Here is a 133,683-nt window from a genome sequence, read left to right as displayed (position 1 = left end):
AGTATGTTTAAAACCAGTTGAACTGACAGCTGTTTTGCACTGTTTCACTATGGTTTTAGTCAATCTAGCAAGAGGGCAATATTTATTAACGTAGTAATGTTTCCCCACCCTAAAAAGCTATGACCTTTGGCTTTCACCTGGAATTGTTTATTTAGTTCTGAGGGGAAAAAATGCTTTTCAACCCATATGATCTAGTACACAATAAAGGTAGAATAAAACTTGTAAAAATATAATGGTATGATAAAAAACGAATGTGAATGACTATGCCTTTTCATGCTTTATTTTATGTCCATATATTTGAGCCATTTAAACTGTGTTCGTCTGTTACGCGGAGTGGAACAGGGGAACCTAAGAGCAGACTCAGACGAGGTAACTGGGATGAAGTAACCAAGGTATTCATTGGAACACGGGGAAGATGGAGTGCAGGTCAGGGGAAGCTCAGGTGAGTTGCTGGAGACCAGGTGCGGAGGCTGATGCTGGAACGAGAGGGATTGAGACAGGGTAATCAGGTCCGGAGGGGAATCAAAGGGAGTAGTAGAGTGCGGAATCCAGGACAGAGTAGCAGGATGATGATACGTGGGACTGGAGACAGGGACCAGAGTCAGAGTGGGCAGAACTGTAGCGGAGAGGAAAACAGCGTCAGGCAGGGAAACAGGCACAGCAGGGTAACAGGATCTGAATAGTAACAAAAGCTAGACGCGTAGACTGACTGAGCAGAGATTACAATCTGGCAGTGTGGAAGTGGCAGGACTGAGTATTTGTAGAGGTCTTGATTATGGAACAGGTTGCAGCTGGTGGAGATCTGCTCTGATTCCAGCACACCTGTCTCCGCCCACACAATCACACACACACACAGAGAGAGGGAGAGGGAGAGAGCACAGGGGAATTGGCGGCAGGTCAAGGAGACACTGGATGGGCACTAGAGGGCGTGGCAGGAGCATATGTGACAGCGTCCATACTAGACAAGAGAGAACAGCTATAAGGGCACAATTTTGTTGTTCTGAGCATATGCAATGTGTCTGCCTCTGATGTAAAACAAATGTTTGACTTCCACACAAAATGACTTTACTTATTTCAGGTTTAAGGAAGTGTGTAGGTCGCATTATTTATTGTAGAGCTATACAAGTTATGTATTTAGATCTGATTGTTCGGACAAATTCAGCGATTGCTCTACCATGTCTGTACGGTGAAGCAGTTGAGCTGAATACATTTTTTTCTAAGGCCCGCACCTTTGACATAACTTTGCACTAGTGATATAAATGGATGTAATGATGCAGCTGACCAACAGAGGGAGGCAAATACACGTTTATTCGACAGAGGACGTTGACATGGTCCTAGGAAGGATAGCTGTCTTCTGACTTATAAAACGGTGAGAAATCAATAAAATAAGTCATGTAAACATATACATATTTTCTTAAGTAATTCTAGTGCCCGATTTTGGGGACTGTCAGCTTAAGAAGTTTTAACCTGTTGAAATGTCAATTGATAGTGACAGCATCACACATTATTTCCCAAGCAAAGACTATTTTTTGCCTCCTATAAAAGGTTGTAGCGCAGCCTCTGAATATCATAGAGACAAACCAAAGTTATACCATATGCATCAGTGTCACGTCTTTCCCCGGAATTTTACAGCTTATTTCTAGCATTGCGTACTAAAGCGACGTCATTGATCGCTTTAAATAATCAGGTCCATTAAATGTTTTTATAAATCTTAAGCTAACAAGAGGTAGGCCTATGCTTTTAGCCATTTTCTTTAACAAAAGACACAATACCCTGACACGCCCCCCAATTCGAGCCCTGGTTTTAATTTAACACGCCAGGCTCTTCACTGACACTGATATACAGTATTTAAGGAGTGCATGATGACTGATGTAATTGGCTGAGAAAATCTATGGATAGTAGACTATAGTTTAGTCTGTCAAACAGTTTAGTCTGTCCTATTCTTGAATAGGAAGGAATAGGCCCCAAAACAAAGCCCTCTTGTTATGAGTAACCTAAAGTCAAATTAAATGAAGTCTTCTCAAATTAGCCTACTTTCAGCACCCATGCGCTGTCCATATCCGTGGCTGCTACTTCATAGTAAGTTTAGTATATTACTCGAGGTCTTACTGTTGTCTTAACTGTTGTGAGGTCAATAACTCTGATACATAGCGTCATTATGGACAACGAAACATATTGTTTTTAATCAAATCAATTATAGCAGTAGCAAGCTTACCTCCGTTCCTCCTTTTCATCTTCGCGCTCTCCCTCTCAAACTGAACAGGACATCATTTGTCCTAGTCCGCACGCACAGATATTACATTTCTTCATGCACACATTGAGATACTATAATAAGAAACTAATTCTCAAACCCTGAGCAATATGACATTTAATCAATGAAAAATTGCATGACCCTCCCCTGGACTAAATCAAAAATACCAAACTCTCCCCATGACTGAAATTGAAAAAGTATGACCCTCCCCCATTTTCTCCCAGGTAACAATGGGTGTAAAATTTGACCGCTCACTAAAATGAAAAGGGATTTCATGAATTTTGAATAACTTTGGACAAATTAAGCTATTTGTTGACATGAATTATCATTTGCACAAAGTGACAGTGGATGGTTGAGGACATAAATGGTTGAATATTCCAATGGAATTTTCCTTGTGCACTGGTTATATGAGCGCAGGTGATTTCCGCATGAATGACTTTAGGAGGAGCGTGTTCAAAGTGCAAATGTAATAAACCATCTTAGACTGAAAATGGCGGACCTCGTGAGCACCTGTGCTGTGAGTACTAACTCTACCTCTTTTGAAAGACTACTTTTAGTCAAATGTACAAAGAAAATCATTATTTCTCCTTTATGTGTTTGTACCAGAGGTCGAAACGTTAATGGATTGTCGTCATAGCTGTGTGTATTACTGTTACTAGAAATAGCCAGTTTGACAACACCATGACTTGTTGAATGTGTTATAGTACAACCTGTTGTACCAAGATCTGAAGAAGTTCTCAAAAAATGGGGAGCATTTCTGTAAGGAGCTCATGACAGTATTTCAGCAAAGGTATGGTCAATGTCAACTCCTTGAGAATATCGTTTAGTGAGGTAATTTATTAGAAATTGTTATTATGCTACCTAGGATTGGAAAAGTAAACCCCTTTTCAACCTGGACTGCACATATTTCTATTTCATAAAATGTCCAATCATTTAAATGTATGGACAATACCAACTCGGTCATTCACAATTGCATGCTAAGGTCCTAACTTCCCGGATTGAATTTCAATTAGCTGTAGTTACTGTTTCACCTCAGTGTGACAAAAGTAACATCCCTTTAATGGCACTTATTTGTGACTAGGGCTGAGCTGGAGATCAGTTATGCCAAGGGACTTCAGAAGCTTGCTGGAAAACTCATGAAGGCATCCAAAGGAATGAATGACAAGTGAGTTGGCTCTACATTCACATTTATATCACGCAGTCTGTAATGCTTCAGCGATCCAGATTGAATAGAGCCCATAGTGTAGTGCTCTAAACTCTCTGCATGTTGTTGTTTTTCTTTCCGTGAAGTTCCACATACCGAGCATGGTGCCATGTATCTGATGACATGTACTCTACAGCAGACACACACAGGTATTACACGCATGACCTTATGACGTTTTTAATCATATTATGACCTTATTATGAGGCATTCCTGTAGTAGCGATGTTTCTTGGATATTCTCTGACTGAGTCTGAGGAATGATACTATTATGTTTTTTTTTTCAGAACACTAGGAAGTGCTTTTCAGTCAGAGGCAGTTTTAGAAATTCGACAAGTAATTGAGGAGCACAACAAGAGGAAGAGACCTGTGAGTAATTTGGATCATTTATTGCTACCGACACATCATTCTACACAATTATACATTGAGACGTGTTTTTCTCATCCCTTTCTTGAATAGCTTGATAATGTTGTTGAGAAAAACGCAAAACTTGTTGTGACGAACTGGAGTGAACAAATAAAGGTAAGTCTTCCTTAAATTCATGTTTGGTAAATACATTGTTTGGTTGATTACATCATTCAAAGAAAATGATTGATTAAGAATATTGTTCAAACATCTTCCCATCACAGATGAAGAAGAAATTGGTTGGATTGACAAGAGAGCATGAAGCCCTGTTCAACTTTGTTGAAAAGAATACACACATTTGCACAGAAAAAGAAAAACAGAAGGTACTCCACTGCAATATTTACTGTAAAACTGTCCTTTTCACCTATTGATATGTATGATTAGGAAACCGTTGAAATTCCCAATGTAATAAAAGTTCAAAAAGATGCCATTTCCAACCCCCGAATAAGATTAGGATGATGACTTGTTCTGTTGTTAACTAGATGCTGACCAGACTGACAAAGTCTGCTGAGGCCCAGACCAGAACAGATGAGGAGTACTTCACCATCAACATGGATGGCCATGAAATCAGACTGAAGTGGGAAAACACACTGAAAAATTGCTACCAGGTTCTAACCAATCCCCACAGTACATTTCCTCCAAAATCCTTTTTATTTTAAAGATATATACCTTCTCTGACTGTACTGTTGATCTGAAGAGAAGGGGTCAAGACAGGTCACCCAAGAAGTTTCGATGTGCAGAGTTCAGTTGTATTGTACGTCTCCTCTCATGCTGATGTTTGGTTAGACCCATTTAGAGATAGTCAGGTTTGAGTGTTGCAGCATCCACATTGTGTGCCAGACAGTGATACAGTATCTTTATAATTTCAGGTAATCCAGGAGGTTGAGAAACAGCGGATAGAAGTTCTGTGCAACATATTGAGTAAATACAACCTCCACATGGCAAGCTTCAGACACACCCTTGTACATGTGAGCGTTCTTCCCAAAATTACACTAATTACAACCCTGTGACAAAAACTGTATCATTCATTTCTCTTGTATTACTTACAGAGACAGAAACAAATAGAACAAGCCATCCAGAAAGTTGATGTGGAAAAGGATATCCAAAATCTGGTGGAGGAGACCAGTGTAGCAGCAGAGGAGAACAACGCTAAGTTTCTGATGACTGATTATTTTGTAAGGGTCCATTTTGTTCACATAATTGTACAGTACATTTGTATCTGTAAATAGTTCTGGTATTAGTTTGATTTTGACCTAAGACATACAGTGCCTGACCCTCAATGACTTATGTTAAGGAGGAGGACAGTAAGTCATTGATGGAAAAAGACAGGAGAAGAGATGCCATCAAGTCCAAACTCCAGCGGCTGGGGGACAGTATCACAAAAACAAAGAAAGACTGTGACGGTAAGTGTTGAAAAATGAACATAGAATTTTACTGGAAATAATACATTTCTGAGTGACACTTATTTATTTCATGTCTTCCAACATTCAATTAATAATAGGTCTTGAGAGACTGGTGAAGACCTACTCTGAAAACCCATCATTCTCAAACAAAAAGAACCTGGAAGAAACGGAACAGTTGATTGATGAGGTTTTTTCATACAGCAATTTCCAATTTCGAAAATATTATTTGATATTTTTCTGTATACATTTCCTAGCATTGTGTTAAATGCATTTTCCTATTGGATGTCTACAGACCACTCTGAAACTGAACCTTCTTGAAGCAACTCATTGCAAACTCTCCAGCACATTGGCTGAATTGGAGGGAAAACCTAAGACTTTGCATCGATTCAGTGCCAGTATAACAAAATGGAAAGAAAAGGTAGGCCCATAATCAAAGTGCATTTGTCCGGGCTTTGCACAAGTTCTTTGTAGCTTAGATTAATTTACCAACATACAGTATACTGTTTAATCCATATTGTGCATGTTCAATTATATTTAGACAGCACAAACACATCATGGCATATCCTTTTTGATGACACAAAATAGATAAACGTAAGTATGTATGTTACTATACATCCTAACCAGATTACAATCTGTTTTCCAAGGATTGCGAGCACAGTATTGTTCAGCTGGCCCGTCCAGTCAAAATCAAAAAGACACCGTTCAGATCGCGTTTGAGGAGCTCCATCATTTACAAAGGACCCCCTCAGAGTGTGACATCAGCAGAGGCCTCATCAGTAGAAGTAAACCAAGTCTACACTGCTGTCATCCAAGATACTACAGCTCCAGGGGAATGTGGCTCTGTCAATGGAGCCATGTCTTTGACTGACGACAAGGAAGGAGAAGGTGACACCCATCCACATATATAATTACAAAGATATACCATTCTGATCTTGCCTATGCGTCATAACAAGAAACACTAATACATAGAAACTTTTCCTTATGGTGCAGAGTGGTGTAGCATTGGGAAATGCAAAGCTGTTTACGACTTCACATCAGACAGAGATGATGAGTTGAATATGAAAGAAGGTAACGGACAATAAAAATAGATGGGTGGGAAAAATATGAAATCCATGACTATACTTACAAAATCATTTGTTTACAGGAGACCTTCTTGACATCTATCAAAAGGAAGACAGCGGTTGGTGGTATGGGATATTGAATGGACAGATAGGCCATTTTCCATCAACCTACATTGAGGAGCTGCCCATGTTAAGTGTTGTAGAAACATCAGATGTATGACAGTCAGTGTTGGCGCAAATGGACAGGGTAAAGCATTTATCCTGTTACATGATTAAAGTAATATATCAATCAACTATGGGGGGGGGGGGTGTACAAAAAGTGTTTATTTAAAGCAATTCCAAAATGCCTGATCAAATCTTTGGGCCGCTGAACAACCCCACCAACTTGAAAACTGCAACTAGCCTTTTAAAATGGACGTCATACAATGGAAACGTTAATATTACAAACAATGTTGGAGACAAAACACACAGGATATTACTAAAATATGTTAAAATATAAACAGATCCACTTTTTTTCTATTCAGGTTTTAGAGCGAGAAATTCTCTCCGGACATTTGCAAGGAAGGCAGAGAAGTTGTTGGTCTCCTGGAGTCTCTGCTCCAAGTGATTCATGCAATCCAGTGGTGGGTCGCTAGACACAACTGTGGACAAAAATATGGTTATATCACATTTCCAGCCATTCATGATAACACTCCTAGTTTCCAAAACCATTTGTTACTGTTCTATACTATTTACTGTACTCACTCTGGTATAATCCTCCTTCGTTGATCCTCAGCATGAAGGTGTATACACATTCCGAGTCTTTTTGGTTGATGTCTCGGAAGATAAACTGCAATTTCTCTCCTTGAATAAAAGAATAACAATTCCTTTTAATTCTGTGGTTTAACACTTGGTCAACACAAATGTTCAAACGGTAAAATATTACTGCCATTGCCAGCAAACTTATTCCCGATTTACCATGAATTTTTCTAATTTCCAATCCCAGCCGACCCTGAAACACCTGCTTGGCTTTGTTGAGATTCTTCAGCCTGTCCTTGTTGGCTTTGTTTTGGGACACAATCACTTAAAAGAAAGGGAAAAACAAGGGGACATGTTTGTTTTGGATACTAATATATTTTAGAACAATGAATAGATGTGTGTGAAGGACAAAATCTACTATTCCATTTACTGAAAAGAGCCTACATTCTTTTTTCTTGGCTTGTTCCACTCGGATCAGCTCCATCTTTTCAATGATCTTGCTTTTCTGTACGTTCTTCCCTTCCACTTCAGACAGTCTCTTCGCAATGCCATTTCTCTTCTCCACCAATGAGGCATTTTTATTTTCCAAGTCTGGGGGTAGGGGGGACATTTTCTTCAATAATAAAGTATGAGTAGGCTTAGTGTCAAGGTTACGGTCAAACTGATTGTTAGTGACACTTCACAGGATGTCATGTCATGCCCGGCACAATCTTACCTGTTTTGTATGAGTCTATCGTTTCAAATATTATTTCATCATCCTTCCATTTCTTTGAACACGTATCTGCAGAAAGAGAAGGGAGATTATTATAGCTGTGAATAGACACATTTGAAGCATAATTGACTCGGTAATCATGGCGACAGCGTCCAACTCATACCGAGAACAGATCTGACGGTCTTTCGGTGGGTTTGAACCCAATCCATGCCTGTCTCCGTCATCTCGGCCGTTCCCTGAAAAAGCATTTTGTTGCGAATGTCTTCCATTGTGCTACTAAACCAATTCCCAATGTTTGCATCTGTAATGCAGTTCATGATGATCTAGGTGACGGAAATACAAAAACACTGATTAGGTCAGTCGACATTTTGGCAAGATACAGGATGGTTTGTTAAAGGGGCAATCTGCACTTCAAAAAACAACGTGACACAATTCCACTGTTTTGGTAAACCGCTGAGGGATGGGGCTGGATTTGTTTTACCACTTCCAAATTCATAGGCAGAGCTATGGATACATACAAGGGATAACAATTTTTTGAGGCTATACACAGTGTGTTTCCAAAGTAGTTTATATTTTGGAGTATTACAGTTGAATTAAGCTCAAGGCATGTATAAGTTATATTCTTCAAGAATCAAATCAAATTCTATTTTTCACATGCACCGAAGCATTTCACTGTAAGGTGAAATGTATAACTTACAAGCCCTTAACCAACAATGCAGCTTTAAGTAAAAAAATTGATAAATAATTAAAGAAGCAGTAAAATAATAATAGCGAGGCTATATACAGAGTCAATGCACCGGTTAGTCGATGTAATATGTACATGTAGGTAGAATTAAAGTGACTATGCATAGATAATAAACAGAGAGTAACAGCAGCGTAAAAGAGGTGGGGGGGGGGGGGGGGCAATGCAAATAGTCTGGGTAGCCATTTGATTAGCTGTTCAGGAGTCTTATGGCTTGGGGCTAGAAGCTGTTAAGTATTTTGGACCTAGACTTGGAGCTCCGATACCGCTTGCCGGTCCATGACTAGGGCGGCTGGGGTCTTTGACAATTTTTAGAGCCTTCCTCTGACAACGCCTGGTATAGAGGTCCTGGATGGCAGGAAGCTTGACCCCAGTGATGTACTGGGTTGTAAGCACTACCCTCTGCAGTGCCTTTCGTTCGGAGGCTGAGCAGTTGCCATTCCAGGCAGTGATGCAACCAGTCAGGATGCTCTCGATGGTGCAGCTGCAGATTTTTTTGAGGATCTGAGGACACATGCCCAATCTTTTCAGTCTCCTGAGGGGAAATAGCCTTTGTCGTGCCCTCTCCACAACTATCTTGGTGTGCTTGGACCATGTTAGTTTGTTGGTGATGTGGACACCAAGGAACTTGAAGCCATCAACCTGCTCCAGTACAGCCCGTCGATGAAAATGGGACCGTGCTCGGTCCTCCATCTCCTTTGTCTTGATCACGTTGAGGGAGAGGTTGTTGTCCCGGCACCACACGGCCAGGTCTCTGACCTTTTCCCTAAAGGTTGTCTCATCGATGTCGGTGATCCCTACTACCACTGTTGTGTCATTGGCAAACTTGATGGTGTTGGAGTCGTGCTGGCCATGCAGTCATGAGTGAACAGGGAGTACAGGAGGGGGCTGAGCACGCACCCAAGGGACCCCGGTGTTGAGGATCAGCGTGGCGGATGTGTTGTTCCCTACCCATTCCACCTGGGGGCAGCCCGTCAGGAAGTCCAGGATTCAGTTGCAGAGGGAGGTGTTCAGTCCCAGGGTCCTTAGCTTAGTGATGAGCTTTGAGGCCACTATGGTGTTGAATGCTGAGCTGTAGTCAATGAACAGCATTCTCACATAGGTGTTCCTTTTGTCCAGGTGGAAAAGGGCAGTGTGGAGTGGAATAGAGATTGCATCATCTGTGGATCTGTTGGGGCAGTATGCAAATTAGAGTGGGTCTAGGGTTTCTGGGATAATGGCGTTGATGTGAGCTATGACCGGCCTTTGAAAGCACTTCATGGCTACAGACGTGAGTGCTACGGGTTGCTTGTCATTTAGGCAGGTTACTTTAGTGTTCTTGGGCACAGGGACTATGGTGGTCTGCTTGAAACATGTTGGTATTACAGACTCAGACTGGGACAGGTTTAAAACACCAGTGAAGACACTTGCCAGTTGGTTAGCGCATGCTCGGAGTACACGTCCTGGTAATCCGCTTGGCCCTGTGGCCTTATGAATATTGACCTGTTTAAAGGTCTTACTGACATCGGCTACGGAGAGCGTGATCACACAGTTGTCCGGAATAGCTCATGCTCTCCTGCATGTTTCAGTGTTACTTGCCTCAAAGCGAGCATAGAAGTAATTTAGCTTGTCTGGTAATCTCGTGTCACTGGGCAGCTCGCGGCTATGCTTCCCTTTGTAGTCTGTAATAGTTTGCAAGCCCTGCCACATCCGACGAGTGTCAGAGACAGTGTAGTACGGTTCAATCTTAGTCCTGTATTGATGTTTTGCCTGTTTGATGGTTCATCAAAGGGCATAGAAGGATTTCTTATAAGCTTCCGGGCTAGAGTCCCGCTCCTTGAAAGCGGCAGCTCTACCCTTTAGCTCAGTGTGGATGTTGCCTGTAATCCCTGGCTTCTGGTTGGGGTATGTACGTACAATCACTGTGGGGGCGATTAATGGCCGATTAATTGGGGCCGATTTCAAGATATAACAATCGTTAATCTGCCTTTTTGGACGCCGATTATGGCCGATTACATTGCAATCCACGAGGAGACTGCGTGGCAGGCTGACCGCCTGTTACGCGAGTACAGCATCAAAATGACCTTGTGGCTGCAAGGAGCCAAGGTAAGTTGCTAGCTAGCATGAAACTTAACTTATAAAAAAACAATCAATCTTAACATAATCACTAGTTAACTACACATGGTTGATGATATTACTAGGTTAACTAGCTTGTTCTGCGGTGCATATAATCAATGTGGTGCCTGTTAATTTATCATCGAATCACAGCCTACTTCAACTTTGCCAAATGGGTGATGATTTAACAAAAGCGCATTCGCAAAAAAAGCAGTATCGTTGCAATAATGTACCTAACCATAAACATCAATGCCTTTCTTTTCCTATGCTTCCTGGCTGATGTTTTGGTCACTTTTGAATGCTGGCGGAGCTCTCACTCTAGTGGTAGCATGAGACGGAGTCTACAACCCACACAAGTGGCTCAGGTAGTGCAGCTCATCCAGGATGGCACATCAATGCGAGCTGTGGCAAGAAGGTTTGCTGTGTCTGTCAGCGTAGTGTCCAGAGCATGGAGGCGCTACCAGGAGACAGGCCAGTACATCAGGAGACGTGGAGGAGGCCGTAAGAGGGCAACAACCCAGCAGCAGGACCGCTACCTCCGCCTTTGTGCAAGGAGTAGCACTGCCAGAGCCCTGCAAAATGACCTCCAGCAGGCCACAAATGTGCATGTGTCAGCATATGGTCTCACAAGGGCTCTGAGGATCTCATCTCGGTACCTAATGGCAGTCAGGCTACCTCTGGCGAGCACATGGAGGTCTGTGCGGCCCCACAAAGAAATGCCACCCCACACCATGACTGACCCACCGCCAAACTGGTCATGCTGGAGGATGTTGCAGGCAGCAGAACGTTCTCCATGGCGTCTCCAGACTCTGTCACATCTGTCACATGTGCTCAGTGTGAACCTGCTTTCATCTGTGAAGAGCACAGGGCGCCAGTGGCGAATTTGCCAATCTTGGTGTTCTCTGGCAAATGCCAAACGTCCTGCATGGTGTTGGGCTGTAAGCACAACCCCCACCTGTGGACGTCGGGCCCTCATACCACCCTCATGGAGTCTGTTTCTGACCGTTTGAGCAGACACATGCACATTTGTGGCCTGCTGGAGGTAATTTTGCAGGGCTCTGGTAGTGCTCCTCCTTGCACAAAGGCGGAGGTAGCGGTCCTGCTGCTGGGTTGTTGCCCTCCTACAGCCTCCTCCACGTCTCCTGATGTACTGGCCTGTCTCCTGGTAGCGCCTCCATGCTCTGGACACTACGCTGACAGACACAGCAAACCTTCTTGCCACAGCTCGCATTGATGTGCCATCCTGGATGAGCTGCACTACCTGAGCCACTTGTGTGGGTTGTAGACTCCGTCTCATGCTACCACTAGAGTGAGAGATCCGCCAGCATTCAAAAGTGACCAAAACATCAGCCAGGAAGCATAGGAACTGAGAAGTGATCTGTGGTCACCACCTGCAGAATCACTCCTTTATTGAGGGTGTCTTGCTAATTGCCTATAATTTCCACCTTTTGTCTATTCCATTTGCACAACAGCATGTGCAATTTATTGTCAATCAGTGTTGCTTCCTAAGTGGACAGTTTGATTTCACAGAAGTGTGATTGACTTGGAGTTACATTGTGTTTTTTAAGAGTTCCCTTTATTTTTTTGAGCAGTGTATATATATACACACACATATGTATGCTGGTGCAATCAAACACACACCAACGCTCACAAATCACCATTTACTTTGTTGGACTATTTATTATATTTAACCTGCAGCTCAGTCACTTTTAACCCTGATTACATGTATATAGCTACCTTAACTATCACCAGTATCCCTTTTCCCTAGGTGTCTAAGAATATTAGAGGTCAGCCCAAATTTCCCCAGCCGCCGCATCCCTCAGCTATCAATCTCAAAAAAGATTGTCTGCCATTTTGCTGAAAAAACGAATTCAAGAATGTAGTTTTAAACAGAAACTCACGGTTGACCACGGTTTGTGACACGGATTTCCCTAAAGACAGGCCACATGGATACAGCTACGACCGGAAGTTACTTTTTCGTAGGTTAATTTACGCAGCAGGTTGGGAAAAGGGTTTGCGAAAATGCTCTCTAAATTCTTACGTATCTTCGTTGCTGTATCGAAATGGCGAGTTTTTAGCAAATCCCATGTGACGTTATTTATTGCCATAACACAACACAGCTCATGACCAAACGGGGCCATTGCGATTTATGTAAAATCATTTTGGCTATATGAAATACTATGACAACCGATTATCAAATATGGTGAATTTTGTTAACTACCGTAGCAATTTTCGGATGATCCTCGACCAAAGCTTTCGGCAGCTGTTCACTGTTGTTTTCAAAATTCCGCGCTCACGGAAACAAGGATGGGCCTGTGACGCCACACCGGAAATTGAGTTATCAAAATTCAAAGTAGTCATTTAAGAAATAAATAAAAATTACAATGTACAGTGTTTATAATGTACGATGTTTATCACTTATGTTCCGCCTAAAACCATATTAAAATAAAAAGGATATCAGACACGTTTTTCCTGGTTTCCCACAATGCAAAGTTTTGTTTAGTCTCTTGAATTTGGGCCAGGCTGTGACTAATCGATGTCTAACGTCACTCTGTTTAAAAAATAAAAATAAATGTTAACATTTATTTAACTAGGCAAGTCAGTTAAGAAAAAAATATTATTTACAATGACCCCGGCCAAACCCGGACGACGCTGGGCCAATTGTGCGCAGCCCTATGCAACTCCCAATCACGGCTGGATGTGATACAGCCTGGATTCGTATCAGGGACTGTATTGGCGCCTCTTGCACTGAGTTGCAGTGCCTTAAACCACTGGGCCACTCGGGAGCCCATTAAAACAATATCAACCTCTGTAGGGCAGGCAAAGCCTGTATCAACATTAGAAAGAAAAAAAGGTTAACATTTTTGTCGAGTTTATATCAAATCAAATGTTATTATTATTGGTCGCGTACACATATTTAGCAGATGTTACCTCGAGTGTAGCGAAATGCTTATGTTCCTAGCTATGCAGTAATAGCTACCTAACGATACAAAAAAAATACACGCAAATCCCAAAATTAAAAAGAAAGGAATTATGAAATGTTAGAACGAGCAATGCCAGAGTCCGATATATATGTATATATATATGATGGTGTGTATAGACATTATGGACAGTGTATGAATAGAAAAGCAGTAGTTATATAGGATGAGCATTTACTAGAATACAGTATGTAGTGTGTAAAACAGTATGTAAACATTATTCAAGTGACAAGTGTTCAATGACTATGTACATAGGGCAGCAGTCTTTAAGGTGTAGGGTTTGGTAGCAGGATAGTAACAGTGACTAAAGTTCAGGGCAGGGTGCTGGGCGGAAGCTGGCTAGTGGTGACTATTTAACAGTCTGATGACCTGGAGATAGAAGCTCTTTTTCACTCTCTCGGTCCCAGCTTTGATGCACCTATGCTTTCTAGATGGTAGCAAGACAAAAAGGCTGTGGCTTGGTTGTTTAAGGTCATGTCTGCATCAACATACATGTTAAGAAATCATGGTTTATTTTTTTATTTAACCTTTATTTAACTAGGTAAGTCCGTTAAGAACAAATTCTTATTCATAATGACGGCCTACCAAAAGGCAAAAGGCCTCCTTTGGGGACGGGGGCTGGGATTAAAAATAAAAAATATAGGACAAAACACACATCACGACAAGATCACTACATCACTACATAAAGAGAGACCTAAGAAAACAACATAGCAGCAGCTCAATATGGTAGCAGCACAATACATGGTACAAACATTATTGGGCACAGACAACAGCACAAAGGCAAGAAGGTGGAGACAGCAATACATCACACAATGCAGCCACAACTGTCAGTGAGAGTGTCCATGATTGAGTCTATGAATGAAGAGATGGAGATAAAAACAGTCCAGTTTGAGTGGTTTTTGCATCTTGTTCCAGTCGTTAGCTGCAGCGAAATGAAAGGAGGAGCGACCCAGGGATGTATGTGCTTTGGGGACCTTAACAGAATGTGACTGGTTTATCATAGTACCAGCTAAGTCCCTGGAGGTTTTCTGGAAAATGGGCCTGTTAACTATTTTCCATTTTCATTAGGTATCCCAGTGCTCTTACTGGACCATCTGGTTGATATTTTGTCAGTCGGTAAAAATAAGAGCAACATTTTTACTTTTGGGACCCCCAGCCAATAATGTTTGAACTATTTCAGACAGCATACCTGATTCAACTGGTCAACTAATCATAAAACCCTCGATTAGTTAATCAGGTGTGGCAGTTCAGAGCTACAACAGAATTGTGAAATGTCTGGGTGTTCCAGAGGAGAGGATTGAGAACCACTTATGTTAGGGTTATAGTTCAAATCAAAAAATTACTTTTAATAATAAACAATAATAATAATACATCTTGTAATGTTTTACTTTACTATTAGAAACCCATTGTTGTTGCAATGTTCAATTAACCCACCAGAGAATCACTGAATGGGGAAATGATGTAATAAATCAGTAAATGGATCCCAGTGGTTCGACTTGTGCATTTGCGGGAGAACACTATCCTCAGAGGTGGACAGAATGGCTGATATTTAACTAATACAAGTAATAGCCTGTGGAAAATGTACACACAATCGTCCTGTAAACAACTTTGTGTAACATGCCTTCAATGCTGCCTGAGGAAGACTCTACAGTATAAGTTGAAATGTGTTGCGGTTGTGCGTCCTTATGTACAATGCTGCTCTGTTCCTATGTATTCTTTTGTAAATATTTTCTGTTAATACTTCACTAAAGTTAATTGCAGCATTTAATTCACTCGTTGCCGTAGCAGTTGAAGGATTTATGATGGTATTTCAAAGACATCTCTCTCTCTCTCTCTGTCTGTCTGTCTGTCTGTCTGTCTGTCTGTCTGTCTCCCTCTCTCTCTCTCTCTCTCTCTCTCTCTCTCTCTCTCTCTCTCTCTCTCTCTCTCTCTCTCTCTCTCTCTCTCTCACACACACACACACACACACACACAGTGCTGTAGTTATGGCCGAGTGAGCAGCTGTTCCTGTTGTTCCAGATGGACCTCATCCACAGCAGTGGGGTGCTGGTGATCCAGCACCTCCAAAGCAACTACAGAGACTACCATGAGTTCCTTGACTTCATGACCTCTGTGGATGACCCTCGTCACATATTTTCTCTCGATTTCCCTCTGTGGTTCCAACTTGGCCAAATTGTCTGCACCAAGATGATATTTGGGGCAGTTATTGGAGACTGTTTCCACCTAATCTTTTACACTTGTACTGACATAATTTGTAAAGGAAGGGAGAGAGGGTTATGTAAGTTATGTAACAGTATCCTTATAGATGCTTATAAAATCATCATGTTTTTTGTTTAGGGGACACGTCTTGTTATATAAATGTTAATCTGACTGTTTTTTGTATTCTGTTTGGCCAGTGGCCATACTGGTGGGTGCAGGAAACTGTCTTTTACCGGAATAATTCACTCCCTCAGCTGTAGCAGTTCCACATTACCTGTGAAACAAGACCAGGTCAGTGTAATTTCCAGTCTGTCAATCATTATGATCATAAATTCTAGAGATTGAAGGAAAGTCAATCATTACATTTTCAGGTCTTAGATAATTCTATGTAATGGCTTACAAAATGGCACAACTGTCTGATATATTGTTGTGTGAACTTGAATTGTATCTTTGTGAATGTCCTGCTTGTATGATAGATAAACAGTGTTTATTTGTATTTATACAATGGGTGGGTCTAAACCTGAATGCTGATTGGTTAAAAGCGTATTATAGCCGGTGTCTATTCCACAAGTTACCACCGGCAAAATCTATGAATGCCTATTTACTCTGTTCCATCTGAATCCGCAATCCACTGTCTCATCAGCCCAGCCAAGCAATTTATAAACTTGATCTCCACTATAAAAAGCATCTAGACATTCTCACATTACTTTTAGACTAACATTTAGTTTTCAACAACGGAGATTTGTATAAACCTTGCTGTCTGTCTCCGACATTTGCAAAACTGTTTTCAATATTCAAATTCGATCTCCAGCTCTCCCATAGTAATGAAGGTGAAGGGGTCGGAATGAGACAGACAGGCAGGCAGCGTTTCTCAGCCAGTCAAAATCATGAATTGTTTCAATCATTTTTAAAAGGTACAACGAAACACAGTGCAGCTAGTTTGCAGTCTTTACAGCTTAAACAAATGCAAATGCAGATACTGTTGTTATTCTGGCTGCACTGTTTGACGTGACTGTAAGTTAGCCGTAGTTGGCTAGCTAGCAAGCAAGGGTTAAGAACGTTGCCAGCCAGTATGGAACATTTAGAACAAACGACTGGGTCGTTTCCATTTCCAAAATGTTGGTAACCCGTTGTATAAAAGTGATAATGCCCTCAAATCCGGTGTTTGGAGGATATTGACCTAGTCTAGGGCCTAACAACACCCATGCTAATATATCCTCCAAACACCAGCTTCTCTGGCATTATTACTTAAAGGCAGTCCTCCCGGTCATGCCATGAGCTCTTCGATTGTCTGGTATATAATAATCACATCAGCACTCAACTTTACCAGAGGCCTTTATGGCAGCTCAACTCTGGGATGCCAGAGGTAGGCACATCTATGAGCATGTTATTTTTATATTGCTTTGTGAAAGACTGTACACTGTGTGTATAAAACTCATGCTCTTTCTATGACATAGTCTAACTAGGTGAATCCAGGTGAAAGCCACAATCCCTTATTGAGGTCACTTGTTCAATCCACTTCAATCAGTGTAAATGAAGAGGAGGAGACAAGTTAAAGAAGGATTTTTAAGCCTTTAGACAATTGAGACATGGATGGTGTGCCATTAAGAGAGTGGAAGGGCATAATGTTTTTTACACTCATTGTATATGGCCATAGAGATAAATTAGTTATACTCAGCCTTGTCTAAGGGTAGTAAGTTGGTGGTCTGTTGATATCCCTCTAGTGGTGTGGAGGCTGTGGTTTGGGTGGGGTTATATCCTATAGCCTGGTTGGCCCTGTCTGGGGGTATCGTCGGACAGGGCCACAGTGTCCCCTGACCCACCCCTGTCTCAGTCTCCAGTATCTATGCTGCAATAGTCTATGTGCCGGGGGGCTAGGGTCAGTCTGTTATATCTGGTGTAATTATCCTGTCTTATCTGGTGTCCTGTGTGAATTTAAGTATGCTCCCTCTAATTCTCTCTCCCTCCCCTCCCGGAGGACCTGAGCCCTAGGATCATACCTCAGGACTACCTGGCTTGATGACTCCTGGCTGTCCATAGTCCACCTGGTCGTGCTGCTGCTCCAGTTTCAACTGTTCTGCCCGCGGCTAGGGAACCCTGACAAGTTCACCGGACGTGCTGTTTTCGACTCTCTCTCTACCGCACCTGCTGTTTCGACCTCTGAATGCTCAGCTATGAAAAGCCAACTGACATTTACTCCCGAGGTACTGACCTGTTGCACCCTCTATCACCACTGTGATTATTATTTGACCCTGCTGGTCATCTATGAACATTTGATCATCTTGAAAAACAATCTGGCCTTAAATGGCCATGTGCTCTTTTAATCACCACCCGGCACAGCCAGAAGAGGCTCTGAAGCCACCCCTCAGAGCCTGGTTCCTCTCTAGGTTTCTTCCCAGGTTCCTGCCTTTCTAGGGAGTTTCTCCTAGCCACTGTGCTTCTACATCTGCATTATTTGCTGTTTGCGGTTTTAGGCTGGGTTTCTGTATAGCACTTTGTGACATCTGCTAATGTGAAAAGTGCTTTATTAATATATTGATTGACTAATCACTTGGCAAATGGAGTTTGTGGAGTACATTGTTTGTGAAAGATCCTGGTTCTACCGTAGGCCTATTTATACCAAAAAGTATGTACAATGACCTGGTGGTTTGTGAAGGGTGTGTCAGCACTTAGTACACAATTGTGTTCGGCATTTCAAGACTGCTGTCACGGCTTTCTTCCTGGGATGAAGGAGATGACCAAAATGCAGCGAGGTTAGTGTTCAACATGTTTAATTTGACGATAAACTGTGAAACATTAACAAAATAACAAACGTGAAAACCGAGACAGTCCTATCTGGTGCAGAACACAAAGACAAGAAACAGGAAACAATCACCCACAATATCCCAACACAAAACAAGCCTCCTATATATGCTTCTCAATCAGGGACAACGATTTGACAGCTGCCTCTGATTGAGAACCATATTAGGCTGGACACAGAAACAGACAAACTAGACACACAACATAGAATTCCCACCCAGCTCACGTCCTGACCAACACTAAACAAGCAAAACACATAAGAACTCTGGTCAGGACGTTACAACTGCAAATTAATGATAAACTACAGCTTCATCCAGAGGTCACATAAGAAATATTTCAGAGAGAATTTAGACTCCAGAGAATTGTACCTTATACATACAATTCATCCTTCATTTATTCCGTTAGATATCCATCAAGTAGATGGTTCAATGTCTTTTTTTTCCATTAAGGAAAAGGACAGAAATAAAATAGATGCAACAAAGGGCAACAGAAAAAAACATTGCCGGATGTTATCTGTCGTTTAGGGTTGCAGCACACCCTATCAGCATTACACTATCACTTTCTCAAGGACAACACAAGTTACGTTTCCCAGTGTACGTAGCTTTCCTTTCAAATAATTCAATTTTTAAACTAATAATGTATCTGTATGAATGAAATAAAATTAATCATCTGTTATGACATGGATTTTCCTATTTGACAAAAGATCAAACACTAAACATTCAGTCTCTCAAAGGTTAATAAAAGGAAATATATTTTTCTGTAAACAAATGAATGCAAATAAATATTTAAATCTGTGACAGATGATATGATTCATATAAATAATTGTAACCTTCTTGAGCAAAAGCATACATTGGACTACAAATTACTTGAACTAATTACTTTAAAGGTTCCATCTGTTTTGCAAAATAAAACCCAATTGATCTCTATGGCCATATACAATGAGTGTAAAAAACATTATGCCCTTCCACCCTCTTAACGGCACACATACACAATCCATGTCTCAATTGTCTAAAGGCTTAAAAATCATTCTTTAACCTGTCTCCTCCCCTTAATTTACACTGATTAAAGTGGATTTAACAAGTGACATCAATAAAGGATCATAGCTTTCACCTGGTCAGTCTATGACGTGGAAAGAGCAGGTGTTCCTAATGTTTTGTACACTCAGTGTATAATATCATGTCAAAAAAACTCAAGAGACATTAAGTAAATAAATAGTATATCAAGCAAATATAGCCTTTCCCCCACAGGGACTTTTATGTTTTTTTCCATAGTTACTCTTTCAAAAATGTCACATTTATGTACTTTGGTTAGTGACAAACTCCATTTCCTCATAAAGCGTCCCCTCTATAGAACATTTACATCTACTCAGGTTTAGCTGATCGGAGCCCCTGTTGTGACTAGTTTGTAGTAGGCAGCCCTCTTAGCCATGAGTTCCTCATGTGTCCCCTTTTCTATGACAGCACCTTGGGACATGACGGCTATGATATCTGCCGTCTGGATGGTAGACAGTCTGTGGGCAATGACAATGCAGGTGCGTCCACGTCTGGCCTCATCCAAAGCCGCCTGCACTGTCTGTAGTTGGAAAACACAATGTTAAAAATAAGTTCAGTTGAAAGTGTTTGTTTTCATCATAAGGACATTCTATATTCTCTCTAATGTAATACAGTACATGGCATGCTAAGAAAATATCTAAGCAAATGCATCATTGAGCTGTGGATAGAGTGATTTATCTGATAGAAAGGATAATCAAGAGGTGATATATATATACTGAACAAAAATAAAAATGCAACATGTAAAGTGTTTCCTGAGCTGAAATAAAAGATCCCAGAAATCTTCCATATGCACAGAAAGTGTATTTCTCTCAAATGTTGGGCACAAATTAGTTTACATCCCTGTTAGTGAGCATTTCTCCTTTGTCAAGATAATCCATCCACCTTACATGTGTGGTATATCAAGAAGCTGATTAAACAGCATGATCATTACACAGGTGCAGCTTATGCTGGGGACAATGAAAGGCCACTCTAAAATCTGCAATTTTGTCACACAACACAATGCCACAGACATCTCAAGTTAAGGGAGCGTGCAATTGCCATACTGATTGCAGGAAGGTCCACCAGAGTTGTTGCCAGATAATTTAGTGTTAATTTCTCTACCATTGGCCTCCTCCAACGTCGTTTAGAGATTTTGGCAGTACGTCCAACCGGCCTCACAACCGCAGACCATGTGTAGCCACGCCAGCCCATGACCTCCATATCCGGCTTCTTCACCTGCGGATCATCTGAGACCAGCCACCCGGGCAGCTGATGAAACTGTCGGTTTGCACAACCAAAGAATTTCTGCACAAACTGTCAGAAACAGTCTTAGGGAAGCTCGTCTGCTCGCTCGTCGTCCTCACCGGGGTCTTGACCTGACTGCATTTGGCATCGTAACCGACTTCAGTGTGCAAATGCTCTCCTTCGATGGCCAGTAGAATGCTGGAGAAGTGTGCTCTTCACAGATTAATCCGGTTTCAACTGTACCGGGCAGATGGCAGGGTATGACGTTGTGGGCGAGCGGTTTGCTGATGTCAGCGTTGTGAACATAGTGCCCCAAGGTGGGGGTGGGGTTATGGTATGGGCAGGCATAAGCTATGGACAACGAACACAATTGCATTTTATCGATAGAAATGTCAACACACAGAGATACAGTGACGAGATCCTGAGACCCATTGTCGTGCCATTCATCTGCCGCCATTACCTTATGTTTCAGCATGATAATGCACGGCCCCATGTTGCAAGGATCTGTACACAATTCCTACTCACCAGACATGTCACCCATTGAGCATGTTTGGGATAGTCTGTATCGATGTGTACGACAGCGTGCTCCAGTTCCTACCAATATCCAACAACTTTGCACAGCCGTTGAAGAGGAGTGGGAAAACATTCCACAGGCCACAATCAACAGCTTGATCAACTCTATGCAAAAGGAGATGTGTCACGCTGCATGAGGAAAATGGCGGTCACACCAGATACTTTTCTCATACCTTTTTTTGAGGTATATGTGACCAACAGATGCATATCTGGATTCCTAGTCATGTGAAATCCATACATTAGGGCCTAATGAATTTATTTAAATTGACTGATTTCTGTATATGAACTGTAACTCAATAAAACCTTTGCAATAGTTGCACGTTGCGTTTATATTTTTGTTCAGTGTACATTGGTCTGGTCTATGGGTACCTTTTCACTCTCTGTGTCCAATGCAGAGGTGGCCTCATCCAGAAGCAGGATCTTAGGGTTTCTGACTATTGCCCGAGCGATGGCGATGCGTTGTTTTTGCCCTCTGGAGAGCTGGGACCCCTGGGCGCCAACCGGAGTCTCATATTTCTGCCAGAGTCAAAGATAACACAGGAGTGTCTAGTACACTACTTACAATATGAAGAGAACAGTATCAGAAGAAAATATCATGTTCCACCACAATAACATGTTTCATTTCTTTTACATTCTTCACAGTATAAAGGGAAGTTGGATAGTGTGACATAGACGTATTACAAAGATAGTACAATTTCACTTCCTTTACTCACATCTGGCAGAGTCATCACAAAGTCATGGAGATAAGCTTTCTTTGCAGCATCAACAATCTCCTCCATGCTCATGTTCCTGGTGTTATCACCATACTGTATGTTTTCAGCAATACTGCAGTCAAACAGCACTGGCTCTTGGGAGACGATGCCAATCTGAGCCCTCAGGAAGGGCACGTTGACAGTGTGTGATGGACGGCCATCGATCAACTGAAATGGGAACAAGGAAGTGTTTATTGTAAATACAAATAATAGTAATAGATTATGGCAGGCACTGTGGGCACACTTGATGAATTGTACCTGTGATTCCATCTACACTGAGTGTACAAAACATTAAGAACACCTGCTCTTTCCATGACATAGGCTGACCAGGTGAATCCAGGTGAAAGCTATGATCCCTTAGTGATGTCACTTGTTAAATCCACTTCTATCAGTGTAGATGAATGGGAGGAGACAGGTTAAATAATGATTTTTAAGCCTTGAGGCAATTGAGACATGGATTGTGTATGTGTGCCATTCAGAGGGTGAATGTGCAAGACAAAAAATGTAAGTGCCTTTGAACGAGGTATGGTAGTAGGTGCCAGGCGCACAGGTTCATGTCAAGAACTGCAACGCTGCTGGGTTTTCCACGCTCAACAGTTTCCCGTGTGTATCAAGGTGTTCCTAATGTTTGGTATACTCAGTGCACATGGCAGATAAGGTAAAGCACAGGAGGTTGGTGGAACCTTAATTGGGGAGGACAGGGCTTGTGGTAACGGCTGGAGCGGAATTAGTGGAATGGTATCAAACACATGGTTTCCATATTTATTTATTTTTACGCCACTTCATTTGCTCCGTTCAAGCTGTTGTTATCAGCCATTCTTCCCTCAGCAGCCTCCACTGAGGTAAGGTCATGTAAATGAAGTTAGGTCTGGTCTGAGGACTCACCACTCTGCCCTCATCTGGATCATAGAACCTCTCCAACAGCTGCACACTAGTGCTCTTCCCACAGCCACTACAGCCCACAAAGGCCAGGGTCTGGCCCGGTTTCACAGACACCAGTAGTCCATTTAGCACCTGGATGTCAGGCCGGGTTGGGTATGTGAACTTGCAGTTGATGAATTCTAACTCCCCTTTGAAATCATCCTGGAAAGAGAGCATGGCATTATTACACACCAACATGTTTGATGTCAATGTGAATAATGATCCTTTTCCACTTGTACTGAAAATGTCTGATTGAATAAACAATAATGTTTTTCTCACCCATTTCTCCCCGTCTATCTGACTCATGCTGATTTTGGGGACTCGGTCCAACAGTTTAAAGAACTGGGCAGCTGCAATCTTGGCTTTGGCATAATCTGGGGTGAATGAGGAAGCTTTTCCCAGTGCCGTCCCACTGATCACAATGGCAGAGATCACTCTGGGGATATGCACAACACATTGGCATTTGTTTGATAATACAGTAAGCTTTTAGGACAGAAATACAGCTTAAATGGGTATGTTTTTGAAAATGTACAGTAAATATGATGATGACCTATATGCAGTATTGTTATTCACAGGTTTTCTGTATGTCACTGTAAATACTACATGCACAACATTCAGCAAAAGAAACAAATGTACCTGAAGACCACCAGGTAATGTAATCTTTCAGAGCTGACCAGATAGCCTCCATATCTAAAGGAGGCGGCGTACGCCATAAAGATAACACACTGAGCAAAGGCAAAACAGATGCCGTAGATGTTTGCCTTCTTCTTGGCAGACTTATACGGAGCCTCCAGCTGCTGTTCATATGTATCCACAAATGTGCTCTCCTTGCACAGCCCTGCGATGGTCCTGATGTTGGCTAGAGCCTCACTGGACACCTGTGCGAGAGAAGGCAGATTGTCAAGTCTCTAAATTGAAATTTAAGTGAATAACACTCTCTGGACCAGTGCCTCGTACGAGGTCCTTTCATTTGACAGAAATGTTCTAACAACCCTTTTAAACCAAATGCGCCAAATATAACAGGTGTAGACCTTACAGTGAAATGCTTACTTACAAGCCCTTAACCAACAATGCAGTTTTTAGAAAAAATAAGTGTTAAGTAAAAAATAGACAGGTAAAACATTTAAATAAAAGTAACAAATAATTAAAGAGCAGCCTAAAAAGAACAATAACGAGGCTATATACAAGGGGTACCGGTACAGAGTCAATGTCCGGGGGCACCGGTTAGTCGACGTAATTCAGGTAATATGTACATGTAGGTAGAGTTAAAGTGACTATTCATAGATAATAAACAGAGAGTAGCAGCAGCATAAAAGGGGGGGGGGAAATGCATATATTCCGGGTAGCCATTTGATTAGCTGCTCAGGAGTCTTATAGCTTGGGGCTAGAAGCTGTTAAGAAGTCTTTTGGACCTAGACTTAGCGCTCCGTTACCGCTTGCCGTGTGGTAGCAGAGAGAACAGTCTATGACTAGGGCGGCTGAAGTCTGACAATTTTTAGGGCCTTCCTGTGACACCACCTGGTATAGAGGTCCTGGATGGCAGGAAGCTTGACCCCAGTGATATACTGGGCCGTACTCGCACTACCCTTGCAGTCGGAGGCCGAGCAGATGCCATACCAGGCAGTGATGCAACCAGTCAGGATGCTCTCGATGGTGCAGCTGTAGAACCTTTTGAGGATCTGAGGACCCATGCCAATTATTTTCCGTTTCCTGAGGGGGAATAGGCTTTGTCGTGCCCTCTTCACGACTGTCTTGGTGTGTTTGGACCATGATCATTTGTTGGTGATGTGGACACCAAGGAACTTGAAGCGCTCTACCTGCTCCATTGCAGCCACATCAATGAGAATGGGTGCATGCTCGGTCCTCCTTTTCCTGTAGTCCACAATCATCTCCTTTCTCTTGATCACGTTGAGGGAGAGTTTGTTGTCCTGGCACCACACGGCCAGCTCTCTGACCTCCTCCCTATGGGCTGTCTCATCATTGTCGGTGATCAAGCCTACCACTGTTGTGTCATCTGCAAACTTAATGATGGTATTGGAGTCGTCCCTAGCCATGCAGTCATGATTGAACAGGGAGTAGAGGAGGGGACTGAGAACGCACCCCTGAAGGGCCCCCGTTTTGAGGATCAGCCCGGCGGATGTGTTGTTACCTACCCTTACCACCTGGGAGCGGTCCGTCAGAAATCCACGATTCAGTTGCAGAGGGAGGTGTTTAGTCCCAGGGTCCTTAGCTTAGTGATGAGCTCTGAGGGCACCATGATGTTGAACGATGAGCTATAGTCAATGAATAGCATTCTCACGTAGATGTTCCTTTTGTCCAGGTGAAAAAGGACAGTGTGGACTGCAATAGAGATTGCATCATCTGTAGATCTGTTTGGGCAGTATGCAAATTGGAGTGGGTCTAGGGTTTCTGGGATAATGGTGTTGAAAAGCACTTCATGGATACAGACGTGAGTGCTACGGGTCGCTAGTCATTTAGGCAGGTTACCTTGGTGTTCTTGGGCACAGGGACTATGGTGGTCTGCTTGAAACATGTTGGTATTACAGACTCAGTCAGGGACAGATTGAAAATGTCATTGAAGACACTTGCCAGTACACATCCTGGTAATCCATCTGGCCCTGCGGCCTTGTGAATATTGACCTGTTTAAAGGTCTTACTCACATCGGCTACGGAGAGCGTGATCACACAGTTGTCCGGAACAGCTGATGCTCTCATGCATGTTTCAGTGTTACTTGCCTTGAAGCGAGCATATAATTAATTTAGCTTGTCTGGTAGGCTTGTGTCACTGGGCAGCTCGCGGTTGTGCTTCTCTTTGTAGTCTGTAATAGTTTGCAAGCCCTGCCACATCCGACGAGCGTCGAGCCGGTGTAGTATAATTCAATCTTAGTCTTGTATTGACGCTTTGCCTGTTTGATGGTTCGTCACAGGGCATAGCGGGATTTCTTATAAGCTTCCCGAGTGGCGCAGCGGTCTAAGGCACTTTATCTCAGTGCTTGAGGCATCACTACAGACACCCTGGTTCGAATCCAGGCTGTATCACAACCGGACATGATTGGGAGTCCCATAGGCCAGCGCACAATTGGCCCAGTGTCGTCCGGGTTTGGCCGGTGTAGACCGTCATTGTAAATAAGAATTTATTCTTAACTCACTTGCCTGGTTAAATATATATATTTTTTTATTCAGTCCCACTTTTTTAAAGCGGCAGCTCTACGCTTTAGCTCAGTGCGTATGTTGCCTGTAATCAATGGCTTCTGGTTTGGGTATGTACATACTGTCACGCCCTGATCTGTTTCACCTGTCCTTGTGATTGTCTCCACCCCCTCCAGGTGTCGCTTATTTTCCCCAATGTATTTATCCCTGTGATTCCTGTCTCTCTGTGCCAGTTCATCTTGTATTTTTGTCAAGTCAACCAGCGTGTTTTTCCCCGTTCTCCTTTTGCTATTCTCTTTTTGATAGTCTGCCTGGTTTTGACCCCTGCCTGACTCTGGACTACTTTCCTGTCTGCCTGATCATTCTGCCTGCCCTCTGACCTTGATTCTGCCAGCCCTTTGGTACCCTTGAACTCTGAACTGGTTTTGACCCTTTTTCCTGTCCACGACATTCTCTTCCATTACTCTATTGGATTATTAAATATTGTAAGACTCCAACCGTCTGTGTCTGGATCTCACCTTGTGTCATGATACATACAGTCACTGTGGGGACGGTGTTGTTGAAGCACTTATTGATGAAGCCAGTGACTGATGGTGTGTACTCCTCAATGCCATCGGAAAAATCCCGGAACATATTCCAGTCCTGTAGCTTAGCATCTGCTTCATCTGACCACTTTTTTATTGACCGAGTCACTGGTGCTTCCTGCTTTAGTTTTTGCATGTAAACAGGAATTAGGAGGATAGAATTATGGTCAGATTTGCCAAATGGAGGGTGTGGGAGAGCTTTGTTCGCGTCTCTGTGTGTGGAGTAAAGGTGGTCTAGAGTTTTTTTTCCTCCTCTGGTTGCACATTTAAAATACCGGTGGAAATGAGGTAAATTGGATTTTAGTTTCCCTGCATTAAAGTCCCCGGCCACTAGGAGCGTCGCCTCTTGATGAGCGTTTTCCTGTTTGCTTATGGCCGTATACAGCTCATTGAGTGCAGTTTTAGTGCCAGCATCGGTTTGTGGTGTTACCGATAATAGGGTGTTTAACTCACCTGTCCTGCTGCTTCCATTGCCTTCTTATCCTCGTTTGCAAAACCTGTCAGCATTTTGGCTTGGAAGACCCCAGACAAGCCAATAAGTGGTAAAAAGCAAACCACTACCAAGCTTAACTTCCAGCTAAAGGAGAACGCAATGATGAAAGACGCTCCGATGTTGGTCAAGGAGTTCACAATCATCCCAATCTGCGATCCAGTTGCCTGCAGTGAAAATACTATTAATTCTCCAAGCTCATTTTATAAACAGAAATATATACAGTGAGGCACAAAGAAATGTTTCAGAACTACCCCTTTGGATCATCTCATAATTTGTTAGAAATGGTTCTAATGGGTTCCACGGTATGTGTCCCTGACACTCACCCCCTGGACCATGGAGGCGTCAGTGGCCAGCCTGGTGGTGAGAGCTCCAGGGCTGTTCCTGGGGTCATCAAACCAGCCTACCTCCTGTTTCAACATGGCCTGGAAGCCCACCTTCCTTAGCCTGCGGGTCAGGAGCTCCCCAGACTTCCCAAATGCATAGCCCTTAAACAAAACAACAGTGTTCACACACATTACTAGGGCCTATTGTCTGAATCACATGAGGCTGCTGAGTGGAGAATAGCTCATAAGAATGGACGGAACGGCGCAAATGGAATGGCATCAAACATCCGGAAACCATGTATTTGACACCATTCCACCCATACCGCTCCAGTCATTACCACAAGCCCGTTCTCCCCAATTAAGGTGCCACCAACCTCCTGTGGTCTGAATGTTAGCATCTTACTATGGAATGTAACAGCTTGATGTGCAGTACAATATAGCTACCTGTAAGAACTGAGAGAAGAAACTTGTCACCGCCACAGCGCAGAACAGGATACATATTCCATTGATCTGCGCTCTCTGTTCATCCAAGTCACGTATAGAAAACGTCTGCAAATCAAAACAACAATATGGATGGAATGAAATACATTTAATGGAACAGCAACACCTATAATTATCACTACCAGCCCAGCTAATATGAAACTACATTATAAACATAGGCTTGATATGTACATAATGAATAGCCTCTCACCCCAAGGATCTGGCTGAATAAGATAGCATAGATTGGATTGACGGAGCCATTGATGGCAGCTCCTATAGATCCCAATAGCATGTAGGGCCACTCTGACTTGTTGTACTTCAGGATTCGAGCCACTGGTGCTGGCTCCACACGTTCCTCTGCTTCCTCCTTGGAATGCTGTGGGAATATACTGTATGAGGGACACTCATTTCTCTTAGAAATTAGGAGGGAAAATTGAATAAAGTACACTAATACAAAACTGATAATACAAGGCTGCTTATAGAATGACCTCAATACCTTTGACCTTTGAGGTTCCATCTCGTTTTCCATTATGGCAAGGAATTTGTCTGATTTAATTCTGATACTGCCAGTTATGGCATCAGGGATGAGTTCGTTTGACAGCTGGGTGTGAGATCGCAGGCGAAGAGATTGCCTTTAGGAGAAAGAGTGAATTACAAAGGCTTTACAAATTAGCTTCACTGAATCATTGTTAATCATAAGCAGTGTCACAAGCCTGTTCTGACATGACAATTAGGTTTACCTCAACCCAGATTCATAGCTTCCTCGACTGAAACGCTGAAGGATTTCTTCCTCAATGGTTTCATTGTCCGGACCTAAAATTGAAAATGAACATGTTATTTTTATCCATACAGATATCAAAAGTGAACAATGAATCATTATGAATTGCTCTTTATGTCAGACCTACCTTTGTTTGTTTTGTCACTGGGCATGTCATTTCCTTGGTTCTGAAGGGTAACGAGAGTAAAGTAGACCCCCTTCTTTTCTAGAAGATCATTGTGTGTACCGCTTTCCACTGCCCTTCCATGCTCAAACCCAATAATGACATCAGCATTGCGGATAGTGGAGAGGCGGTGGGCGATGCTAATGGTTGTCCTGCCCATCCGAGCCTTCAATCACAGACATGATCCGTTTTGTAGTTGAGGTAAACATTACAACATGGGTAGACCATGATTTAAAACTGGAACAAATATTCAAAGCACTGACTTTGTGGTGATATAATGATTGATCGATTTTGTCTTGGAGTCACACACCTTGTCAAGTGCCTCTTGTACAATGGCCTCACTCTCGTTGTCCAGAGCCGAGGTAGCCATGTCCAGCAACAGGATCCTGGGGTTGCGGATCAGAGCTCGGGCAATAGCGATCCTCTGCTTCTGTCCTCCACTCATCTGACCACCACCCTCACCCACCAGCGTATCAAACCTCTGTATAACCACAGACAAACGTTTTCTCCTTTTGACATTTCAATGTGTTTCTTGTATGAGATAGTATCAGAGTAATACATTGTATTTATTTGCTAAAGGTGTGCCTGTGGTACCTGTGGGAGGTCCATGATAAAGTTATAGGCGTTAGCCTCCTTGGTGGCCTGGATGATGTCGTCCATGGTGACCCCAGGTCGCCCGTAGCGGATGTTGTCAGCGATAGTCGTGGCGAACAGCACCGGCTCTTGCTCTACTATACCAATCAGAGAGCGAAGCCACTGGATGTTCAGGCTGCGGATGTCATGGCCATCCAAAGTCAACTATAAATGAGAAGCATTATGTGCATCAAACACAATAACATCTTGTACTGGGCTTTAGTCATACGTTTTGTGTCCCAACCATATTGCTGTAATAATGTGATAGTAAACATAGGTGTATCTTCTGAGCCTTATTACCAGTCCTTCCTTGGGGTTGTAGAATCTCTGAAAGAGTTGAACTGTGGTGCTCTTCCCTGATCCGCTTGGCCCAACAAAAGCTGTGGTTTCTCCTGCTCTGATCAGCATGCTCAAAGAATCTAAAATCTAAGTAAACAGATAGTGGTTGTACATTGAGATATCTTTTGGGGATGATTTGAAGTTAAAGAAAGTGAGCGAAGAGGGTTTACCTTCACATCTGGCCTAGAGGGGTAGTTAAATGTGACGTTGTGGAATTCAATGTCACCCGTGACCTTGTCTAGTTTGTGGCCCTTCTCTGAGAAACAATCGATTTCTGGCTCCTGAAAGTGAACAGATTTATAAAATACTTTATAACTGAAATGTAATTGTTCTTAGTTCATATATTTTCTAAATTTCTGGCCTTACCCGGTCAATGGTATCGAAGATGGTCTTGGCTGCAGCTCGACCTGAGGCGAAGGCTTCCAGGCATGGTGAGGCCTGACCCAGGTTCATAGCTGCCATGAGAACTCCAAAGAATACCTGGAGACAAAAATACAAAGACATCCGTACATTTTCACCACTCCTATTATTACGTATTGGATACATATTTATTATTTGATCATGTGAGTTGCCATACCTGGATAAGAGTACCAGGGGATAGCTCTTTGGTTTCGATGACCAGTTTTGAGCCATACCAGAATGCCAAAGCATAGCAGAGGAAGATGATACACCACAGGTATCCTTGAAACACTCCAATGATCGTCCCCTTTTTCACACCCCAGTTCTGAGCCTCAATAAGGTTTTTGTCATACCTGTTCAAATGTGAAATGCATATTTATAACAAATTTTCAAGTGCCAAGACATTGAAGTCAGCAGGGAAGGGAAGGTTAATTTGAGCAGTGTCTCACAGCAAGAAAATAATCCTGCAGCAACAGGAAATGTGAATTATTGTGTGCATTATAATTAATGGACATTTTTGTAGGGGTTGTTTTAAAGTGGAAATGACTTTTTGAAACCTTCAATACACTACAAGTTTGCATTTCCTGCTGCGCAGCATATTTTCGGCAACAGGGTGATCAAATTAAGATCCTACAGTATTTCAAGTTACCTTTCAACCTCCTTGTCCTCCCCTCCAAAGGCTGCCACTGTTCTGATGGATGACAGTACCTCATCAGCTACTGACCCTGCCTTGGCATAAGCCTGGAGCTCCCGACCTGTCAGTCTGGCAACAGCCTGAGGAGTGAAAGAGTGGAGATGACAGACTGGTTTGTCTGGTTTATCTATAGTACATTTCACACATCTACTAAGGTGGTGTGAGACCTCACTAACAGACTCAGAGGCTGTTACAACAGAATGAGTGACCATCATCAAATAAAGTGATTTAATACATTGACTTCAACCCATCTCACCATGGCCATTAGTCCAGCAGCAAGTCCTATTAGTGGGCTTACTGCGATGACCACCATGGTCAACTTCCATCCTCCGATGAACCCCACCATGAAGCCGAAGATGAAAGTGGAGATCCTCTCAATGAAGATAGACACCTGGTCAGCTATCGCATTGTTGATCTTGTTGATGTCGCTGAGGTGAGAGAACAAGTTCAATCACACAATTGTTGTGGTCCGATTAGAATGTGTCAAACCCAAAATGTAATGGTTATTTATAGAAACATCTTCCAAACATGCCCTCAATCATTCACACATCCCTGTAGAAAATAAATCATGTGTTTCGGTCTTACTCTGATATCCTGGTGTTTAATTCTCCAACTGAATTGCAGTCAAACCAGCCAATCTCCATTCGCATCACCTTCCTAAAGTAAGTTTTCCTGATTCTCTGGATCTGTCTGGCAGCAGCAGACACCCAGAGGGCAATCTACACAGAGCAGGATTGAATGCATGTTTAGAAAAAACGGTTATAGATTAAGAAGGTTAAGAAGGATGCAAGACTCAATGGAGAGAAAGCACTTTGAGCAGGAAGTTTAACCCACTTACTTGGAAATAACTAACAATCAAGACTCCTAATCCAATACCAACATAGTAATATGCAAACATGGTCATCTGTGCTTCGATATCCACCCTGTAAAAAAAATGGATGCTTAGCTATACTGTATATATTCTTGCTAGCCATTTCACCTCCGTTACATAAACATTTTGGGATCCATAACTCATTCCATTCTAACCAGGACCTTCAGCATCAGCATGGACAGTAATGTGAATAGATCGACATAGAAAACCTTGGCGCAGGAGTAAAATATAGTCCACAATAGAAAAGTGTCAACTCACCCACAGAAGACCGTTGTGTTCTCTGCTATTTCAAATATGGAGCCATTGATCCAGGTGATGGTGTGGTTAATGCAGGTTTTGTTGGGGTCTACCAGTTCTTGGACCTCGAGCTCGTATGCCACAAAGGTGTTCGTCATCATGCCATACACCAAGAGCATGAGAGGGGAGGCTGCCCCGTGGACTAGTGCACATAAGCCCCCCACTACCATCATCAGTGTGTCCTTCCATGTTGCAAATCGAAACTGGATCAAATAGATAGGTTACATCATTTTCTTCCAATAAAAGGAAATATAATATTGTGCAGTCATAGCAAAAACAGTCATTATTAATCACAATTAATAATAATTCATAATATCTTAAGGATAAAAAAGAAATACCAGTTGAAAGAATCCAACATCCAGGAGCTTTTCTTTTTTCTTTCCATCTCTGCAATAGAAACAATCAAATGGGAAGAGCTGTTGTATGGTGATGATCAAAGTTGATCTGATACTTTCATGATGATAGAAGTGTATAGCGGTATGATAGATATTATGCTAAGAAGAGCCAAGTTACAATTGGAAGAGTTTTGTGAAAAGTACCCGTATAGGAAAAAAGTGTTGAAGAAAATAAATAAGATATGGTCAGATTTCATTTGTGAGGTTCATTCAACTGTGAATGAGGGCAATAATGCAATGAATGGAATGTAGTTTACTTGAGTATGAATCAAATGTTGTTATTTGAAAAATAAAGAAGAAGAAAAAAGAAGCTACTGTTATTACAATTCCAATCAAAAACAGACACTTACCCTTTTTCATTCTCTGTTCAAAAAGAAAGGTCAAAGTTCAATTGAAACTTGAAGAAGAGATCTACAATGTGATTTCAATTCTTACTGGGGCATGATCATGTTAACGTTATGGTATTTGTGGTATAACAGGAAGAAATGGGACACTTACCTTCTTCTTCTCTGTCTGGTTTTGTATGGCAATATTCTTTGTCAGTGTCCTCCTGTAGAGAAGTGACCTTTTTCAAGTAAATAGGATCCTTCATTTTTGTAGCTTTAACTCTGACAGGCACGTCCTCGCTGGGTCTAATGGGAGAGAAGGGTCATTTTAGCTCACAGTCTTCTTCACAAACATCCGCAAAAATACATTCACAGTCTGGAGTGAACTGTCTGTACTGCCATCCAAATGTAACTTCTATGGTAACACATTTTGTGGGATAAAATTTCTAACAAAACAATCTTAACATCTCTGGAATTCAATGTTGTGTTATCTATTTGCCATGACTATAGACGGAATCAGGACTTTTGGACTATGAAGGACTTGATGACAAGTAGTTGTATCCTTGACAACACCATTAGAGCCATATAATAAGTCCTCTATTACATAAAATGGAAAATAAATTAATATAATAAATAAAATAAAACATTTGATCATTGAAAGTCATATTATTGAATAGAAAAACCATAGAATGAATAGGTTCTCTGTAAGATTTTTATTTTTTTTAAAGGAGCTACCCTGACAAATTCTGAAATGTTTTTTTTAAAGATATAAATATGTAAATTACAGTACATGGATGGAAAAACACATAAAATATCAGTTTAGAGAGTTACTAACAAGTTCAAAACATGTATGACTCATTTCTTATCAGAATAAAGAGCAGTATTACCATAATACACAAGAAAATGCAAACAAAATATGTAGATATGGAAATATCCAATATATCTACCATGAAGATCCACTTTAGCTACGCAGAAGAATCATTTCTCATATATGCTTTCCTCCCTATCTTACTATAGAATGAAGAGCAAACTGTTACCTGTTTTGTCGTCCTGTCAAGGACTCCTCTGATATCCTAGCCATTTGGTCACTACCAACAATAAAGAATCTCTCCTACCAGCGGAAATTCCTATCTTATTCTCAGTCTACGCCTTTCCCACTATCTCCCCTTCTGTTAGACTGATAAGAGTTCTATCAGCATTATGTCTCTAACTAAGGAGCTTTTGTGAGGCAAAGGTACATTCGTCCAATCAATGAGTTAATATAAGTTAATGCGTTTAACCAAGCATTGATTAATATGAGCATTACTCCACACCTGTCTGACAATGTGTTCTCTTAGAAAGATTTAGGTGTGCATGTGCATGTATGTGCTGTATTTCTATAAATACATTTAAATAAACTTGAATACTGAAGTACACGGCTTGCATCAAATTCACCAAATATCTGAATTACATGTTTAAATATGCCTCTTGAATAATATGGAAGGAATGTTCAATGAGATGGAAAATATGAATGCAGTAAACATAAATTATATCAGGATTATTTCTATGTAAGTCAACAGTTGGATTGTTGAAAGAACTTCTCCTGTTCCAGTGATAGGTGTGGATCACCTGGATGTCAACAGCAGAATGTCGTAAAATGATTGTACTGACTGACCTAAGGTCGTTAGTCTGTACAGCTAATTCCCCCAGAGCCACCATGATAACATTCATTAATAACAGAATCACATCATAGAATAGCCACACCATGGATAGTAAAATGAGTGTAATGACCTGTGGGCCGTAAGTCTCTAGTGCTGATTCACACAGAGAATATATAGTGCAACATGCATCAATCAGAGATACATAGATACAATCAGAGATACATAACTCCCCAACCTTGGACTAAATTAGGCTAATGAGTATCAGGTCATAGTGTGAACGGATGGAGTTCACTTCTTAGTTAAAGGGCTCGTGAGCACCAACATGTGAAGTTCATATGAGTATGTCAAATTGGGTGTCAAATGAAAGCCAAGAGTCTATATTTTTGAGAAATTAAGCCATTTTTCAACCATTGTCCATCTTAATAATTAGGAATAAGCAAAGGTTTTGATTTCTGGTCAAACAGATGGAAAGGGGGTTTTAGAAAACATCTAGCAGAAAAGGTCTTAAAAGGTATTAGAAATACATCAAAACACAATAATGTTGAAGTAAATACCCCTGCCAACTAATATCAACACTTATATTTAGTTCTGGAGGAATGTTCCTGCTTTCTGTTAGTTTAAGAAACATTGCCTTGTGAGTTGAAATTCTGTTACCAAAAACCCACATATCTTTTAGATATTTTCTCATTTCTCTCCCTCGTGAGGATGGAGGATAATGAAAGTTCACAGAAGTAACAAGTATACGGAGACCTATCAATTAGTTATAGTGTTTTACTGATATCAATTTTGAATTACTAAGTTATAAAAACTGAAAATTCCAGTAACGTAATTAGCCAAAAATCAGTAACGGAATTTCTTCAATTGAATCGGCTACAATGGGAAATCATAGTAGTCACAAACTACAGTTGGGTTCACAAGTTTGGACAGTACAGTAGAGTACAGTACTTTAAAGAAAAATATAATTCAGTACAGTACACAGTAGACCACAATAGAGTTGAGAACACTATAATGTACTGTATTGTGCTGAACTATACTGTTCTGAACTACAGTACCAGTCAAAAGTTTGGACACACCTACTCATTCAAGGGTTTTTCTTTATTTTGCTGGTCTCTACATTGTAGAATAATAAGGAAGACTTCAAAACGATGAAATAACATATGTGGAACTATTTAGTTATCCAAAAAATGTTAAACAAATCAAAATATATTTTATATTTGAGATTCTTCAAAGTAGCCACCCTTTGCCTCGATGACAGCTTTGCACACTCTTTGAATTTTTTTTCAAAGTCACTGTGTCATGTCATGGCTGACACCCCATTTTTTTCTGCAGACATCTTTGAATCTTAATTTGGAGCATATTTTTAAGTGTTTTTGGAAAACATGGACATAAAAAAACTGAGGAAGATTTTACCGGAATTCTGTTACCAAATTCTTATGTGTTTTTGTCACATGTTCAGTGAAAAATTGTTAAAAGTAGTCCTTGTGCATAGAGTTATATGGTTTGTTAAACTTTGAAATCAATGTTTTTTGTTTAGCATTCATTTTAAGTGTCAGCGCAATTCCGTTACCGTAGAATTGCCCATGTGCCAATGGTTGAATGCCACAGGATATGCCATAGGGCTTGGCAATAAGGCCAGGACTAGGCTAAGGGGTGATTTTTAGATTCTAATATTAAAAATGAGAAGATCGCTTTGACTCGAAACATAGTCAATAAAGGTGGTAATTTGGAGCATATTCAGTTAATGGGCCTTTTTGTTCTTTTCAAGTATACTTCATTACCCAACAACTACGTTTTTAAGGATGTGCCTATGACCACAAACCATTCAACAGGCAAGAGTACACTCATAATTTCTTTGTTATAAATTATCCTAATATCTGACCAAACTCAGGTCTTTACAAAAGTCTGAATGGTTTGAGGTCAATGCCCGCGATGGCAGCTGTCAGGATAGACAGGAATTTGTATTGCTTTAGAGCCGGTTATTAATTACCATCCGTAACTGATGATAAGTCATATCAAGTGGGAGCTTGAGAGGGTTTGTTTGAGATGGCCTGTAATAAAAACAGGACTGGTCATTGTGAGTCATTCCACTGGGTGTCTCACAATGTAGCTAGAGTGACGACCCTGAATGAATAAGGGTAGTGATGCAAGATAGATCTATGATAATCATAGGCTATCATTATAGACAGATATCATCATGAAAACATCCTATACCAGCATACCCACCACACCTGAATGGTAGGCCAGTAGACTTGGTGCAGTAGGTGTCATGTTTACACTTCATTAGTGTTTACATATATATTTCACTCATCCACATAAATAGGTTGCAAATCGAACATTTGAAATTAACGACTGGTTTTCAGCTGTGGTTGAAGAGTAGTTACAGCTTTTATAACGTCCAGCAGATGGAGTACGTCGACCGTCCATAAAAATGTGTTAAATAAAGTTTCTTCACACACCGGAAGGTAAAGAACACAGACAAAATAAAAACTATTTTAGACAAGGAATACAGTCACTGATGTTACACTATTACCAGCCGCTCAACAAGCGTACTTAGGGGAGCGCAATTCTGTCGCCGGGGGTAAGTTTCCAGTGTTTCTTTGCCATGTCTGAGAAAGGATATTAATCAAGCGGTTCAGTTTTTGATTAACATTAAATGTTAAAAGCGCTTGGTTAAAAGGACAAAGGTTAGTCGAGCTGATAAAGTTGCAGTTCGCTGAACAAGTGATTCGAGTCATTCATGTTTATCATCTTTCAAAGAATGGGCTAACTGCCTTGACGTGGTTATTGAAAGATGTGATGAAATACGAGGTGATTTTTTTTTTTTTTTTTTAGGTCTTGGCGTCAATCTGATTAATGTGCATATTTTATGCGTAGGTGTTGGAGGTCAATCCTGTCATGTGAGGCGCAAAGTTGTGTGTGTGTATATATATATACTTTTGTATGCAACAGGGGCTAGTAATGTAGATGTGGTATGAAGATTTCAGGCATTTATCCGAATAATATTTGCTCAATAAAAACTAGGCATAATCTATCAGATAATCCAAAGTGGTCAAAGATCATTCATGGTTAAAATGGTAAACAGGAGATCTTATCATTCTTTTAGATGTTATGTAGAAAGTTTGTGGTTTTGTTGATCCAGGTAACAGGGCAGGCTAATCAGTTTGGAGGTATAATACTTTGTAATAATGCATCATATTTTGTAGCCAAGTTGATTTACCCATCAAGTTTCCTCTAATTCCATGCCTCACTTCATGTTCAAATGGCCATGTCATCAGACTGTCTACTATATATTTCACTTGGAAATATTCTGTAATTACTGTAGGCAAGTTGTCCTTTGTCCTGGGCACATTCTTGTTTTTTCCCAAGCACTACACAGCTGATTCAAATGATCAAACCATCATCAAGCTTTAATGATTTGAATCAGGTGTGTAGTGCAAAGTCAAAAACACAATTGTCACCCATTTGGGTCCCAGGACTAAGAAACATTTCTCTAGCTGTAGGATAGTCACTTAGCAGAACTGTGTTGCACACCAGAGAAATGTAAATAGAACTTGAATACTTAAACAAATGTCGTAGTGCAAACAGCACAGCAGATATGATATGAATTTGCTTCTAAAATCCAATTAAAATGGATGGAAATATACTGTTTTTCACCATAGCTCTTGGCCTACTATCTGTAAACTACTCAAGAATTTGTCAATGGTTTGCAAAATAGTATCCTACAAGATTCTGCTGTTTTTGCCATTGGACTGATTGCATAGATTTTTCTACTAGTTTGTGCTCCTCTGTAAAATAGAAGATATGATATGCCCCCAATGAACCTTCAATTACATATCTTTGCAAATAGAAAATGTTTATTTTTAATATGATAACACATGATGTTTATCTGAATTAACCTCTTTCCTCTCAGAAATGTTCCTGTACATTCTTGGACTGGTGGCTTTTTGGTTTGTGTTCCGCTGGTACAGGGAACTCGCGAGAGTACCCAATAAAGGAGAGAAATATGTCTACATCACTGGCTGTGACTCTGGGTTCGGGAACCTTCTGGCCAGACATCTGGACAAGCTGGGCTTCTGTGTGATTGCAGCCTGCTACACTGAGAAGGGGGAGGATGAGCTGAAGAAGGTCTCTTCTGAACGATTGAACACAGTCCACCTGGATGTCATCAGCACTGACAGTGTCAACAAAGCAACAGCATTCATCAAAACCTTGGTTGGGGAGAAGGGTGTGTGTCTTTGAAGTCCAAATTAGCCAAATGTTGCAACTTTTGTAATACTTGGATATTTTGGTATTCAAAATATCCAAGTATCTAGACTGACTGTTGGTCTACTCAATAATTATATTACTATGAGTCAGATTCAACTGTTGCTATGGAATTTCCAACCACAAACATCTTAAAGGTCCAATGCAGCTGTTATTATCTCGATATCAAATACTTTCTGGGTAAGAATTAAGTACCTTACTCTGATTGTTTTTAAATTCAAATAGTCAAAAAGGAACAACTTGCTTCTTAGCAAAGAACAATTTCTCAAGCAAGATTTTTGCTAGGACTGTCTGGGAGTGGTCTGAGTGGGGAGAACTGAAAACTAGCTGTTATTGGTAGACTGGTTTGGATGTCACCAGACAGGTTTGGATGTCACCAGACAGGCCGAAAACGCCATCCCACTAAAACAGAATGAAAATTCATGCGATCTTTTCAAACAGCTTTAAAAGGGCATTATCATAATGTTCACAATTTCACAGTATTATTCCAACCTCATAGTGTGGAAAATATACAGTTAAAGTTGGAAGTTTACATACACCTTAGCCAAAAACATTTAAACTCAGTTTTTCACAATTCCTGACATTTATTCCTAGTAAAAAATCCCTGTCTTAGGTCAATTAGGATCACCACTTTATTTTATGAATGTGAAATGTCAGAATAATAGTAGAGAATGATTTATTTCAGCTTTTATTTCTTTCATCACATTCCCAGTGGGTCAGAAGTTTACATACACTCAATTAGTATTCGGTAGCATTGCCTTTAAATTGGTTAACTTGGGTCAAATGTTTTGGGTAACCTTCCACAAGCTTCCCACAATAAGTTGGGTGAATTTTGGCCCATTCCTCCTGACAGAGCTGGTGTAACTGAGTCAGGTTTGTAGGCCTCCTTGCTCGCACACGCTTTTTCAGTTCTGCCCACACATTTTCTATAGAATTGAGGTCAGGGCTTTGTGATGGCCACTCCAATCCCTTGTCTTTGTTGTCCTTAAGCCATCTTTCCACATCTTTAGAAGTATGCTTGGGGTCATTTTGCATTTAGAAGACCCATTTGCGACCAAGCATTAACTTCCTGACTGATGTCTTGAGATGTTGCTTCAATATATCCACATCATTTTAATTCTTCATGATGCCATCTATTTTGTGAAGTGCACCAGTCCCTCCTGTAGCAAAGAACCCCCACAACATGATGCCTTTCAGGTTATGTCGATATAGGACTCGTTTTACTGTGGATATAGATACTTTTGTACCTGTTTCCTCCAGCATCTTCACAGTGTCCTTTGCTGTTGTTCTGGGATTGATTTGCACTTTTCGCACCAAAGTACGTTCATCTCTAGGAGACAGAACGTGTCTCCTTCCTGAGCGGTATGTTGGGTGCGTGGTCCCATGGTGTTTATATTTGCATACTATTGTTTGTACAGATGAACGTGGTACCTTCAGGCGTTTGGTAATTGCTCCTAATGATGAACCAGACTTGTGGAGGGCTACAATTTTTCTTCTGACGTCTTGGCTGATTTCTTTTCATTTTCCAAGAAATGTGTGAAGGGGTTGAAAAACTTGTTTTAATGACTTCAACCTAAGTGTATGTAAACTTCTGACTTCACCTGTACATATAAAACACAGGAAAATCATTTTTTTGACTGCACTGGGCCTGTTAAGTTAACCTTTCTCATTGTAAGATACCTCACTCCCACATGTGACAACTGGCATGTAAGCACTTGTTGACATTTGTAGCCATGGAATATTTTCCTCCATCCTTCATTGTGACTACAGCCTGTGTCCTGCTGTGTTTGGGATTTGTTTGTACTATATGGTCTGCCTTAATGTTTTTTTCAGGTCTGTGGGCTGTGGTGAACAATGCGGGTGTCTCTGTACCATCAGGCCCCTGTGACTGGATGACCGTTGACGACTACAAGTCCATGTTGAATGTTAACCTTATTGGAGTCATTGGTGTGACTCTGAGTGTCCTGCCCCTCATCAAGAAGGCCAGGGGCAGGGTGGTGAATGTGGCCAGCGTGTTTGGGAGGATAAGCGCCTTTGGCGGTCCCTACTGTGTGTCAAAATATGGAGTGGAGGCTTTCAATGACAGTCTACGGTGCGAGTCCCGGCTTTTTGTCTAAGAATATACTGTATCACGTTTATTTGAATGAGTTCAAGACTTGTAGCAAACTGAATAGTGATGCTCAGAGCATTATTCTCTATGGCTCTGACTTTATATGGATACTGTATTGCAGACATGTTTTAATGTTTGTTGTGGCACATTTTTGTGTTTGAATTCCAGGATGAACATGTCAGCGTTTGGAGTTAAAGTCCTGTGTCTTGAACCAGGATTTTTCAAAACAAGTGTGACTGATCTAAATCTCCTGAGAAAAAATGTGAAGACATTGTGGGACAATCTGTCTGAAGAAATCAAAGATCAATATGGACATGATTACCCAGAGAGAGGTACTTTTTAAAATATTGTTTACATTGTTTTAAACAAACAAATATACACATGAACCTGTTCATGCTGCTGTAGTATGGTTGACGCAAATAGGTTTATCAAAACCTGTGACAGAATGACAAGCACTCCAAGAACGGGCTGACAGGGATTGCCCAGGGCAAATGAACTGGGCAAGTTAAGTCTGCCTTTGACGTCAGCTTGTTAATGGAGGTAATGCCTTTCTTCCAGCAAATGTGACATTGGAGAAGAATGTTGCGACGTTGCTGGATGGGGACCTGATGAAGGTTGTGAGCTGCATGGAGCACGCCATCTCTGCTCTCCACCCTCGGACACGCTACTCACCTGGCTGGGATGCCAAGTTCTTATGGTTGCCAATGTCCTACATGCCAACTTGGATCGCTGACAAAATGCTCTTAAAAGATATGGCCAAACCAACAGGATCTATTCTTTAATGTTAATGGTTGTCTGACCAAAAGTAAGAACAAGTCTTTATTTACACCCACGGGACAGCAAGAAAAATGCCATACGTTTTTTCCGATGAGAAAAAAAGTATAGCATTTGATTCAACCAATGAATGAAAAATGAACATTCATTTGTTTACAAACTTAAACAGAGTTGGGATTTGCATTTTGTCTAATCACATTTTGTATTTGTACGGTGTTTCACTGGTCTGATAATAAAATGTAATGGAAAGAGTTTCAGTGGTTTAGATGTTTTCATTGTGTCCAGTTGATACATACAGTAAATTATATTCTGTCTCTAGACCATAAATCCAAACTCTAGTCTAGATCTACTTGGGCTGGGTTTCTGTATAAGCACTTTGACATCTGCTGATGTAAATATGTATAAATACATTTGATTAGCTTATAGCTACCCAATCTCATTGAAGGACACAACCAATAGTTGTTTCCCAGGTTACTAAGGGGAGATGGCTGATTATAGTATTATGTGCGTTCTACTTTACCTGCACTGGCTCCCTTCTTCTCATTCATTGGTCTTGAACAACGTCACACTTACACTGCAATGCTCAATGATACTGTATGACTTTGCAGAATGGAGTGCACCTTCAAAAGAAAAACATGAGTGGCCTAGCCCTAGTGGCAATCAGGTGAAGAGGATGTATTTACCCGGACTATTATGGTCATGTAAACCATTGAAGGTCAATAGGACATATTACACAATCAAGCAGTACAGACCTTTGACACGGCTCCCATTCTGTAGCCCCTCAGAAGTCATTTTATAGTAGCCACTGGGAAGCACGTTGGTTGAACTGAGGAACAAACTTCATTCTGCTTTTTTATATACTGGATCAGAAAATACCAAACTTGCAAGTAGCCATGGTAGGTCCAATGTATAATTCACATTACAGAAGATGTTGTATAGGATGCAAAATGTACCTATAATCCTGGATTTTTCAGACATCCTAGAATTTGGGGAAACTAACAATTTTGTAACCCCATGCAAGTGTAAGCAGTAATAATGTTCCCATCTTTTAATGCTCAATTGTGAACACATTGAATTCAGCACAACATACTTATTGCATTTGTGAATAATTTATATATAATTGTGTAGCTATATATTATACATTTTTACATAAACATAACACTGCCTGAAATGAATTACCTTTAACCTTGTTGACAACAGTGTGTGTGTAACAGTTACAAGTGGACTTGCACATTATTTACTTTACAACAGTGTTTCTTGTACACATTTAGGAGAGACCAAGATGCCATCTGGTGGTGATAAACACTATTACAGTTTGCCATTATACTGCTGTGATAGAATAGTATCATTATGAGAAATCAAAATAGGCCTAGCCTACTGTATGACTTACAGCATATTCTTCCTATCAAAAAACAAAAGCTTCCTAATCAAATGTTTACTCTCATTGGATATACCTGTGACTTGCTACCATTAATTCCAACTACGGAATCAGACATCATTATTGAAAAAAGAGGGTTGTAGAATTTAGAAGAATTGTAGAATTTTCTATTCAGCCACATTCTCTCAAACCAGAAATACACTTTTAGGTATTATCTTTCAACCCGCCAGACATGTATACTATGTCAAATGAAAAGCTGTGAGCTGCCTGCAGCCAGGTTTGCTGACCAGGTGACTGCTGTGATTATGACAAACTAATAATATAATCCTTCAAGTGTGTACCAGTTCTGTAAGCAAGATAGACAAGGAGTATGGCGATGGAGGACACAGACAAACAACTGCATATGAAAAGAAACGGAATACTTATATTGTAGGCCTACTCTAAACACTAAGCTATTGTCTTATTAATTTGAAAACTCATATGATGTTATATGTTTCTTTAGAGCCTATTCCTCTTTATCAATATAGTTATGCTGTTTTTATTATACTGGCAAACATGTCAACTATTCAAATGAATGAGTACTTAGAATACTAATGGATGAAGACTCAGCTTTCTCTGGTGTAAGTGTTTTGAAGAAAAGACAAGATGATATGTTATTGAAAAGGTACCATTCTATAACTGAAAGTTAACTCCTACAGGTCTTTCCTCTGGTGTCTGAAGAGAATATTCTATTCGATTTTTTTCAGGTGAGATTGATACAGTTCCTCATCTTTTAGAACTTTATAACATGACTTTCTGTATTACATTGCTTGTTGATTATGCAAGAAATAATGTAATTTTATGTGTGTCTGTTTTAGGCAATCCTATCACACTTGGCTCTATCCTGCATACTAATTTCAGTTACAGCCATAGCCATCGCCTGGTTTATTAGAGATTCTTTCAAAGTTGAAGATTTTGACAAGAAACATGTCTTTATCACGGGCTGTGATAGCGGCTTTGGACATTTGTTGGCAAGGCAGCTTGACCAAAGGGGGTTTCATGTAATAGCCGCATGTCTCACGGAGAAAGGTGAATCGGAACTGAAGGTTGCGGCCTCTCCCAGACTGAAGACAGTTCTGTTCAATGTTACCGACAGTCCGAGCATCGAGAGTGCGGTGGAGTTTGTGCGCGCTGAGGTTGGAGAGTGAGGTAAGTGAGGAAGGCAGCAGGGGGTAGATAGGGTGCCAGTCAGAGTCGAGCACCGGGCGAGATAAACATGAGATAGGGGTGCTTGACTAACCGAAACTGACCCATTCATCTGCATATTTTCAAACCACTATCATCTTGAGAGCTGCTGAGGAAACATCTAGAAAACCTACCGTAACATTATCTAGACACAGTGATGAGAACATTGACAAACTTTTGTTAGTCACCAGCCAAGTTTACTCTGAATCACATAAATGGTCTATGTGATTTGAATTAGATGCCAAATTGGAATGTTCTTGCTTTAAACACTAAACACTAAAACATATTGATTTATGGCTATCCCAATCTTTGAAATATTACTACTGCACTTACTGTAGCCCAACCCCTTTAGAATGAAATATTTGGTGCAAGATCCACAATCATGTCATGCATCTTGCATCCTTTACCTCTTTCCACAAGCAGATTAGTGAATGTAATATTTAAGACAGCTTTGCTTCACATATCCAGCCCTGGTTAAATATGAAGGAATTGCCTTTAGACATTCCCAGAATTCATCTAGCTATTGATAGTACACATATTGCACTAGGGGGCATCACTCTAGGATTACATGTAGTAGAACATAGTGTGTGTTACTACAGTTACTTTACAGAACAGTTGCAGTGTATCTCTTTCTACCCACATTTCTCATCATATAAGAGTACTCTAATACTTGATAATGCTGTATCACATGTCGTTATTGTAGGACATGTCCTTCCCTCTCTGTATCACAGGTCTCTGGGGGCTGGTCAACAACGCTGGGAGGTCCACACCTATAGGCCCCACTGAATGGATGCAGTTGGAGGACTTCAAGAAAGTTCTAGATGTGAATTTAATAGGTCTGATTGACGTGACCCTGAAGTTCCTCCCACTCTTAAAGAAGGCTCAAGGAAGGGTGGTCAATGTTGCCAGTATCCTGGGGAGGCTTGCCCTTAACGGAGGAGGCTACTGCCTATCTAAGTATGGTGTGGAGGCCTTCTCTGACAGCCTTAGGTACTGTGGCATTGTTTTACAATATAATAAACTCAGGAAACTAGAGATTCATTTCCAAGCATTCTATTATGGAACTGGAACTGTGCAACACTGTGCAGGGTAGATTCGCACCACAGAGTTATTCATAGATTTAAGCATCTTAGTGTATTAGCTAGATAACAACTAAGCTGCTTGCTCTTATGTTCAGGCGGGATATGCAGCATTTTGGTGTAAAAGTGAGTATCATTGAGCCTGGTTTCTTCAAGACGGGTGTGACCAGGCTGGACCTCATTGAAGCAGACCTGCAGAGACTGTGGAACCGTCTCCCTGAGGAGGTCAAGCACTCATATGGACCCACATTCTTTGACGAATGTGAGTAAATACTGTGTACTGTATGTTTTTTAAAATTGTTTAGTCATGTCATTACAATGCTGAAACATTCATGTCTGATTTTCATCCATTTCCTGTGGTCTATTACAGATGTAAAAGCTCAGGATTTCTCCATGGGTCTCCTGTGCAGTTCAGACATCTCCAAAGTGACCAGTTGCATGCAGCATGCCCTTACAGCCCGCCACCCACGGACCCGCTACTCACCTGGTTGGGATGCTAAGTTCATCTGGATCCCCCTGTCCTACCTCCCTGCATTCATAGCAGACTTCACAGTCGCTGTTCTACTTCCTGTCCCCAAAGACGACAGAAAGAGCCATGCAAACCAAGTGGGTGTGGCAAACACATGAGCCACTGGAATTTTTCCTTTATCAATTACATCTATGATACATTTAGATTGATTTATATTCATTATTTGCATTTCAAGGATGTTGATACTACACTGAATAAAAATATAAATGCAACATGTACGGTGTTGGTCCCATGTTTCATGAGCTGAAATAAATCCCCAACAATTTCCATACGCACAAAAAAGCTTATTTCTCTCTATTTTTGGTGCGCAAATTTGTTTACATCCCTGTTAGTGAGCATTTCTCCATTGCCAAGATAATCCATCCACCTGACAGGTGTGGTATATCAAGAAGCTTATTAAACAGCATGATCATTACACAGGGACACCTTGTGCTGGGCACAATAAAAGGCTGAGGAGTATTTCTTCCAATGATAAAGCCATTTTGTGGGGAAAAATACACTCTAATTGGCTGGTCCTGGCTCCCCAGTGTGTGAGCCTGGCTGCTAAATGGGGGCCTATGCCCTCCAAGGCCCACCCATGGCTGCACCCCTGCCCAGTCATATGAAATCCAAAGATTTGAATTTATTTAAGTTGACTGATTTCATTATTCACTATAGACATACACAAGTATGTGGACACCCCTTCAAATTAGTGGATTTGGCTATTTCAGCCATACCCGTTGCTGACAGGTGTATAAAATCGAGCACACAGCCATGCAATCTCCATAGACAAGCAGTAGCAGTTGAATGGCCTTACTGAAGAGCTCAGTGACCTTCAACGTGGACCTTTCCAACAAGTCAATTCATCAGATTTCTGCCCTGCTAGAGCTGCCCCGGTCAACTGTCAGTGCTGTTATTGTGAAGTGGAAATGTCTAGGAGCAACATCGGCTCTGCCGCAAAGTTGTAGGCCACACAAGCTCACAGAACAGAACATTGCCTCTGGAAGCAACGTCAGCACAATAACTGTTCATCGGGAGATTCTTGAAATGTGTTTCCTTGGCCGAGCAGCCGCACACAAGCCTAAGATCACCATGCGCAATGACAAGCATCGGCTGGAGTGTTGTAAAGCTTGCCGCCATTGGACTCTGGAGCAGTGGAAACGAGTTCTCTGGAGTGATGAATCACGCTTCACTATCTGGCAGTCGAACGGACGAATCTGGGTTTGGCGGATGCCAGGAGAACACTATCTGCCCCAATACATAGTGCCAACTGTAAAGTTTGGTAGAGGAGGAATAATGTTCTGGTGCTGTTTTTCATGGTTCGGGCTAGGCCCCTTACTTCCAGTGAAGGGAAATCTTAATGCCACACCATACTTTCACAAGTGTAGAGATAAGTAGGCAGTCGCAGGTTTAGAACTACTGAGTTTATTAAAGTGTGTGTGTGGGGTCACTTAAAAATGTCCTTGTTTTTGAAAGAAAAGCACATTTTTTGTACATTAAAATAACATCAAATTGATCAGACATACAGTGTAGACATTGTTAATGTTGTAAATTACTATTGTAGGTGGAAATGCCAGATTTTTTATGGATTATCTACATAGGCGCACAGAGGCCCATTATTAGCAACCATCACTCCTGTGTTCCAATGGCACTTTGTGTTAGCTTACACAAGTTTATCATTTTAAAAGGGTAATTGATCATTAGAAAACCCTTTTGCAATTATGTTAGCACAGCTGAAAACTGTTGTTCTGATTAAATAAGTTATAAAACTGGCCTTCTTTAGACTAGTTGAGTATCTGGAGCATCAGCATTTGTGGGTTCGATTACAGGCTCAAAATGGCCAGAAGCAAAAACCTTCTGAAACTCGTCAGTCTGTTCGTGTTCTGAGAAATTAAGGCGAGAAATTGGCAATAAGCTGAAGATTTCGTACAACGCTGTGTACTACTCCCTTCACAGAACAGCGCAAACTGGATCTAACCAGAATAGAAAGAGGAGTGGGAGGCCCCGGTGCACAACTGAACAAGAGGACAAGTACATTAGAGTGTCTAGTTTGAGAAACAGACGCCTCACAAGTCCTCAACTGGCAGCTTCATTAAATAGTACACGCAAACACCAGTCTCAACGTCAACAGTGAAGAGGCGACTCCGGGATGCTGGCCTTCTAGGCAGTGTTCCTCTGTTCAGTGTCTGTGTTCTTTTGCCCATCTCATTGGCCAGTCTAAGATATGGCTTTTTCTTTGCAACTCTGGCTAGAAGGCCAGCATCCCGGAGTTGCCTCTTCACTGTTGACATTGAGACTGGTGTTTTGCGGGCACTGCAGTGACGATCGGCCTGCGCCTTCTACCGGAGGACGACGCATTGGAGACGGGTGTGTGCTGTGTTCCATACCTCCTCAGCATGCCGGAACCAATTGTCCACCACAGGAACCTCGATCCGACTCCGGTGCCAGGGTGCCCGGGCCGGCTCATAGCCTAGAACAGACTGAAAGAGTGTGAGGTTAGTGGAGGAGTGACGGAGGGAGTTTTGTGCGTATTCTTCCCAAGGCAGAAACGCAGCCCACTCCCCCGTCCGGTCCGGATAGTACCTACGAAGGTACCTACCCAGTTCCTGATTTACCCTTTCCACCTGCCCATTTGATTGGGGACGGTACCCGGAGGTGATGCTGACCGTGACCCCCAGTCGTTCCATGAAGGCTTTCCAGACACGGGAGGTGAACCGAGGACCACGGTCAGACATCATGTCCTCTGGGATCCCGTAGTGCCAGAAGGTGTGAGAGAAGAGAGCCTACGCGGTCTGCATGGCCGTAGTGAGACCAGGCAGAGTAAACCCGGACGTCCTGGGCCATGGTGGGCCCCCAGTACAGAGACAGTTGATAGTACTGGCTATACCCGGGTGCCACGACACAGGTGCTGTGTGTGCCCAGGCGAGGAGACGGTCCCGCACATCAGAGGTATTATAGGTACGCCCCTACGGGCAGTGGGCAGGTGAGGGTTCCTGTCGCAGGTCTCGAGTCACAATGCGGGACAGGGGAATAATGGGTGTCACTTTCTCCCTCCGATCCCTTGTGACATGCACCCGGGACAACACATCGCCCTTGACGTTCTTAGATCCCGGCCAATATGAGAGGGTAAAGTCAAACCTGGTGAAGAATAGGGCCCACATGGCCTGACGCGGATTCAGCCTTTTTGCTGCTTGAATATACTCTAGGTTCCGGTGGTCCGTCCAAACAAGGAATGGGTGTTGAGTACGCTCCAGCCAGTGCCACCATGTTTTCAGCGCCTTCTTGACGGCCAGCAACTCACGATCCCCCACGTTGTAATTCTGCTCCGCGGGAGACAGCTTCCATGTGTAGAAGGCGCATGGATGGAGTTTAGGCGGCAATCCAGTCCGTTGGGAGAGAACAGCCCCTACTCCAACCTCGGAGTCGCCCACCTCCACAATGAAGGGCAGTGACGGGTCAGGATGAGCCAGAACAGGTGCGTTCGTAAAACGTTCCTTGAGCGCACGGAAGTCTTCGTTGGCCTCCTCAGTCCATCGCAGCTGTCTAGGACCTCCCTTCAGGAGGGAGGTGAGAGGGGCCACCACTGTGCTGAAACCCCCAATGAAGCGCCTGAAATAGTTGGCAGAACCTAGGAAGCGCTGCACTGCCTTTATGTTGGATGGAACAGGCCACGACCGTACTGCACTGACCCTTTGCTCTTCCATCTCCACTCCCGCAGTGGATATGCGATAGCCCAGTAAGGAGACCACCTGCTGGAAGAAAAGCCACTTCTCCGCCTTGGCGTACAGGTGATGCCCTACTGTTCCTGAGGTGCCAAGAAAATATACTACTGTGTTAATCACAATGTAGTTTAAGGTAAGAAAAACAGACTGTTGAGATTGTTTAAAAAAAAACATTTATTCATTTTACGTCTCAGCAGCATTTTGTCTCCCACTTTGCCAGCTAGAAAACCATTTGAGCATATTTAGAATGATCATTGATACAGTCTTTATTTGTCATTTTCATCACAATACAAAACAATCAATCTAAGAGCACAGGATGTATAACCCATGTTTAGAAAATGACAGTCAGATTCCTAATTTCTTCAAATTCTGTATCTCCAGATGCTCTTGGACTTTACCAGCTCCAGAGTCACTAGAGATGTCCAAAATTATACATCTTCACATATTAAAATCATTGGCATATTCAAGTATTGTTCCAAATTAATTTTAAAAAGAGGCCATCATTATTCATAAAAAAAGTCTTACCTAAATATGATAGTTTTGATTTATATATGCCAAACAAAGTCAGGGAATTGTTTTTACAAGTTTGAAGGTAAGTACCATGTAAGTATGCTTAGCATACTATTCTTCGAGATATTCAGAATTTTGATAGTTTTCTTTTTACAGCGTCTATAGATTTAGAATAGCTAAGGTAATTGGATCAGTTTGTATTTGTTTTGCTCCATTTTGTTTTGTTTTTTTAAAGCCCTGAAATGAGGTATATAAACATGCAAGATAAAATGCATACATCTTCAGTTTGGTTCAGTGGCAAAAATAGTTAGTTATCCTTTCAAAACATTGTCCTAATGCGATATATCTACTGTACATCCACAATGCACTTCACCTGTTATGTGTTACTTTGTTTATGAAGCACTATCGATAAGCTCATCTACTTCCAACAGCCAGAGAATATTATCGACAAAAATCTTACTCTTCAAATTTACAAATGTACAACATATTTATAACATTTCTATCAGCAGCTTCAGTGCAAAGATATACATATATTACATCACAATAAAAAAAAAATCAGGAAACAAGAATTGGCATCAGAAATTTCCGAAGGCATAGTCACGACAGACCTCTTTTCTGTATGCTAAAGAAACGTTTGTCTAATTTCTTTTCTCAAAACAATCTTCGTTTGTTTTTTTTTGTTTTTTTTTACACAGGCTGCATATAAAAATAGATTCTGTGCAAAGGAGAGTGTGTCTTTGATACCCATCTGTGAGAAACGGGATTACACATCGCTGTCCTCTTTAACAAGGTTCGCTGTGTCTCGGAAAGTGTCCTCAGTTGGTGAGTAGGTGCTGGGACGATCCCTCTTAAAGGGTTTGGCGGTTGGGGCAAAGGGAGAGGGGTCGGTGGAGGAACTGTCCTCATTGCTTCCTACTGCTTTTTCATTCTGCATCTGAAAAACAACAACGGGATGACTAGCAGAAGACAGCCCAACACAACCCCAAGGCCTCTTAACCTACAAGTAGCAATAAGAAGCAAACCTCAAACAGTTAGAAGGAATACAAACATATGTTCTGCATGTTTGCCATTTTCTACTGTAGAACAGGAATAGGAGCTCCTTGGGTGACAGTATTGGCCTTACCTCTGAGTAGGTAGGGTTTTCAAAAGTTGTGCTTGGCTTAAATTTTCTTTTGAAGAAGCTCCACCTGGACTCCTGTCAATGTAGGACACAATTGCTGTAAATTACAATATAATCCCTTACATTTAACTAATGATACAAGTACAGGACAGGAGAGTCACCTGAACAGCCTTGGCTCTGGCTGTGGAACTGTCCACAGTGCACACAATCTGATCTGTATGGTACGCTGGGTTCGCAAAGTTCTTCTCTATCTGCTCACCGCTAACAGTAACAGTCACCTGTTTGGAGTAAAACAGTGCAGAACAATTAGCACTGCTTTAACAATGATGTCAATCCAACCTGCCCTAGGAATGTTCATGCAACAGTGTTGCCTTGCGCACCTGTGTGGCGTGGATGACAGCAGGATCACTAGACGATCCAGCCGCTGCAGTGGCATACAGAGGGTTCTCAAATGTGATTGGCTGCCTCCCCGCTTCCACGGCAAAGTTTTCATCCTGAAAGAGAGACAGTGTTATTCAGCATGTCCCTCAAAGATGATACAAGCAGCATTGCTATCTATCACCTACATGTATTTCAGGATTTTAGTATGAACGCAATGCCCTGCAATATGCGCTTTACTTTATTAACTACGGAACCCTGGCTGGGAATGTGTTGACTGTCTATTAGTGTTGTTAATAACGGACAGTAGTAAAAAACTGGAGCTGGAGCACCCCCAGAGAACATTATTTAGTGTGGAGGTGCTGACTAACGGAGAATAAACTGGAAGCTAGAAAAATAAAGAGAGTGGCACGCTCCATATATACAGTATATATCCCTACTCTTCTACATTTGCACACACTGTACATCGATTTTATTGTGTTATTGACTGTACGTTTGTTTATGTGTAACTCTGTGTTGTTGTTTTTGTCGCACTGCTTTGCTTTATCTTGGCCAGGTCGCAGTTGGCCTACCTGGTTAAATAAAGGTGAAATAAAATAAAAATGTAAATAAACTCCCAGTCATTTATTGGGTAAAACACCAATGTTTCGGCATCACTGTGCCTTCTTTAGGGTAGTATACACATACATATATACTGTATATACACACATATACATATATACATACATATACATATACATATATACATACATATACATATACAGAGAGAGAGAGCGAGAGAGAGCGAGAGAGAGCGAGAGAGAGCGAGAGAGAGCGAGAGAGAGCGAGAGAGAGCGAGAGAGAGCGCGAGAGAGAGAGAGAGAGAGAGAGAGAGAGAGAGAGAGTGTTTGACTCTCTTAATTTATTTTCATAGCTTAAAATAATGCACAAGTGAAAAATGTACAGAGGTCCAAAAGGCCAAAGTTAATCGGGGTCTCCCAGGCCTAACACAGGATTAAAATGCTGATGGTGCAGTCTGAAGGTGCAGTGACACCACTAAGTGCTAAACCAACACAATCCAGTGCTTACCAACTGCATGGCCCTGTCAATGAATGAAACCCCGATGGGTGGAGGTCCCAGATCCATGGTGACATTGTCACCCGAACGAAACGTCACCCCGTTCCCAGTGTCACCCGATTTCACCAGACTGCTAAGGCTGGAAAAGAGAGACGGTAGAAAAACTGTTTACAATTTCCAGGGTAACAATTCTCATATGAAGCTCTGGTTTTAAAACGACACAACAGAGGCACGCACAGATGGGTGAGATCACAGCTGAGATCCTACCTGGGTAGTTTGGGCATGGATGGGATTAAGGAGCCAGTTCGTTTGTAGTTGAGGAAAACCCCAACAGCCAACGCTCCAGTAATGAGGATGATAATCACTGCTAACAGTACGGCAACTGCTGAAGACAGAGATATCAGCAGCAATGTTTATTCCAGAACATTTCTACTCATCATTTGTAAGTGTCCAGATAAACATGTACGTATCAGTAGTCTGAAACTAAAACACTTATCACTTATTGCTGGTAAATTACATGCATGTAATGTATGTGCTGTAATGTAATGTATGTGTACTTATTACTTGACTGACATTCTCTCAATTGAAGTTAAAAGGCTATAGAGTCACTTTACAGGAGAGAAAAACCCCTTTAGTGTTTGCTGAGTCAAAACCAATCTTAAGGTCACAATCTAATTTGACATTCTTTTAACTAGGCAAGTGAGTTAAGAACAAATTCTTATTTTCAATGACGGCCTAGGAACAACTGACTTGTTCAGGGACAGAACGACAGATTTTTACCTTGTCAGCTCGGGAATTCGATCTTGCAACCTTTCAGTTACTAGTCCAACTCTCTAACCACTAGGCTACCTGCCGCCCCAGTTGTGAGTTGTGAGGCAACGGTTTCCAGAAAAATTATGTAATTTGTCTCTGACCAATGTTGTATGACTATTCTATTGTGAACCATTGATCAGTGGAAACTTTGTATGAAGACTGGCATATTGGACTGACTTGTTTGGGGAGAAATCATATAGATATTCTACTTCTTATCTCATATTATAATATACCTGTTCCTGCAGGAGCACCCCTGGACTTTCCCATCTCACAGTAACTTCCTGCATAGCCATATGGACACCTGGAATATAAAAGACAAAAAAAACAATGTTTCTTCCTGCTGGAACGAAACACTCCTATGGCTTGTGCCTGTGGTGTTACTTGTTATAATAATATGACAACGAATCTACTCCCTGACACCAGCTGCTGAACTCACTTGCACTTGGGCAGGCCCCCTTCGTCAGTGTAGCAGGTCCCTCCGTTCATGCATCTGCATGCAAGGGGCATTAAGACTGGAGCCTCAATGGCTGCAGGAGTGAAAGCCACGCACAAAGTCACCACAACGTCACCACGAGGTCACCACGAGGTCACCACAACAATATCAAAGCAGCCATGCCTGCATGGAGTATGATTCCAACGATAAATGATGGTGCAGCCAACATGGCAGGGAGGTGATGTGATTTAATGATCATACCTGCGTCACATTCGTTAGGGTTGAAGCTGACCAGGGAGGAGCCTTGTGGGCAGGTGCAGGTGTAGCCTCCAGGCCGGATCAGACACAGGTGACTGCACACGTCCTTACAAGGGTTGGGTACTGATAGAGGGAAGAGACCAGTGACTACCGTACACTCACCAGACAGGAGAAAACTACCGTGTGAATGTTTTAGACTTGACAAACTCTAACCTGAACGGTTGTGTCTGTGCTCCTGGTAGATGCGGACTTGAGTCAGCCAGGGGTTGATGGTCAGCACCTTCACTTTGTCCCCCTTCCCAAACTTATCCGTCTTCCAGACTTCACCCCGCTCCTTGGTTGTCCAGTACACATGGCCCTCAAAGACATCCAGGCTGTAGGGATTACCAATATCTGAAGCAGAAAATGACCATACTCGATTAGCCATAGTTTCATAAGACCCAGTCTATTGAAGTCCCATTGAGGTCAGAATACCTCTTTTACAAAAGAGACTTTGTCCTGGACATGTGGTCTGATTTAATCATTAACTATTAAGGGAGTTAATAATGTAGATATGACAAAGACAAAGAAAATAACATCACAATGTTAGCAACATCTAAGAAAGGTCTCAGTGGGTTCGGACCTCCAGACATGATGATCTTCCTCTCGGTGCCGTCCGGCTTCATGGACTCTATGATGTTCTCCTTGGAGTCACACCAGTAGATCCTGTCTCCATTCAGGTAGTCCAGAGCCAGTCCAGTGGGCCAGCCCAGGTCCTCATCCAACAGAACCTGCCTGTGCTGTCCGTCCATCCAAGCAGACTCAATCCTGGGTCTCCTGCCCCAGTCTGTCCAGTACATGAGTCTAGGGAATGCACAGACACATAAAAGTCTTTGTTAACTAATGTTAAATAATACTTTGAAATCTATATACTGTCGATCACTCGACATTGCTGTTATAGCTGAGAGGATCCAGTGTATTAGCTTATGGTGAACACTGACACACACGCACGCACGCACGCACGCACGCACGCACGCACGCACGCACACACACACACACACACACACACACACACACACACACACACACACACACACACACACACACACACACACTTTCCTCTTTGGAACAAACAGAAAGCCTGTAGTTGATCATTTCCGTACCCGAGTGCTGGGTTGACAACAATAGCAGCTGGCTGGTCCAAGTCAGTATGGATCAACCACTTCCTGTAGCGACCATCTAACTTTGCCACTTCAATTCGATTGGTCCCTGCGTCTGTCCAGTAAATGTGACTGAGAAACAGAAGGAAGATGTTTGATTGTATTCAACCCAAAAGGTATTTTCAAAAAACGAAAATAGTACTCAATGAGCGAGGTGTTGTACCCTCCGATCCAGTCCACAGCGATGCCATCAGGGTTGGCAATGTATCTCAGGTTCAGATCCAACTCCTTCACTGGGTTATTGCCGTTGTCATTGAAAGTGGTCATGTAGGCCCGCTTGATAGAGCCAAACTGAGAGCCTCGGCCCAGGACCGTCCAGTACACAATACCTAAAAGCACAACAGGGTCATATTCATAAGTACACATCATAGCAAAATGTTTGCAATGGAAAATGAAAACAGGTGTTTCTCATTTAACAAGTTCAGGTAGTCCCTCCCCGTTTTGACCCATTTGATTCTGTTTGGTTCCTAATGAAGTGGAGTAGAAATGAAAACCTCCCCAGTCACTGTATCACTCCCATAGTGCTCTCCACATAAGCCAAAGAGAACTGCCTAGTTAACTAGTTGAGCTGAAGGTCTTACTGAGTCCGATGCCCTCTGGATCCCACAAGTAGTCCAGAGCCTGGATGTGCTCTGTGTTGTCCACGTAGTCTGAATACTGCTCTGAGGACAGGTTGAAGCAACGAATCCGCACATTGTCGGGCAAAAGCAGCACTGGTGGGTACCCTGAAATGGAGAATGGAGAATATTGAAATATGGTAAATTCCTTAACAATCAGGACTAACAGATCAGAGACAGAGGTTGCGTCCCAAATGGCACCATCTTCTCTGCTGTCGCAAACTGGCTCAAATGAAGATCCTACATCTGTATGGGCCCTGTTCAAAAGTAGTGCACTACGAAGGGAATAGGGTGCATTTAGGATGCAGACAAAATGACTTGTCCAGCTAAGCTCTTACCCTCAGCAGCACACTCCATGCCATGCTGCTCACTGACTGAGCGGAAGCCCTGGGCACAGAAGCACTCGTAACTGCCCTTGGAGTTCTGACACTCCTGTGGACATGTCCCGTAGACCTCACACTCGTTCACATCTGATCACAAACACAAAAAACAGGAAAAACACAGAGAAAAGACCAAAAGATTACTAATAGCGTAAGAAGAGGAAAGAATAGATCATCAAGGATGGTGATGTTGTTACAGAGGGGTGTCTTCTACAGTCGTGGCCAAAAGTTTTGAGAATGACACAAATATGCATTTTCACAAAGTCTGTTGCCTCAGGTTGTATGATGACAGTTTGCATATACTCCAGAATGTTATGAAGAGTGATCAGCTGAATTGCAATTAATTGCAAAGTCCCTCTTTGCCATGCAAATGAACTGAATCCCCAAAAAGCATTTCCACTGCATTTCAGCCCTGCCACAAAAGGACCAGCTGACATCATGTCAGTGAATCTCTTGTTAACACAGGTGTGAGTGTTGACAAGGACAAGGCTGGAGATCACTCTGTCATGCTGATTGAGTTTGAATAACAGCCTGGAAGCTTCAAAAGGAGGATGGTGCTTGGAATAATTTTTCTTCCTCTGTCAAACATGGTTACCTGCAAGGAAACACATGCCGTCATCATTGCTTGGCACAAAAAAGGGCTTCACAGGCAAGGATATTGCTGCCAGTAAGATTGCACCTAAATCAACCATTTATCGGATCATCAAGAACTTCAAGGAGAGCCGTTCAATTGTTGTGAAGAAGGCTTCAGAGCTCCCAAGAAAGTCCAGCAAGCGCCAGGACCGTCTCCTAAAGTTGATTCAGCTGCGGGATCGGGGCACCACCAGTACAAAGCTTGCTCAGGAATGGCAGCAGGCAGGTGTGAGTGCATCTGCACGTACAGTGAGGCGAAGACTTTTTGAGGATGGTGTCAAGAAGGGCAGCAAAGAAGCCACTTCTCTCTAGGAAAAATGCCAGGGACAGACTGATATTCTGCAAAAGGTACAGGGATTGGACTGCTGAGAACTGGGGTAAAGTCATTTTCTCTGATGAATCCCCTTTCCGATTGTTTGGGGAAACTGGAAAAAAGCTTTTCCGGAGAAGACAAGGTGAGCGCTACCATCAGTCCTGTGTCATGCCAACAGTAAAGCATCCTGAGACCATTCATGTGTGGGGTTGCTTCTCAGCCAAGGGAGTGGCTCACTCACAATTTTGCCTAAGAACACAGCCATGAATAAACATTTACATTTACATTTAAGTCATTTAGCAGACGCTCTTATCCAGAGCGACTTACAAATTGGTTCCTCTTTCTCTACTTCTCTTAGAAGGCTTTCTACTTCCTCTTTCTCTACTTCTCTTAGAAGGCTTTCTACTTCCTCTTTCTCTACTTCTCTTAGAAGGCTTTCTCTACTTCCTCTTATTTCAGTTCATATTGACGGAGTGTGAAAGTTGAAACAAAAGAAGTCTCTTTTCTCGATCAACAGTCTTGGCAAGTTGTAGTGAGTACAGGGATACAAGTTAACCCCAAGTCCACTAAAGAATGCTACCAACTCATCCTCAGAGAGCAACTGCTCCCAACCATCCAGGAACAGTTTGATGACGAACAATGCCTTTTCCAGCATGATAGAGCACCTTGATATAAGGCAAAAGTGATAACTAAGTGGCTCGGGGAACAAAACATCGATTTTTTGGGACCATGGCCAGGAAACTCCCCAGACTTTAATCCCATTGAGAACTTGTGGTCAACTCCTCAAGAGGCAGGTGGACAAACAAAAACCCACAAATTCTAACAAACTCCAAGCATTGATTATGCAAGAATGGGCTGCCATCAGTCAGGATGTGGCACAGAAGTTAATTGACAGCATGCCGGGGAAGATTGCAGAGGTCTTGAAAAAGAAGGGTCAACACTGCAAATATTGACTCTTTGCATCAACTTCATGTAATTGTCAATAAAAGCCGTTGACACTTATGAAAGGCTTGTAATGAAGTATTCCATAGTAACATCTGACAAAAATATCTAAAGACACTGAAGCAGCAAACTTTGTGGAAATTAATATTTGTGTCATTCTCAAAACTTTTGGCCACGACTGTACACTCAGGTGGTGTTGCTGCTTTCTGTACCTTCACAGGTGTTCCTGTCTGTCTGTCTGGGTTTGTATCCAGGCTTGCAGGAGCAGAGGAAGCCTCCGTCTGTCAGATCTGTGCAGTTATGCTCACAGATGTTGTCACTGCAGGAGCGCCCACTGCCAACGTCTGGGCAGAGCACGTATACGTGTCACATTATGAGGGTCGACGTTTACTTTCACTTAAGTATTATACAAACAGCCATATAGCTTAGCATAAGATAAAGGTTTGTGATGATTGAGATGTAGAGTGAAGACTGTGGTAAATGAGTTTGGTGAGTTACTCACTGCAGCCCAGCTCGTCAGAATGGTCTCCACAGTCATCATAGTCGTCACAGGTATACTGCAGAGGGATGCACTGGCCATTACTGCATTTATACTCATCCGCTGAACATGGCCCATGTGTGGGGGTCTGGCCTGGGACAAACACAACATGTCAAGATGTCAATCATCATGTTAAGATGTCAATCATTTTAGAGAGTAAAAGACATTGACACGAATTGGACAATCAATTTTGGTATTATTACATAATGATGTTTTATTTAACCTTTATTTAACTAGGCAAGTCAGTTAAGAACAAATTCTTATTTTACAATGACGGCCTACCCCGGCCAAACTCTCCCCTAACCCGGACGACGCCGGGCCAATTGTGCGCCGCCCAATGGAACTCCCGATCACGGCCGGTTGTGATACAGCCCGGGATCGAACCAGAGTCTGTAGTGATGCCTCTAGCACTGAGATGCAGTGCGGTAGCCCACTGCGCCACTCGGGAGCCCTAAATGATGAGCTACATTTACTCCAAACTCCCACGGAGACGGGACAATATAGGCCGGTTTCCTGGACACAGATTAAGCCTTATTTTGGACTAAAAAGCTTTTTCAATGGAGATTCTTCATTGAGTATGCTTTCTAGTCCAGGACTAGGCTTAATAATCAGTGTCTAGGAAACCTGCCCTACATGACACTACTGTAACTTGTGATTGGCGTGTACTTACAGTGCTCCTCTTTCTCGTCAGTGCCGTCCCCACAGTCGTCCACAGAGTTGCAGAGCTCATGGCTGTAGACGCACCGGTTGTTGTCACAGCGGAAACGGAACGGCGCATCACACGGGATGTCCACTAGGGAGACAAGACCAGGACATGAACTCAATGTAACTTCTCACTGTCAAAGAATAAAGACCATCACATTCAACAACATGTAACAATGTAACAATGTGTAACAATTTACAGTTTACGCACTACAGCGTAATAATTAAGTAACAGGGTAACCATTTAAATGACAGTGTAACCATTTAAAGGAACAGCGTAACAATTAAGTAACAGGGTAACCATTTAAAGGAACAGCGTAACAATTAAAGAAACAGGGTAACCATTTAAATGACAGTGTAACCATTTAAAGGAGCAGCGTAAAAATTTAAGTAACAGGGTAACCATTTAAAGGAACAGTGTACCCATTTAAAGGAACAGTGTAACCATTTAAATGACAGTGTAACCATTTAAAGGAACAGCGTAACAATTAAAGTAAAAGGGTAACCATTTAAAGGAACAGTGTAACCATTTAAAGGAACAGCGTAACTATTTAAAGGAACAGTGTAACCATTTAAATGACAGTGTAACCATTTAAGGAACAGCGTAACAATTAAAGTAACAGGGTAACCATTTAAATGACAGTGTAACCATTTAAAGGAACAGCGTAACAATTAAAGTAACAGGGTAACCATTTAAAGGAACAGTGTAACCATTTAAAGGAACAGTGTAACCATTTAAATGACAGTGTAACCATTTAAGGAACAGCGTAACAATTAAAGTAACAGGGTAACCATTTAAAGGAACAGGGTAACCATTAAAAGGAACAGTGTAACCATTTAAATGACAGTGTAAACCCATTAAGGAACAGCGTAACAATTAAAGTAACAGGGTAACCATTTAAAGGAACAGGGTAACCATTTAAATGACAGTGTAACCATTTAAAGGAACAGCGTAACAATTAAAGTAAAAGGGTAACCATTTAAAGGAACAGTGTAACCATTTAAAGGAACAGCGTAACTATTTAAAGGAACAGTGTAACCATTTAAATGACAGTGTAACCATTTAAGGAACAGCGTAACAATTAAAGTAACAGGGTAACCATTTAAATGACAGTGTAACCATTTAAAGGAACAGCGTAACAATTAAAGTAACAGGGTAACCATTTAAAGGAACAGTGTAACCATTTAAAGGAACAGTGTAACCATTTAAATGACAGTGTAACCATTTAAGGAACAGCGTAACAATTAAAGTAACAGGGTAACCATTTAAAGGAACAGGGTAACCATTAAAAGGAACAGTGTAACCATTTAAATGACAGTGTAAACCCATTAAGGAACAGCGTAACAATTAAAGTAACAGGGTAACCATTTAAAGGAACAGGGTAACCATTTAAAGGAACAGTGTAACCATTTAAAGGACAGTGTAACCATTTAAAGGAACAGTGTAACCATTTAAAGGACAGTGTCATCGTTGAAGGTGCATTGGCCTTACAGCAGAGATGGAGCTCCTCATCTGAATTGTCTCCACAGTCGTTGTCTCCGTCACATTTCCAGTAGGGCTGCACACACACATGGTTCCTACACTCAAACAGGAACGGTGGGCAATACGTGCCATTGGGATAACGGGTTGCTGGAAATGAAAGATAAATGGACCATTACAAATCAAATTCATGGTTGTAACTTTAATTTAGATAACTGTAGAGGGTGCTGTAGTAACATAATGATTGTTCTGGACACAATGTGTTTTGTTCATCTGAAGAGATGAGTAAAACTGAGTAAAACTGGTTGAAGAGACTGGTTGAATTTCAACCAGTTTTGCCAGTTTTTTCAACCAGTTTTGTATTTGTATCCAGTTTTGCTCACTGGGAGCGTTGTGTTTGACATCAGCCCATAGACACATCTATGATAATATCTAACACTTACGACATGATATCTCATCAGTGTAGTCCATGCAGTCGGCGTTGCCGTCACATTTGAAGCGGTCGGCGATGCAGTGGCCACTGCCACACTGGAAGTAGCCCATGTGACAGGTCCGCAGCTCTGCAGCACAGCCATGCCAGCACAACTCATAATTAATAGGTATTAATGAACCCATTTGAATTCAAATTCACTTTTGGAATACAAATTCTATTTCAGTTGGCACTAATATCACTCCATTCACTTCACTCATTTACAGTCATGCCAAGTACTGATGTTTCTCAGATTCTGACCTTGTGTTCATGACTACTATAAATAAACATCTAGAATGGACTTGAATTCACAATCTGACCAGTATAATTGGCAACAGAAGAAGGAATGTCATGTTTTTCAGTAAGCAAAGTCAATTCATCCTGGTGGTCCTTTCTGTGTATCCCGTTCCTCAAAAAGGTGAAGTTTTAGTGCCTCTTTGCTTAGCGCTGTATTCCCTCACACATGAATAAGCCAAGCCAGCGGCAAAACAAAGAGCCTCCACTCACCACAGTCCCTTTCATCCGAGTTGTCCTCACAGTCGTTGTCATGGTCACAGACCCAGCGGTCGGGAATGCAGTGCAGATTATCGCAGCGAAACTCGCTCTCGGAGCACACACGCGGGCCTGGGGGGAACACAGAGAGGGGAACTAAAGAATTAGCACCGCATACGAGAATACTAAATTAGTCATCATTGCCACAGTCCAAACAAACACGATGTAGACACAGCTGACAGAGGGTGTCCCAGTATTACTACATTATTCTGTGATTGTTTGCTATTTTCCCTACAAACCAGACACTGCTTTGATAAATACTATAGTTCTATTCCCTCAATTGGGTTATTGCAATAGCTGTGACTTGTTTTGTACATTATCAAATGATCTCTAAGACCCCGACCAATCACGTCAGTCATTTTTCTGTGGTGAGTTCATGATGGAATTCACTGGAGGTGTTCTCTCACTATGCATAACCACTACAGTTACAAGGGGAGTGGCAGCAAAAAGCACCAGGGCAAATTTCATCATACAACACAGTGATTTTCTACGAGACATTAGTTGTTCTTTGAAGCATAGATATTATCCTCATTAGCTGGCATGTTCTCAGACTTGTTTAAATTCTCCAGAGTCGAGGTGGCCGACTCCCTCACTCCCTTTGTCTGACATGCTGAGGACAAGCTGTTTCTCTACAGCTGATAAGCCCACCCCACATAACACTGCTTCGAAGACAGGAGTGTTGTCTTTTGCAAGAACACTTTGTTATCTTAACAGGTCCATTCTTTGCCATCAACACCTCTATTTCATCTGGGTGACTCACTGTGTCTGAGCTACAATGGAATACCCCATTAGAATTGCTCAGAGACTCAAACCATGACTATAAGTATCCAGTAGTCTGAGTTAGCCCATAACTGCTAAGCAGACACATAGGGCCGGTTGCACCAGTTGGACTTTAAAAGGTTGGGCTTAAAAGGATGAGATAGAGTTACGACCTAGTTATGCCCAACTTGTGCAACCAGCCCATGAAGGCTCAGTGTAGAGGTCCCAATGCGAGCCAACCAGGTAATCTAAGGTTCAGGTGTTAAGTATACTGAAGAAAAATATAAACGCAACATGCAAATGTCTAAGATTTGACTGAGTTACAGTTCATATGAGGAAATCAGTCAATTGAAATAAATTCGTTAGGCCCTAATCTATGGATTTCCCATGATTAGGAATACATATATACATCTGTTGGTCAAAGTTACTGTACCTTAGAAGAAATGGGACTTTACGATGGGCCTCAGGATCTCGTCACGGTATTTCTGTGCATTCAAATTGCCCTCGCTAAAATGCAATTGTGTTCGTTATCCATAGCTTATGCCTGCCCATACCATAACCCCACGCCACCTTGGGGCACTCTTTTCACAATGTTGACATCAGCAAACCGCTCACCCACATGACGCCATACACGTGGTGTGCGGTTGTGAGGCTGGTTGGAAAGTACTGCCAAATTCTCTAAAATGACATTGAAGGTGGCTTATGGTAGAGAAATGAACATTCAATTCTCTGGTGGACATTCCTGCAGTCTGCATGCCAATTGCATGCTCCCTCAACTTGAGACATTTGTGACATTGTCTTGGTGACAAAACTGCACATTTTAGAGTGGCCTTTTACTGTCCCCTGCACAAGGTGTATGTGTATAATGATCATGCTGTTTAATCAGCTTCTTGATATGCCACACCTGCAGGTGGATGGATTATCTTGGCAAAGGATAAATGTTCACTAACAAAGATGTAAACAAATTTGTGCACAACAATTTAGAGCAATAAGCTATTTGTAAGTATGGAACATTTCTGGGATCTTTTATTTCACCTCATGAAACATGAGACCAACAATTTACATGTTGCATTTATATTTTTGTTCAGTGTAGATACAGTACTAGACAGTTATGGTGGGTAGATGTACTGTAGAACTCACTGCAGGCACGCTCATCCGAGCTGTCCCCACAGTCGTTGTCCCCGTCACACCTCCAGCGCAGAGGGACACACTGGTGGTTGTCACAGCGGAAGTCCCCCAGAGGGTCACAGGTCACCTCCTCTGAAACACACACATGGACATGAGATAAGAGACAAAAGATGGCGCATTTACACTTCAGCTAATCCTTCAGCTTATCCTTCTTATCCTTCTTATCATTCTTATTGTTCTTACCATTCTTATCCTTATTATCCTTCTCATCATTCTTATCGTTCTTATCATTCTTATTGTTCTTACCATTCTTATCCTTCTCATCATTCTTATCGTTCTTATCATTCCTATTGTTCTTACCATTCTTCTTCTTATTATCCCTCTCATCATTCTTATTGTTCTTATCATTCTTATTGTTCCTACCATTCTTCTCCTTATTATCCCTCTCATCATTCTTATCCTTCTTATTGTTCTTATCCTTTAGTTTTTTCTTTAATGTTTTTCGGCCAAACATTGCACTGGTGCAAACACATATAGGTGATTTTTTACTTGCTGAAAAATCAATGGTTCATTACAGCGATGTTACTTCTCCTCTTTCGACCAAGTTACAAGGCTGTTATGATGTTACAGCTACAACCAACCATTGGTACTACAAGACACTGTCAGACTAATGAGAAATTCTTCAACACTGTGCCTCCTACTATTTAATATAGCGTCGATGATAACTACTAGACCACAGAGCTGAACTGAGAGGTGCCCTCTGGTTTTTTAATTAAAGCAGAGCATCATCATGCAGAGGGGAGTGCAGCATGTCTGAAGTGGGTGAGCTCTGAGCTATGCCAGGTCTATAGGAGAGGACAGGAGAGGAGGAGAGCAGAGCTGCGCTGTCTCTACCACACAGCGCCGGAGGTTTGAAAGATAGTGGATCCAGGCTCTCCTTGCTCTTCACCTGGCCCGGCCGCTGGCTGCATTCTCTAACAGAGATTAGCACGGATCTCCCCTCTAGCGCGGTGATGACACTAATGGAGTGAGGGCCTCTGATAAGAGATGGGAGGGCCAGGGCTGCTGCTGTGTGGATCGGGGCGCAGCACAAAGAGCGCAGTGTGAACCTTGCACCATACACATGAGCACGCAGACACACGCACACTCTCACACACACACACAGGCCATAAATCTAGAGCGTTCTCTCACGGGGAGGTGAATGGAGCAAGCGGTGAGAACCTCTCCATCACTACCTCCTGCTGTCACACTATGTAATGTTCCGCTAACAACCCTTCATTCACTCTCAACACACATTGTTACCTCATACAAAGCCTCTATTATTCAGCACGGTGGGTTCGCACCATTGGTTGATTTATGTCAGGACGCTGGTGTTTCTGTGGACTCACCGCAGCCCTGCTCATCACTGTTGTCCCTGCAGTCGTTGTGACCGTTGCACACAGACCACAGTGGCACACAGCGGTAGTTGGTCCTGCAGTCAAACTGGGTGTGGTTGTCACAGCGATAAGACGGCCCCACTGTGAAAAGACCACGTCAAGGAAGTCAATAGAAGAGCAAACGGCTATCAATTGTAATTTTCCACAGTTTAGGATGAACAATTTCTCAATATGCTCACTGTAGCAATCCCACTCAATCCCTATAGTTAACTGGGCGTGATTTCACCACGTGATTCTCTGTGTTGGGCGCGTCACTCACTGCACTCTTCCAGAGGCTCGTCAGAGTTGTCGCCACAGTCGTCGTCCACATCACACTTCCAGTTCTGGGGGATGCAGCGTCCGTTACGGCACTTGGACTGTCCGGGCCGGCAGGTCCTGCTGGAGCAGTGGGTAGGCTCCTCATCAGAGCCATCGCCACAGTCGTCCTCCCCGTCACACTGCCATGCCTCGGGGATGCACCTCTTATTAGTGCAATGCCACTGGTGGGTCTCGCACTGATGAGTGGCTGCACAGACAAACAGTCAATTCAGTTGAAACCCTCAACTGAAGTACATTAATCCATCCCTGGTACTGAACAACAAAGATCACAACTAATGGGAAATCAACAATTTAATAACAATGTAATCAAACAATTACAAAGACTGTTTCATGTGTTCTCTGAAAACAGAAACAACAGAGCTAAATGCCACCCACCACACAGCACAGGATCTTCATCAGAGCCATCATGGCAGTCCTGGTTGTTGTTGCACAGGAAGTGGGGGCTGGTGCAGTTTCCATCGTTGCACTGGAACTGGCCCAGTTGGCAGTGGCGACTGGGGCAGGTGGAGGGCTCATCAGAGCCGTCTCTGCAGTCCCTCTGGCCGTCACACTTCCACCAGATGGGGATGCAGCTGTGGAGGGGAGGAAGAGCAATACCGTTCAGGGCTCACCAATGCCACAATTGTATAAAACAAAGAGAATGTGTGTATCGCAGTAGAACTCAAAGGTGAACTCCCACTCACCGCTCATTATCCGCACATCTGTACTGGGTGCTGGTGCACATGGGCAAGCAGCGAGCCACCCCCCCCAGCTGTAAAGTCAGGAAGTGGTCGGGGCATTCACAGGTGTGACCCCGCCCCCCGTCGCGGAGCAGACACAGGTGGGAGCAGCCTCCATTGTTCCCTGCACAGGGGTTGGTCACTGGGGGGAGAGATGGGGTCAGAGAATCAGTCAGGCATTCAATGCAGCTGGGCAAACACAGGCCCGGCATTGTGTTAATGTAAACACTTGAATGGATCTAACAGACAGGAAACGTCAGGATAATGAAGTGATAGCAATCTGAGTGTGAAGGAATGGATGTTGATCCAGGAGAAGAGGAGACTCAGATTACTGTCTCCTAGACTGAGACTGACCTATGGGCTGCCTATAGGGATGGCACACGTGGATGTCGAAGGGTCTGTGTGTGGTGTTGACCAGAGACTGGCGGCCGGATCCGTCGTATTTGTTGCCTTTCTCCACTGTACGGGTGTTCCAGTCAGTCCAGTACACGGTCTCCTCAAACACAGTCAGGGCAAACGGATGGGGCAGTATCCCGTCATACACGGTGTGTCTGTGATGTCCCTCCAGGTCTGAGAACCTGAGGAAAAGAAGAGTAGGATTACAGGAGGCCTTTAGGCATTTCGGGAACAAAGCAAGACTGCATGGCAATATGAAGCAGGGTCTTACTCAATGTAGTTGAGATGGGCATCCGACCAGTAGAGCTTGTCATTGCTGTAGTCGATAGTGACCCCATTGGGCCACTCGATCTTAGTGGTGATGATTGCGGTCTTGTTGGTGCCGTCCATGCCAACACGGCCTATGAAGGCTTTGTCCCCCCAATCCGTCCAGTAGACATATCTGACAGGGATCAAATGGGTTGAGATTACTGGCCTATCGAATGAATCAAGAATAAATTAACTATTCACAATGTTGACCGTGTAATGATTAGTGATTAGATTTACTCACCCATATTTGGGATGGAGAACGAGCGCCCTGGGGTTTTCAAAGCAGTAGGTGTTATTGGCGTCCACACAGTGTTCAGCCAGTTTCTTCACAAAGCGTCCATCCAGTTCGGACACTTTGAGACAGTCCAGGAAGCTGTCCACCCAGTAGAGTTTCCTGGCCACCCAGTCGACCGCCAGGCCCTCTCCATGGAGTACCCCGTTCACCACCACTTCCCTGTTACTGCCGTTATAGAATATCCGCTCAATCACCCTGCGGCTCACATCAATCCAATAGAACCTCTTGTCCACTCGGTCAAAGTCCATAGCCACCACGCTGGTTAGGCCCTGCAGGATGAGGGAGTAGGCCTCTCCGTCCGTGGACAGGTTACGAAGATAATAGCGGTTACTGAAGATGAGGTAGGGCGTAATGTTGCTGTTCTGACGACAGCTGCGGCCATCAGGTTCCCGTAGGAACCCGGGGGCACATTTACACATGTAGGAGCCCACCGTGTTCTCACACACCTGACTACACACGCTGGGCGTCTCCGCACACTCGTTGACATCGTCGCAGGTCCTGTTGTCGGACATGAGGCGGTAGCCGGGGCGACAGGTGCAGATGAAGCTGGTGGGTGTGTCAGTGCAGTTGTGGTCACAGTGGTGCATGGAGGGGTTGGTGCATTCATTTATTCCTGCATTCACGACAAGAGAGAACAGGCATGAGAGGAGATTGACTATAAATCCAACACCACACTGCTGCTCTGCTATGATACTAAATGGCTATATGGGCGTTGTAGTTTATGTTTTTATATTTTATATAACTTAATATGTTTTATTGCTTTTAAGATATCATGCACTCACCACAGCCCTTCTCGTCACTGTTGTCTGAGCAGTCGTCGGTACGGTCACACACGTTGAAGATCGGGACACAGTGTCCGTTGTCACACCTGAACTGCCCGGGGGGGCACGTAGGCGGTGGCGTGCGGCACAGTTGGTCAAGCTCATCGGACTCGTCCCCGCAGTCGTTGTCCCCGTCACATATGAAGTCGCGGGACACACAGCGTCCGTTTTGACAGGTGAACTGGTGCTGCTGACACGGCTGGTAGGTGCAGCCCTGCTCGTCACTGCTGTCCCCACAGTCATTCCTCCGGTCACACCTGTCATCAAACACATCAGTCACTCAGTGTACTTCGTCGTACACCAGGGGGTGCTGCTGCCCAGTCCACACACCCACACTGTAGTCTCATCATCTACTGAACAATGACTCATTCAAGACATCTGACAAATGTCATTGTTATGTCTCTGTCAAGTCTGAGTTGCCAAACCTGTAGGAGCTGCGTATGCAGAGGCCGTTGCTGCAGGTGAACTCGTTGACGCCACACGGTCTGCGCGTGCAGTTCTGATGCTCGTCCAACGCGTCCGCACAGTCCGCATCCCCATCACACACCCAATCACGAGGGATGCATTTCCGCTGTGGCGCTTGGTTATTCACACAGGTAAACTCCAAGACTGAGCATGTGCGGTTGTCTAACAAAACAGAGGGGGGCAGGATAAATGACACCAAATTAGAGGCGTTTCAAGATTATGAAGACTCCCGAGACCGGACCTGAAATCTCTCGCAGTCCAAACATTCCTAAGTGTATTTCAGGACCTCTAGCCGTGACTTCAGTTTCCTATCCATCTAATGTGATTGAGCCCTATTGTTTGAAGTGAGACTCCTGCCGAGGCCTGTGGTGCGCTGAAGCCATGCGCTCCAGGCTCCTTATTGTCAGAGCCCACATTGGTGAGGGATGACATAATAGTTTAGTTCCACCCTGAGCCTGGGAGCTGCAACAGACACAAAGTAATGAGTGAGGCAGGGGAAACCAGGAATGTGAGCTCTGGCCGGAGACCTTCAACAAGAGCCAGTATCCACCCCCCACAAACCCAGCATGTATCCTGATCCCTCAGTGTCTGACTCCTGATAGAGAGAGAGAGAGAGAGAGAGAGAAAGAGAGAGAGGAGGTAGAGGAGAGGAATTCACACTCACCACAGTTGTGTCTCTGGTCCTCGTCACTCATGTCTCCACAATCATTGTCCCCGTCGCAGATCCAGGAGGAAGCGATGCACCTGCCGTCGTCACAGGGGAACTGGTCAGCGTTGCAGGTTCTCACCAGGGTGGCTGCAGGGAATCAAAGGTCAAAGCAAACCATGCAAAAACTGATTACAATTAGAATACTATTGTCCTCTAAATACAAATATGTCAGTTACTTAAAACTTCCTTTACATGTTCTGATTGACTTCATCTAGTAAAGACAACAGGTAAAGCATATCGGAACCAAAATTAAGCAAGTGAAGCTATAAAAATAGTCATGGCATCTCCTCCACATTCCAATCTATGGTGTTCTATTGAAACACTAGACAAAGTGAGGCTGTGTAATTACCCTGGGACAAAAGGAAGAGGAAAGGAAGAGAGGAAAGGAAAGGAAGACAGGAAAGGTAGCGAGGAAAGGAAGAGAGGAAAGGGGAAGGGCCGTGTTTGTCAGAGGAGACTAGTGGGCGTCAGTATGGAGGAATGTGGCAGACAGTGGGAGGCCGGACTGACTGACTGACCACATCACTAACAAAGGCATACACTACTGACACATCACCAACAGCACGCACGCACACACACACACACAGAAAATAAACTAATCATTCAAGACTCTTCAACTCAGGAGAACAAATTAATAATGATTCCATTCTGAGAACCTAGTTGAATCTCTCTTGTTTAGCATAGTGAGTAAAGGAGAGCTGTGGTACGTACTACAGGAGGAGGGCTCATCGGAGCCGTCAGCACAGTCGGTACCCCCATCACAGTACCAATGGGCTGGGATACAGCGGCCACTGGAGCAGCGGAACTCGTTCTGGGCACACGTAGAGGTGGCTGGAAGGGGAAAAACAGACATGGTAAGGTCATTTAGGGGTCACTCTCCTCTCAGAACCCAGTTATGTGCTTCCAAAAGGGCACACTATTCCCTATATAGTGCACTATATAAGGGCATAGGGTGCCATTTCGGACTCGCCCTTACGGTACAGAACAGGCCTGGGGGACTCACCACAGTGTGTAGGGCTCTCGTCACTCATGTCCCCACAGTCATTGTCCCCGTCACACAGGTAGGAGCGGGGGATGCAGATGTTGGTGGATGTACACTTAGTGTGTTCTGGCTGACATGTTCGCTCCGCTGAGATACATGACAAGAAGACAATTGGTGTTATTGTTTAGTATATATATTGTAGTATACAGTGCCAGTCAAAAGTTTGGACACACCTCCTCATTCAAGGGTTTTTCTTCATTTTTACTATTTTCTGCATTGTAGAATAATTGTGAAGATATCAATACTATGAAATAACACATATGGAATCATGTAGTAACCAAAAAGTGTCAAACAAATGTTATGTTTGAGATTCTTCAAAGTAGCTACCCTTTGCCTTGATGACAGCGTTGCAGACTCTTGACATTCTCTCAAACAGCTTCATGAGGTAGTCACCTGGAATGCATTTCAATGAACAGGTGTGCCTTGTTAAAAGTACATTTTTTGAATTTATTTCCTTTTTAATGCGTTTGGGCCAATCAGTTGTGTTGTGACAAGGTAGGGTTGATATAAAGAAGATAGCCCTATTTGGTAAAAGACCAAGTCCATATTATGAGAAGAACAGCTCAAATAAGCAAAGGGAAACGACAGTCCATCATTACTTTAAGAAATGAATGTCAGTGCAATCCGGAAAATTTCAAGAACTTTGAAAGTTTCTTCAAGTGCAGTCACAAAAACCATCAAGCACTATGATGAAACTGGCTCTCATGAGGACCGCCACAGGAAAGGAAGACCTGGAGTTACCTCTGCTGCAGAGGATAAGTGTCACACCCCGATCTGTTTCACCTGTCTTGTGCTTGTCTCCAGCCCTGTCCAGGTATCGCCCATTTTCCCCATTATTCTCTGTGCATTTATAGCTAGGTTTTCTGATAGTATGAACTGGCCATGACTGACCCAGCAGACTCAGACCAGCTCGACAACGCTGTTTCCTCCCAAGGAGACACCATTGGGAGACACAAGGAGTTACTTCGAGGTCTTATGGAAGGGTTGAATACATTGCTGGAGCAATTTGGTGGATTGTCTGATAGGCAGCCAGCCACGACAGTAACCTCCCAGCCCCTCAGTAACCACTCTGTCAGCAGCGCGTCTCTCCAGGCCTCCTCGGCTTCCCGAGAACCCTGCTTACCTCCACCGAAACGCTTAGCTGGAGAGTCAAGAACCTGTCGGGCGTTTCTCTCCCAGTGTTCCCTCATATTCGAGCTGCAGCCCTCGTCGAAGATAGCATACCGCTCGAAGATAGCATACCTGATAACGCTGATGTCCGGGAGGGCCCTCGCCTGGGCTAGGGCAGTGTGGGAACAACAATTCTCCGTTGTCCGGGAGAGAGGCTGCCCGGAAGTTACTCCAGCTTTGTCAAGACTCCCGCAGTGTGGCAGACTATGCTGTTGATTTACGCACGTTGGCTGCTGAGAGTGCCTGGAACCCAGGAATCCCTGTTCGACATGTTCCTCGGACGAGCTTGCAGCCCGGGAGCTGCCTACGGATCACGAGTCGCTCATCCCCTTGACCATCTGGATCGATGGGTGGCTATGGGAACGTAGGAGGGAAAGGAGATCTGAATCCAGTCCCACTCGTTTACACAAGGATCCCGCCTTGCTTCTAAGGAATCCTGGAAGTCCCTGGCGTCTACGTTTCCGAGAGAATCCAAGGTTACCTGAGTTCCCCCAAGAGTCTCTGAGGTCTGCAGACTCGCCTCTTCCAGAGCCGATGCAACTCGGCAGAGCTAGGTTGTCTCCAGCCGAACGTTTACGCTGACTTAACACCAAGAATTGTCTGTATTGTGGGACTACAGGTCATTACCTGTCTACCTGTCCATTAAAAGACCAGGCTCATCAGTAGGTATGAGTAATCTGGTGGGCTATACGGAGAATTTTCCTTCTCCCCTTACCCGTGCTCCTCTCCATGGGGAGACCAGTCAAAATCTCTCTGGATACTCATTGACTCTGGGGCCAATGAGAGTTTCATGGACACTACCCTGGTGTCAGAGCTGGGCATCCCAACTCAGCTCCTCTCCAATCCCATGGACGTTAGAGCGGTGGATGGGCGCTCTCTAGGCAGAGTCACCAACAATACCACTCCTATCAAGCTGTGAGTGTCAGACTATACAGTTCATGCTCATCAAGTCTCCTCAGGTACCCGTGGTTTTGGGGTTTTCATGGGCCCATCGTCACAATCCTCTCATCGACTGGACTGCTGGTGCTATCATGGGCTGGAGCCCGTTCTGCCACGCTCATTGCCTGAAGTCGGCGCAGCCTGCACGGGACATCTTCCTGTGGGCTTGAAAGAAGACTGCGCCTGTGCATCGACTACTGGGGCCGCAATGACATCACTGTTAAGAACCGCTACCCGCTACTCGCCTCGGCTTTCAAACCGCTCCAAACTGCTCCGGGGCACATTTTTCTCTAATCTGGTGCGGATATGGGAAAGTGACGAGTGGAAGACAGATTTCAACACAGCTAGCGGACTCTACGAATACCTGGTGATGCCATTCGATCTGACCAACACTCCTGCTGTGTTCTAGGCCCTGGTTAACAACGTTCTCTACGACATATTGAACCGGTTCGTGTTCATCTACCTCGACGACATCCTCGTCTTTTACCGGTCACCTCAAGAACACGTTCTCTAAGGCCGACAAATCATCCAGCGTCTCCTGGAAAACAGAAAAATGAGAATTCCATCGCTCCACCATCTCCTTCCTTGGATACATCATTGCTGCTGGGAATGTGCAGATGGATCCCGGAAAGGTGAGAGCTGTGGTTGATTGGCCCCAACCCACATCCAGAGTGCTGCTGAAACGCTTCCTGGGATTTGCCCATTTCTATCGCCGTTTTATCTGGGGTTACAGCACACTGGCTTCCCCCTAATCAGCGCTCACCTCTCCCTAGGTCCATTTCACGTGGTCCCCAGTTGCTGACAGGGCGCTCCTGGACCTTAAGCACAGCTTCACCACAGCTCCTATATTAATCCATCCGGACCCGTCCCATCAGTTTGTGGTGGAGGTCGATGCTTCGGATGTCAGAGTCGGGGCTGTTCTGTCCCAGCGTTTTGCCCTGGACCTTAAGCTACATCCCTGCGCCTTCTTCTCCCATCGTATTAACACCATGGAGAGGAATTACAATGTGGGAAATTGAGAACTACTAACGGTGAAGATGGTGTTGGAGGAGTGGAGGCACTGGTTAGATGGGGTGGAACATCCATTCAATGTGTGGACGGATCACAAGAACCTGGAATATCTCCGCCCCGCCAAGCGTCTCAACTTCAGGCAAGCTCGATGGGCCCTGTTTTTCACACATTTCAATTTGACCATCTCCTACCGCCCGGTGTCCAAGAATGTTAAGCTATATGCGCTTTCAGGACGCTATAGCCCCGCTGTTACACTCTCAAAACCCTGAGACAATCCTTCCTACCTCGTGTCTGGCTGCTGCACTCATCTGGGGTGCCGGCTAACCAGATGTTTGTCCCAGACGCTGCCACTCCCAGGGTCCTGGAATGGGCTCATTCCTCCAGGCTTGCCTGTCACCCTGGCTCCCGTCGGACCCTGACCTTTGTTCGACAACGCTTTTGGTGGCCTACCATGGTCCCTGACGTCTCCGCGTTCGTCGCCACCTGCACTGTCTGTGCTCAGAATAAGACTCCTCGGCAAGCTCTTGTTGGCATCCTTCAACCACTTCCTGTCCCTCACTGTCCCTGGTCACATGAATCTCTGGACCTCATCACTGGTCTCCCTCTGTCTGATGACAACACCCCTATCCTTGCGGTGGTGGACATGTTTTCCAAAGCCGGTCATTTCATTCCCCTCCATAAGCTACCCTCAGCCAAGGAGACGGCCCAGCACATGGTGCAGCACGTCCTCCGGATCCATGACTTTCCGGTGGACATGGTCTCCGACCATGGTCCTCAGTTCTCATCCCGGTTCTGGAAGGCATTCTGAATACTCATTGGGTCGTCAGCCAGCCTGTCTTCGCCGCCTCGTCTGCGCAAACCCCACCACCTGGAGGCAGCAACTCATGTGTGGGGAATACGCCTGCTGTTCTGTACCTTTTGCCACTGCCCTGGATTACTGACTTCTGCCTGCCCTGACCCTGAGCCAGCCTGCCGTTCTGTACCTTTTGCCACTGCCCTGGATTACTGACTTCTGCCTGCCCTGACCCTGAGCCAGCCTGCCGTTCTGTACCTTTTGCCACTGCCCTGGATTACTGACTTCTGCCTGCCCTGACCCTGACCCTGAGCCTGCCTACCGTTCTGTACCTTTTTGACACTGCCCTAGATTACTGACCTCTGCCTGCCCTGAGCTGAGCCAGCCTGCCGTTCTGTACCTTACGGACTCTGCCCTGAATTACCAATCTCTGCCTGCCATTGACCTGTTGTTGGCCTGTCCCCTGTTTTGTAAATACACTTTTGTGATTTGAACTGTCTGCAACTGGGTCTTGTCCTGAGTTCTGATAATAAGTTCGTTAGCGTTACCAGCCTCAGAAATCGGCAATTAACTGCACCTTTATTTCTGCTCAAATAAATGCTTCACAGAGTTCAAGTAACAGACACATCTCAACATCAACTGTTCAGAGGAGACTGCGTGAATGAGGCCGTCATGGTCAAATTGCTGCAAAGAAACTACTACTAAAGGACACCATTAAGAAGAAGAGACTTGCTTGGGCCAAGAAATACAAGCAATGGACATTTGACCGGTGGAAATCTGTCCTTTGGTCTGATGAGTCCAAATTTGAGATGTTTGGTTCCAACCACTGTGTTTTTGTGAGATGCAGAGTAGGTGAACGGATGATCTCTGCATGTGTGGTTCCCACCATAAAGCATGGAGGAGGAGGTGTGATGTTGTGGGGGTGCTTTGCAGGTGACACTGTCAGTGATTTATTTAGAATTCAAGGCACACATAAGCAGCATGGCTACCACAGCATTCTGCAGCGATACGGCATCCCATCTGGTTTGCGCTTAATGGGACTATCATTTGTTTTTCAACAGGACAATGACCCAAAACACACCTCCAGACTGTGTAAGGGTTATTTGACCAGAAGGAGAGTGATGGAGCACTGCATCAGAAGACCTGGCCTCCACAATCAACCGACCTCAACCCAACTGAGATTGTTCGGGATGCGTTGGACCGCAGAGCGAAGGAAAAGCAGCCAACAAGTGCTCACCATATGTGGGAACTCCTTCAAGACTGTGGGAAAAGTATTCCAGGTGACTACCTCATGAAGCTGGTTGAGAGAATGCCAAGAGTGTGCAAAGCTGTCATCAAGGTAAAGGGTGGCTACTTTGAAGAATAAAATATATTTAGATTTGTTTAACACTTTTTTAGGTTACTACATGATTCCATGTGTTATTTCATAGTTTGATGTCTTCACTATTATTCTACAATGTAGAAAATAGTAAAAATAAAATAAAAACTTGAATGAGTAGGTGTGTCTAAACTTTTGACTGGTACTGTATATTTTAGTGACTTTTACAAAACAAAAACGTAGCTAATCTTCATGAACTAATCTTTTTACTTTAGATTTGTAACCAAGTTTTGTTTTGAGGACTTACGGCAGTTTTGTTCGTCCGAGGTGCCGTTGTCATAACAGTTGTTGATGCCATTGCAGATGTATTCCTTGGCGATGCAGCGTCCGTTGTTGCAGGGGAACTCAGTGTTGGGGTCGCACGGACTGAACAGGCAGCCTACCTCATCACTGTTATCCCCACAGTCGTTGTAGTGGTCACAGCGGTAGTGGTAGGGCACACAGCGACCATTCCCACAAGTGAACACAGTGGGCTCGCAGGTGTGGAAGGCTGTCAATAAAACCAAATACAACATTATCAGAGCTCTAGCCAATGGACAGGGAGAGCAGGTGAAGATGGACAGGTGTAAAATATGGAGGCGGGCTTTACCTGACAAGGCAATAAATGCTGCTGCCATTTGCACTTGGACTGCATGCAGGATGTAAGTACATGCATTCATTAGTTAAGGACGGGGTCAGTAGAAAAAAACAAGCAGCACTAAATAGCTACATTAGATTAGTGAACTGCAAGCATACACACCGGAAGTTTGGAAATCATTCTTGGATCCTGTAAAATTGTTGTTGCAGTGAGAAACAGAAGGCTGGTTAGAGGCAGCATGTTAAAGACAGTTAAGAGTAGCTCAGAGAGTGAAGGACAGAGCAGGTGTAGTGATAAATCAATCATAATTAGCTGTAATCACAACCACATTCAAGACATGCAAAATCATCACATTGCAAGATATTTCTGAATAGACGAGACAAACAAATATGATTCGAGAAAACAGGCACTACTTGTGGCCACTGAGCACCATACCACAGACTCTCTCCAGTTCGTCGCTTCCGTCCCCACAGTCGTTGTCATTGTCACACTTCCACTGAGCACGGATACAGCGTCCATTCATACAGGTGAACTGGCCTTCCTGGCAGCGGGTCCCGTTGTCAGGGATACAGTGCTTGTTGTCGGCCAGGTACCAGCGACCCCCTGAAGGACACTGACACTCAGCACCCTGGGGCCCTGCGGAGAGGGACAGGGGGACAGGGGGACAGGCATCAGACGGATGGGGGGGTATGACAGACAGGCGTACCACAGCCCAATTCACACTATCCCAAAACAACATTACAACACCAAAACAACAGGATGCTAGAGAAGATCACATTTCAATGGAAGTTTGGTCCAACTCCGACATTTAGCTAAGAAACTACAGCCTGCTTCTATTTGATCAGAAAACTTGAGGATTAAAACAGGGCCTAATTTCTAGTACCTGGGGTACAGATGTGACTGCAGCCTCCGTTGAACTGCTGACATGGGCTGTTGCACTGTTGCTGCTTGTTGCTGGCCAGCACATGGACATCCATGGGCCTGGATGGAAGGTTCTGGGTCATCACCCTCTGGTCAGACCCATCGTGCTTGTTAGCCCGGTAGATACTGCGTGTGTTCCAGTCAGTCCAGTAGATGTACTGGCCATACATGGTCATGGCGAAAGGGTAAATGGCTGTGCTGACGATGACCTCCCGATTGGTCCCGGTGAGAGAGCAGCGCTCAATCTTCTGTCTGATAACCAAAACCAGCACATATCATTAGCATCAACATGAAAGGACAACGAATGACTTGTGAGAAGAATGTAGCTTTATAAGAGGGTCTTACAGGCTGGCGTCTGCCCAGTACAGTCTCTGCTCTTCATAGTCCAGGGTCAGTCCATTGGGCCACACCAGACTACTGTTTACAATTTCTGCCCTGAAGTTCCCTCCCAAAGTAGAACGTTCAATCTTCGCATTCGTCCCCCAGTCTGTCCAGTACATATATCTGTTTGGCATGGAAGAAACCAAGTTTTCCCATTGTTAAACAATGATTGCACAGTGCACATTCAACACATGCTGAATATCTATTGAAGATACTGAGTGAGCGCTCTTGTTATCATAACAGAAGGAGTGAAACGGTATTAGCATTCTTGGCATTTCTGGCCAGTCTTACCCCCTGCAGGGATCCAGCATTATGGCTCTAGGCCGAGGCACATGAGCGATGATGGATCTCTGTGTCCCGTCCACTGCCATGGAGTTGATAGTCTGATTGATGTAGTCACTGTAGTAAATCCGTTTATTGATCCAGTCATAGGCAATACCATCAGGAGCTCCTAGATCTGCATGGACACAAAACACAACACATAATGTGAAACCAGATTAACCAGATTTCTTTTCACCAAAAAAGGTGAAACCAGATAATTAATTACAGTATGATTTTGTAACATAACAAAACAAATCTAGTTGTTAAGTGTCTTACCTGAAGCCACCACGACTGGAGGTAAGGTAGGAGAGGAAAGACTGATGAAGCTAATCTTGCTGCTCCCAGCCCCTGAGCTCTGGGTGAAGTAGATCCTATTGTCTGTGCGGTCAAAGTCCAGGGCCACAGAGGTGCCGGGCACATTGACCACAGGGAAGGGCAGTCCGTGGTCGTCCTTGTCCAGATGCAGACTCTGCACTGTACTCTCTGTTGTATAGATGAGGTAATCATCCCGCGACACCACACAGCCCTCGTTGTCCATCCCCAGGTTGCCAAAGGCACAGCCACACTTCTTGGTCTGGTTCCCGGGGAGGGCGAAGCAGAAGTGGGCACAGCCTCCATTGGTCTCCAGGCAGGGATTGTTGTTGAGCTGCTGGGCCGAGCTGGGCTGGATACGCTGGTCGTAGATAGTCACGTCTCTCAGCATGTTGATGTTGTCTCTGATCACTGCAGGCTGCTCTGTACTGCCAGGCTCCTTACTGGCCTGGAACACCTTCTTCAGGTTCCTGTCCACCCAGATGATGCTAGTCTCAAACACAGTGATGCCATAGGGAGTCGGGTAACGACTCCCATACCGGACTACCTCTGTCTCGCCCCCCTGAGGGTTGACCCGGGCTATCATATCCAAAGAGTCATCCACCCAGTAGACATATCCAGTCTGGTAGTCCAGAGCCAGACCTCGCGGGGTTATAATCCCAGATGACACCAGCACAGTGCGGTTGGTGCCGTCCAGCAGAGCTCGCTCAATCTTGGGGTTCTGTCCGTAATCTGCCCAGAACAGGTATCTGTTTTTAGGGTCCACCACGATGTGGCGTGGCATGTCCACTTGAGTCTTCAACAGCACACGTCGGAAAGTGGTGTTCAAGCGCAGGACCTCCACATAGGTTTCCGTCAGGAAAGCATTCGTGAAATAGAGGTTCCCTGAAAAGCACAGCCAAATTGACATATATAAGTGAAAGGGTAATGGGGATTAGATGATGTAGGAAAGGCCTCTGGTCATGTAGTTCTTATTGAGTGGTTGCGTAAGGACAGGGTAAGCCTGCTAATTTGCATAGTCACCAGGAGCTGGTTTCCCACACCCAGATTAAGCCTATTTCTGGACAGCAAAAGTAGAAATAGGCTTATATATAGTCTGGGTCCGGGAAACCGGCATTTGTTTAGTTTAACCATCATTAAAATCCTTATTGGCCACAGTACCAAGATAAGTAGCATTCTCCTGTCCATTATACTAATTTCTTTCCAGTCAACGGACTGTTATATAAACCAGCCTGCTCTCTGGAGTCAGGCCCTGTGTTGAAGCGTCTTACGCTGTATCCATGGATACCTACTACTGGCTGACCTTTAATTCCTCTACCTGCTGTAGGGCCCATAGAGAATGACAGAGGCCTCTAGTGACCAACAGACCGTAGGCAGTGCCATTGTGGGCATCTACAATGCTTACGCCATTTTAAAGTAGTCAAAGTAGTCAACTGGGCATGGGTTCCAATGGGTTGTGCCTACCTGGCAGAATGATATCATGATTATTTGTATCAATCCAGTGGCCATTTGTTTTGCAAACTCTGCAATCAAACAAGCGCTACAGAAACACAGCTAACCAAACAATGGTCTCTGGCTGATGCACAGTTTAATTAAAGGGTAACTACACTCCAAATTCTAAACGTCTTAGATATTTCCCAGACCTCAAAGGTGGTCTCCTGATGTGGTTTAAGGATTGTTGTGGACTTAAATCATCAAATTTAGGATGTTTTTCTATTAACAAAGTGTGATTTTGAATAACCCCCCCCACAATAAATGGGAAAAACGGAAACCTGGAAAAACAAAATGGAGAAAAGGGAATTTGGGAAAAAACAAAACACAATCAGGCAAAACATAAAACAGATTTTATAGAGCCCTACTACTGGCATAATTTAAACACTTTTCATTTTAGCTCTCTGAACATGCCTACCTGCAGCCCAGTCCACGGCGATACCTCGTATCCCGTTGCGTCCGATTCCAGATGTGACCACACTGTCGAACCCTGCTCCGTCAGACTTGATCCGGCGGATTCCATTCTGAGATGTCACGGTGCTGCTGAAGTCACACCAGTAGAGGAACCCAGAGGGCATGTGGACGTCCACATGCAAAGCATTGCGGCCTGCAAGACACAACCAGAGACGAAAGACACAAACACTTCAGTGGTTGCTTCAATGTCACACTGTCACATCAGAGTATATTGTCTGAAACCAAACAAAGTATTGTTTCCTTGGTATCATGTAGCATTCATAAAGCATCCATAAAGCCTCCATATGCATGACATAAAGAGTTATAATGCCCTGCAGCAGGAGTTTTATATCTGAACAACACCTACCTCTCCCAGCCACTGGCACCATAGCCTCAGAGTGGTCAGCCCCCTCCAGACTGAAGCCTTTGAGGGCAGATAGCATGGAGATGACCACGTAGGACTGGTATGAAGCACAGGTTCTGTTGTCAGCGCTCAGCTTGAAGCCTGTAGCACAGGCACAGGTATACAGGCCTCCGGGCCGCGGTAGACACAGGTGCTCACACAGCCCCATGTTGTTGCTGCAGCCGTTGGATGTACCAGCCGAGGCTGCAGAGGCAAAGACCACATGGTGGATTAGGACATCATTCATATACAACAGGAGTCTGGCCAAATAGAACTAGACATTTATTAACAACTTCTAGGTCTTGGATGACAAGCGCAGCGCCAGCGACTGTTCAAAATGAGACTAAACTATTACAAATGACATTACTGGAACTGAAAGTAACCTGTGCCTCATTTCTTAGTCATCATTGGAAGAATCTGACGACAACACCACTTTGATACATTGTTGCCAAATCAGGCTCAAGGCTTGTTGAGGCTTGTTCCTAGAAAACATGTCACGTACAGTATCTGCTCTGTTTTAGGGGACAAAGGAACACTGCTTGTTCCGTACACAATGCCCAGTGTTCCTAATAAGGGAAGAGGAACTGGTCAACTAATAACCCACTCCGTCTCCCTAGTAATTACCCAACAGCTATCAAAAACAACGAAGCAATACCATAATTCAGCAATGCTATATCTTTACCACAAAAAACAGAACAGACAAAATATGTATGTTTGCATACTGATTAAACACTCAACACAATAGAAAGAAAACTCCAATAAACTGGTAATCTTGATGCTTCCAACAAGTTAATGATTCTTATTTAACCAACGCTTAGGTCTCAATCCAGATCAATGGAGTGGGGTTCATATTTGCTTGGCTGTGTACCATCAGGTCCCTCAGATACTCACTCTCCCTGTAGTGTACCTTCAGCACTCTCAGTCCAGACACGTTGTCCCGCAGCACCACCTTGTTAGCACCGGTGGCCTTGTCCACACGCTCTATCACCTCAAAGTCCCGGTCAGTGAAGTACAGGAAGCTCTCATGAACAGCAACACCCCAGGGATGGGACAAGCCTGTCACTATAGTGATGCGATTGGTCCCGTCTGGGTCGCCACGCTCAATCTGTGGGGTTTTAATAATATCAAGACTGACATTAATAACATGTAAAATACATGTATAATAGGCATTGAGGTGGACTACATAAGAGGTATATTGTTAGAGTCAGACACAGGAATCATAGGGCACCCTATTCCCTAATATTGCACTTTAATTGACCAGAGCCCTATGGGCCCTTGTCAAAAGTAGTGTACTATATAAGGAATAGGGTGGCATTTGAGACACAGGCAGTGGTTAAGGTAGTGATGACGACCCACCATTCCAGCGCCTGTGACAGCCCAGTACAGCTTGTTCTCGCTGATGTCCACAGTGATGAACTCCACCTGATCCAGGTTGTTGGTGAACAGAGAGACAGGGTTGGAGCCGTCCAAGTCTGCAGCTGCTACCTTAGCAGGGATGCCACTCTCTGTGCCCTGGTCTGTCCAGTACAGTTTCCTTACAGAGAGACACAGCTATGAATACAGCCCCTCGGCAGCTCAATCACCTCATATGAGAACATCTACAACAGATTCAATCAATGTGTGAGATTAAGCGAGAAATGTATATCTCAATAATGTCATTAAAGACAAAAGGAATGTCCGCAACTCTGGTAAACTCCCATGGTGATTTAAGGAGACGCACAAAACGGACAACGTTTTGATCAAACTGTTTTGTGCTTCTGATCACCAGAGTTGCGGACATTCCTCTTTCTTTGATACGTTCTTCTGTCCTGCAGCTGATAAGGTGGATTTGCATATTTTCCCCCTTTTTTTATTTATGTCATTACACATTCGATATGCTAACAATGACTAGGTAATAGGTGCACATATTCCCTGGTGGTGGCTTGTTTGAGTGTGTTGTGTTGTGTGGTATACAGTAACAGTGGTAAGTATCTCTCTGTGGGTGGAGCAAATGGCAGGCAGGCAGATAGGGCTCAGTGACAGTGGAGATGAGCAGCCGTGCCAGAGGAGTGTTAAAAATGGGCTTACCCGCGTGCTGGGTCCACAGCGATGCCAACCGGAGTGCCTGCGCCAGTCGGGGAGCCATTATTGGTGATTAGAGTCTTTCTGTACTGCATCTCCCCTCTCAGCCTCAAAACCTGACAAAACACACAAATGCACGCACATACTGTATCAGATATACCCCTGACAGAGGGAAACCAACTAAGATAACAACTTTATTTTTCTAAATACGATGATCACCGTCAGTACCATTCATTTTCCAAAATAACTGCGTTGTTTTCTACAGGATCATAGAGAGTATGGATGTTTCAGCTCACCTCAATAGACTGGGTGGCTGGGTTGGTGTAGTACAGGTTCTCTGTTATCCAGTCCAGGGCCAGGCCCACAGGGGAACCCAGGATGGCTGCCGGGGCAAACTCTGTCCTGTTGGTACCGTCCGACTTCACTCTGTGGATCTCACCCTACAGAGGAGAAGGGACAGGGTTGGTCCGAGCCTATGGACAGTAGAGTAGTCTCACTGCACGTCTCTGTTTGTGTGGACAGTGCGAATACTTACCGGGTGCTCCACCCAATAGATGGTCTGCTCAGTGTTGTCAAAGTCCACATCGTATCCGTTCTGAAGTCCAGAAACAGGCACCATGGCATCGTTGCTCTTGACGTCCGGATTCAAGGGAATGCCGTATATGACACTATCTCTCACCACCACCAAGAAAGGATCCTCATCTGCAGGAAAACCAAACTATTCATCACCAAACAAGACATGACGGCTCCAAACGGACATGTCTATAGCCTACGGGGCTATAACACAAACAAGAAAAAAAGGTCAATTCCTGATTTTCTTTTTTAAAACAGAAACAAATATTACAATTTGATATCCCCATAGTTTCTTCCTAAGACCTCTTAATGTTGAAAGAAGATTGAAAGAGGAGGGGGTTCAGATGGGCTGGTGAAAGTTTGTTCCACAGCCCTGATTTGCTTTGTCATCAGAGATTAGAATCAATGGATAGCTTGGGGGCATTTTCATTCTTGGGTAATTCACCTCTCAGGGGAGAATGCGTTCTGCATGGCTAGAAAAAGCTGAAGCCCTGCAACCTGATATGGGTTAAGCTGTTGACCTAAAGAAGACTCTCTGGACTTCACATTAAAGGTCCCTTGTCTTATTGAAACCTTAGCCACACTTTTATGATCCTAAATATTTACTTCTGGAAAGGGATTTTACAACAGAATTTAAATGGGATACTGTTGACAAGTCCCTAGCCTCTAAAATATGAGTCTGGCGCTCTAGGAGCTGGATAGGCCCCCTTAAAATATGTTTGCAAAGAGCAGCTCTGTATGTAGGTTTGAGAAGGATTTACAGCAATTCCTACTCCATTAATAAAAGCTTTATGAGTTATGACTGTTACAATCTGTTCCATCTGACCTCACTTCCTTTTAATCAAACTGTGAGTGATGAGCGTTTCCCTCAGGTTGGCATGGAGCCTACCTCTGGCACAGGTGATTTGGTCTGCAGCCAGGGTCCAGCCTGAGGGGCAGGCACAGGAGTAGAAGCTGGGCCCCACGGCCGACAGCAGACAGATATGAGAACAGGGGCTGCTAAAGCAGTGGTTTTCACCTGCACACGGGTCCCATAACACAAACAAGAAAAAAAGGTCAACAGTGTTCAGTCACCTTTGGTTTCCTTCTGAAATGTAATTTCAAATACAATGACAAAACTGTACTGTGGCAATACCAGCTTATGATATCACCATGCCAAATATGTATTTTCAGTCGGCCTACCATATACTTCTGTATGTCCTTGTCCTACCTGCGGGCTGCCTGGACGGGTGTACCACCACCAGGCCCATGGGCTGAGGGAGGTTGTAGAGCATCACTGTCTGGTTCTCCCCGTGCCACTTATGGGCTCGGATAACGCGGTTGATGTATCTGTCGGTCCAATAGACAAAATCCTCAAAAATGGTAATTGCGTGGGGATGTTGCAGTACCTTTTTATTGAGAGCAGCAAAAGACAAGAAGTGCATTTTATTGATATTAATCCACACAAAGGGGAAATAAGCAAATTTGAATTAGAATTATATTATGTATGTAATGTTCTCCAAGCTTAAAAACGGTATCAATAACATCTACACTGAACAAAAATATAAACGCAACATGCAACAATTTCAAAGATTTTACTGAGTTGCCCCGTCTTTTTTTTTCTGCATATTTTTTACACTGAATGTTATCAGCTCTTCAACCAAAACCTAATGTTATATAAAAGGGACCCTGAGTGAACAAATAACACAAAAAATGTATACATATTTCATTTATTTATTAAAGAAAGTAATGCAAAACCAATGCCCCCGTGTGAAAAAGTGATCGCACCCTTAAACTCAATAACTGGTTAGACCATCTTTAGCTGCAATAACTGCAATCGAACACTTCTTGTAGTTGTGGGGAGGAATTTTGGCCCACTCCTCCGTGCAGAACAGCTTCAACTCAGTGACAATTGTGGGTTTTCGAGCATCAACTGCTCATTTCAGGTCCTGCCATAACATCTAAATGGGGTTTAGGTCTAGACTTTTACTAGGCCATTACAAAACGTTCAATTTCTTATTCTTCAACCATTCTGATGTAGACTTGCTTGTGTGTTTTGGATCATTGTCTTGCTGCATGACCCAGCTGCGCTTCAGCTTCAGCTCACAGACGGATGGCCTGACATTCTCCTGTAGAATTCTCTGAGACAGAGCAGAATTCATGGTTCCTTCAACGATGGCATGGCGTCCAGGTCCTGATGCAGCAAAGCATCCACAAACCATGACACTACCACCACCATGCTTGACCGCTGGTATGAGGTTCTTACTGTGGAATACAGTGTTTGTTTTTCGCCAGGTATAACGGGGCCCATGTCAGCCAAAGAGTTCTACTTTTGACTCATCGGTCCATAGAACATTGTTTCAGAACTCATGAGGATCATCCAGGTGCTTTTTGGCAAACTTAAGACGATCATTCATGTTCGTCTTAGCGAGCAATGGTTTCCACCTTGCTACTCCGCCATGAATCCCATTTTTGCCCAGTGTCTTTCTGATGGTGGAATCATGAACATTGACCTTGGCCGAGGCGAGAGAGGCCTGGAGATCCCTGGATGTTGTTCTAGTGTTCTTTGCAGAGGTGTGGACTCGAGTCACATGACTTGGACTCAAGTCTGACTTGAGTGACAAATTTGATGACTTGAGACTCAACTTGATAGAAAATAAAACAACTTCAGACTTGACTTCGACTTCGAGTCTCAAGACTTGGGACTCGACTTATATTTGAGACTGATGACATCTGCCCAAGTTTTGTTACGTTTTGTCACTCATTTTGTGGCACAGAGTCTCCGTGGATTAGGCTACTCTCCATGCAGCCAGAGACAGTATCGCACCAAAAAAAGGTACCACCCCCCAAAAAATATATTGGCTAATGAAACACACACTCGGCCCTCTGATTGGATCAGCAAACTGTCAATCAACACAGGTTGGGTGAGCTACAGTAGCGTAGTGAGAACATTTTGCGGGGTTGAGAGTGTGAAACTGAATGAGAAAAATACATTTTTTAAATCTGTGGTGTAAAGTACTTAAGTAAAAATACTTTAAAGTACTACTTAAGTTGTTTTTTGGGGGTATCTGTACTTTACTATACTATTTCTTTCACTTTTACTCCACTACATTCCTGAAGAAAATAATGTACTTTATACTCCATACATTTGCCCTGACACCCAAAAGTATTCGTTACATTTTGAAGCAGGACAGGAATCTTGTCCAATCCATGCACGTATCAAGAAGAAATCCCTGGTCATCCCTACTGTATCTGATCTGATCTTACTTTTATGTTGTTGTTTTTTAAATTCTACCTTTAGTTAACTAGGCAAGTCAGTTAAGAACAAATTCTTATTTACAATGACGGCCTACACCGGCCAAACCCGGACGACGTTGGGCCAATTGTGCGCCGCCCTCTGGGACTCCCAATCACGGCCGGTTGTGATACAGCCTGGAATTGACCAAGGGTGTCTGTAGTGATGCCTCAAGTACTGAGATGCAGTGCCTTACACCGCTGCGCCACTCTTGATACTTAAGTATACTTTAGCAATTACATTTACTTTTGATACTTAAGTATATTTCAAACCAAATACCTTTTTATTTGAGTCATTTTCTATTAAGGTATCTTTACTTTTACTGAAGAATGAAAATTGGGTACTTTTTCCACCCCTGAAAAAAATGTAGCCTACCATTTATATTTTATATTTATACCTTTGCTTATTCAATTTGGTCATTAACATAGGCCTACCTAGGGGGTAGTCCCCCCCACCCCTAGCGGCGCCACCCGGCGCACCACCTGGGCGAGCCTGACGGACCGGCTGAGGCATGGGAGCTGGACGAGCCGGCTGAGGCATGGGAGCCTGACGAGCCAGCTGAGGCATCCCTGGTTGCTTCGGCAGCAGCACACGGACCCGACGTCACCAACAAAAACAAAAAAACAAAAAGTCCCTGATGCTTCAAATTGTGGAGTCAGCATTCTGTAAGGACAGACGCTGGGAGACGAGAAGCAAGTACAGGGAGTGAATATTTAATGAAAAAACAGAAAGGAACCAAAACACGAACATCGTCTGGACAAGGGACACGTAATAACATTAATGCTGACTAGGGAAAGAAACTGAGGAATTGACAGATATAGGGGAGGTAATTAATAACGTGATGGAGGCCAGGTGAGTCCGATTAAGCGCTGATGCGCGTAACAATGGTGACAGGTGTGCGTAATGATAAACAGCCTGGCGACCTCGAACACCAGAGAGAGGGAGCGGGAGCAGACGTAACAAAAAATTGTTTGGTGATCAAGAATATTAACTGTTTACTTTTCATGGTCACCTGCAATGGGGCATCAAGCAACAATTACTAGCATAGGCCTATTGGTCGTTTGGTATGTCAAAATTGCTTGAAATGTATAATTGAGTTATGAACCTTGCATTTGTTAATTATTAGATTATCAAAATGTGTTGTAGACAAAATAATGAATAGGGCTGTCTGGTAGCCTCAATAAATAGACAAAGATTTTGTGACCTTGGGACTATAAGGTTCTATCAGCACTAACATAGTTCTGAGATATTGAGCGTCAGTTTTCACATCCCAGATGTCAGAACTGTTTTGTAGTGAATAATTTTTTCATAACCCATTAAGGTCCTCACCTTAAAAGTACCTAAAGTACCTACAAACACTGTCTGCCATCTGCCCAGTACAGTTGAAACCGGGATTCATCCATGAAGAGCACACTTCTCCAGCGTGCCAGGGGGCATCGAAGGTGAGCATTTGCCCACTGAAGTCGTGTTACGCTGCCGAACTGCAGTCAGGTCAAGACCCTGGTGAGGACAACGAGCACGTAGATGAACTTCCCTGAGACGGTTTCTGGTAGTTTGTACAGAAATTCTTCGGTTGTGCAAACCCACAGTTTCGTCAGCTGTCTGGGTGGCTGGACTCAGACGATCCCACAGGTGAAGAAGCCGGATGTGGAGGTCCTAGGCTGGTGTGGTTACACATGGTCTGCGGTTGTAGGCCGGTTGGACGTACTGCCAAATTCTCTAAAACGATGTTGTAGGCAGCTTTTGGTAGAGAAATTAACATTACATTCTCTGGCAACAGCTGTGGTGGACTTTCCTGCAGTCAGCATGCCAATTGCACGCTCCATCAAAACTTGAGACATCTGTGGCACTGTGTTGTGTGACAGAACTGTACATTTTAGAGTGGCCTTTTATTGTCCCCAGCACCTGTGTAATGATCATGCTGTTTCATCAGCGTCTTGATATGCCACACCTGTCAGGTGGATGGATTGTCTTGGCAAAGGAGAAATGCTCACCAACAGGGTTGTAAACAAATTTGAAAGAAATAACAGGGTTGTAAACAAACATTTAAGAGAAATACACTTTTTGTGCGTATGGAAAATTTCTGGGATCTTTTATTTCAGCTCATGAAACATGGGACCAACACTTTACATGTTGCAGTCATATTTTTGTTCATTATGTATCAATGATTTGATATCTATGTCAAGAATATAAATTAAAAAATGAATTTGCTCACCAGATCGCTGGCCAGAACTTGTTTCCTGTTTTTGCCATTGTAATCACAGTAGTCAATAAAATCCAGGTAGGCATCCGCGAAGTAGAGCAGATTATTGGGATAGTCAATGGTTAGGCCGTTGGGCCAGTACAGTTTGTTGCTTATGATGGTTGTCCTCATCTTCCCGTCCATACTGGCCTTCTCAATGCGAGGGCTCCTCCCCCAGTCTGTCCAGAACATGAGGTGAGCACTGCACAGTAGATTAACTGTTATAGTTACAGTCAATTACGCTGTTTTCATTTATTACATTTTGAATTTCCACTGTGTACTCGACTCTCTAAAGATGAGCCTCACCTGTCCCTAGGGTCCAGCACAATGGCTCTGGGATTGGTCACATTCTCACTGACCAAGACAGTCCTGTGGGTGCCGTCCAGTTTGGACACCTCAATGGTCTCCAGAACATAGTCAGTCCAGTATAGGTTCCTGCCCACCCAGTCCACTGCCAGGCTCTCTGTCACTGTCACTCCACTGTCAAAAACCTGTCAAATCAACACACATATGTTTAAGTTATTGGAGTTCATTCATTACCCTAGAGAATGTAGAAAATGTAGCATCTCTTTTGTGGGAAATGGAAGGGCATTCGGTACTCACCACAGCCCTGTCGCTGCCATTTTTGTGAGCGCTCCATATTCTGTCCTGGCTGGTGTCAGACCAGTACACACGGTCAGTCACTGAGTCAAAGTCCAGCGCCACAATGTTTCGTCCATCCCGGACCAGCGAGCGGACCACATTGGGATGAGTGGTTATGTCATCAGACACAATCTGATTTCGGCTGGCGACTAAAAGGAAAGCCTCGCGTGAACCTGTAAACAAAAAATACTCTCTTTTCACCTGTGCATAATAAATCAAACAAGACTTCTCATCAGCTGTAGAAAATTCTTCCTTAAACTACAAAACAAGATAAGTTGCGCTCCTCAGATATCTACAGCAGGGAATCAATGCAGCCTTGTTGGGAATAATGGCAGATTAAATTACAGGGCTTTTCAGCTGGTTATCTTTGAGGTAGATGGGCTCATGTCAGGCACACTGCTCATAAACAAGCCCTTTGTTGTTGATTATGTCCTAATTACCCGGAGAGAGAGTCAGTGAGTGACATGTATGTTATTTGTCTTATCTGGGGAAATCAGAGTAGAGTGGGGAGAGAATGAAGAAGAGAGAGAGTGCATCCGCCCGGTGGTCTGGTGCCAACACCGGCTCCCTTTAGACCATTCATGTCCTGTCCTGTCCAGCGACTGGACAGTTTATCATGTCTGTGTGGGCCAATCAGATGCACTGTATATCCATCTCTGCCTGTCATCGAGGAGACTGGATTTAATCCACAGTGGGAGGATGTGTCTTATTTTGAAATTAGGCCAATTATGTTTAGAGGAAACATAACTGAGTATGTTGTGGACTAAATGGATTGGTCAAATCTATATGATGGATTGGTATGAAAATGTACGTAAATCGTTTCTAAGAGCACAAAATGGTAATGCGGCAGATGCCAATTCAACCCCCCCCCCCCCCCCCCCCCACACACACACATCCTCCTCCTCACCTGAGACCTTGCATGTGCGTTGGTCAGCCTCCAGAGTGTATCCGTCGGAGCAGTGACAGCGAAAGGAGCCTCTCTCGTTGAAGCAATGCTGGCTACACAGGCCAAGGGGGCTACAGTCGTCTATGTCATCACACGTCTTCCAGTCGTTACTTAGCTGGTAGCCCAGGGGACACGTGCACTGGGCCCCAAACGGCCCCTGGATACAACCGTGAGTGCAACCTGCGTTGTTGTCAGTGCAGCTCTCCTGGTCTAGGATGGTAAAAAGAGGAGAGTCAATAACAGACGGTAAGAAAATGAAACACCTTGGTAACAGTTAATGTGGATAAATGAACAAACTGAATGAAGGTACTACTGTAGCTAGCTACTCAATTAATCACAGTGCTACAAATAGCGCATTCTACCCTCGAAAATATTTTGTGAATTTCGTCAAAACACACCATTTGTACATTCTGAAACACATTTTCTACATATGTAACTACAGACAAGAATTTCCCTTTATCCTCCAATTGTGTTTTGCACCATTCTACCCATATTGAGATGGTTAGTGTGGATGGCAGGTTTGGGATGAATCAAAGCCTCACACGTGAGGTTTTACCAATGATTGAGGTTGTTCCTACCTGGTAAGGGCTCGTCTGAAAGCAGTGAGGAAGGCAAGAAAGGAAAATCATAGATCACTTTTAAGTTAATACAGACCAAATCAACACATGCATGATTTGAACACAAGATTCCACACATAACAAAAATTCCTCACAAACATTAACGCACTCAATTGGTTGTGACCAGAAACGCGGTGCAAAATATGTCAAGATTTCAAGTGACCAGTGAAACTAGAAAATTACAAAGAGAAAATTTACAGAGAGTGCACTTCATTTTCGTAACATGACACTATTAGCATGCTGGACTAAAAGGCAGAGAGAGATGGTGACTTACTGCAGAGCGGGGACTCGTCTGCACCATTGGGGCAGTCAGGATTGTTGTCACACACCCTGCTGATGTTGACACACATGCTGTGGCCCGGGCACTGCCACTGCCAGCTAGGGCAGCGGAAAGGTGGCGTGGGGCAGTCTCTCTCGTCACTCATGTCCCTACAGTCGTTGTCGCCGTCGCAGAGCCACCGTTGGTACACACAGTTGCCGTTGTCACAGCGGAACAGGGTGGTGGGGCAGGTGCGGGGGGGACAGACGTGGTGCTCGTCTGAGCCGTCCTCACAGTCCGGGTGACCGTCACACTCCCAGGTGGAGGGGATACAGCTGCCGTCTGACTGGCACTGGAACTCACTCTCATGGTGGCACATCCCTGGGGGTCTGGTGGCTGGGCACAGCAGGAGAAGGCAAGGTCAGACAGTGTAGTGAAGTGTGGCTGAAGCTCAGGAGGAAGCCTCAACAGAACCTCGGAGATGATGTCACTTCACTGAGAGTAATGCTCAAACTGCTGTGCTCCAAGACCCGTTGGTTGATCAACTCTGTACGTAGAAACTGATCCTTGTATTGTCTTCTTGTGACTCAAAACATTGAGATGGTATACTTACAACAGCCATTGCATGTCTACTCTGTATCAAAACCCACTACTTGTACATTCTATAACACATGTGACTACAGACAAAAAAAACATTTTATACAATTGTGTTTTGCAACATGCTAACCGTATTAGGAGGGTTAGTGTGGTTGGCAGAATCAAAGCTACACATGTGAGGTTTCACCAATGATTGAGGCTGTTCCTACCTGGTAAAGGCTCACGATCATCTGATAGCAGTGAAGAAGGCAAGAAAGGAGAATATATAAACTGATCATTTACATTTTCTTGTAACTTAAAAAAAAGAGGTTGAATACTTACGACAGCCAGACTCATCTGAGTGATCGCTACAGTCAAAGACCCCATCACAGCGGTAGTAGGAGTTGATACACTGATGTCCATTAGAACACTTGAACTCATAGAGAGTGCAGTTGTAAACTGAAAAAACAACAACAAAGGATGCCGTTTAGAACACGCAAAGTCATTGTGTGTACTGTTTAATACACATGGAATAAGATCAATGGGATAAGAGGCTAACGTACGCTTGTGTTTACAGTATATTCAATTGACTTGAAATTGTGTGACACTTGTTGTTGGCGCTGTCCAACTATGCAAGTTCCCAAATACAGTACAGTGCGAAAATAATACAGAGTCACTCACTGCAGCCCTGTTCGTCAGCCCCATCCATACAGTCTCTGTCACCGTCACACACATAGCTGGGGCCTATACAGCGGTGGTCTGGGCACTGGAACTGTTCCGGGTGGCATGTACCAGTGAGGTCTACCAAAACAGAGAGACCAATGGAGCTAACAGTTAAATGCAACACATCCTGACTGACAGTAATTCTCAAAAAGACTCAATAACAGAGGTATTACTCCTATAGTAAATGTGCGACAATAAAAGTGATCCTTGACTAGGAGACTCACTGCAGTTGGCCTCGTCTGAGCCGTCTCCACAGTCGTTGTCCGTGTCACACAGCCAGATGTGTGGGATACAGCGGTTGTTGGCACAGGTGAACTGGTTGGCCGCGCAGGTGCCAGGGGTCTGGGTGGGGCAGTCCCGCTCGTCACTGCTGTCAAAGCAGTCGTTGTGCCCGTCACAGTGCCATCCACTGGGCACACAGTGCTGGTTGGCACAGGTGAACGCCCTGGGAGAGCAGGTGGTGTCTGAGAAAGAAAAGTAAGGATTAATGAAACATAATTTTTTGGCTACTTTTTAACACTGTAACAAGCCATTCTAAGTATACAAAATATAAGTATAAGTATATTAAACATTATTACTAATGCCCCAATAAAGTGCCTTGAATGACAAACAGTTAGTATACATAGTAATACAACGCATTACTATGAGCTCCGCCACAGTTGGCCTCATCACTGTTGTCATGGCAATCGTCAACGCCGTCGCATCTGTAGTTCTGAGGGACACATTTCCCATTGGTGCAGGAGAAGGAATTGGAACCGCACTGCAGCGTGGGGGGCTCGTTGGAAGGGTCCTCTACACATGTCTGCTGGCTGGGCGCCAGCTTCATGCCATAAGGACAGCCACACACCCTCTGGGAGTCCGGCACCGGGAAGCAGAAATGGCTGCAGTCTCCATTAGGGTTCGTATTCCTATTGCAGAAGTTGGAACCTGAGAGGGGTTGCAAAGGATATCACGGAATGAATCCAGTGATGGCCACAGAGTTATCCTCCATAACAGTAACACCGCAGCAGGGAAAACAATGAAAGAGTTTCTCACCGGTCTGGGAGTTGTAGTTGAAAGATTTGACGTGCATGATGTGGCTGATTCCCCTCCTGATGATGACCATCTCTCCCCCGTCAGTCTTGCGCACACGCACGATCCCACCCAGGCGCCAGTCAGTGAAATATGCATAACCTGGATAGGCCAAGCAGGAATGCTCATGAAACTGAGACCCGGCGTTGGGAATACCAGGGCACAACCTATGACATTAGCTATTTTATCTCTTATCATCACTGAACTAATGTTTGAGATGACACGGTAATTGCTCTCTCAAATGATCATCAATCAAGCTGGATGGACGAGTAGTAATGAAATTCTAACGATGAAAGCTTTTATACAGTAACAAGGTAGCTTTAATGCAACTGATGGAACAGTGTTGCATTCCATTCTTTGTGAATTTAAAGAGGAGAAAATTGAATCACCTCCAAAAATGGTGAGACCAAAAGGATGTGAGATCTGAGTGATGCGCTCCAGAGACAGCCTGTTCTGTCCATCAAAGGTGCTGTGCTCGATCTTATCAAAGAAGGCATCCACCCAGTACAGGCGCATGGAGCTGGGGGGAGACAGGACGAGTAGGACAGACATTCTTAAACACTGTTGCACAAACATATTGTCAAGAGGAGAATTAGGGAAGATCAGTCTGATAAGAGGCTTAATGAGATCTTACAGACGTCGGATCTTAATTTGATCACTCTTTTGTCGCTGAGAATTTTGCTGGACAGCAGGAAATGCAGATGAGCTTCGTGATTTACATAAATTCACTAAAAACCGCACTAACATACGGTTGGTTATATTAACAGTATTCCACTTGTCATGCAGCCTCACTTTGACCAGCTAATAGCTTACCACCGATTAAGCAATGCACATAGTGTCACAATTTCTAAACGTAAGTCAATCCTATGCATCTGATTTGTTATGAATGAAATTGCTATTTGTTTTCTTGACGGAGTACTACTGGAAGCTGAAGAATGGCGTATTGTGAGGCCTTCCTTTGGTCCTGCTAGGCTCTGGGACCATTGGCTCACCTCCAGTCGATAGCCAGGCCGTTGGGCCAGCCAAGAGTAGTGTTCACAATTGACAGAGCATGTGACCCATCACACCAGGCCCTCATAATCTTCGCTGGACGGTACCAGTCGGTCCAGAAAATATACCTGCCAAATAAAACATACACATTAACCAACACTCACATTTATATGGGAAAAGATCATAGTGTCTTTTTCACCTCAACCGAAGTAGACTATGGCTTTAGGACCACTTCAAAATCTTTTATGAACTGAGAAATATAGACAGTTTATTTCAGAGCTCCACAGGGCTTTTTCAGTTTAAGCCAAGTTCTTAGTGTTCACTACAATACCGGCCTTCATGCAGCACTAATCTAGGCTGTTGGACTCAGAGGCCTTATGACTTTGAAGCTATTGGAAATGTCCCACTAGCACTAAATAAAGAGTCCTTTTATCAGGTTTGGGATTTAAAGTGCGAACAATCTATGAATGGGTCGGTACCTCTCGCATTATACTAGGTGTGACTAGACACAACTGCTCAGTTTGCTAATGCTTTTTCATGTTCTTAAGAGGCAGGGATCCAGGATGAAAGCATGGGCCTCTGAGCCCTGCTGGTTCTGGATAATGCCCTTACTAAATTGTGCATGCCCAGGACATTGGAGTACTTGACCCATTTCACACACTATCTTTGTCTCCCTTTGACATCCTATGGTCCTTTAAATGAATCTTAAACAAATATAATCTGATCAGCATTTATATTAATGAATTGAATAGAATCAAACTTTGGGATATTATGCTGTAAAAAGCATGCATTCATCGGTAAAGTCAGCATTCTTCAAGCATCAACAAGATATATAACCCTATCATATCTGCTCTCCCTCTCTCTTGTTTTTGTTGCAACATTAAGGCTGGAAGTGGCGCCAAGCGTCTTTCCCTGACCCCCCCCCCCCCCCCCCCCCCCCCTCCTGAGCTCCAGCCAAGCTGTATTTACCCATTCACAGGGTGCACCACGATGGACCTTGGGTTGTTCAGGTTGCGTATGATGGCTCTCCTGGACTGATCGGCCACCTTCATGACTGAAATACTCCTGAAGCGCGGGTCCGTCCAGTAGAGGTTCTTTGAAATCCAGTCGTAAGCCAAGTCCTCTACGCCGTCCACTCTATTGGCAGCTAGCACCTCCCTGCCTGTGCAGATCAAAGTGGTGACACCACCATTTAATACGGAGATGAAAGAGGAACACATTTAAGTAAATAGACTGTCAGCTTGCATTTGTGCTATGTAGACCTGACAGAGACAACTAGGGCTGGTCAACCCTATGTTGCAAAAACAACACCACTGATCACTATAGATTGTGGTCTCATTTTCTACTGTAATTTCTTTACCACATTAGTAACTTATTTTACATGGAAGTTGGGAGATAAATATTGAATCTTCTACAACTTGTATTAATTATGTTCCCAGTGTTTGTTTTATCACATTCTGGAGCCTGACTTTGAGCTGTTACGTGATAGTTTCACTGCTGTCCATGCTCCTGCCCGTTCCCTCCCTCCCTCCCTCTCCCCATCCCTCCCCCACTGCACTACCCGGCTCCATAAGGCACTCCCCTAACTGCCGGTATAAGCTTGGCTGGATCACATGCTTGAGCTCTCTGCTTGAAAGGATATATGTAGGGATGTAACCATGGTTACAAAAAAAGTATTTCCTCACATTCTAAAAATGAGAAAAACATTCAGTAATATTGAACTACAAATTCAGTTATAAAAATATATTTAACAGAAAATTCAGTGTTTGATTCTAATATACAGTATTGAGTCATCAATCCAATCAAATAAATGTAGGCCGCTCTCACCGGTGCCATCCACTTTCTGCTTGTAGATGATGTCTTTGGCCGTGTCTGAGAAGAAGATGGCATCGTCCTCTGCGCTGAAGTCCACCCCAACGAAGTAGGAGGGCGTTCCAGTGACAGGAAGGATGACATCCTCCTGAGAGGACAGGTTGAAGGGGATCCCTCGGACAGCCAGCTGGCTGGAGAAGAGAAGGAACTGCCTCACCGCTAGCGAGTGAGAAGAAGACATCCACCATGAACCTCCAGATCTTCTACCTCATATTTCACACCACATGGGCACTCACAGTATAAAGGACACATATAAAGGACACAGCACATTGAAGTGTACCAAGTCCAATGTTAATAGGGAAAAAGCGAAACGAGGTTTGTGTGTTGGCCTTACCAACACATCTCTTGCCATCAGCCTGCAGGTCGTAGCCCATGCGACACCTGCAGCGGTAGCCCAGGCCTTGGTTGTCTGACCTGTGGCTTAGAATACAGATCTGCTCACAGCCGCCCCTGTCTGCCCCGCAAGGGTTAGCCACTGTGAACACAACACAACCGCTCAGTCACTGACAGAACATACAGAAGTGGGGCAGATCAGCGGAGTGGTTGTACCCGTGACATGCTTACCATATGGTTGTCTCAGTTGGTGTACCACTTGCACTCCATGTGGGGTCTGAGATGTGGTGTAGACCACCTGAGGGTCTGTGTCACTGAACTTGTTGGCTTTCATCACGGCCATCTTGGTCCAGTCAGTGAAATACACAGTGTGCTCAAACAGACTGATGCCAAAGGGATGGGGGATCACAGCACCTCCATGGACCACTGTTCTCCTGAAAGGTCATGGAGAGAATGCCCTGAGCAGACTGTACATTTTCCATTGTGAGAGACAGGAAAACGGCATTGTTTTGACTTCTTACATTTGGTCTCTCCAGACATTTGGCCAAAGAACATCACATTTGAGCTCTTTCATAAGGAACATATCTGGTATGCTGACCTATGAAGCCCATCATATGTGGTGGTTTCAATATAGTCGTAGCGGCTGTCAACCCAGTAGACTCGCTTGGCATCAATATCCAGTGTGATCCCTGCTGGCCAGCCCAATTTAGTCCTGATGATCCCATAGCGATTGGTTCCATCCATGTAAGCCCGCTCCAAACCTGGCTCTCCATTCAGAGAGTCCCAGTCTGAGAAGAACAGGAACCTGTGAAGAAAATGTATTTTGGCTTAGTTAGGTACAGATTAGGTACAGGTTACCTGTACAGTAGGTTGCCCAAAAATTGTCAAAGACTCCAGCCACCTAAGCCACAGACTGTTCTCTCTGCTACCACAAGGCAAGTAGTACCAGTGCACCAAGTCGGGAACCAACAGGACCCTGAACAGCTTCTACCCCCAAGCCACTAAATAGCTAATGAAATGGCTACCTAGACTACCTGCATGGACCCTTTCTTGCACTAACTCTCTTGCACTGACTCTATGCACACACACACTGGACTCTACCTATATATACTTAATTACACTTACACCCTAAAACTCGTTTTTCAACCACTCCACAAATTTCTTGAAAGCAAACTATAGTTTTGGCAAGTCGGTTAGGACATACACTTTGTGCATGACACAAGAATTTTTTCCAACAATTATTTACAGAAAGATTATTTCACTTATAATTCACTGTATCACAATTCCAGTGGGTCAGAAGTTTACATACACTAAGTTGACTGTGCCTTTAAACAGCTTGGAAAATTCCAGAAAATTATGTCATGGCTTTAGATGCTTCTGATAGGCTAATTGACATCAATTGAGTCAATTGGAGGTGTACCTGTGGATGTATTTCAAGGCCTATCTTCAAACTCAGTGCCTCTTTGCTTGACATCATGGGAAAATCTAAACAAATCAGCTAAGACCTCAGAAAAAGATTTGTAGACCTCCACAAGTCTGATTCATCCTTGGGAGAAATTTCCAAATGCCCGAAGGTACCACGTTCATCTGTACAAACAATAGTACGCAAGTATAAACACCATGGGACCACGCAGCCGTCATACCGCTCACGAAGGAGACGCGTTCTGTCTCCTAGAGATGAACGTACTTTGGTGCGAAAAGTGCAAATCAATCCCAGAACAACAGCAAAGGACCTTGTGAATATTCTGGAGGAAACAGGTACAAAAGTATCTATATCCATAGTAAAACAAGTCCTATATCGACATAACCTGAAAGGCCGCTCAGCAAGGAAGAAGCCACTGCTCCAAAACCGCCATAGAAAAAGCCAGACCGGTTTGCAACTGCACATGGGACAAAGATCGTACTTTTTGGAGAAATGTCCTCTGGTCTGATGAAACAAAAATAGAACCGGTTAGCCATAATGACCATTGTTATGTTTGGAGGAAAAAGTGGGAGACTTGCAAGCTGAAGAACACCATCCCAACCATGAAGCACGGGGGTGGCAGCATCCTGTTGTGGGGGTGCTTTGCTACAGGAGGGACTGGTGCTCTTCACAAAATAGATTGCATCATGAAGGAGGGCAATTATGTGGATATATTGAAGCAACATCTCAAGACATCAGTCAGGAAGTTAAAGCAAAGTTGTGGAAAAATGTCTTAAGGACAACAAAGTCAAGTTATTGGAGTGGCCATCACAAAGCCCTCACCTCAATCCTATGGAAAATGTGTGGGCAGAACTGAAAAAGTGTGTGCGAGCAAGGAGGCCTACAAACCTGACTCAGTTACACCAGCTCTGTCAGGAGGAATGGGCCAAAATTCACCCAACTTATTGGGGGAAGCTTGTGGAAGGCTACCCGAAACGTTTGACCCAAGTTAAACAATTTAAAGGCAATGCTACCAAATACTAATTGAGTGTATGTAAACTTCTGGCCCACTAGGAATGTGATGAAAGAAATAAAAGCTGAAATAAATAATTCTCTCTACTATTATTCTGACATTTTACATTCCACAATAAAGTGGTGATCCTAACTGACCTAAGTCAGGGAATTTATACTCTGATTAAATGTCAGGAATTGTGAAAAACTTAGTTTAAATGTATTTGGCTAAGGTGTATGTAAACTTCCGACTTCAACTGTACCTACGCCCACACAAACAAAACATGCACACAAATGCATACTGACGCCACCCACACACACACACACACACACACACACACACACACACACACACACACACACACACACACACACACACACACACACACACACACACACACACACACACACACACACACACACACACACCTCGTACCCCTGCATATCGACTTGGTACTGGTACTCCCTGTATATAGCCATATTATTTTCTACTCCCTAAATACACTGAGTGTACAAAACAATAGGAACACCTTCCTAATATTGAGTTGCACCTCCTTTTGCCCTCAGAACAGACTCAATTTGTCGTGGCATTGACAAGGTGTCGAAAGAGTTCCACAGGGATGCTGGCCCATGTTGACTCCAATGCTTCTCATAGTTGTGTCAAGTTGGCTGGATGTCCTTTGGGTGATGGCCCATTCTTGATACACACGGGAAACTGTTGAGCGTGAAATACTCAGCAGCGTTGCAGTTCTTGACACAAACCGGTACACCTGGCACCTACTACCATACCCTGTTCAAAGGCACTTAAATCTTTCAAGGCAATCCATGTCTGAATTGTCTCAAGGCTTAAAAGTCCTTCTTTAACCTGTCTCCTCCCCTTCATCTTCACTGATTAAAGTGGATTTAACAAGTGACATCAATAAGGGATCATAGCTTTGACCTGGATTCACCTGGTCAGTCTGTCATGGAAAGAGCAGGTGTTCTTAATGTTTTGTATACTCAGTGCATACCCATGTTATTTTTAGTCTTTATTTTTTTCATTCACTGTGTGTCCTCATTTCACCATTTAAATGTTTTATTTGATTTTTTAATATTATTTTGAACTCTGCCTTGTTGAAAAATTACCCGTAAGTAAGCATTTCACTGTTAGTCTAGACTAAGAAGCTTGTCTACGAAGCATGTGACAAATACAATTTGATTTGATTTATGTACTGGATGCAATATTAAACATTGGTAAACTGGATTCCATAGCAGCAAAGTTATCCATCCTTTTAGCTATAAAACGACCAAGACTGCAACTCAACAAAAGGTGATACATAAGCGGATTTCCTTTTTTTAATTGAATTTGAAACAGACACATCCTCCACTGTCTTTGTTCCCGGTCTTACAGGTGGGCCAGCCCTAAATCCCACCGAGGTAGAACAAGTGTGTACATTTAGCATCACTTCCCAATTCACCTGTAACCACCTGGCCCAGCCTCCACTCTGGAACTGCACTATTGGATTACAATGAGGCTCATCACTTTTAATACTGCTCACTAATCCGCCAGGAAAATCTGCGACTCGAACACACTCATTACTCTCTACCGGTACAGCATGAGAGAGAGAGACAGATAGATAGAGGGATGGAAGATGGAGGGATGGAGGATAGGGGAGGTCCACTCGACTCACCCCACAGTTGGGTCCACGGCCAGCCCTCTGGGGTTTCCCAGATTCTCTGCGATCAGCGTCACCCGGTTATTCCCGTCAAAGTCCACCATGTCAATCCGGTTGACGCTGGCCTCCACCACATACAGCTTATTGTTCACCCAGTCCACGGCTAGGTTCTCTGGGTAGTCAACTGATACATTTAAAATCACCTGCATATTGGAACCGTCCATATCCACCGAAAACACCTGGCCACAAAAGAAAGCATTGTTGCTAAGAGATTAGCTCTTTGGTGGTTAAGGCTCCGGAAATTCACGGAGATATAAAAAAAAGAGACAGTCCGAGAAACAGGGACGGGGATATGTCACCATAATACCTGCACATGACAAGGAAATTACTGTCATTAAGGCTGGGCTTTGGTTGCTTGTCTGACTTCCATCTTGTCTGTCTCGTAGCATTTGAGCGGTGCTGTCGGATAGTATTCTGAAACCTCTACCCTACTGATTCCAAGATGGCACCAGTTTCTCAGGCTTGAAGCCTTGGCACCTCGGAAGGGATAGTGCTCTTTACAGCTCTGGCTCGTTTGAAACAAGACCCAGACATCTAAAAAGCAGGATTTTCAGCTGACCTGTTTAAAGAGAAACTGAATATGTGGAAGTAGCCTGCTAGTTTAACCTTCCTAGTACGTTCACATGGCCTGTTTGTGGTCCCCCGAATTGAAATACGCTGACATTCCGCTATGGAGGTGACTGATCTACACAGATACCCCACTGCTGGTATGTCCCTGCTTTTCAGCCTCATGGCTGGGGTTCAAACCATACAGAAGCCAAGATGCTGAACAAAGCCCTTTGAGCTGGCCAAAGAATGCATATAACAGGGTGGACTCGGTGAAAACAAATACTGCATGATTACTTTGAACACGATCGGGTTACAAAAATTACACTGAGCTATGTGAACATCATACCAGCATATCAGACAGTTTTCCAGATTAGACATTTTGGATTCCATTTCCAACCTACTTCCCCTTCATTATGACCCAGCCATTTGGGAGCCGACAGGTCTACCATTTGTACAGTATTAACAGTGGCGGGGGGGGGGGGGGGGGGGGGGGGGGTTCATGGCAGGTTCCTGTACAACTCAAGCATTTCCTCAAACAATAAGCCTTTCTCTCCTGTGGACTGTAACTACGGTCCACTGTACATGTAATTCTAACGATGCACTGATGCCTTGTCGTGGGGACCACTCGTGAAGTATTTTAATGCCAGTATTACCTTGTTCTGAATAGTATCCGTCCAGAAGACTCTATTGAGGAGGTAGTGGAAGTCCACCCCGACAGGGACTCCTCTGTTCTGGGAATGGACCAGGGTGCGAGAGCTGTGTCCATGGATGTCACCAATCAGCAGGTCTTGGCCATTGGAGAACACCAGCGAGGCTACGCTAGCTACAGACAGTAGACAAGGCAATCAGTAAGACAACACGCTCAAACATTTCATCATCTCTTATAAACACCTGTCATATGCTGTTTGAGCAGTTGTTTTTTGACTGTATATACTGTATAATCATTCATTAATTTGCTCAGCAGTGGAAAACAGAAAATAAATAACAATACATTTGAGTCAGTCAGTTTTGAAGCCATACTATTGGGTTGATTCAAATCTTAATCTATAGTAACCTTTAGTAAGATTTTTAGAAACTCAAATGGTCAAGATAATTTGATCTGTATTGTTAACACAGCAAATCCCTCTTTGCTGCTGGCCTCAAAGTCAGAGGGGTCCACAGACACAAACGACTGGCAGAAATAACACTCAGTGTGCAACAATGCACCAGAAAGCAGAGCAGGCGGACAGAGTCTGGCAGACAGGAGGCTGGGTTGAGGGGCTCTAGTCAGCAGGAATGACTTTGATATGTTGAAGTATATTGAAGCTCAACACTGGCCACTCACTTGAGGTGTTAGCTCTGCAGTATCGGTGCTGCTCCAGGAAATAGCCCTCTCGACAGGTGCAGCGATGGGTCCCTATCCGGTCTTCACAGAGCTGGTCGCAGACGCCCCACATCTGACAGTCGTCAAAGTCTTCACCCAAGAATAAAAAAAAATAAAAACTGAATAATTCAAAGCACACATCCAATATTCTACCTCTAGTAGCCTGATATTCCAGTTGTTTCAATGTACTGTAACGGAGTGAATTTATCAGTATTTACCGATACAAGAGCGGCTGTTATTGTTGTTGACAGTGTACCCAGAAGGACATGAGCAGGTTCCTCCCTCAGGAGACGCATGACAGCGATGCTCACAGCTCAGAGAGGCACACCTCCAGATACCTGACAACCACAGACAGACACGCATTACTCCCAATGTCACTTCTCAAAATAAAGTATGTGCGTACACTTTAAACTGATTGTACTGTTACTGACTGCAATTCCGTCCAGCAGTGGTGTTGGTCTCATCCTCTCCATCTGGACATTGGGCTGTCCCATCACACAGTTGGTCCATTGGGATACACAGGCCTGAGGATGGACAGGGCCATTCTCCAGGATAGCACTCACGTGATACAGCGTCTGCAGAGAAAACAAAGTCATCTTCATTGCCTTGCTTTGAGAAAACAGCAACAATGTGTGAGGTATGCATTGAAGTCAACAGCCTTATTGGAGGATACTGCAGCCCATTCTCCAAAAACACTCTTCAGTGAGGAGGGGGAAAAAAATATTTTTTTTTAACCTTTATTTAACCAGGTAAGACCCTTTGAGGTTAAAAACCTCTTTTGCGAGGGCGTACTGGCAAGAAGGCAAAACAGGGAAATAGCAGCATACACACAAAAGCGTCACAAGTTACAGATACAATTCAAGATTAGAAACAACTGCGACTATCACAAACAGTGTTGTCAAGGACACTAACTCCCGTAACTTTAATATCTTTTGAAGAATTCTGAAGCTCTTTGGAGGGGTGAGCGATCAAAGAGGAATTTGACTACCACACTATAAGGAGCACAGAGCCTAGCCCATACCAACCACGGAGACCAGAGGTGAATCAGCTTTCGACACAGCAGTGTTTCTCACTCCTTCAAGTGTGTATCTACTGAACCCGCTTACTGTTTCTTTTTCAAGGTTCTGGGTCCAATATTAAAAATGTGTCAAGAAGAAGGAGAGCTGTCACACTGTAGCATCCATACCACAGCCTTTCTCATCTGCATTGTCTTCACAGTCATCTTCTCCATCACAAAGCCAGACCTGGTGAACACAGCGACCGCTGGGGCATGTGAAGTAGCTCCCTCTGCAAGCGGGATAGGCTACAGGACGAGAGAGAGAGTGAGAGAGTGAGAGAGAGTGAGAGAGAGTGAGAGAGAGTGAGAGAGTGAGAGAGTGAGAGAGTGAGAGAGTGAGAGAGAGAGAGAGAGAGAGAGAGAGAGAGAGAGAGAGAGAGAGAGAGAGAGAGAGAGAGAGAGAGAGAGAGAGAGAGAGAGAGAGAGAGAGAGAAGCACATTGAAAAGGTCAGATTAAGTCCAAGTTAGGGGGAGAAACTATCTGGGTGAGGAGTTAAGATTAGAGGGGCAGACTATGGGTTGACAGATAGCAGTAGTGGTGCGAGGAGGGTAGAGGTACGCACTGCAGCTCTGTTCATCACTCCTGTCTCCACAGTCGTCGTCATGGTCACAGACATAGCGTTGAGGGACACACTCTCCGTTTCCGCATTGGAACAGGCCACTGCTGCAGTGCTGTGCTGAATAAAACAGACACAAAACCCCTTCAGTGACTGTCTGTATGTGTCAGTTTTTCATCTTACCCCTGCTGCACTGACTGGACGAGGGCCTGGTTAAATACGTGGTCATGCGGGTCAGCTAGGGCTATGGCGGTCATACAATTTTGTCAGCCGGTGATTGTCAAGCAGATAACTGCTGGTCTCACGGTAAGTGACCGTTAATTAACATAAAAACATTTAACATCTCCTGGCTTCCACACACTGATGCAGACCTTTGGAACATCTACATTTTTAAAAAAGTCGAATAAATCCACGTAATATAGCCTACACCATCACAATAAACCATTATTTCTTTTAGACAGGTCTAAAGAAACATGATATGAAGAAAGTGTAGTCTATTTCAGAAGAACAGAATAGCATTGTCTGAGTTGTCCTTATGTTAGACCCTGATCTGGCTATGCCACATGGCTGTGGGCTACACTAGTTCATTGAGCAGACAAGATTTGCTTAGAATTCCGTGGCATTATTTTATATTATTTATAGTATGAAGAACATAAATGAACAAAGCTGAATAAAATAGAAAGGATATTTTCTCCAAATGATTTGAGGGAGTGCGCGCATGCAGCTATTCTGTGTTGAGAGGTTAACAAAGAAACAGGTACTCCTATATGCTTAATTTAGAGTTATTTATGTAACTTTAGTTGTGATACAAATGTTGGGCTATATGTTTTGTACATTCTAAGGCTGCATGATGCGACTAATGATCATTTGAAAAAAGTTGCATGAAAGGCATAAGCTCTGCTTAGTTTTTTTGCTCAGGTTGTACACACTCCAATAGTCTCTCATTAACAATTTGACAAGCACTTGATAATGCCTCGAATTTCCCGGCTGCATCCCCTTTGTGTGGCCGTAATGCCCCCTAAAAAAATCCATGTATTTTGCGGCCAGTGGCCGTTGTGCCCTTGGGCTGAATATAATAGTTATAATTCCCTTCTCCCGGCTGTGTGCCGAAGCACCTCTCACTCACATTGTTCTCAGTCACTTGATTGGGCCTTTTTCACAGGCTACAAGTGAAGACAGACGCATCGGGGACGCAACTGCTCGAGTCCTTATCTAATTCCTGAGGCGCATATTGAAGATATTGGAAGAACTGTCCACATTTACTTTTCGTCAGCCAACAAGATGAGTCGGCCTAACAAACAGCAAAAGCACTAGCCTATGTCAATCTACTATCCCCCATAGTACAAAAGTTGACCTATTTTATTCTGTGCGAGAAATACATATTCTAAACATAGTCTGGGACAGTTGTGGGATGCGATAGATCCCAAACTAATACAACCACTATCATTAAAAAAACTGTTTTAAGCAATGAGCCTGATGCAACAGATGAGAATGTTTAGCTTAAAATGTTGATAAACTAAGGCTATTTCGTCACATTATAAGCGCTGAAAAGCGCACATGGCAATAAGCGCAAATGTTCCATTAGCAGGAAAACACCACCACCAGGGGTAGAACAACATATGTTTTACCTCGTCAGCTCAGGGATTTGATCTTGCAACCTTTCGGTTACTAGTCCAACGCTCTAACCACTGGGCTACCCTGCCGCCCCAATATAGTAGGCCTCCTCTTTTTAATAGAGGCCATCACTCTGTTTTCCTCACGCAATTGCATAGCCTATAGAAATGTTGCGCAACATGAGCTCATGGGCTCTAATGAAGTGTTGGATTAGATTTCCGATTACATTTGCATTGATGTCAGAGTGATTAGAGGGACAATAGAGTGCTGAGTACCAGCAGTTAAAACGTTTGGTAGGCTAATAATGACCATCAGCAGCATCAGAGCTTGGAGAATCATAATTACCATGACTAAACGGTCACGTGGAATTTGACTGCCCTTCTGACTCTTGACCGGTAATGTGGCAGTAATATGGTCACCGTAACAGCCCAAGTCACAGCCAGAAGTGAACACTTACTGCAGTTGGCCTCGTCTGACCCGTCACGGCAGTCCATGACCTGATCACAGTGCTGGGTCTGGTTATAACAGGCACTGTTGGCACACCTCAGCTCTGTACACTCAGGGTAGTCTGAGAGGGAAATAAACATGACAAATCATACCGGACTGACATAGAACAAACCCATCTGTGGAATATTCAAAGAATATAAAGAATAAGCATCAAATAATTTGTTCTAAGAGGTGCATAATGCTTTCCCTTTCAAACGTCAAATGTCTCTACTAGTCTTAAACATTTCTCAAACATGACATTTCTCAACAAAAAAAAAAACATTCCTATATACAGTTCTCAAGTACTCAAGTATTAACACAACTATGCAATTAGCCAAATGTAACAGTCTGCTGCTAGCAGATCATTAACTTAGCTGCCGCATTGGCAGCTTTAACCCCCTTTTAATCTCATGAACAGTAGAAAATATACCCTTAAATGCTCCCCCAGGAAGTCACGTTGGCAATTCACCTCTGAAATATAAAAGCTTTGTACGTAATTATGGCAAACAGGCTCAGCCTGTGATGGCGCAAAAAAAAAATGCTAAAAGCTAATGGGAGGATAAAACACTTACAGTAAGTTTTCTATTAGCGCCACAAACAGCCTTGGCTTTTTTTTCTGCCATTGTGAGATTACCAAAGTGTGCAGTGCTGTGGGTCTAACATGTCGGCACAATAATGGAATAGCAGCTGAACTTCAGCTTGACTAATCCCCAAGGAATCTGCAATCAACCTCTGACAACAAGAAGCATATTGTGGCCATTCTGTCAGTCAGCAAGCCTCTTAATCTTACAAATTGATTAAAATGCCACAAGAGCCTGAGGGAAGAAGGTAAGTAAGCCACACTGGGGAACTTACGGCAGTCTCTCTCGTCAGCCCCATCGGAGCAGTCGGGCAGCCGGTCACACCTGTACTCCCCTGGGATGCAGGCCCCATTGGTGCAGCTGAACTGCCCACTGGAGCAAGTCCTACCAGCTGCAGAGAGTTTGAGGAGCAACTTAACCACAAGTGTAGCATTTCTCTACCCCCTTAATTGCCTTTGTCATTGATTTTTGGGTTAACATTTGTGGCACCTGTCACACTGGTGAAAAGTCTAAATAGAATATGTTGTACACTGTATGGTCTACACAGTACTTGTGTATTGATTTCCTCTACTGTAGAAAGTGCGAGAACTTACGACAGTGGTGTCTCTCATCTGAGCCGTCCTCACAGTCCTCTTCGTCGTCACAAACCCAGACATCTGGGACACACTCCCCGTCACTCAAGCACTGGAAATGACTCTCATCGCATGTTACAAGGGCTGAGGACACACACAGCACATCCAATATTAGTCTCCACACTACCAGCAACAACACTTAACATGTAGGTGAAGGTCTAAGTAAGACAACGCCAGGTGATTCTTACACAAGACACTTCTACGAAGCAACGCTTTTGCTGCTCTTTAACAGGGAGACGTGAGTAAATGGGACAAATCCTGTTAACATGTAAAGGGAGAGGGTCATTGTGCAGCCCAGTCCACTGTAAGAGGAGAAGTTACTCACGGCAGTCGGCTTCATCAGAATCGTCTACACAGTCTAACGTTCCATCACAACGCCAGTGCTGTGGGATGCATCGGCCTGTCCCACACCGGAACTGCCCCGTCTCACAACCTTCATACAGGAGACACAATATTACTTCTAAAGTTATCTTCATTCCATATGTTAGACCAATTCTCATATCCTATTTTGTAATACCTTCAGTCCCCAGGTGCACAATTCTTCCTGATCTTGATCATGATCATGGGTATTTGTAAACAGTCAGAAATAAGAAACAATTTCCTGTCAAAATTTCCCTCTCTACTATAGTTAGTCCAATAAATAGAAGGAACTCTTTGTGTCTCTTATCAAAACATCTAAACAGTGTTGGGTGAGTTTGGGAATGTCTCTTATTGATGAAGCATGGTGTTAACAGCATCGACAGGGCCTGGAGATGAGCGTGCCAGCCATCCTCAAAACAGTTACACAACACTCAGCACACTCATCCCAAGCTTCCTTTTGATGTTCTCACTGAGTGGCATCTGAGGAGATAAGGTACCCCCACTCTACCTTCCCTGACGTTTTCCAGGAGATATCAACTGAAGCAGCATAGTTCAGTGGCAGAGTGCTCCGTCAGACCCGTCCGAATTGGAATGTACAATTCTCATTGTCTCTCTCTGACAAGCTGATTTATGGTGCATGCTGTTCCTTGTCAGAAATGTAATTGGGATAAATAGTGGTACCAGGTGGTACCGCAACCCTTAAACCCAAATTCTTTGCTGAGGGAGATGTAAGGTGGTGGTTGGTGGTGGTTGGTGGTGCATGTCTGGGGTTGGTGGTCTACAGTGTCTTATCGACTACCTTTAATCACAGGCCCTGCTTGGTCAAATATGTGCTGAAGTGAAAGGTTTTACATTGCGTCAACACCTCAGTTGCAAAACAAACTGAAGACATTGTTCTAGAAACAAACGACACTGAGAAATACAACCAGTAATACAAATGACCTCTGTTTTATTTCCAATCTATAAATCAAACACTGCCATCCGACCAATCAAATTACACACAAAACACAAACATATATATATTTTTTAAACAACATTACATTTCCAAACATTGGCGGTAAGATTTTTGGATACTGATTCATGACCAGTTTTCACATAACATAAATGTGTCAATGGGCGATATCCATCAATCATGTTATACATGTATTGTGACTCCTAGAAGCAAATATGCAAGTAATCAGCTATTTCCATTGCATCAGCTAGCTGTGCCATCACCAGTCAGCATGCGCATTGAGTTCCTATTAGCACAACCTTTCACGTGGTGCTTCTCTCCCACTCCAGCTATCAACAAATTACTTCAAATTCCAATGGCAGAGGAGCATGTTCCATGATAAGGACATGCAAAACAAAAAGACAGTGGTCAATTGCAAACAAAAAGAAACCGACGTGTTGAAAATATAGCAACTGGACAATTTTGTAAGGGAAAAATAATTTTCAATCCGTCCACACCAATCTAGGCCTAACGCTAAACATGAGCTTTCATGAGATAAGGCACTGAACTAAGCATCAGTATGACGTCATCCTTTGATCTTGTGCTGATAAATTGAAATCTCTTAGGAAACTACTGCCTTTTTCTTCTTCTCATTTAAAATAAGCATAAACTAATACGGTGTCGGTTGCACAGGTTCTACTGACATTTATCCTTTAGCAGGACGTAGAGACACCAGGAGATATTCAAGGACAAGATGGAATTGTTGGACACTGACATTAAGAGTCTGCCTACTTAATTAAAGAACAAGTCTGGCAAAGCATTTACCTCCGACAGGTGAAAAAAGAGCACTTCCAATATGACCAGTACTGGACCAAACGCCGAAAGCCAAGGGAAATGTTCCTTCCTCGTCGAACAGACATACAACGTAACGAATTGACTTGGAAAATCTCAGCCCATTCAGTTGACAAATGTTGTGTGAGCAGGCACTTTATTATAGGCGAGTCAGAAGTTGATCATCTCTTTTATGTAATGTGCTCTTCAAAGATGACTCACTTCCACTTGAGTTGTGGGGTCATGACTGTGCTAAAAGCCTTGTGAGGGGCTTCTCATATCATGAGGTCTGGTCTCAGATTAATTAGCCGACACCACTAAACTGCTTTTAAACTACGCCAGCCAAAGGGGCTTCATATTTAACTAATTCAGCAGCCAATTGAGAAGCAAGCTTTTTTCCTGCTCAGTTTACTAATGATAAAATTGCTTCCCCATTAGCTCAAAGAGTGCCTTTGTTGGGAGGAAATGATCCGGGAGGTTTCAGCATCATCTGTAACATGCAGGTAAGACAAACGGTGCATACAGTATCGGAGCAGCACAGTGACACCACTGAAAGACATTTTGGTTTATCTCTGTACCCCTGAACAGACATTCTGTGGTCTAATGCTCAATGCCATTATGATCATTATAAGATCAACTCTGAATATGTCATATTTGACAATGTATGGTAGATATCAGACAAATAAAACCACGTTCACTCGTTGCTTGACCCACAAGTAGGATTGTATATCAATGTCCACTAGTTTATTAACATAACAAACCAACATATTTTTCAAAAGAGCAAAATATTAAAAGTGTCTTTAAGCATCAATGGACTTCAAGTTCAGAGGAAGGACACTCCTGAGGCCTCCTAGCAACAATGGACTTCAAGTTCAGAGGAAGGACACTCCTGAGGCCTCCTAGCATCAATGGCGATGTTCATAATCCCTGTTCATAATCCCTGTCTGCTATGCATTAGGTTAACAGCTTTCAACAACCTTTGCCAAAGGGAAACCAATCTTCTGAGACATTCAAATGAAGCCAGTGTTTCCTGACAGTATCAGTTCTGGGAAAGGTGACTGGCAGACTAAAGTGGACTTTTAAATGAATGTGAGCTGCTCTTACATTCAGCCATAGTCTTTTTTAAAGTCATTTGACTAACTATCCCTTTAGGAATAAATTGGGTAAATTGTTTTTTTTTTAAAGCCAAAATATATTAACAATGATCAAAATAGGGGCAATTTGACTCTGTCAGTCAATTACTATTAAAATAAAGTTTAGAGAAAAGTGGCCAATATAATGCAAATAAGCTCTTAAGAATGTGGTGTCTAAGGATTGGTACTTTTTTGTTAGTGTCTTTGTTTAGCCTGTTTTGTTTAGTTTGGTGTTTTGTTTTGTCCCTCTCTCTGACCATGTCTTTTGTAATTAGCCATCTTAAACCCACAGCAGGCGAGAACCCCACACTATCCACAGAGAAAGATAAGGGCGCCCTACTACTGCCAAACAAAGAGGAGCAGCAGAGGAATTTTCATTAGAATGAAGCCTGCCAATGCCTCAGACCCCACTGTGAAATCACAATGGCACAATGGAAGAGCCAGCAGGGCTTCAACCTCATAACTGGAAGTGTCACCACGACAAATGGACTATGAAGAGGGATAGCAGAATGCAGAATACAGTATAGCTTCTTGCAAAAAACCACAGGTTTAACAGAATCACCCCTCCCTTCCCCAAAACATCTCTTTCCAATCATGTGGGGGCCCTGAAAGAGTTGTAGCCTCTTTCATCAATACCGCCTGGTTTTTGTGCATCCCCTCGCACTCTCTGAATGTGTGTCTAGAAAACGGCTGGCAGCTTGGAGCGCTGGATCCGTCCATGCTGTCAGAGCGAAGTGCTCCTGCTCCATTTCATATGGAAATCAATTCAACAGAATGCAGTCAATTGCTGAACAACTGACTTTGGCTCTTGCTGCCACACACAAAACAGAGAAAAGCCCAAGGGAGTTTGGTATTGGCATAGGTACAAAAGGAGGCAAGAAATAGTGTCTGAGGAATGAAGCTGTACTTCTAATTCTAACTTGAAAAAACTCGTATAACGTTTTTTAACACATTTGTAAGGCTAGATTTGACTAGAAATGTGTAAAAAGCAACAGAGATGGAGATGTTACACTGCACTTCTGCAGGAGGTCAAATGGTTTTGTTCACACTGCCTCTGACAAACTGTCACTCAACACAACGTGAGCATTGTTAGCCTAAACCTTGCACCCTATGCATCACATAATAGTCTGGGACCTGGGTTGAGAGTGCTGTATAATGGGAAAGGATTAGCCCTTCATTTGAGTCAACTGTGCTAACTTCTGTTCTCCTTTCCAATACAGCGTTAATGTTGCTCACGGATTTACACCGGAAAAGGCCGCAGCATCTTTAAGATTTAGCACGCACATGCCGGCCAAGGTTTTCTGTGCCTTGTAAAATTTCAACATCAACCCGCAAGTGTTTTTTTGTAGTGCTATAAAACAAATTAACTAATAATAGGTTAGGCTCAATGAATGTGAGCAACTGAAAACACCTATTTGAGTTAGTAGGGGAAATGTTAATTAGTCAACCCCATATCCGCCTGTACTAGATAACGTGTGTAACACGTTGAACATCTTGTTCATCCTGGTTTAATTGTATGGGTTTTTTCGAAATAAATCACGCATGTTTTTCACAAGATCCTGAATGACCAAGGTTGTTTGGCAAATGATTAAGGTTAGAAAGGCATTTAGCCCCAATATTCAAGCAATTAACCTGCGAAACCATGTTTTGAACGGCCACGGTCAAATCAAATCAAATTGTATCGGTCACATACACATATTTAGCAGATGTTATTGCGGGTGTAGCGAAATGCTTTCCACCAAGTCCAGTTCCTTTGTTACCTATTATTGTAACATTAAATCCCCCTACAAGTGTGTCACACTAACCATTACTTCAACACAGGTGTTTTACAACACTTTTAAAGCCTCTTGATAATAATCCACAAAAGACTGTCTGTCACACATTAAATGATCATCAAGTTGAGCCACATTAGCTTTTTTTTAATTACATTTAACCTTTATTTAACTAGGCAAGTCAGTTAAAAACAAATTCTTATTTACAATGACGGCCTACCGTGGGTTAACTGCCTTGTTCAGGGGCAAAATGACAGATTTTTACCTTGTCGGCTCGGGGATTCAATCCAACAACCTTGTGGTTTCTGTCTCAACGCGCTAACCACTAGGCTACCTGCTGCCCCAGCTTTGGAGAAACTTTGACAGGGCAAAAATGAGTGTGAACCCTATCCCTGGACCCAGCGGAAATTAGGCTCAATGGATTAGAGAAAGTAACCTGTCCTCCAAGGCCCTTTTTGTCATTTCCTCTCAAACACATGCTGGATAAATCTGGATTAAATCAACCATTCCTGCCTCAAATTTCTGATGAGATCAACAAGTGCCATGATGCAAAACTGCAAAATATGCAGGATGTACATGAGGCCTATTCCTAGTCAACGCAGTTAAAACTTGGTATATACTGAAACAGACAACTTTGATTACCTGTTGACTTCAATGTCTTTTTAAACTAGGATGACACAAATCCTTGGTACATCATTGTTCATTTCTAAGGGACAAGCCTGCTATTTACTAACATGAAAACGCTGGCAAAGCCCTGATTTGATTCAATACTATAATTAATTCTGGCGAAAACCATGCTCATAGCCTCAGTTTGTAGAGATCACTACCATATTATGTACTAAAAAATGCCACTGGATAATTTGAATTATTACATTTGATTGAGATATTTGTGTTTTTTTATTTGATTATTTTGTCATACTTTCTTATTTTGTATTGCCTTGGAATGTACAGTAGCCTTTATAGTGCAATACAGCTAAAAAAAATAATAAGAAGAAACATACAGCCTATTTAGCCTGGGATGGTTCCATGTGAGGTTGTAAGAACTTTCCCCTTGAAGTTTACATACATTCTTTTGCCTGTTGTTGCTTAGGTAAAAATAGTCACTTTCAGCAGCAGCAGCAGCTGCAGCGTAATTAGTTGCTTGATTCACACTAAGGAGATTACATACTATGGGTTGAGCAAAAAGAAAGCAGATTACAATTTGAGCAGTAGGGTATAGGCTACACTAGTATGCAAGAGACAAAGATAACAGTATTTCAGATCTATCAAACAAGGTATATGACTAGTTTTTACAACATTTTAAGGAAAATGGGTCTTTGAATTAAGGCCATATAATTAGTTATCATCTATAGAGATTTTGCACTAGGCAAGCCGTTGAGTTCCTCTGAATAAGATTTGTACCAGTAGCTTGCAGTCCACACAGATTGTCTGCAAGTCACATGCTCACTTCTGTTACCTAGCAACGACAAAGCTCTGGCAAAAGTTCTCCAAGAGAGAACTTCAAATCGGTCTGAGGCAGGCTTTGTGCTCAATACAAGCTTTAATATTGTTTAGAGTGGAATAGTTTTGTTAAATAAGTCAAATATTGTAAATTATATTAAATTTATTCTGTATTTATTGGTTGCAAAAAAAAATGTGTAGTGCTGGGGAAATAACTGGCCAAGGAGTTGGTAAGATTTGACAAAATAAATTCAGATTTTTTTATATAGAAAGTGCAGATCACTTTATAAAAATATAAAGGTATGTTTTGTCACATACACTGGACAGGTGCAGTGAAATGTGTTGTTTTACAGCTCAGCCATAGTAGTACGGTGGCCCTGGAGCAAATTAGGGTTAAATGCCTTGCTCAAGGGTACATCAACAGATTTGTCACCTTGTTGGCTCAGGTATTCGAACCAGAGACCTTTCAGTTACTTACTGGCCCAATGCTCTAACCGCTAGTGCCTATCACTTAAAATAGGCCAAGCAATGTCCAAACATGGCTAAATGGCTTGTTTTTTACTTATAGATAGCCAAATTAGATGATTGTTTGCCTATCAACATCTTAGCTGAGTAAGAATATGTCTTCAAAAAACAACCCCAATAACTACAAATCAGGCCACTTTACCAGATAGGTGTTATTGGGTTCTATGTACAAGTGGTTGACATTTTCTCATCCAGGGCAGATATAGGCTACACAAACAACTCTCAGCAGGTTCACAATGAATAAAGGCTGTGTTTAGATGAGTTTAGGATACTCTTACCTTGTGAATGACAGCGGAAAGTACAGAAAATCAATATAACAAGAAGTTTTGCAAGTACTGCTCTCCACATTCTGCTGCTGGGTCCCGGCTGGTCCGTCCAGCTCCTCATGAAGCCGGGCAGATGGAGGTGCTCTAGGGACTGAGATGCTGTTGCTTGCCTCTCTCTTTTTGTCCCGCTAGTTGATGAAAAGGGGCGTACACAAAGCCAGAGACGGTCGCTCCCCCAAACCCAGCTCTGCCGATAAAACCCTTAAACCGCGCGCCCTGGAATCTGCATAATTCCATTGCCCGGGATGGCTCATCTACACGTGATTTGACATTGTGTTGTTCATCAGACAGCTAGGTAGGCCCTAATGGTGGCAACATTAGTGAAATAATAACGCAGCATTTTGTTGTCTTGTTGTCTAAACATCTATAATAATTACTCTCGATGTAAATCAAAACAACATGGATTGGCCTAAAATAGCTCATTCGCAAATAATTCCCTGGAGACTTTATTTTTTACAAAGCTGAATTTAAAGATTTATGTCCTAGGTCTTAAACATGCATTTATTTACTGTTTATCTATTTACTATTTATTTAGTCGTCAATTTGATTAACTCAGCAGCAGGCAAATAAAAACCTGTTGCTCTTCTTCTACCATGCTCACATGATCTTTCACATCCAGTGAGTGATGTCTAAAAATAATAAGACAATTATTTGTCATAAGAGTAAAATAAACGAATCAATTATAGGTTATGTTGTTGCCAGAGCATTGTTGAATGTTATTTTTTGTTCTGACTGAAAGGACTCAACGTTATTCAGCTTCAGGGTGACCTTGGTGTGTTGGTACGGGACTACACAGGGGTCAAGGCTCGCCTCAATTACATGGGGGCACTGGGGCAGGATCATAATTTCAAGGCCCAGATCATGATAAATGGCACAAAAAAAGCTGTAAAATTAGATGAAATCGACGAATCAATAAATATAGGCCTGCAAGTTGGATCACTATTTCATCCTGTAAATGACTGCCTAATAATCACATACTTTAGGTATACAAGCAAGGTTTCACCCAATAAATCCTTTGAATATCCCAAAATGGTTTCATTTGAAATATAAACTGTGCCTCAAGCCTTGCAGTTTCGCTCTTTTTCGTAAAAAGTCATGTTTTGATGTGCTAGGTATCATTCATAGCCTAATACATTTTATTGTTTTTGTACTCCTCGATAACTATCTATTTGTATACATTGCTTTTAAATATTGGTGTTAGGGAAATAACGAAGGATTGGGTCTGGGACCATGTTTGCGAGCCACTTTAGATGGGCCTCACGTTTCTATGTGTAGCATGCAAACCCAGTTATGATAGGCGCAGCAGCCCCATCATGTGGTGCAGAGGAGGAAATTCGCCGTTTAATATTACATCTGCAACACTTCCGAACAATGTAACATAGCATTCCTTTTTCCATTTCCCTTGTGCATTTGTGTCGAGCAGTATAATTCCGTGGCTCATGTCTTTTGGCACAAGCCAATTAGCCAAATAAATACATACAAAATCAACTACGTTATTATAAATGTTAGTGTATGCCACCGCTCACTAAGAAATGGTGCGAGGAAATGTAAAGATGGGAGGGGAGAAAATGGTTTCGGGTAGGCAACTGAAATGACAGTTGCCATTAGCAACAGCTGAAACTTTGCGGCTCTCCAACAAGACCCATTGTAAAAGACTCGTTGAAGTAGTAACGTTAAGTGAACGATACTGATTTACGCATCTCGAAGCTCGTATACCTTTTTCTAAAGCCAGTCGACATGGCATCACCCCACAGAAGTCCAAAAGACTTAAGGAAGATGATAAGAGAGACCAAACTGGTAAGAAACAGTACCAGGTTATTATAATTTCAAGAAACGTCGACGTCCGGCTCTGCCAGATTGAAGCTACTGTAGCTAGCTAGCTAACGTTAACCATCTACTCGTCATCATTAGCAGTAAAGCACGCTTTGTTTTGCATTATTTAGCCACCTGTGAGTGTGGATATCTGAATACCGCATGGCCAATCTTATGGGAATATACATTTAATTTCCCTCGAATTAAAACAAGATTGCATTGCAATGAATAATGTATAGGTAGCTAATTGTCTGACTGACAGAGTGATTATCTGCTGTTCACTTGCTCCAGGCTGCTTGCACTTGTAGACGGGAAATGTTTGCTACAATGTTACAAATGATTGGAGACAAATTGTTTTCTCGTGGAACTCTGGGTCTCAGTGGAAGTAAAATGTTGCAATGTTGGTGACAGCAGGGTTGGAAGGAAACTTCGGTTTGGGACAATTTTGGAGTCGATGGGGATATACATCAATAAATGGGGGGCGGTACAACATAACTCTACATGGTAGTTGGGGTTATTGGACGATCGGCTGGATGTGCCACAGAGAGTAGAGCCCGAATGGTCCTCACTAGTTACCACGCCTATTAAAAATATATATATATATATTAAAATTGGATTTTAAAGGTAGCCTTAACGCGAACGACATTGGTAACCTCATGCCTAACCTTAAATGAAGACCAAAACGCAGATTTTTACGATATAGACCATTTTACTTTGTGGCTGTGGTAACTAGTGTAAACCAGCCTGACTGGGCTAGGAATAGTTAAGCCAAAGGATGTAGTACTGCTAGGACCCGTGGGCCAAAGTGGCCTGCAACATTTATAAAATTATATGAAATGTGTCCCACAAGAGAAAATAAAACACAAAACTATTTGGTGCTGGTAATGTTTCATAACTACAGGACCTTATAGGTATGTAAAATCTAAGAAAGTTGCCTCAGATGAGTGTTTTTATAGCAAGATAGACCTGGTTAACAGTATCACTGTAACATGAGTGGCTAATGTAAGTCAACTAGGCTAGGCTACATGTCTATACATTTCACATGACTTATTTTTTTCCTCCAGGACATGGACGATGTCCACAAGTCTTTAGAGAAACTGCGTGGCCTTTCCCTGGACGAGAGGACGGAGTCAGGGATGCTGCGGTCAAGGATAGACGAGCAATCGAGTTTGATTTGCATTTTGAAACAAAGAGCAGACGACATGCTTCTTCGTTGTCAGGCTCTGGAGAGGATCAACTCTGAGTTAGAAGACCTGAGAGCAGACGTACAGACCGAACTTGACAAGGAAAAGAAGAGATCCATGCAGTTAGAGCAAAGATTTATGGATCTGGCAGCCAACCATCAGGAGCTGATACATTTCAAGGACGAGTACAAAAGACAGAATGCCAAACTAAAACAGGAGAACGAACGACTTCGGGAAGAGAACGAGAAACTTTTCTCTAAAGACTTACAAGACAAAGAAACAGTTGTTTTGAAACTAACGCAAGAACTGAGAGACCTTGCTGAGCAACATAGAAGTCTTGATAATGAATATCAGTAAGAATGCACCATTTGTTTTTCTATTTAAATTTATGGCTGCATTTTTAGTGAATGTGGACTGACTTCATCCGATTGTTCAATGTAGGAGTGTCATAACAATAGGTATATATTCTTTCCCAACAGGGGAAAAACAACTGGATTCAAGACCAAACTTAAAGGGCTCATGGATCTCCATCAAACTAAGGAGACGTCCTTACAAGATGAATTGCATGATGCTCAAAGACAGCTGAGCGATGCAGTGGAGATGTGCACGGGTGAGTTTGGCTGTATAATTCTGTTTCCCCAAAAATATCTGTCCTAAATGAGAAATATGACCACTTTTCTGATGTCTCTTGACCAGAACTTGATCAACAGCTTAAAAAAGCAAGAGAAAATGATTCATTGAAAGGGACAGAGATGCAGAAACAAATTGAGGTCTTGGCCAAGGAAAAAGACAAATTCTTGGATCTCTCGATGCAAAGGGGGAAACTAATACAGGTAATGCATAACATACATTTTTTTTAAATTAACAGAATGGCAGTTTTAACTACACATGGAAGCAGTTCAGCCAAATCATGATATTTCTGCCTTTTGAAAGGATAAACAGGTGGAAATCCAGCAGTTGGAGACAAAAAGGCAAGAGGTGGAAAAAAACAGGGCTGCTGCAGAAGAAAGGTATGTATATAAAGGTTTAAAGGCCCAGTGCAGTCAAAAATTAGATTTCCTGTGTTTTATATATATATATATATATATATATATATATATATATATATATATATATCCACACTATGAAGTTGGAATAATACTGTCGAAATTATGATGATGCCCGTTTAGTGTAAGAGCTGTTTTGGTGGGATGGAGTTTTGGCTTGCCTGGTGACATCACCAGGTGGTAAATTAGTTAAAATGAATAGAACAATAAGAACGAGTGTTCTAAATCTCTCCCCCTCATACCACTCCCAGACAGTCCTAGTAAAAATGTTGCTTGAGAAATTGCTCTTGCTAAGAAGCTATTTGTTGTTCTTTTTGATGATTTTGATTGAAAACAATCACAGTAAGGTACTTAATTTTTACCCAGAAAGGATTTGATATTGAGATAATCAAAACGGCTGCACTGGGCCTTTAAAATCCAGTCCAATACTGGCACACAAAATGTACAGTCTGTATATCAAATATGTCTCTGCTTTAGGTTTGAAAGAGAGGCAGCTGTGGTGAACACTAATTTGAAAGTCAAAGAACTCCAGCATGCTCTTGATCAGTCTGTGAACACTTGCAACAAGCTGAAGAAGGTTAGTTGAATTGTGGGAAAACCAATGGTGTATATAAAACCTGGATTGCCAATTGCTATGTATTGACGATTGAGAGGCTTTGAAGACACCGGTCGGCCATATTGGCACTCCCCAGTCCTCCATAGGAAGGAATCAATGGAATTCTACAGTATTTCAATTAAATATATGAAGGACAAAATTACATATTTATGTATTTTTTGTTGTAGTGGGGACATTCAAAACAATTAGTCATCTCTTAAATGTATACTTTAAATAAAATGTTTTTCAATTTGTTTCTATTTTATGTTTATCTCATTAAATATAATTTAAAAGTATCCATTAAGGTGTCTGTAATAGAATACATGTGACAAAAACAAATGTAGACATTAATAAATGCATTTCTGTAGCTTCCTAAATATTTTTTACAATGTTGGGGGAGGGCTAAGATGGATGCACGGTGGCTTCAACACACTGTCGTCTAATTTGTCATCTAGTGTATATATAAATCATTGGGATAAACTGACGTTGCAATATTGCAAAAGAGCTGCTATAAAAGTTCTATCGTGCTCAACTGTATACAATTATTTCATAGGATTTTGACGCCTATAAAAACCACAGCACCGACCTACTTGAAAAGGAAAAGGAATTAAATGCCAAGCTGCGCCATATGATTGGCTAAGACTACCATTCCATCCACCCATTCACTGATGTAATAAGATAAGAGTATGAATTTGCTTCTCTCCCAGGCCCACCCATGGCTCTGCCCATGCACAGTCATGTGAAATCCATAGATTAGGAACTAATGAATTACTTTCAATTGACTTATTTCCTTATATGAACTGTAACTCAGTAAAATCATTGAAATTGTTGCATGTTGAGTTTATGTTTTTGATTGGTGTATTTACATTGTGTGCACATGCTTCACGTGATAGAAATCTGAACATACTACTTGCACTTTGAAAATGTGGATTCATTATAATTTCCTGTGGATATATTGTTTCAAATTCATTCCTACATAACGACTAACCATCCAGACAACCGGTAGAGAAAGTTCAGTTAAAAGGTAATTTTATCCAACATCCAGGCTTGTAGAGGACATGAGAGGACCATTTCAAACACAAACACTGAAATGTCCCAGACGGTGGATTTAGAAATTCTTCCGTCTGGTCCCCAGGCAAGTGTTGAGAGAGCGGCTGGGGCTCTACTGAATGCTTTTAGGGTATTAAACCCTGGCTTAAGAGCTTGCAGAGCCCGGTGCAGCAGCGTCAGAACCCAACATGGTGAATATGGCTGAAGGTTGAAAAGAGACAGTGCACTGTAACTTTTATATGGAGAAGCCATATGAAGATTCTGGCTTAGTTTACGTCTTTCTCACAAGAGGGCAGTGCAGGCTTTGTGTGTGTGTGTGTGTGTGTGTGTGTGAGAGAGAGAGCATTTGACCATTGGGACATTGTTATTTATCAGGCTTGAACATGTTGATGTTACCTGGCTAATTCTTCTCATGATAAATTATTGACAACTATATGCAGTTGAAGTCGGAAGTTTGCATACACCTTAGCCAAATACATTTAAACTCAGTTTTTCACAATTCCTGACATTTAATCCTAGTATAGATTCCCTGTCTTAGTTCAGTTAGGATCACCACTTTTATTGTGGAATGTAAAATGTCAGAATAATAGTGGAGAGAGGATGATTTATTTCAGCTTTTATTTCTTTCATCACATTCCCAGTGGGTCAGAAGTTTACATACACTCAATTAGTATTCGGTAGCATTGCCTTTAAATTGTTTAACTTGGGTCAAATGTTTCGGGTAGCCTTCCACAAGCTTCCCACAATAAGTTGGGTGAATTTTGGCTCATTCCTCCTGACAGAGCTGGTGTAACTGAGTCTGGTTTGTAGGCCTCCTTGCTCGCACACGCTTTTTCAGTTCTGCCCACACGTTTTCTATGGGATTGAGGTGAGGGCTTTGTGATGGCCACTCCAATACCTTGACTTTGTTGTCCTTAAGCCATTTTGCCACAACTTTGGAAGTATGCTTGGGGTCATTGTGCATTTAGAAGACCCATTTGCGACCAAGCCTTAACTTCCTGACTGATGTCTTGAGATGTTGCTTCAATATATCCACATCATTTTAATTCCTCATGATGCCATCTATTTTGTGAAGTGCACCAGTCCCTCCTGCAGCAAAGAACCCCCACAACATGATGCTGCCCCCCCCCCTCCCCCCCGTGCTTCACGGTTGGGATGGTGTTCTTCGGCTTGCAAGCATCCCCTTTTTTCCTCCACACATAACGATGGTCATTATGGCCAAACAGTTCTCTTTTTGTTTCATCAGACCAGAGGACATTTCTCCAAAAAGTATGATATTTGTCCCCATGTGCACAGTTGCAAACCGTAGTCTGGCTTTTTTATGGCGGTTTTGGAGCAGTGGCTTCTTCCTTGCTGAGCGGCCTTTCAGGTTATGTCAATATAGGACTCATTTTACTGTGGATATAGATACTTTTGTACCTGTTTCCTCCAGCATCTTCACAATGTCCTTTGCTGTTGTTCTGGGATTGATTTGCACTTTTCGCAGTACGTTCATCTCTAGGAGACAGAACGCATCTCCTTCCTGAGGGATATGATGGCTGCGGGGTCCCATGATGTTTATACTTGCGTACTATTGTTTGTACAGATGAACGTGGTACCTTCAGGCATTTGGAAATTTCTCCCAAGGATGAACCAGACTTGTGGAGGTCTACAATTTCTTTCTGAGGTCTTGGCTGATTTCTTTTGATTTTCCTATGATGTCAAGCGAAGAGGCACTGAGTTTGAAGGTAGGCTTTAAAATACATTCACAAATACACCTCCAATTGACTCTATGTCAATTAGCCTATCAGAAGCTTCTAAAGCCATGACATCATTTTCTTGAATTTTCTGAGCTGTTTAAAGGCACAGTCAACTTAGTGTATGTAAACTTCTGACCCTTTGGAATTGTGATACAGTGAATTTTAAGTGAAATAATCTGTAAACAATTGTTGGGAAAATTACTAGTGTCATGCACAAAGTAGATGTCCTAACCGACTTGCCAAAACTATAGTTTGTTAACAAGAAATTTGTGGAGTGGTTGAAAAACGAGTTTTAATGACTCCAACCTAAGTGTATGTAAACTTCCAACTTCAACTGTAGTAACTGCTTATTATAGGAGTTATTTTGATAAATTATTAACAGCTATTAACCTAAAAGAGGTTGTGATGACAAAACAACTCCTACAATAAGCAGTAAGAACTGAATGTCAAATGTCATGTTGCGCCAGAAGATTATCGTCTGGCCATCTCCCACTTTTCAGTATATGCTAAACTGATTTGCAGTTCTCAATATATGTTCTATAGGTAGTAAAAAAGCCTGGTAGTATGTGACATACATTATACTGTGTTCCTGACACTTGTGATTTGTAAATCACACTTCAGTGCTCGTTACTTTTGATAAATTAGGCCTGTACGGATAGGCAAGTAATAGTTACTGCAGCTGTGTCTGTAAACTTTCTCTGTTCCCTTGGCGAAACAGTGCCACTAAGCGTTACTGTAATCTGAACTCCATCTGTGAGTGTTTGGTTCAGGACACTTTGCAGACATCCCTGCAGGTTATGCTGTTTTATGGGCAGAACTTGTTAAAAGTGGAAATGGGTGCAGACAAATGATCAAATAATTCTATTTAGGCCTATAAGAAACGTAAGAAAAAAGAACACACCATGATCTTATGTTGTGTTACCTAAAACAACTGGTAAATCTATGTTTACACCACGTGTGATCCAATTGGCTCGTTCTGCTGTATCTGTTTCACACATTGAAGATGAAACCCTTACAAGCTTCAACAATCAATGGTAGTGGCCCCTTTCTTGACATTTTAACAAGTGAACTACAAGATGACAGCCATCTGACTTACTAATACCAGGGTCATCCTAAGTGGGATATAAACTCGGCAAAAAAAGAAACTTCCTCTCACTGTCAACTGCGTTTATTTTCAGAAAACTTAACAAGTGTAAATATTTGTATGAACATAACAAGATTCAACAATTGAGACATAAACTGAACAAGTTCCATAGACGTGTGACTAACAGAAATGGAATAATGTGTCCCTGAACAAAGGGGGGATCAAAATTAACAGTCAGTATCTGGTGTGGCCACCAGCTGCATTAAGTACTGCAGTGCATCTCCTCCTCATGGACTGCACCAGATTTGCCAGTTATTGCTGTGAGATGTTACCCCACTCTTCCACCAAGGCACCTGCAAGTTCCCGGACATTTCTGGGGGGAATGGCCCTAGCCCTCACCCTCCGATCCAACAGGTCCCAGACGTGCTCAATGGGATTGAGATCTGGGCTCTTTGCTGGCCATGGCAGAACACTGACATTCCTGTCTTATAGGAAATCATGCACAGAATGAGCAGTATGGCTGGTGGCATTGTCATGCTGGAGGGTCATGTCAGGATGAGCCTGCAGGAAGGGTACCACATGAGGGAGGAGGATGTCTTCCCTGTAACGCACAGCGTTGAGGTTGCTTGCAATGACAACAAGCTCAGTCCGATGATGCTGTGACGCAACACCCCAGACCAGGACGGACCTTCCACCTCCAAATCGATCCCGCTCCAGAGTACAGGCCTCAGTGTAATGCTCATTCCTTCGACGATAAATGCGAATCCGACCATCACCCCTGGTGAGACAAAACCGTGACTCGTCAGTGAAGAGCACTTTTTGCAAGTCCTGTCTGGTCCCGCGACGGTGTGTTTGTGCCCATAGGCGACGTTGTTGCCGGTGATGTCTGGTGAGGACCTGCCTTACAACAGGCCTACAAGCCCTCAGTCCAGCCTCTCTCAGCCTATTGCGGACAGTCTGGGCACTGATGGAGGGATTGTGCGTTCCTGGTGTAACTCGGGCAGTGTGATGTTCGGATGTACCAATCCTGTGCAGGTGTTACACGTGGTCTGCCACTGCGAGGACGATCAGCTGTCCGTCCTGTCTCTCTGTAGCGCTGTCTTAGGCGTCTCACAGTACTGACATTGCAATTTATTGCCCTGGCCACATCTGCAGTTCTCATGCCTCCTTGCAGCATGCCTAAGGCACGTTCACGTAGATGAGCAGGGACTCTGGGCATTTTTCTTTTGGTGTTTTTCAGAGTCAGTAGAAAGGCCTCTTTAGTGTCCTAAGTTTTAATAACTGTGACCTTAATTGCCTACCGTCTGTAAGCTGTTAGTGTCTTAATGACCGTTCCACAGGTGCATGTTCATTAATTGTTTATGGTTCATTGAACAAGCATGGGAAACGGTGTTTAACCCCTTTATAATGAAGATCTGAGCTGTTCTTGCCATAATATGGACTTTTACCAAATAGAGCTATCTTATGTATACCAGCCCTACCTTGTCAGAACACAACTTGGCTGAAACACATTAAGAAGGAAAGAAATTCAACAAATTCACTTTTTAACAAGGCACACATGTTAATTGAAATGCATTCCAGGTGACTACCTCATGAATCTGGTTGAGAGAATGCCAAGAGTGTGCAGAGCTGTCATCAAGGCAAAGGGTGGCTACTTTGAAGAATCTCAAACATAAATATATTTAGATGTATTTAACACTTTTTTAGTGACTACTGATTCCATGTATGTTATTTCATAGTTCTGATGTCTTCACTATTGTTCTTTGCAGAAAATAGTAAAAATAAAGGAAAACCCTTGAATGAGTAGTTGTGTCCCAACTTTTGACTGGTACTGTAAATCAAGCAAGTATTTTTTATTCCACAAGTATTATCAGATCAACTGTTTTGTACATGTATTTATCCGACTCAAGTTACAAATGCTGGTAAACACTCAAATACATTTAGTTACATTTTTTTCACAAAAGTAGTGCACTGGGCCTTTACTAGTGCTGTGTTAGAGGACCGATATGTTTTTATTTATTTATTATTTAACTAGGCAAGTCCGTTAAGAACATTATCATTTACAATGACGGCCTACCCCGGCCAAACCCTAACCCGAACGACGCTGGGCCAATTTCCGCCCTATGGAACTCCCAATCATGGCCGGTTGTGATGCAGCCTGGAATCGAACCAGGGTCTGTAGGGACGCCTCTAGCATTGAGATGCAGTGCCTTAGACCACTGTACCAATCGGGAGCCCCCATATAGATGTCTTCAGTGCAGGCACACAAAAAAATCACAGCACCCCAAACTACTTCCCACAGCGATGCATGCACAATTTAAAGCTGCAATATGTAACTTTTTGGGCGACCCTACCAAATTCACAGAAATGTGAGTTATTGACCTGTCATTCTCATTGAAAACATGTCTAAGAAGTGGTAGAACTGTTTTATGTGCACTATTTCTATACTTCCCGTTTTGAAGTTTAATCTAGTCTTTTACTTTCGGTTTTGAACAAACCCTTTCAAACAGCTGAAAATACAGTATTTTTGGTTATGGAAAATATATTTCAGAGCAGTTTAGATGATACAATGATTCTCTACACCAGGGGTGTCAAACTCATTTCATGGAGGGCCTAGTGTCTGCGGTTTGGGTTTTTTCCTTTCTATTAAGACCTAGACAACCAGGTGAGGGGAGTTCGTTACTAATTAGTGACCTTAATTCATCAATCAAGTACAAGGGAGGAGCGAAAACCCGCAGACACTTGGCCCTCCGTGGAACGAGTTTGACACGTGCTCTACACTATACTTGCTTGTTTTGTCACGAGGTTTTACTTACTGTCTCCAGACAGCACCACTGAATAATTTTCCATTTTGAAACTGCCCTCGAGGGTATAATATGTAATGCCCTGCCGGAGAGTGTCACACATTTCATAAACCAGGGTTGTAGTAACAATGTCTAATTGCTGACACAAAAAAAGCAACATTTGGGAAAAAATGGTATGTGGATGAAGGTCATGCTTAAGCGGATAAACTGTAAAGGGAAATAAAGGGCTACAGTTTACACTTTTTCTTTGTTATTTCATGAAATGTTACCCCCAACACACTCATCCAACATATTACTACTTTACTCAAACATGATCTACATTTTTCTCTCTTAGCGAGTGAATTATTTACTTGTATATTTAAAAAACAATTATAGATCTAACGTCATTGGAATATATCTACAACGTTTTATGCATTTCAATTTTTTTATCAACTTACCACAAAATCATTTGTTGAAATATCTCAAAGTTGTGATGACACAGAGGACATTTTTTGTTGAAAGAGCAGTGTCGGCCAGGGAAAGTGTTGGGGAAATAATTTGGTGACATCTTGTGGTCTGTATGTGAAGTATGGGGGGGCAGTTACCCCTTAGTACCCTACAACCCATTCTTTACTTCATTTCAAACTCAAGTTTTTTGTTGTTGTTTTGATTTATTTGACCATTTTAAAACATAGTACAACCACACGTGGATACAGTACAATACCATTAAAATCATTGAGGATGACACAAAAAAGTTTCCATTTTTCCATTGTGGTCCTCAGGAAAATGCATGAAAACAAAATATACACAAAATTATAGCATGAAAACAAAACATCTCAAATACATCTCATCAATAGGAGGAAACCGTAAAAGGAATGAAATAGATTACCATGTAATGTTAATTGAAAACAATTATACTTTCTTTAAGTCTGCAGTTTTAAATTATTTTGCCCGTAAACCATTTCTTAAGGGTTTATCTTAAAATACCCTAGCATAGCATAGGAATGGATTTTAAATGGTTTGTTACACCATTCCATTCCTTTGCACCAGTGTTAAGGAAATAGCTTTTTTCCAGCCATGCTTCTATAGCTCAGCGTTCTAATATTGGCAACACTGGCTCTGGTGTGATGGCTACGAGAGTCTCTAATGAAATGAAAATAACCAGACAGGTAACTGGGGCCAAGGTCATGTACAACTTTAAAAACCATCAACAGTTTGATCTACACCACTATGCTATATTGTATATAACCAACCTTGCTGGTCACCAGGACGGGCAACACTGGAATACCCCTGACATAACATAATCAATACCGGGATAAGACAGACAAAGCCTACAGGCAATGTGATAGAATAAATAAGAAATAGGTAACACAGGCCGTTGTGAAGAATAGCCTACTCCTACGGCTATGCTCTGGTAGAAGGGATTATAGTGTAGGCATGTAGGGCCTAAAGCAGTGTTACTCACTATTTTTTGTAAGGGGGCCACTTTGGGTTGAGACAATCATTCAGAGGGCCGCACAGATCTTTAATTTGTTGTACTTTTTCTTCCAATATTATCAATTGCATGCAATTGATTTGATGTACAGCACATCACAAATACAGTATATACATACACACATCAAATAGGCTGCATCACATGTGTAAGACCCATATTAAGGGTTACCTCAGTAGTTGGATGATCTGCTCCTTGACTGAATTCATTCTAAATGTATAGTCTGTTGTTGCTATCCTTGTAAGGCAATCCAGGTGTGCAGTGATCAGTCAGTTTCTATGTTTTTGTTTCACAATGTTCATTGTTGAAAATGTTGCTGCAAATGAATAAGTGCTGACAAAAAATGATGTCACCTTGTGTATACACAGCTTCAGAAGTGGATACTCTGTGTCTGACACAAGGCTCCAGAAATGGGTAACACCTGATCTTAGTTCACCTTGCAATGTGTCATTTGCCTGCAGCTCCACTATCTCACTCTCTATTCCAACACGGTCAGGACAGAGGGCTATGATGACGGGTCAGAGATGACACTGGTACATGAAAGGGTGAAAAACTCCTTGACTCAAACTCCAACTTCAACTCTTCCAACACACGCACAAAGGCATCATAGCTAAAATGTTGCAGTATGTCTGGGTTGGATGTGGTGACTGCTCTTGAGTTTTGGGAAATGAACAAACTGTCTGTCAGGTATGAACAGTGTGGTGATTTTATTTTGAAATGCTGTGACCACACGTAGCATTTTGCCCGGAGTTTTAGCTTTCCCCTGGAGCTTGAGATTCACTGTGTTCAGGTGGAAGGTGATTTTTTTAAGCAGCTTTAAATCCACTGTGGATCATCCAGCTCTAACTCCTCTCTCCCCTTGCTTGCAACAAATTCACAGATTTGAGAGAGGAGAGAGAGAAATCTTTTCAAAACTCTGCCACGAGACAGCCATCGCACCTCACTGCGAAATATCAAGTCGCAGTATTCTGTCTGGTATTCCTCCAGCAACTCGCGGAATTGCCAGTGATTCAGTGCCCTCGCAAGATTAATGTTCACCACACGCACGACTTGCTGCATCACATTCTGTAAGCCACAGTCTTTAAATTTAGCCACAAGTGCTTCCTGATGGGTAACAGGACATGGTAATGTAGCACAGCTCATTGGGGGAAAAAATGTCAAGTGCGGCGTTATATGGAGGGTGTAAAGACATAAGCACTGTAAGATACAAGGGCTCAAGCATCCATCATAAATGAGGAATGGAGGAGACCGCATTTGCCAGCTCACAAATTAGACCACTGGCAGAAATCATGGGCAATACGGGGAAATTGGATCTGAGGGCAGTCAATGACACTGAAATTCCTTTTCTGGGTTGGATGGACATTTGTTTTAGTTTGCTTGATCCCAAGTTGATATCATTACAGGGACATAATTGAGGGTTCCTATATTAGTCACAAATGAAAGACTGGATAAACCAATCATTGGGTTTAATGTAATTGAAGAAATAGTCAAAACAAAAAGTAAAAATGAGCCCTCAGAGCTGATGTATACAGTAAAGAGCAAGTTTTAATGTCACATGCACAAGTACAGTAAAATGCCTTTCTTGCAAACTCCAAACCCAACAATGCAGTAATCATTAACAATGCAATACTAAAAATAGCAAAAGGTAGAACAAAAACACACAAGAAATAGAAATAAGAAGAACATGAGAAAGAAAGTAAGCATACTATATACAGTACAGGGTCAGTCAGTTCCAGTAGCATATTTACAATGTGCAGGTGTACTGGAGTGATGGAGGTAGATATGTGTGCGGGGAAGGTGACGAGGCATCGGGATATATGATAAACAGAGTAGTGTATATGATAATTGTATGTGTGTGTGTGTGTGTGTGTGTGTGTGTGTGTGTGTGTGTGTGTGTGTGTGTGTGTGTGTGTGTGTGTGTGTGAGTCAGTATAAATGTATGTGAATATTATGCGTGTGTGAGCAAATGGAGTGATATTTTGTGTGTTTTGGAGTGTCAGTGTGCGCGAGTGTGTAGGGCTTTGTGAGTGTGCATAGAGACAGTGCAAGAATAAAAGTAAAATACAAGGGTCAACTCAGTCCGTGTAGACATTTTGTTAGGTATTTAGTTAGCTATTTAGCAATCTTATGGCTTGGGCATAAAAGCTGCTAAGAAATTCACTTAAGCTAGGACAGGGTGAGGCAGAGACTACTCAAACTGCTTCAGCACTCAGAGTACACTGAGGAATGCTTGCTTACAGCAGGCAGATGTGACATTGTCATTCCAGGTGGAAAAACAAAATGGATTCGTCCCTGTCTCCCAAGAGAGGCCCCCTTCAATGATGAGATGTAAAAAATAAAAATAAAAAATATATAATAATAAAGGCCGGCCCTTTCAACCTGATTGGCCTGCATCCCTGTCAATCACCCTTCAAGCTTCCACTCATTCCAACCAATCAGGGTGCTTGGACTCACTCCAGGGCTCCACACGCACACCTGACGTTAGATGTGCTTTGCCAGAAAATACGTTTTTTGATGCTGACAGACTATCACATGCTGTTAGCTAACTAAAGTGCTGTGCGTCAATTGGAATACCCACACAAATATGAAGTACTTTAATGGAATCAGCTGTGTCTGTGTGCGTGGGGTGGTGACCAAGTGTTCAGTATGAGCGTCAACATCACATTCTAACCGGACAGCACTATAGTGGGCAGAACCAAAACGAATCAGCACTTAAGTCCATAGCGGGCTCAGAAGTCAATCGCTCAGACTGGACATTATTTCATGGTCCTAGTTCTCGACAGATTTAGCGACCAACTGTTTTTTCAACAGTGTTATTTGAACCGGACGTGAGAATGATCTGGGGCCTGGACTTACAAAGTCAGGTAGTGAAACATGAAAACGCCCATCTCGAAAAGTTGACATTGCAGTAGTGAATACTACCAAACATGACATTACCTTACCAAGACAAACACAAACACAAGACAAACACTGCTAAGGATATTACAGAGAATGGTAGAGTGTCACCCTGTTCCTGTGCCCAGTAGAGGTAAAGGTTATTTTAGCACAGGTTCATGACAGAGCCCCACCGGAGCCTGTCCCTGAAACAGGTTACACAGAGTTGTGGGAGCCACCTGTAGAGGAACAGCACTTGGCCAAGAACAACACACATTAGTCAAACAGATGTTCAGAGAGGAAGCAGCCATTTTTTATAAAGATGCCATGGACATAGGGTACATTGAAAATCTCCAAATGGAGATAACATTGACTGATAACATACCAGTGGCAAAGAGATACAATGGTGTGCCACGCTTAAAAACGTAATCCGAAAATTCATCATACGCATCACCTCTGGTCTATGATGAACAGAAAAGGATGGGAGTATAAGACTTTGTGTTGATTACAGGGGATTGAACAAGAGAACTGTTCTGGACCGGCATCCCATACACTATACAGGAAATACTCAATGGTTTGGGAGGAAACTCATGGTTTGCAGTTCTAGATCAAGGAAAGGCAAACCACCATGGCTTTGAGGACTCCAGAAAATACATAGGCTTCAGCACTCCTTATATGAATGGAACAGAATTCCCTTTGGCCTATCAAACAGTCCCTCTGCCTTCCAATGAAGCATGGAGGAAAGTTCAGAGGGCGTAAGAATTATTACATTTGGATGATGTGCTTATTTTTAGTCAGTCATTTGAACAACATGTGGAAGATGTCCGTCAGGTACTCAGGGCTGATAAGTGTGACCCTTTTCAAGAATGAGCAACGTTATTTATTTTTGGGACTTTGTTTTTGGCTGAAGGTTACTGAATGGATGTTAAAGAAATTGCAGCAGTGCAAGAACTGGTAAACAGGCCACCAACAAATGTGAGAGCTGAGGAAACTAATGGGGTTTCTAGGGTACTATAGGGGTTATATACAGAACTTCTTACAACATGCAACACGTCTCTATGACTTACTAGCAGTGAAGTCGGAGAACCCAATATCCAGGAAGCGATGGACCATTATTACTATACAGTCGGGACAAGCTACACCTCACCTGAAAGTGAGAAGGGAGGATGCTCACCAGAGAACATTAGAACACTTGGTGAGTTCATTGACTAATCCATCTGTGCTTGCTTACCCAGATTTCCAGGACTCTTTTATCTTGCACGTTGACGCCTCCGAGGAGGAATTGGGAGGTGTATTATGCCAATGACAAAGTGGCTGTCACTCCTGCTTCAACTCCCCTTCCCTGGAACTCGAAGAAGCCAGGCTCCCCAGTATTACACACCTGTGTCATTTCCTCCCCTATATCTGTCTGTTCCCAAGCTCTGTTCCCTGCTTCAGGGTTAATGTTCATTTGTCATTTTGTTACCTGGTTCTGACGCTGTTCCTATCCTGTTGCATGTCCGTTCCACATTTAAATGTTCAACTCCCCATACCTGCTTCTCTTCTCCAGCGTCGGTCCTTACAGAGTCCTGAACCCATCAAATTAAGCATCGGGGAGTGCTGGCTTTCTGGTTGGTGGTGACGTCGGGTCCAGGGGACATCGCCGATGGAACCTGGGTGCCTAAGCCAGCTCGTCGGGCTTCTACGCCCTAGCTGGCTCAAAAGGTTTTTCTTTCCCGGTTGGCTCGGCAGGCGCCCATCCCACGTCAGGCCTCAGCCGGATCGCCAGGGTTTTACACCTCAGCCGGTTCGCCAGGCGTCTACGCTTCAGCCGGCTCATCAGGTTCCCATGTTCCAGCGGGATCATCAAGCTGTCACGCCTCAACTGGGTCGGCAGGCTCCCATGCCTCAGCCGGTTGGCCAGGCTCCCACGCCTCTGCCGGTTCGTCTGGCTTTTACGCCCCAACTGGCTGGTCCAGCGCCCAGGCCTCGGCCGGCCCATCAGGCTCGCCCAGGTGGAACGCCGGGATGGAGCCCCTAGGAGGGGGTGTTGTCATGCCTGCTCCCCCTCCCGCCAGGCTCCCCAGCATTACGCACTCCTGCCACCATCATTACGCACACCTGCCTTCCCCCTGTCACGCGTATCAGCAATTATTGGACTCACCTGGACTCAATCACCTGTGTCATTTCCTCCCCTATATCTGTCTGTTCCCAAGCTTTGTTCCCTGCTTCAGGATTAATGTTTGTAATTTTGTTACCTGGTTCTGACGCTGTTCCTGTCCTGTTGCATGTCCGTTCCACATTAAATATTCAACTCCCCATACCTGCTTCTCTTCTCCAGCGTCGGTCCTTACAGTGGCAAACTGAGAGTCATTGGATATGGCTCCCGCACCCTGACACAAGCAGAGAGAAACTATCACCTTCACTCAAGGAAACGGGAATTCTTGGCCCTCAAATGGGCAGTGACTGAGCGGTTCTGAGATTACCTCTTTTATGCTCCCTATGTGGCAGTATACAGGGATAATAAATCCCCTTGACATACAGTGCCTTGCAAAAGTATTTAGCCCCTTCTGAGTTTTTCCTATTTTGTTACATTATATTGTAATTTAAATATATTTTTATTTCGATTTCATGTAATGGACATACACAAATTGTTCAAATTGGTGAAGTGAAAAAAATGACTTAAAAAAAAAAAATTCAACAACAAATAAAAAATGGAAAAGTGCGTGATATGTATTCACCCCCTTCGCTATGAAGCCCCTAAATCAGATTTGGTGCAACCAATTACCTTCATAAGTTACATAATTAGTTAAATAAAGTCCACCTGTGTGCAATCTAAGTGTCACATAATCTCCGTATATATGCAGCTGTTCTGAAAGGCCCCAGAGTCTGCAACACCATTAAGCAAGGGGCA

General features: G+C 43.1%; 7 protein-coding genes across 15 annotated transcripts; 4 read left to right on the top strand and 3 right to left on the bottom strand.

The window, feature by feature from the left end:
* The first annotated feature begins 2,047 nt into the window (after nucleotides 1–2,047).
* nostrin (nitric oxide synthase trafficking) lies at nucleotides 2,048–7,193 on the top strand. Its single transcript, XM_055870612.1, has 17 exons — nucleotides 2,048–2,768; nucleotides 2,956–3,041; nucleotides 3,333–3,416; nucleotides 3,542–3,604; nucleotides 3,739–3,820; nucleotides 3,911–3,973; nucleotides 4,081–4,179; nucleotides 4,339–4,464; nucleotides 4,726–4,824; nucleotides 4,906–5,031; nucleotides 5,151–5,259; nucleotides 5,358–5,446; nucleotides 5,552–5,677; nucleotides 5,904–6,144; nucleotides 6,250–6,327; nucleotides 6,404–6,567; nucleotides 6,845–7,193. The coding sequence occupies exons 1-16, from the start codon at nucleotides 2,742–2,744 to the stop codon at nucleotides 6,538–6,540; spliced, it is 1,635 nt and encodes a 544-aa protein (XP_055726587.1). The 5' UTR covers nucleotides 2,048–2,741; the 3' UTR covers nucleotides 6,541–6,567; nucleotides 6,845–7,193.
* Nucleotides 6,623–12,932, bottom strand: spc25 (SPC25 component of NDC80 kinetochore complex). Of its 2 annotated transcripts, none has more exons than XM_055870613.1 (7): nucleotides 12,828–12,932; nucleotides 7,934–8,093; nucleotides 7,774–7,839; nucleotides 7,503–7,649; nucleotides 7,278–7,382; nucleotides 7,065–7,163; nucleotides 6,623–6,961 (listed from the first exon to the last, which is right to left on the bottom strand). In XM_055870613.1, exons 2-7 carry the CDS (start codon nucleotides 8,085–8,087, stop codon nucleotides 6,837–6,839), a joined length of 696 nt encoding a protein of 231 aa, XP_055726588.1. In that variant the 5' UTR covers nucleotides 8,088–8,093; nucleotides 12,828–12,932; the 3' UTR covers nucleotides 6,623–6,836. The 2 variants fall into 2 exon arrangements, with proteins under 2 accessions (XP_055726588.1, XP_055726589.1); XM_055870614.1 differs by lacking the exon at nucleotides 12,828–12,932 and adding an exon at nucleotides 12,508–12,744.
* Nucleotides 12,933–18,537: 5,605 nt separating this feature from the next.
* abcb11a (ATP-binding cassette, sub-family B (MDR/TAP), member 11a) lies at nucleotides 18,538–33,384 on the bottom strand. The gene is made up of 26 exons (XM_055871994.1): nucleotides 33,367–33,384; nucleotides 32,647–32,802; nucleotides 32,270–32,511; nucleotides 31,979–32,063; nucleotides 31,726–31,859; nucleotides 31,397–31,568; nucleotides 31,096–31,220; nucleotides 30,625–30,799; nucleotides 30,414–30,527; nucleotides 30,218–30,328; nucleotides 30,009–30,134; nucleotides 29,670–29,873; nucleotides 29,386–29,556; nucleotides 29,040–29,241; nucleotides 28,875–28,947; nucleotides 28,631–28,766; nucleotides 28,346–28,510; nucleotides 28,099–28,203; nucleotides 27,655–27,816; nucleotides 27,292–27,495; nucleotides 23,741–23,982; nucleotides 23,384–23,540; nucleotides 23,069–23,266; nucleotides 22,145–22,351; nucleotides 21,801–21,947; nucleotides 18,538–20,154 (listed from the first exon to the last, which is right to left on the bottom strand). The coding sequence occupies exons 1-26, from the start codon at nucleotides 33,382–33,384 to the stop codon at nucleotides 19,954–19,956; spliced, it is 4,032 nt and encodes a 1,343-aa protein (XP_055727969.1). The 3' UTR covers nucleotides 18,538–19,953.
* A 3,734-nt stretch (nucleotides 33,385–37,118) lies between these two features.
* Nucleotides 37,119–42,068, top strand: LOC129816301 (retinol dehydrogenase 7-like). Of its 4 annotated transcripts, none has more exons than XM_055870607.1 (6): nucleotides 37,119–37,247; nucleotides 37,502–37,539; nucleotides 38,580–38,894; nucleotides 40,766–41,024; nucleotides 41,211–41,374; nucleotides 41,601–42,068. In XM_055870607.1, exons 2-6 carry the CDS (start codon nucleotides 37,536–37,538, stop codon nucleotides 41,822–41,824), a joined length of 966 nt encoding a protein of 321 aa, XP_055726582.1. In that variant the 5' UTR covers nucleotides 37,119–37,247; nucleotides 37,502–37,535; the 3' UTR covers nucleotides 41,825–42,068. The 4 variants fall into 4 exon arrangements, with proteins under 4 accessions (XP_055726582.1, XP_055726585.1, XP_055726584.1 ...); XM_055870610.1 differs by having other exon boundaries at nucleotides 37,502–37,566; XM_055870609.1 differs by having other exon boundaries at nucleotides 37,502–37,585.
* A 536-nt stretch (nucleotides 42,069–42,604) lies between these two features.
* Nucleotides 42,605–46,238, top strand: LOC129816300 (retinol dehydrogenase 5-like). The gene is made up of 6 exons (XM_055870606.1): nucleotides 42,605–42,712; nucleotides 43,893–43,940; nucleotides 44,052–44,382; nucleotides 45,150–45,408; nucleotides 45,596–45,759; nucleotides 45,868–46,238. Exons 4-6 carry the CDS (start codon nucleotides 45,209–45,211, stop codon nucleotides 46,122–46,124), a joined length of 621 nt encoding a protein of 206 aa, XP_055726581.1. The 5' UTR covers nucleotides 42,605–42,712; nucleotides 43,893–43,940; nucleotides 44,052–44,382; nucleotides 45,150–45,208; the 3' UTR covers nucleotides 46,125–46,238.
* A 3,639-nt stretch (nucleotides 46,239–49,877) lies between these two features.
* Nucleotides 49,878–115,214, bottom strand: lrp2a (low density lipoprotein receptor-related protein 2a). Of its 5 annotated transcripts, none has more exons than XM_055870600.1 (80): nucleotides 115,084–115,214; nucleotides 108,139–108,246; nucleotides 107,775–107,897; nucleotides 107,456–107,572; nucleotides 106,572–106,682; nucleotides 104,507–104,620; nucleotides 104,073–104,189; nucleotides 103,318–103,461; nucleotides 103,105–103,224; nucleotides 102,848–102,976; nucleotides 102,177–102,346; nucleotides 100,930–101,153; nucleotides 97,445–97,651; nucleotides 97,078–97,280; nucleotides 96,848–96,988; nucleotides 96,469–96,672; nucleotides 95,611–95,803; nucleotides 94,644–94,769; nucleotides 94,041–94,171; nucleotides 93,616–93,753; nucleotides 93,223–93,507; nucleotides 92,805–93,044; nucleotides 92,539–92,658; nucleotides 92,200–92,316; nucleotides 92,088–92,108; nucleotides 91,297–91,677; nucleotides 90,984–90,998; nucleotides 90,367–90,615; nucleotides 89,421–89,632; nucleotides 89,124–89,308; nucleotides 88,791–89,019; nucleotides 84,512–84,689; nucleotides 84,191–84,319; nucleotides 83,264–83,430; nucleotides 83,025–83,168; nucleotides 82,735–82,844; nucleotides 82,024–82,201; nucleotides 81,559–81,772; nucleotides 80,632–80,871; nucleotides 80,230–80,418; nucleotides 78,285–79,205; nucleotides 77,979–78,144; nucleotides 77,652–77,810; nucleotides 77,269–77,558; nucleotides 76,821–77,021; nucleotides 76,056–76,298; nucleotides 70,479–70,604; nucleotides 70,187–70,306; nucleotides 69,431–69,562; nucleotides 68,727–68,928; nucleotides 68,263–68,558; nucleotides 67,427–68,093; nucleotides 67,148–67,318; nucleotides 66,835–67,058; nucleotides 66,445–66,622; nucleotides 66,137–66,333; nucleotides 65,703–65,948; nucleotides 65,396–65,524; nucleotides 64,020–64,139; nucleotides 62,076–62,192; nucleotides 61,543–61,659; nucleotides 61,112–61,249; nucleotides 59,588–59,710; nucleotides 58,882–59,010; nucleotides 58,592–58,723; nucleotides 56,450–56,581; nucleotides 56,076–56,219; nucleotides 55,658–55,823; nucleotides 55,438–55,566; nucleotides 54,918–55,138; nucleotides 54,509–54,688; nucleotides 54,299–54,418; nucleotides 54,041–54,131; nucleotides 53,838–53,905; nucleotides 53,059–53,176; nucleotides 52,804–52,930; nucleotides 51,738–51,851; nucleotides 51,519–51,635; nucleotides 51,361–51,432; nucleotides 49,878–51,171 (listed from the first exon to the last, which is right to left on the bottom strand). In XM_055870600.1, exons 1-80 carry the CDS (start codon nucleotides 115,190–115,192, stop codon nucleotides 51,001–51,003), a joined length of 14,046 nt encoding a protein of 4,681 aa, XP_055726575.1. In that variant the 5' UTR covers nucleotides 115,193–115,214; the 3' UTR covers nucleotides 49,878–51,000. The 5 variants fall into 5 exon arrangements, with proteins under 5 accessions (XP_055726575.1, XP_055726577.1, XP_055726578.1 ...); XM_055870602.1 differs by having other exon boundaries at nucleotides 53,059–53,173; XM_055870603.1 differs by lacking the exon at nucleotides 90,984–90,998.
* Nucleotides 115,215–116,546: 1,332 nt separating this feature from the next.
* On the top strand, nucleotides 116,547–125,441 carry zgc:172182 (coiled-coil domain-containing protein 89). The gene is made up of 7 exons (XM_055870599.1): nucleotides 116,547–116,928; nucleotides 118,008–118,480; nucleotides 118,607–118,737; nucleotides 118,824–118,960; nucleotides 119,061–119,137; nucleotides 119,651–119,750; nucleotides 120,322–125,441. Exons 1-7 carry the CDS (start codon nucleotides 116,869–116,871, stop codon nucleotides 120,406–120,408), a joined length of 1,065 nt encoding a protein of 354 aa, XP_055726574.1. The 5' UTR covers nucleotides 116,547–116,868; the 3' UTR covers nucleotides 120,409–125,441.
* Nucleotides 125,442–133,683: the final 8,242 nt, after the last annotated feature.

Source organism: Salvelinus fontinalis, chromosome 19 (genome assembly GCF_029448725.1).
Source record: "Salvelinus fontinalis isolate EN_2023a chromosome 19, ASM2944872v1, whole genome shotgun sequence".
Classification (NCBI taxonomy): Eukaryota; Metazoa; Chordata; class Actinopteri; order Salmoniformes; family Salmonidae; genus Salvelinus; species Salvelinus fontinalis.
The sequence above is the reverse complement of the archived record's forward strand: the minus strand, read 5'-3'. Positions and strand labels throughout refer to the sequence as shown.

Coding starts and splice junctions, on each gene's coding strand:
- nostrin (XM_055870612.1), top strand. CDS start 2,742: ATGGCGGACCTCGTGAGCACCTGTGCT. Junction 5,260..5,357: donor AACAAAGAAAGACTGTGACG/GTAAGTGTTGAA, acceptor AATTAATAATAG/GTCTTGAGAGACTGGTGAAG. Junction 6,145..6,249: donor TGACGACAAGGAAGGAGAAG/GTGACACCCATC, acceptor CTTATGGTGCAG/AGTGGTGTAGCATTGGGAAA.
- spc25 (XM_055870613.1), bottom strand. CDS start 8,087: ATGAACTGCATTACAGATGCAAACATTGGGAATTGGTTTAGTAGCACA. Junction 7,164..7,277: donor GGAAATTAGAAAAATTCATG/GTAAATCGGGAA, acceptor CTTTTATTCAAG/GAGAGAAATTGCAGTTTATC. Junction 6,962..7,064: donor CGAAGGAGGATTATACCAGA/GTGAGTACAGTA, acceptor TTTTGTCCACAG/TTGTGTCTAGCGACCCACCA.
- abcb11a (XM_055871994.1), bottom strand. Junction 31,569..31,725: donor TTAAACACCAGGATATCAGA/GTAAGACCGAAA, acceptor CTCTCACCTCAG/CGACATCAACAAGATCAACA. Junction 23,541..23,740: donor CATTACCTGGTGGTCTTCAG/GTACATTTGTTT, acceptor GCATATCCCCAG/AGTGATCTCTGCCATTGTGA.
- LOC129816301 (XM_055870607.1), top strand. Junction 38,895..40,765: donor AACCTTGGTTGGGGAGAAGG/GTGTGTGTCTTT, acceptor TGTTTTTTTCAG/GTCTGTGGGCTGTGGTGAAC. Junction 41,375..41,600: donor ACATGATTACCCAGAGAGAG/GTACTTTTTAAA, acceptor CCTTTCTTCCAG/CAAATGTGACATTGGAGAAG.
- LOC129816300 (XM_055870606.1), top strand. CDS start 45,209: ATGCAGTTGGAGGACTTCAAGAAAGTTCTAGATGTGAATTTAATAGGT. Junction 45,409..45,595: donor GCCTTCTCTGACAGCCTTAG/GTACTGTGGCAT, acceptor TCTTATGTTCAG/GCGGGATATGCAGCATTTTG. Junction 45,760..45,867: donor ACCCACATTCTTTGACGAAT/GTGAGTAAATAC, acceptor GGTCTATTACAG/ATGTAAAAGCTCAGGATTTC.
- lrp2a (XM_055870600.1), bottom strand. CDS start 115,192: ATGAGGAGCTGGACGGACCAGCCGGGACCCAGCAGCAGAATGTGGAGA. Junction 103,225..103,317: donor CACTGCTGGACGGAATTGCA/GTCAGTAACAGT, acceptor TGTGGTTGTCAG/GTATCTGGAGGTGTGCCTCT. Junction 54,132..54,298: donor CCCTAACGAATGTGACGCAG/GTATGATCATTA, acceptor TCACTCCTGCAG/CCATTGAGGCTCCAGTCTTA.
- zgc:172182 (XM_055870599.1), top strand. CDS start 116,869: ATGGCATCACCCCACAGAAGTCCAAAAGACTTAAGGAAGATGATAAGA. Junction 118,481..118,606: donor AGTCTTGATAATGAATATCA/GTAAGAATGCAC, acceptor CTTTCCCAACAG/GGGAAAAACAACTGGATTCA. Junction 119,751..120,321: donor CTTGCAACAAGCTGAAGAAG/GTTAGTTGAATT, acceptor ATTATTTCATAG/GATTTTGACGCCTATAAAAA.